The sequence below is a fragment of the Solea solea genome, chromosome 3 (assembly GCF_958295425.1).
Source record: "Solea solea chromosome 3, fSolSol10.1, whole genome shotgun sequence".
Classification (NCBI taxonomy): Eukaryota; Metazoa; Chordata; class Actinopteri; order Pleuronectiformes; family Soleidae; genus Solea; species Solea solea.
Window position 1 is genome coordinate 5,583,175 of NC_081136.1, and position 143,050 is coordinate 5,726,224.

The following is a 143,050-nucleotide window of genomic DNA, read 5'->3' on the forward strand; positions in this document are numbered from 1 at the left end:
AACCAGAAGAAAAGTACAAATGATTTAAGAGTCTATGGTGACATCTGTGTACCATGATGCAGTGGTACACTATGTGTAACACTATAGAGATATAAAAAAAATGTACTAGCTCTAGTGCCGTGGTTCTCCAACTGTGGTACATAAGCTTCCTCTGGTGGTACTTGAGGGAAATGCTTTTCTACCAGGAGATTCTCACTCCATCTTAATCTAATAATCTAGTATATGTGAGGAAGAGGAGGATGATGAGAGAGCAGATGATCTTATTGGGAATAAATCTGCCTCCTGTGAAAAGTCTGTAGCCAACTTTGCTCGGCCTTTTTACGCCACTGTGTTTTTAACGTTGATGATCATGGTGTTACTGAGAGAGCTCAGTGTTTTCTCAGGTGGTACTTGGGAGACTCTATATGTGCTTTTCTAAAAGTAAATGTTAACCTCCCTCTTGTTGTGGGAAAAGTTGGAGTCAGTCACAAGTTATACACATTTTGAAAAGATTTTAAGGTGAAGAAATAATGAAAAAATACAACAAAGGAAAAGGAAACTACCCCCAACTGGGTGAAGCAGCGGAAGGACATTTTTAGACTATGACTGCAGTTATGTCGGTGAAGGTTCTCAGTCATCCAGATCGTAATCTTCTTCAGTAGTGAGCTGTGGGCTACTGGACTCTTATCCAAGAGGCTTCTTTAGTTCTGACTAACTAGTGGGAAGAACCAGGTACTTAACCCTTGAGGCCGATACCGGTCTAGAGAGTCGTTCGGTTGAACAATTCAGATCGTTCACCAAGGAGCCATCGATGAGTCTGACTTTCACACACACACACACATAAACACACTGTATATAGTTACATTTAGTAGATATTGTTTCAATCTTTGATGCCTTTTTAATAATAATAATTGAAGTCCGTCAAGCAAACTGTTGTACTGTTATGCCATTAAAAGACAGACGGTTCCCTGCATTTATAGTTAATAAAGCCATAAAATCTAATAATGATTTTTCATTGCATTTTCATGCTTTGAGAATTATTTCAGTCATTTCCACTTGTGTGTGGCGCAAAACATGCCAACTGCGAGAAAGACTCTTGACAATAATGCACCCAAAAGTGTTTCCTTCTCCTTTTTTTTTTAAACAAAGATTTTTATTAAAAGAAAAAGATGAGATGATAATGAAATAATTAATCAACAAGCTTTGTACATCAGGAGCCTTGTTCCAGTGATGACCTACAGACCAACAGAGGGTCCACACGGTAGAGTAGGTCAAGAAGGTCGTAGGTTCGATTCCTGGTTCAACTGAGGGCCTTTGTCTGTGTGGACTTTGCATGTTCTCCCTGTGTGTGTTTGGGTTCTTTATGGGTTCTCCAGTTTCATCCCGCACTCCACAAACATGCAGTGGTTAATTTTACACTGAGTACCAAGCCAACCCCGGCTGACATTAAAAAAGAAAATTGTTCATGGAGGTCTTTTATGGTTAACTTTGAGCGTCATCTGGTCAATTTGGCTAATTGCTGATTTGCCTATCCATGCTAATATTTCTACATGCACCTGAATCTAGATTTTCATAGTTGCAGTCAAGCTCCTCCCCTTTATGATGTTGGCGTCCTGCGAGAAAAAAAGAAAATTTAAAATATATTTTCACATAAAACAAAATCTCAAATAACAATATTTAACAATCAGAAAATCCCTGTGTAAATTGTCCGTAACATTTATTGTCCCCTTAGATATAATAATCTTTCATCTTTTTCCCACAATAACCATTTCTTTACAATTATTTTAAACGTAATTACAGATAAAAAAAAAAGGGCCCACGTGCAGTACTGTAACAGCCCACTAGGGTGACTTCCCCAGCTGAACTGCCTCTACACTGCCCCTACTGGTCATGTTAGTATTGCATCTTTCAGGTCACTGAGCAAACGCTGTCGATTAGTGATAGCGTTCGTAACATTTAACAGGAATTTTGACTAAAATATGTCAGTGACAACGTTTCTTACTAAGAGAGCGCACGATAAAAGCTATTAGCGGCTTCATGCTTTCGTGGCTAAATAGAGTAAGAAACTTAAGTTTTAACTTTTTAAGGCAACTTTCGGGATCAAAACATCTGGTACTGATCTGAAACATTTGCATTGTCTTTTAGAACTTGTTTTAGTAGTTGGCCCTGAGGGAATTAACATGGCATAAGATGAAAAATGGGTAAAATTTCAGGCGACAGTCTACCGGAAATATCACAATGACAAGTCACAATCACATTAGTCTATGTGGGTGCCTAAATTGAAAATACCGTACCAGTCCCAGTGTTTCCAGAGCCTCCAACTGTTTCATAGATACAAACGTCACCTACAAATACAGCACAGGGTGTAAATGTTATTCTCACAAATGTAATAACCGGACAAAGAAAATGGGACTGTCCTCCAACGAAAGATAAGTATGTGTCGTATGCATGAATTACGACCCATAAATAACAGCAGGTACCTCGGATGTGTCGACGTCGAGTAGCTTCGTTGAGGTTTCCAATGGCAGTTCGCTTAGTGGTTAAAGCACTGTACTTTCATGTGATTGACACAGATTCAAATCCCGCATTAAGGCCCTGGTATATTGTGCAACCCAGATTATGGAACCGCGCGCAAGCAGCTCGTTTGGTGCAAGTGGACAGCAAATGCGCGAATGAATTTCGGAAAAATGTCGGTGCCAAAAAAAAACATAATTACGTTTCAGTTGGAGGACAGGTTGAAGAAAATGGCTGTGAAAACATTGGAAGCCTGACCGTGAAGAAGAGTCGAGTACACCTGCTGTTGATTTTCACCTTGATTGACAGTTTGGTCTGTGGCAAATGTCTGACTGTTGAAAATATGCATTCAAAAATAAGTATGTAATATAAAAATCTTATTACAGTATGTATATATCTATTAGTATTAGAAATTGCTGTGATGATGGAGACAAAACAATGGAGTGCCTTTACCAACCTGTTACCATTTGAGTCTGTGGGGAAAAATATACAGTAATTATTATATATTACATGGTTTTGTGTAAAGTTGAAGCACTGCTCCATGTTACTCATCTAAAAAATAATGCCCTGTATTACTTTAAAAAGAAAAACATCCCACCTTTAGACTTTCTGTAGCAAAAAAACAGCAGCAGAGGAATTATTACTAAAACTCCACAAACCAATCCACCAATCAGAGGCAAATGACCGCGAGAACTTTCTGGTTTGGACCATGCTGTAACAAAATAATCACTGTTATTTGTGTGATGATATTGTCACATAAAAAAAGCTTAAATCATACCCACATTTGACTGAAATCCAACTCTGTGGTGAAGTCAGGGTCTGCTGAGAATATTTTCCTTCACATCTGTAAAAGCCTTCATGTGACTCTGACACCGCAGGGATCGTCAGCTCCCATCTCGTGTCATTCTGGACGACTTTGTCGTTTTGATAGAAGACAACATTAGCAACAAAGTTCCCCATCTTCAGCTTGCAGCGAAGAGTAACAGCTGCTCCTTCAGCCACAGGATGTGCCGGACTCTCAAGTAGAATACCTTTGACTAAACAACCAAAAGGAAGAATGTGAAGTTTTATTTGCACCATTTTTAACAAACGTTCTTCAAGTTCAAGCCCAAGTCGAGTCACCAAAGGTCATCGAGGATGAGCTTAAATGATGTTGCAAGGTTTTAACCTTTGCTCATTGGTTTAATCTCAGTTTCTAAGAAAAAAGTCATAATTCTGACTTTAATCTCAAAATTCTGCGGAGAAAAAAAACAGAATTCTGAGAAAAAACTGTGTCCGTCTTCAGCGACTTATATTCAGAATATAAACAATACACAGAATTAATAAAGGGGAAACTTACGTGATGTACTGATGTTGACAGCGCTGCTGAATTGTCCTGACTTAGACTCGCACCAGTACACTGCATGTTGCTCATTTAACTTAGTGATGCATGTTGATCCATTCAGTGTCCCAAAGCTGGAGCATCGCTGACTCATAAAACCGTCTTTAAACTTCACCACTGTCCACTGTGTGGACGAGTTTCCCTCACAGGTCAGTGACACAGAGTCTGACTTGAAGTGTTGAACTTTGTCAGGACTCACTCTGAGAGACGGTGGTGACTGAAACTCTGAAAAACAAATATCATTTATAACATTTTCTCAATATTACAATCTGACTATTTTCAATTCTGACTTTTTCTATTCTGCTTTTTTTTCAGAATTCAGAATTGAAAAAAATCCAAATTCTGATTTTAATCTCAAAATTCTGTGAAAAAGTCAGAATTCTGATTTTTTTTTTCTGTTCTGACATTTTTTGTTTGTTTTTAAGTAAAGTCAGATGTGGCCCTACTATCCTCAACCACAACAGAAACATAAAAAAATGATTCTTTTTTTTTAAATGTAAATGATCATTGGAACAAGGAGAAGAGGGAAAGCAAATAAACAAGTACGCAAACTGACCTCTGGACCAGACAAATTTGGGATCACTGTAAAACGTGTAATGCACTGGGTCTCCTCTTCCTGCTCTGCATGCATACCCTGCTGTATTTGTGTGATTATAGACGACATAGGAATCCTGTGTGGTCCCGTTTGTGCTTCCAGGGAGCAGCTCATAGTCATAGAAGTCTGCTTTATCAGGAATAAGCTTGTACCAGTAGAACCTCCAGCCTGCAGATGGATGTTCAGCAGCACAGTTCAGATTAACTGACGCTCCGGGATTTGGCCACAATAATGACACAGAGAGTTTAGGTGAATCTGTTGGAAGATTAAAAAACTGATTTGAAGGTTTTTGTCTATCCATCTCCAAATATAAATCATATGATGCAAATATTATATATTTTAAGTGTGGTTATCAAAATGAACTTAAACCCCCAAACGATACGATACTTCATGGGAAAAGAATATTTGTTACACAGTTGAAAGGACTAAAATGACTGTATCCGACTGATATCGGTATTGGCAGGTACTTCAGTTTATATCGGTAATATATCTGCTCGCAGATTGATACCATTTATCACCAAAAATAATCTATCTCTATCTCTGTTTGCCCTTTAATCTCATTGTGTGACAGAAAATTAGCAATTTTATCTTGTGGGAATAAGAGATTTTAACAATTTAACAAAACAAGCACCAACCAAGACCTATGTTAGCTTAGGTCTACCTTGCCACTCTATCTCACAGTTTGACAGACTTGTCCAACAGAAAACTGAAGTTAAAAACCATTTACTCTCCCACACCAATGTCCATAGAGAAAATCAGCAATTTTAGCTGCTGCTCTACTTCTGCTTCAAGTGGTCAGTTTGTGTCAAACTGAGGTCAGTTTGTGTCACTGAGGTAAATCCAAACACAGGAGTTTAAACACAGAAGTCACAAAATAACACATTAGAACTTACTAATGGAGGCAGCAGTGGATCAGAAACTCCTGTGTGCTGTGATGTAAAATCACTGCTTTTCTCTATGGGCTTTGGTGTGGGAGAGGGAGATTCAGTCATCATCTACCGCTTTATCCTCAACCAGAGGGTCGCGGGGGGTGCTGTGCCAATCTCAGCTACATCGGGCGATAGGCGGGGTACACCCTGGACAGATCGCCAGTCCATCGCAGGGCCACACACAGATAGAGACAAACAACCATTCACTCTCACACTCACTCCTATGGTCAATTTGGAGTGTCCAATTTACCTATCCCCACATTGCATGTTTTTGGACTGTGGGAGGAAGCCGGAGTACCCGGAGAGAACCCACGCACACACGGGGAGAACATGCAAACTCCATGCAGAAAGGCCCTTGTTCCAACCGGGGCTCGAACCCGGGTCTTCTCGCTGCAAGGCGAGAGTGCTAACCACTACACCACCGTGTGGCCCGAGAGGGAGATTAAATGAATTTAATTTCCCAGCCTCTATCACAGTGAGACAACGTGGCAAACACATTCTTAAGCAGATGTAGATTTGATTCGTGAGACTTGTTCTTTTCTTTAATGATTTCATTTTCAGTGAGGGTGATTATCTCTGTCCCTCTCCCGAGAGATCCCTTATAAATGCATTATCTTACACTTAAATAAAAACAATTTTATATCCAGCAAAACAAAAACATACCAATTACTGTCAGTGTGAAAGCTTTACTCCACCATGTTTGGCCATATGTACTTCTGGCCCTACACATGTAGTCTGATGATGTTGTAGCATTGACAACTACATGTTCCTTTTTCTTTTCTGGAAGAACAACTTGCTGTTTCATCCACCCATACTCCCACATGATGTTTTCTCCACCCTTCTTGTTGTTTTTCCTCGTTTTAGTGCACATTACAGTCTGAAAGTTAACAAACTAGTTTTCAATATTCTAGCCAAGCAACATTTGCCAGATTAAAACAATAAAATTGAATGGAGCATTTGTCGTATTTTGTCTTAAACCAATTCTCTTCAAGAAGTTCAAAACTTAACATTTTGACATCAAATTTGAGTATGTAAAGGTTAAACCTCATCTGTGTCACAGAACTGCTCTTTGACTGAGATTACTAGATTACCATTGCTCATTATTCGCAGAATCAACTATTTTATGAATCCAAAATCAGCACTAATAAAAGAAAAGGTTGAGACTTACCTTTAGCTTTACAGAAAAATCCCAGCACGCAGAGCAAAGTCTGTTCCATCCTCACGTTCAAAAACCGACGCTCTGCTAATCTCCTTTTAGGAACAGAAGTGCAGTATCATTTCAACATCTACAGGCTGGACTTCTTCTTCTGACCTAATCTAATTTGGGCTGTGAGCGCTTCCTTCCCTTTTGCACAGAACTAACACGTCTTGAGCAGATTTGACCGCAGTAACGCACAGGCGTGTTCACGTCACCTTTACCACACAAGTTTCCAGTCCAGATGAGTCCGTTTGGATCACTCATGAACCTCTAATATTGTTTAATTTGGCTTGTTTTATTAGATTAGGTGGGTTTCATTTGGTTGTATGCATTAGTGTGGACTGTGGTGAAACCACATCTCTACATGGGGAGTAGACATCACACAAACAGGATGTCCGGGTTTAGGTGTGAAATTTCACCATTTAACACCTAAGCCTCAAGTGGCAGATTTCCACCTGCTCTACTCGCCTCGCCTGGTACCAGGTACTATTTTTAGTACCTGGTACCAGGCGAGGTTCCAAGCGTGCTCCCACACACAAATCAAGCCGAACAGCGCCGAACTGTAGATCACTTAAAACTACTTAACAATGCTAGCAACTTGGGTTAATCTCCAACAACTACCAGGGAAACCGCTATATTTAACAGTGATGACTCCACCCACGTCAAGTAGGTACTTTTTTGTAGTGGAGATGCAACCTAATCGTGCCGTGTCGTGCCGAGGCAAGGCGAGTAGAGCCGGTGGAAATGCGCCAGAAATGTCTGTCTTCATTCCATATATTCAAGGTTTCATTCAATATATTCAGAGTTTCATTCCATATATTCAAGGTTTCATTCAATATATTCAAAGTTTCATTCCATATATTCAAGGATTCATTCCATATATTCAAGGTTTCATTCAATATATTCAGAGTTTCATTCCATATATTCAAGGTTTCATTCAATATATTTAGAGTTTCATTCCATATATTCAAGGTTTCATTCCATATATTCAAAGTTTCATTCCATATATTCAAGGTTTCATTCCATATATTCAAGGTTTCATTCAATATATTCAAAGTTTCATTCCATATATTCAAGGTTTCATTCCATATATTCAAGGTTTCATTCAATATATTCAAAGTTTCATTCCATATATTCAAGGATTCATGCCATATATTCAAGGTGTCATTCCATATATTCGAGGTTTCATTCAATATATTCAAAGTTTCATTCCATATATTCAAGGATTCATTCCATATATTCAAGGATTCATTCCATATATTCAAAGGATTAATTTCCTGAATGGCATGCCATAATATATATACACATACATATATATATATATATATATATATATATATATATATATATACATACCTACATACACATCAATAATCAGCTTACCTGGTTCGGTTTATACTCTGTGCCTACTATTGATGTGGCGTTGTAATTTACCAATTAAGTTAATTATTAATCTTAACCCAAATTGGTATTCATCTTAAATTATGAGACTGTTTTTGGAGGTTATGAACTAATGGTTCATTCAGAACTGATTGTTCTCCTCTGAGAAGGAGAGGAGAGAAGTGGTGCCCCGATTGAAGTTTGACAAACAAAGTGTAATAAGAATGTATTATTCCATAATTAATTAAATGTTAATATTCAAAATTCATAACCAATCCCATATGATGTGATGATGAACTCAATCATCTCTGGTCTTAGAAATAAAGATCAAATTTGCTATTGCTCATTATACTAAGAGAATAATGAGCTCACATCCAAACGACATCAACGCCGGCACTGCACACACCGGTGCCTTTAGTAAGTCACCAGCCAAATTTGAAGCAAGCAAACCGTTGTACTGTTATGCCATTAATAGACAGATGGTTCCCTGCATTATAGTTAATAAAGCCATGAAATCTAATAATGGTTCCAAAGAACTCCCTTTTCATCTACATGTACGTAGAAATACATGGATTTTTCATTGCATTTTCATGCTTCGAGAATTATTTCAGTCATTTCCACTTCTTTAAATTGTGTGGCGCAATCTTTTTGCACTGTTTTGAACAAAACATGGCAACTGCGAGAAAGACTCTTGACAATAATGCACCAAAAGCGTTTCCTTCACCTTTTTCTTTTTTTTTTTAAAACAAAGATTTTTATTGAAAGAAAAAGAAGAGATGATAATTAAATAATTAATCAACAAGCTTTGTACATCATGAGCCTTGTCCAGTGATGACCTACAGACCAACAAAGGGTCCACACGGTAGAGTAGGTCAAGAAGGTCGTCGGTTTGAATCCTGGTTCGAGTGAGGGCCTTTGTCTGTGTGGACTTTGCATGTTCTCCCTGTGTGCGTTTGGGTTCTCTTTGGGTTCTCCGGTTTCCTCCCGCACTCCACAAACATGCAGTGGTTAATTTGACACTCTGAATGTGTGATGGACCCTGTGATGGACTGGCGACCTGTCCAGCGTGTACCAAGCCAATCCCAGCTGACATACATAAACGTTCATGGGGGTCTTTTATGGTCCAAGCAGCTTTTTATGAGCTGGACTTGTGGGTCACATTTTTAAATCAATCTGAGTTGCAGTGTTTCATTTTTAATCTTAAATTACAGCGCCACCATCTGGACAATTTTGCCTTATAGTGGGAAGCTAATGTACACATTTATACGGTTACTTAACCGAGCATAATATTTGCTAATTGCTAATTTGCCTATAACTGCGAATATTTGTACCTACACCTGAATTTAGATTTACATAGTTGCAGTCAAGCTCCTCCCCTCCATCATGTTGGCGTCCTGCGAGAAAAAAAGAACATTTTAAATTTCATTTCCCAAAAACCAAATCTCAAATAACAATATTAAACCAGCAGAAAATGTGAACATTTATCTGCATTTCCAGATTACAATATAAATCAATCATATCATTTATGAATCAAGTAGATACGGTCAAATAAAAAGACTCACTCTACCTCACTCTGTCACAATCACATTAGTCTATGTAGGAGCCTAAATTGAAAATATCGTACCAGTCCCAGTGTTTCGAGAGCCTCCAACTGTTTCATAGATACAAACGTCACCTACAAATACAGCACAGGGTGTAAATGTTATTCTCACAAATGTAATAACCGGACAAAGAAAAGGGGACTGTCCTCCAACGAAAGATGTGCATGTGTCGTATGCAGGAATTACGACCCATAAATAACAGCAGGTACCTTGGATGTGTTGACGTCGAGTAGCTTCGTTGAGGTTTCCAATGGCAGTTCGCTTAGTGGTTAAAGCATTGTACTTTCATGTGATTGACACAGATTCAAATCCCACATTAAGGCCCTGGTATATGCAACCCATATAATGGAACCGCGCGCAAGGAGCCCGTTTGGTGCGAGTGGACACCAAATGCGCAAATGAATTTCGGAAAAATGTCGGTGCGCTATGTGGCCAAAAAAAACCATAATTACGTTTCAGTTGGAGGACAGGTTGAAGAAAATGGCTGTGAAAACATTGGAAGCCTGACCGTGAAGAAGAGTCGAGTACACCTGCTGTTGATTTTCACCTTGATTGACAGTTTGGTCTGTGGCAAATGTCTGACTGTTGAAAATATGCATTCAAAAATAAGTATGTAATATAAAAATCTTATTACAGTATGTATATATCTGCCGCAGTATTAGAAATTGATGTGATGATGGAGACAAAACAATGGAGTGCCTTTACCAACCTGTTACCATATACAGTAATTATTATATATTACATGGTTTTGTGTAAAGTTGAAGCACTGCTCCATGTTACTCATCTAAAAAATAATGCCCTGTATTACTTTAAAAAGAAAAACATCCCACCTTTAGACTTTCTGTAGCAAAAAAACAGCAGCAGAGGAATTATTACTAAAACTCCACAAACCAATCCACCAATCAGAGGCAAATGACCTGGAGAGCTTTCTGGTTTGGACCATGCTGTAACAAAATAATCACTGTTATTTGTGTGATGATATAGTCACATAAAAAATGCTTAAATCATACCCACATTTGACTGAAATCCAACTCTGTAGTGAAGTCAGAGTAAAAGTCTGAGTCCACAGAAAATATGTTTCTTCACATCTGTAAAAGCCTTCATGTGACTTTGACACCGCAGGGATCGTCAGCTCCCATCTCGTGTCATTCTGGACGACTTTGTCGTTTTGATAGAAGACAACATTAGCAACAAAGTTCCCCGTCTTCATCTTGCAGCGAAGAGTAACAGCTGCTCCTTCAGCCACAGGACGTGCCGGACTCTCAAGTAGAATATCTTTGTCTACACAACCAAAAGAAACACAACAACACAAACAACACCATCTGTGTTTGCATTGATTTTCTGTAAGCCTTGCATTCACTATACTATTCTCTCGGCCACCGTGAAATTTTGCAGAAAACTGGGTTAAACTGTCGCCTGCGATTTATATTCAGAATATAAACTGGGCGTACACAGAATTTATAAAGGGGTTAACTCACCTGATACACTGATGTTGACAGCGCTGCTGAATTGTCCTGACTTAGACTCGCACCAGTACACTGCATCTTGGTGATTCAACTGAGTGATGCATGTTGATCCAGTCAATTCCCCAAAGCTGGAACATCGTAGACTGTTAAAACCGTCTTGACGAAACCTCACCACTGTCCACTGTGCAGAGTTTCCCTCACAGGTCAGTGATACAGAGTCTGACCTGAAGTGTTGAACTTTATCAGGACTCACTCTGAGAGACGGTGGTGACTGAAACTCTGAAAAACCAATATAACTTAGAACTTTTTTTCTAAGAAATTCTGAGATTAAAGCTTTTTTTTTTCTTTTTCTTTTTTAATCAGATGTGGCCCTACTGTCCTCTACCACACATATTAACCATAACAGAAACATACAAAATTATTTTGGTAATTATCCAATGCTGTGAAATGAAATCATTGATGCCTTAAAACATGTTGCCTATCCCAGCTTTAACTAATTGGTCCACTATCAACCAGACACAACACCATATTGTTGAGGTTGGAATGAAAGAAAAACAAAAACATGAATAACAAGGCAATCAGAGATGGCAGGCTTCAGCCCATTCACGCAACTCTGTCGGCCTCTGTTGGTCAAAATGGCAAGTGCAGAAACACAGACAGACACACAGACACACAGAGCCACTAAAAACAATACTTCACTCCCACTTTGTGAATGTAAATTGTGAAATCATTGCTTTTGAAGTCATGATCAATGGAACAAGGAGAAAAGGGAAAGCAAATAAACAAGTACACAAACTGACCTCTGGACCAGACAAACTTTCGAAAACTGTAAGACGTGTAATGCACTGGGTCTCCTCTTCCTGCTCTGCATGCATACCCTGCTGTGTTTGTGTGATTATAGACGACATAGGAATCCCATGTGGTCCCACCTGTGCTTCCAGGGAGCAGCTCATATCCGTAGAAGTGTGCTTCATCTATGTTAGGAATAAGCTTGTACCAGTAGAACCTCCAGTCTGCAGACAGATGTTCAGCAGCGCAGTGCAGAATAACTGATGCTCCGTGATTTGGCCACATGGACGACACAGAGAGTTTAGGTGAACCTGTTGGAAGATTAAAAAACTGATTTGAAGGTTTTTGTCTATCTCCAAATATAAATGACATAATGCAAATATTAACGGAATAGTTTGGGATTTTTGAGTCTGGTTGTGTACGATATCAAAATGAACTTAAACCCCCAAACAATACGATACTTTATGGGAGAAGAATATTTGTTACACAGTTGGAGAATTATGTCTTTCAAATAGTTTTAAAGGACTAAAATGTGATATTAGTATTGGCAGGTACTCTGGGTTTATATCCCTACTGAAAACATAGCAGATTGAAGCCATTTATCATCACCAAAAATCATTTTTGACAGCCTTTCCTAGATGGATGGACTTAATTTCGTAAACCATTCACTCTCCCACACCAAAGTCCACACAGACAATTAGCATTTTTTGTTGATTTTAATTAGATTTTAACAACTGAACTTTTGTTAGTTTAGGTGTACAACATTTTTCAAATTTATCAAGTGAATTAAATCTCATTTAAATAAATATTTCTTAGAGAATTTCTTTGATGGTGATACAACTTTGTTATATTTTAAACAGTTTTGCACAATTTCTTGTTCTGTTTTCAGTCTGAAAGTGGTGTCAGACTAACATACTAGTTTTGAATATTCTAGACAAGCAATATTTGCCAGATTAAATCAATAAAATTGAATGGAATATTATTTTGTCTTAAACCAATTCTTTTCAAGAAGTTCAAAAATGATGGCGTGTTTCCACCGGCTCCACTCGCCACGGCACGGTACAGTCAAGTTGCGTTTCCACTAGCATAGTACCTGGTACCAGGTACTTTCTTTAGTTCTTGCTCTGGAGAGGTTCCAAGTATTGGAAAATCAGTATTGGAGCCCATATTGATACAGATAGTGTATCAAAAGACCAATAAATCAGCACAAATAAAAGAAAAGGTTGAGACTTACCTTCAGCTTGTCCACAGTACAAGAGAAGATTCAGTGCTTTAAGTGAAAAATAAAAAGTCAGACATGATCAAACTGACAAAAAAACGATTAAAACTAAAGCATAAGTGGGCGACACGGAGAAAGGAAAGCGACTCACAGAATAATCCCAGCACGCAGAGCAAAGTCTGTTCCATCCTCACGTTCAAAAACCGACGCTCTGCTAATCTCCTTTGAGAAACAGAAGTGCAGTATCATTTCAACATCTACAGGCTGGACTTCTTCTTCTGACCTAATCTGGGCTGTGAGCACTTCCTTCCCTTTTGCACAGAACTAACACGTCTTGAGCAGATTTGACCGCAGTAACGCACAGGCATGTTCACGTCACTTTTACCACACAAGTTTTCCAGTCCAGATGAGTCCGTTTGGATCACTCATGAACCTCTAATATTGTTTAATTTGGCTTGTTGTATCAGATTAGGTGGGTTTTATTTGGTTGTATGCATTAGTGTGGACTGTGGTGAAACCACATCTTTAAATGGGGAGTAGGAGTCACACAAACAGGATGATCTAGTTTAGGTGTTAAATTTCACCATTTAACACCTAAGCCTCAAAATGTCTGTCTGGACTTTTTTGCTAATTTTAACCATAAAAAGGGAAGATGTTAAAGAAATTACTCACAGATGTCCTGTGAGTAAGTGCTTTAGCCCATTTTTACAGAATAACTGTCAATATCTGGCAGATATTTACAATTTACTGCAAGTTTTCAGAAAAACCAGTTGTAGTTGTACATGAACACCAGATTTTGAGTGTTAAATTCGAACTGTATAAGACGTTTGGTTGAGTGTTTGTCTCAATATCCAAAAACAAAGTTTTTCACATTTGATCTGGCATTATATAAGTATTATAAGTAAATACAGTCAAAACGTACGTCTTCAATTATATCGTGTCGGCCGCAAATCATAGTGTAACGGGTGATGCACGGACATGCATTAGCTAGAACCCTGAAAGACAATTAATTTGGTTTTGTCTTTGTTTATCTAAAGAAAGTTCTGGCACATCCACTCATTAATTTGTCACTATTAGCACTTGCATTCGGGCTATCATTTTCAGGTCACATGGTGCTGCAAATTTGCGCGTCGTCTGCATCGTTGAAAGCTCCTCCTATAATCCATTCATCTTCTACCACTTTTATCTGGAACATGTAGGTCACAGCTGGGGTCACGGTCAATTTAGAGTGTCCAATTTGCCTAATCCCCAAATCTGCATATTTTTGGACTGTGGGAGGAAACCAGAGAACCTGGAGAAAACCCACGTACACACGGGAAGAACATGAAAACTCACATGCAGAAAAGCCCTTGTGTCGACTGGGTCGCAAACTCGGGTCTGACCACAACACCAACCATGTGGCCCCTTCCCATACTTTTTATTTATATCGAGCTTTTTAAAGGGCACTCAAACAAAGGGTTTTGAAATGAAAGGTAGCCTAGTGCAACATTAATGATCTCCACACAATGGATTTGGTAAAACCGCATTGCCGTGCGTTACTGCAAGATCTTAGAAACATGTGGACTTCTGCCAGCCAATCCGCAGAGATCCACTTACATCACAGCAGTGGCGATTGCTCTAAGACAGCAAGGGACGCTCAGCTTCCTCGATACTAAACATGCACTAGAACGCATGGTTTTTGTATTTCCATAGCAGCCTCGGTGTTAAGAGCTTCAACTGTTGAAGCAACTGTCAAATGCGGCAAAAACATCACTTCCACGGAAGCTCAACTTCTCTGGGAGTCAGTGGAGCAATGGGCGGGCACAGAGTTTGCAAGGGTATTTTATTTGTACACATAAACTGTAAAATAAAATTAATTTAGCATTTCAGTTTTACATAATTATCGCCTTTCCTTGTTCTAGTTGTTCATATGCAGAATTTATTTGAAGAATTTATGTACAGTAACGGGACCTGAAATGAGCTTCCCCAGCAAACACTACTGCATCACAGCAAACATCGTGAAATTTTACCACTCAGCGGAGACCCCCGACGCTCGAATCCTCAGTGCAGTCCCAGAAGGCAAAAAGTATTAAAACAGCTTGTTCTCCTGCATCTACGGTAATATCTCAAAAACAAATGATGGCAAGCTGATGGCGTGTTATCCCAGAGGACCGGTTTTTTGAATAATTCTTCTCTTTTGTGTATTTGTGCTTTTCTAAAATGACAGAAAAATACAACAAAGAAAAAGTAAAGTACCCACAAATGGGTGAAGCAGTAGAAGGACCTTTTTAGACTATGACTGCAGTCATCCAAGAGGCTTCTTTAGTACTGACTAACTAGTGGGAAGAACCAGGTATTTAACCCCTGAAGCCGATACCGGTCTAGATACAGACAGAAGGTGTAAACGGGTTCTTAGGGTGTCACCTGAGAGGCAGAGTCTTGGATAAAAGAGGTGAAACATATTCAACTTAACTCAGGCAAGTCCAGTCGCCCACAGCTAACCACGAAAGATGGCTGCAGTTACTTGTTTCTTATGTTATACCTTTAAACCTTGAACGGGTTCTATAAACCTTTTTATGAAGCACCAGTCGTACACTAGAAACATACAGTCGATCCTGTGTTTATCTTTCAAGTTAAATTGACTTTCTATCAACATTTCACGTTTTTTGTTAACCGGGCGTCCCTCGTTGTCTGGTCTGGTCACCCGAGGTGCTACAAAATATGGTCCTTTTTTAAAACTGCAACAAAAACATGAACAAAATATTGGAAAATTACTATGTAATTTTTTCTTTTATTGAGAAATGTTAATGTTGTTGGCATAAGTGCATCTATAGTACTAAAAGAATGCAATGATACACATGGTGGCTTGTTTATATAAAAATGTTTGAGCGTTTGTAAGCGGTTATACGTATTTGTCTATAGCCCTATATCTACACCTCTGTCTCACAACATTAACATTTTATTTAATAAAGCAATCCTGAAAATGCATTCTAGACCAAAAACTAATCCTCATCGGGCTGCACCTCCAATCAGGGGTCTAGGCTAATCGGGAGCGGCCGGTGAAGTTGTATGGGAAAAAAAAAAGGTCCGAAAACAACAGTTTGATATTTATCTAGAATTTCTGTTGTTTAGAAAGAGCAAATATAAAATAATTAAAAAAAATATACATCTATATACATCTATATATATATATATGTACACACACACAATAAAGCAAACTGAAAACTAATATTCTATAAATGAAAAAACATCTCAAGCCAAAGCTCATTAATAATAATAATAATAATTACAACAAACAACAGCCACACTAGGGCTGATTGATTTACAATATCTGACTGAGACTATTTTGACTATATTGCTAAAAAAGCAATTCACAATATTATTGTATAGGGGAAGGTAATTGTTCTCTGGGGGGGGTTTGAAAAAAAAAAAAAACATTTAAAATGACTACTGTGTGTGCAAATCTGTGCCAAATAAAGTCTTCAGAATACGACGTGTAGGTCAGGACCATGTCATCTAAAAATGGCATTTCGATTTTGCTTTAATAAATATTGAAGATTGCAGCAAACCATGATTGAAATTTCCAATTCATTATTCAGCCCTAAGCCACCCTCTCAAATAGGGAGTAAAACCATCGGTCTCCGTTTGTCACTTCATCTAAAGGTGGTGCCAACACACACATACACTTGTTTTTATATCTTAGTAAGGACACATCCTTGACATAAGGCATTTATAGCCCCTTACCCCAATCATAACCTAATTCTAAATAACCCTAAAAGCAGGTCTTAAACATGAAAAAGCCCTTTTTAGTTACAAAATGTCCCCACAGGTGTGTACATTTTTTTGGTCCTCACAAAAATATAAATACAAACACACACATCAGCTCCTGACCTCAGTGCATGTGATTAATCCTCTGAAAGTCATCACAAATATCAGTTGAAGGCGTGTGTATGTATTAGATGCACAGTTTGTTGTAAGTGGTAGACTTCAGACTTCATTGCTGTGGCTTCAGATTACGGGGCTTTTGCAGTTCACTGTACACTGTGCAAATTTGCACAGGGGGCTGCTTTTCTTCCATGCCGACACACTGTGGCGCTGTTGCACCTCCAGTGCTTTTCACGTTTGTACCTTTATCATCGTCTCCTCCACGAGAAGCCGGCACATGAATTGGCTCCATGGAAAGGCAATAGACAGTATCCACTTTCTGACTCGGCCTGGACCTTGAATCTTGGATGGGGTTTATGTCATCGATGTTTTCATAAGCGGCGTCAGATGGACTGGATGAGGAGGTCGAGGTTCTGGGCTCATATTGTGGCTGTTCCTCAAGCTGAGTAGCAAAAACAAAGACAATGTTAACACCTTAAAAACACACATTTTATTGTAAAGACAGAAGAATACGACAGGATTCTAACAGGAAAAGTTCGGAAATTTCTGAAAACTATCAAGAATTGATTCTAAAAGACAATTATTGCAGGTTTACATGGAATACGGACCCTGCAGTCCAGTAGATGACATAATAATCATCAATCATAATTTAAGATATATAATTTCATCTGTATACACACACACATACATATATATATATATATATATATACATACATACATACATACATACACACACACACATATATATACATATATATATATACACACACACACATATATCTATACATACATACATACATACATATACATATATACACACATATACATACATACATAGATACATACACATTCAGCTTACCTGGTTCGGTTTAAACTTTGAGCAAAGCTTCTTAACTATATAAGAAACTATAAAAACCAGAAATATGAAGCAAGCACAAGCTCCAGAAATTAGGAGGAGCCCATTTGTGTGTACGACCACTATGTTATCCGGGCCATATGTTCTGAAGCCTGCAAAGACATTAAAAACACAACATTAGCTATAATTAAATGTGTCTTTTCTCATACATGTCAACGGAGGGGGAAAAAAAAAAATCACGTCAAACACAAATGTAACATTTGCTGTAAACAGTAGTAGAGTTTGGTTTGCTAGTTTTCTAAAATAAACCAAAACATTAAACACACACACACACACACTAACATGCTAACGACTGAAGCTACACACGAAGCACACACACTAACATGCCAACAATTGAAGCTACACACACTAACATGCTAACGACTGAAGCTACACACGAAACACACACACTAACATGCTAACAATTGAAGCTACATGTCAAACACACACACACTAACATGCCAACAACTGAAGCTACACACGAATCAAAGCCCAGAATCAAGTGTGTATTTCTTTTCTTTCTTTCTTTGATAGCTTGCTAATATTAGCAAGTATAGCCACTGATGTTCACTTCACACCTACGCTGTGGGAACACCACTTCAACTTGACGCTCGCAGAAGCTACACATCATAAGCTAGGGTTGCTAACCATCACATAAAATAAGGATTAATTCTGTATTTGAAAGATAATTCTGCTGGAAAACCCAGCGTAGAGCAACCAGTCCGCCAGCTAAACCAGCAAAATCCAGAACAGTCTATGCTGATTTATGCATTGCGGGGCTTCGCCACTGTTCAGTTATTAAGACATCCAGAAAATAAGTAGAACTCCACACGTCGATACTTACACATCGTCGCCGTGTTTTCAGAAACATGATTTGTGCTGACGTGGTTGTTGCCACTGCAGACAACGGCCCTGTTGCTCATGGAGACGGTGATGTTGACCTCACTGAACAGCTTCTGTGATGGGTGGCAGCCACCTTTGTCACACATGGACCACAGCCAGCGACCCCAGACGGAGCAGTTCACTGTAAAGTTGCAGAATCCTGCGGACAGGTTTGATCGCAGCACTGACATGGCGATGACGGGCCTCGGAACAGCGTCTGCAACAGATATTATTCATTGCGGTCATTTTTGAGAGGGTTATTGTGCATAACATTTTTCAAACTTTGCACAGAGGTCAGGTCTGGCCTTGGTGGGAACTTGTTATAGCCCAAGACGAACAAAAAAAGTATATTGGAACCACGTCCACAACAGCCTGGCACCTCCTCCTCATGCTGGTCACACACTACTGTGGGAAGGCATCCCATTCTTCAACCAGCATTTGTCATCAGTCAGCCAATGGGGTTGTGTTGTTCACTCTGGCACAAACAGCACATCCAAGCTGATCTCACAAGTGTTCAATTGATCAAGGTCAGATTTCATCTGCTCTCCTTCCAAATTCTGCAGGTAGTCTCTGATAAACTCCGCTCTGTGGGGGCGAGGAACATCTTGGAGGATGGAGTTCAGATTTGGGATTGCCTCCAATGATGACGACCCTTGTTTTTCCACTGAGGAGATGCTGCCGTGTATGGTTCTTCCACATGCTACTAAGGCCCGTGTTTGTTCAGTGAATAAACTGTTACATTGTTAAACTTCAATTATCTTATCCAATAAACGACACCTAACAAAAGTCATGAGTAGAATAATAAAAAATAATATTGTTTGGCATTGGCAGAGAAGTTTTTCATGGGCACAACCCTCATACTCAACTCTGCTGCTCACACAGAAATGCATTTTCCATACAAATGCGAAATAAACTGGCTTTCCAACAGTGTGAGATTTATTGCCAAGAAGTAGTGTTAAAACAAAGAAATAATCCACCAAACAAAAGTGTCCATCATTGATGTAAATGTAAGGAAATTTGGGCAGCACTCATTTAACACAAACACTGATAAAAATCAAGTATTAAAAGTGCAAATACAGCAGGCAAAAAACATGTGGTATCAGTCCACTATGCAATAACATTCAACAACTTCATTACGTCTCTGTTTCAAGCATCAGTAGCAACTGCCTTCACTGCAGAGTAATCTAAGAAAACAGGATCACGGTGAAACATGTTAGCGGAGCATTTCAAGATGCAAAAAAGAACTTACAAGGCTGGGAGTGAGATGAAGTGACACTGACAAGGGACTCAATCAGGAACAGGTGGGGGTAATCAGAGAACACAACAAGGGCAGGATGTAAGACAAGATACAAAGTAAAAGAGGAAGTAGGGGACTAATGAAACGTCAAAGTAAGACAAGCCAGGAAATATATACATCAAGACTAAATCGAAAGACAGAAAATGGAAATACTTGTTGCTACCCAAGTGCAGCCACTTCCTGCTGAAACAGTTTACAGTAGAATAATGTTATATTTATAGTGAAATTTTTCTTAGTGCCGGTCCAAAACCTGGAGAAATCAGGAACGTTGTGTCAGAAAGAGCATCAATATACTGTACACCATGGCCAAGAGGAAAGGAAGTAGGCTCGTAAGTGGAAGGTTGCTGGTTCAATCCAAGGAAGGGTTAAATGCTCTCCCACATTGCTCCCTGGGTGCAAAACTAACTTATTCAGGAATTGTCAAATCAAATATGCAAATGATCCACTTTGGCGACCCCTGAAAGTACTAGAGAAAGGTCTTAGCATTAAGACATGGAAGATTCAAACACAGTCTGAAGAGAAACCTACCTTGAACATTGACTCTGTGGTTCTCCTCTGTTTCTTTAAAAGTCTCGTCTTGGATTTTGATTGTATAGGTGCCGGTGTCTGCCTTTGTCAGCTTTTTTATGCACAGGGTCATGTTTTCACGATGGTAATCCACTTTTTCTTTAAAAAGAGGGTTGAAATTTAAAGGGGAGACGATAACGTAACTACCGAACTTCCACGTACTACTCATATGTGGTGGTGGTTTTGTAACGTGGAGACACAGTGAGCTGTTTGTGGCTTGGTAATATGTCCTTGCTGGGTCAACTGCCATGATTCCTGATTTGAAAAAAAAATAAAAAATCCCAATAAATATCGTAAAAGGCAACATTAAACATGACAAAAGATATTTGACATACACAAAGGTGAGATACTGCTTTGTAGTAGCATTGCTGTAGAGTATAAAGATATCAAAAAGCAAATAATATACATTTTATTCATCTTACCTGCAAGAATCCAACAGCTGAGAAGAAGAAACATTTTCACCTCTTTATGTGTATGCTGGCACTGGCAACCACAATTTCATAAAGCAGCAGGTGTCAAATGTGACGAACAGCAGGAAGTGGTAGAGCACAGCACAACTGAAAATAATGTGGATGGAAACAAGAAAATGGAGAACCAGCGAGACAAAAATAAGACATCATTTGTTTAAAATGTCTTCCCATACAGCTACTTTGAACCACATGGTAGAAAAGTACACGATAGCAAGCTTCATTGGAGACACAACTTGAAAAGTGTACAAGGATTAGATGATTGGCGTTGTGTATTTTGCATTACGTGGCGCCAACTGATGCATTTAAATACTTAATCAAGGCCGTACACAGATTCATATCACAACAGTGGTATACCCAGTGCAAACGGGCCAGGATTTCCATATAACCACTTGAAAATGTACTTTTGTTTTTGGTCATTTTCATCAGAAAAACAAAAAAATATAGGTTATAGGGCTGGCGGTCTGAAAACTAAAGCCGAGTAGTACTTAGAAAATAGGATAAACAGGCTCAATTTGTTAAAAAACATCACAGTGGACATGGTAGCGTTTCGTTGCTGCTTCCATCTATCATGAACTGAAGATTAACTCAGATTAAACGCCTTCAAACATAAATAACTAACCACAGAAGATGACTGAGAACCTGAGACCTCCATCCGTTTGTGTAGCGATATTTGCTTCTTGCACTAAGTCGATGAACTTATCTGATGAACCGAACTGTACCATGATGGAAACGCGCCATTCGTGAACTTTTCCACCTTTCGTAGGCATGTTTTCTTTAGTCTCACGCAAACACGGGCACATATTGTAAATGTATCAAATTTATTAAAGAAGGCACTTAAAGGTACATTAGCAGTCAGGAGAGTGAACTTACAGTATTCAGAGTGAGCCATATACAGTACACAGTGCAGGCAATGCAGTTTAAAAAAGAAAAAGTACAACCTCTCTGAAATATCTGAATCTGAAACAGTATCAGTTATTTTGAATATTGGATCACTGGGCTTCTATGAAGAGCAGAGGGTTTGAAGTGTGGCACTTTATTCATAATCAATTTCTTATAGCAATGAACGCAAATCCTCGATTCCCTCAAAAACTAAAACTTTGCTTCATGTCATTCAAACAAAAACACTCCAAAATAAGATCAATTAAGACGACGATTAAAGGCAAATTATACGACCTGCCTCAAAACGTGCCGCGATGTAATTTAAGTCATCATTTACGATGCATAATAAGAAGATCACTTTTTTTTTTTGTTAAAAAATTATGCCATTTTTAAAGTAGTCGATTAGCGAAATTCACTGGCACTTTTAGTATAAGTGGGAAAATGCAGAGTTGTCGGGACGTGAGAGCGACAATGATGTGGGAAATAAAATATCTTCACACGCTGTACGGAGGTACTTTAAACAGTTCATATGCACAATGTTGTCACACTCACAGAGTTCCTCATTTACAAGCATGAACAGACACTCGTGAAACCAAACATGACCACAAATACAATTATTTCATACAGTGCATTAAGATTCAAAGTTAGTTCAGTTACTCACGTAGTGTGAAATGCCACTTTTCTCTTAAGTTAAAGTGCTTTTAGTATTACTAAATATATACGTACCCAATAAGCAACAATGTTCATATCAAAGAATATTTTCACGTGGAACACATAATGTTGTTAGAATACTACAGTATGATAATATCCCTTTAAAATTAAAAATAATACAGTTTCCAGTATTTTCTTGAGAACTTTTGTAGGTATTTTATTAATAGTCTGTAATAAGTTCCCCTTCTATGTTTCCCCAAAAAAGTTCCCTTATATCATTTCTGTCATAATCAGGCCTGGTTCAGGGAATAAAGAAAAATAATTCAAGTCATAAAAAAAAGTTCTACACATGACAAAGGACCTGATATGGTTCTGTTTTTTTTTTTTTGTTTTTTTAACACAAAAAGTAAAAATAAACTTCTACATTGATGATGTTGTGCTGTACATTTGTCAATTTTGCTCCCTCTGATGTTCAGCTGCAGCCATTTTCAGTTTCTTCTCTTAGGGGTGTGTGTGTGTGTGTGTAGTGAAAAGTTGCCCAGATGCTTCATTTCCTGCCGAGTGTCCCACAATTTGAATGTGGGTGGGCAGCGTGTTGTGTTTGTGAGTGTGAGTGAGAATCAAACTCTTCTTCTCTTGAGAAGCTTGTGTTCTATCTCTTTATCTCAGTTTCATATCAACTTTCCGTGATCGCTTCCTGTCTCTCCTCCCTCAGACATTGCTAATACGCACACTCAGTGGGCTGCTATCTCTGATGCGTCCCCTCTCTCGTCCCCTCTCCTCTCCTCTGTAGCTCTCTTCCAGTCTCATCTTCTCCGCGTCCGTCCCGTCCTCCTTGCCGTTGGGGTAGCGCGGCGCCTGTGATGGCGGGCTCGGTGCCCGCTTGAACAGGGGTGGCGTTTTAGTTTTGGCCACTTTGTCAAAGAAGGCAAAGTTAGCCACGTATTTCCCTGCGGCGGACAGGGAGACAACGGGGGGGAACTCGTAGCCCCAGAGGATCTCGTCCGGAAGGTAAGATGTTCGAACCTGGCAGGTGGCTGAGGTCGGCTCGATTGTGGCACTCATGATCACCAGGAGCTCAAAGTCAGCCAGCTCTGGATCTGTCCAGCCACCACCTGAAGATTAAAGACACACTGAAGATTAAAGACACACTTATAACTTGATACAATTGTTATATATCTGCTCCCAGTCTCTTTCTCTTCAATCTTTACCTCAACTCCCTTTTATCCTTTCTCTTCCCCCGTTTCTCTCCCATACATCTCCCCTGTCCCCCATTTTCCTTTCACCCCAACCTGTCTAGGCAGATGCTGCACATCTTTAAGTCTGGTTCTGTCAGAGATTTCTTCCTGTTAAACGGGCGTTCTCTCCACTGATGCCTAGTGTTTGCTCATTGTCTGAATTGTTGGGTTTCTCTGCTCTCGATAATATTGTCCATGTACAGTGCCTTGAGATAATGTAGGTTGTGATTCCGCGCTATACAAAAAAAATTGAATTGAATTGAATTGAACAAAACATGTACAACATAAAAAAAAATACCATTTGCCAAAGCATAGAGGTGGTTTCATTTTATCCTGAAATGGTTTTACAACCAAGAGTAAAGAAACTAGATTAAGAAGCTGGAAAAACATTTTTACATTTTTGAAAAAAACCCTCAAACTGATTAATTAATCATCAAAATAGTTCACAATGAATTTAATTATTGATTAACTGAGTAACTGATTCAGCCCTAATTGGAATTGACTGGGAAAATATTTGGTCACCATTATATCATATTATATTATATTATATCATATTATATTATCCTGAAAAAAGGTAATGACACACAAACACCATCACACACATCCAAATAATGTCCAAAACATAAAAGTCCCTAAAACGTACACACACGCACACACACAAACTCTTATCACACACAGAGAGAGAGAGGGAGAGAGAGTAAACGCCACCGGTTGGAAACATTCCAGTCTCCTGCTCAACATGTTACAAACATGTAGAATTTATCTTTCACGTACGGACATGCGACACTGAACGCACACTAGCAGACATGTGCACTCACACAAGCACACACCTGCGTCAACAGGCCTCAGTCAGAAAGCTGCAGACTCACTCATCTGTCTAAACAGTCCTTACCCTAACCCAGACCCAGTCATGCTAACACCGGGGCAAAAACACCAGGTTTCGCAACCACTTGTGCTTGTATACAAGCGTGGTCGAGGGATTCTCTGTATTGAACCGTTGTGGGTGGTGCAAAGAAGCACCATCTGGAATTATGGAGGGATCTTACTAGCATGACTAGCAGCATCTGTTCAACTTGACCTTCTACTCACACTTACGCCATGCTGCTAAGTACCCTTTAACTTTGCCGTACATTGACCAATCTGCTCGAAACCTCATACGTGAGACAAGAAACCCACCCCGAACACGTTTACAGACATGGCCTCGACCCAACAGGAAGTCAGCATGGCTTAAGTGTCAATATTAGGTCAGGTTGAACAGATGTTTTGTTGGAAAATATGTTTATTAGACGGATTACCCAGAAGATCTGTCCGGAATATGTCAACATGGCCATGTTAGCATGCAGATGTTAGGGAATATAGCCTCTCTCAGAGTTGCTGCATTCGTTTCACAGGTTTTACATGCATTAGTATCTATCAGTATAAGCTAATAAATAGCCATGTTTCTGTCATGGTACAGTTTGGTTTGGTACAGTACGGTATGTTTTGGAATGGTAGGGCCTTCGGTCAGGCTTGTATTTTGACTTAGGCGGAGTTTGACTGGCTCCGTCAGCGAGATACGGAATGTGTGACATTGTACCGGTGCCAAAAACGAAAAAACAGCTCTTTTTCTCCAAATCTCTTTGGAGGGGTAGGGGCATAGGGGCTCACCTTGTTGAGGTACGTATGCATTCTCCAAACACTCCCATACTGTATTAAACTCCAGCTTTCCCTCTGTAGCCAATTCTCTCTCTGTTATCCTCCTCCTAATCACCCCATGCTCATGAGCTTCACAACAAACATGTTTGTTTCACACCGCTCTTGTTTGCAAGATCTGCCATTGTGACTTCCTGCCAATATACCTTTTATCTCGTCGACCGCGATTGCTTTTTCGACTTCCTGCGTCTGTTTGTGTGTGTAGTTCATATGAAGACATGATTAAGAGGAATGTGCTGATGCTCTTGCTCATTGGGTTTGTGCAGCCATGACATCTCTCCCCTAGACTGTCTCCACACTGTCCTGCCTTCCTGATCAAAGTCACACCATGCCAAGAACATTCACAGTATGTTGCACTGAAAGCCACTATTCATTGCTCCTATAGAACATTGTGCATGTCCTGAACATATACAAAAGTGAAAGTTTGCAGGAGGTTCAAATTAACTCCTGTCAAATGAACCCGGTTCGTGCAAAGTCACACTCCAATAGGAATGATCTCAGTTTGAACAGAATGTAGCGTGGTTTCGTTGTAACTTTTTATTGTAATTATTAATGTAAAACCATCATGCCTGGAGTTATTGTATACAATAATAAACATCAAGAAATTATTATTGAATTTTCTTGTTATTATGATTGGTAAACCACCCACATGATGGACGGAGAAATTAAGACTTAGCAACAAAAGCTGGCTATTGTCACCAGAGACAGCAACATACAAGACCACAATACTATAGCCAGTATAATGTGTACTACAAATAAGGATGATACAATTCTCAGTATCGTTATCGGTATCGATCCGATATTGGTCAGAATCCCTGGATTGGATATCGTAAAGAGAAAAATGTTAAATCCAATACCATCCAAACATTCTATACGCATTACTCTATATGAGTCATTTCGTGGGCTATTTATTTCTGCTTAATGGGAGAAGACTATTTGTGACAAAGCTAGAGAATTATATCTTGAAATTTCGTTGAAATAGCAACAGCACAAAATGTGTTGTTAACAGCTTCACAGTTTTAAAGGGCTTAAACGACTGCATCGGACTGATATCGGTATCGGTGGATACTTGAGGTTGTGTTATCGGTATCTTTTTCACGAAAAAGTGATATCTTGCCATCTGTAACTACAATAACATATCATCATTGAAGTAGGGATAGAGCAGAGAATGTTTAATAAACAGCATGTAAAGATCTACTTGTATGTATTCGAGAACAAATGGAACAGGTTCTTCCTTGAGTTATACCCCCACTCTCCCAACAAATTTCAGGAAACAAATTGGACAATGTGAAATGGTAAAATTGAAAGGGGAAGCAATGAAGGCTGAAGTAAATGAGTAGTAACATAAAGACATAAAGACGTATACTTCCACCAAAACCCCAGCAGCCCCTTTAAATTCAATAAAGTGAACTCCTTAGACACAGACATGGCTGAAAAAAAATTTCTAAAAGGTAAAAGTCTGCATGTCAAGTGATGCCACGAAGAATAACGAAAGAAGCCGGATACGACAAATGACTGGTGTGAAGGTTTAAATGAAAGCAGTGTTCAGAGTCCGTCAGCACCGATGCCACCGAAGCTTCCAGCGCTGAGAGTTCTGAGCCGCTGTAAGTGGATCTGTCCGGGCTTCGTGTCAGCACCCCAGACTGTACAGCATTGTGCTCTAATGAGGGGTGTCTCTCCAGTGAACTCTCTCTCACACACATTCCAGCCAGAGAGAAGCCCTCTCCTCCGGTGCCAAGCCAGCCCAACTCTGGACAGCTCAAGGCGGCCAAGCACGCAGCACATGATTGTAAATACCAACACACCTACATACACATACAGTGCATACTTATACATGCAGTTACTCGCATTTCCTGAGGCAACGGACACTGTGAGGATGTACGTGAAAAGGCTGGATGAGATAAACTGAGACATTCATTCAGATACTACACATCCATGAAGATGGCCCAGTTTGAGCCTGTGTGTAAATTAACTACAAATTCTCAATTCATGACTGCTGCCAGCCACACAGCATAAATTGAGACGTGAAGGCGGGTACATATGGGCAATTCGGTAATCAACACGACCAATTATATCATTCAGATTGCATGGAATGATTGGCTGGTGTACCTGTCCGTCCCTGACCACACTGACCATTTTCTCAAGGCATATGAGTACACCACTGAAGCAGAGACGATACCTAGAAGTTAGCGAGCAAGTCGCGATAACGGCTTCCAGAGTCTTGGGCAGTGAGCTTTCATGAGAGGGTGAACTGGAGGGGATGGGATGTATCGTTTGCGCTTTCTTTCAACGTGAAACCAGCAATTGTTATTACTTTTCCTGATGTTTAACCACACTACAACATGTTCTAGTCAAGACCAGACTGAGATAAGACTGAGACCATGGTAGGGCAGATGGATTCGTCTTGGTTTTTGACTTGGTGTTGGTCTTGACCACATGAACACATTTTCCTTTTCTGTTGTGGTGCTCAGTTCAACAAAGCTACAACACCTCCCGGTTTTTAGGACATCCACATGCAAAGACTGTATGTCAGGCGGTAGGTTTTTGTCTTATATATAGACCTACCTTTAGATGCCCAGGCTCGAAGAGGGCTGTTGTCGTCAATGATGTGGTAGAAGGTCAGGGGGATAATGAGGAAGGGGCTGTCACTGGACGTGTCCACCTGAAAAGGCACGTTGCGCTGATCAAGCCGCACCGTCTCACCCTCCTTTGTTAAAGACGTCTGGAGCAACTTCCCCGTCACCTGGGAGCCAAGATGGAGTCAGTAAATGTAGCCAAGAGGTGGCAGAAGGCATCCTGTAACCAAAAGCCCCCAGGTTTAATACCTGAACTGGCCAATATCCACATCAGTAGTGATGTTTTTGGGCCAATGCACTGACTGATATATTCAGTTTGTGTAGGAAATACTTAATGAGAACCAAGCATTTAAATGTTTTATTGGTAGGATGTGACTCAAGATGAATTCCAGGCCTACATAAGGAGTACATAAACATTACTAGGGACAAAATCTTCGCATATGAGCTCTGCAGGAAAATGTCTTACCTGACATCCTAACAAAAGGCTTTTACGCATGTTCGCTACTCGGATCATGAGGCAGGGACGACCTTCGTGGTTCGACACGACAGCGTGTTGACTAAACTTCACGGTCTCACCTCTCTTCTTGGGACGAGCAACCTGCAAGATGAAGAACACGCGGATAATCTGGTTATCTTTTTATAGATGTAATGCCCAGTAGGGGCTTGGTGATGTCAAATGGCTCAACAGTGGAGATAATTTGACAAAACACGTTTTCATCCAATTTTCCAGTTTTGGTTTTGTTCTGAACTATACTATACTACCTAAGTACCTTTGCAAGAAAAGTGCCGGTGATGAAGATCTCCATCACCATGGTGATGACAAGCTGCACAATGAGCAGGATAATGGCGACAGGACACTCCTCTGTGATACACCGGAAACCATAGCCAATCGTGGTCTGAGACTCCAGGGAGAAGAGGAAGGCCCCCGTCAGGGTCTTCACCTCCATTACACATGGCGTGTGGTTGGAGGGCGGGTCAAACTCTGGAGGAAATTTTGGGGTAAGCAAATTACAAAGGAACATTATTGTCCTTCTCTGAATGTCCTGCCAGGTCTTTCTCATGCTCAAGACAGTATTCCCATGTGTCCTTCAGTACTTATTCACAAAAAAACACTTGTCATGCATTTGGAAGACAGAATTTGTGTCAAATAGAGGACATCGTTGTTTGAGGGGAAATAAGAGGTGGGGGCAGGTCATACAGATGTTCTACTGACACCCAAAGAGAGGTTGTCTTTCTGTCTTTCCTGCCTTTTATTTACACACTCCTCCACCAATCCTTCCATCTTACCCAGTAGGTCTCCATGCACCATCGCTACCAGGTACCAGAGAATTCCGAACAGGAACCAGGTCCCGGCGAAGGTGGCAGAGAACAGGAAGAACTTGTAACGCCATTGCATGTCCAGGAACGTTGTCCATAGGTCGCGGAGGTACAGCGCCCCCCGCCCACTTATGTGCTCAATACGCACGTTGCTCCGCCCATCTTTGGAGAGGACACGTCGCCTTCTTCGCAGAGCACAGGGCCCGCCAGCCCCGGCTCCTCCTCCACCGGCACCCGCCCCTCCGGCCACACTTGCGGGGCCCAGTAGGGGCTTGGTGATGTCTGTCTGTGTCTGGGAGTGGCAAACTTTCTGTGGGGAGGAGCCTTCTGAGGAGGGAGGAGTGGCTGAGGTCATGGCTGGCACTGCATGGGGTTGGAGACAGAAAGAGAGGACAACAAGCGTTAACCAGAACATGACTTCAAATTAACAGCAGGTGTGCAAGAGGGGAAATAAACGAACACTTGATAATGAGAATGATGACAGTGCGGAACATTTGAGAGGAGAGGGAGATGGCGACGAGGAAGGGGATTAGAAGCACATTTTTCACCACACAGTGTTGTGGCTGTCCACAGTCGTCCATTAAAGCCCCTTTCTCCTTTCAATGGAGGCAGCTGGCCTTGTCAAAATAAAAGCCCCCCTTTCAGCATGAAGGCACAGCTGCTCTTTCACATTAAAAGCGTGATAGTGCCGGCCGGTCGGTCTCACAGGCCGACATGAGAGGACACTATTCACTGTTATTCCACACGAACAAAAAGAAGTCTTTAATTTTGTAACACATACACTACCAGTCAAAAGTTTGGACACACCTTTCCATTTACTTGAATGAGGTTGAAACCTCATATATTGGGGTCTTTTTCCGCAGGTTTTTACTTGAACACAAACCACAAATTTGGGGGTGGGGGGGGGGGGGGGGTGTAGGTACAGTACTAGTACTAGCTACTGCATTACATTTACTTTCTTTTATGAAGTTTTGTTTTTGCCACTTCTGGTGGCCTTGGTGGAGGTTTGGCAGAGGTTTGGTGGAGGTCTCCTCTTTTTTTTGTCTCCTAGTCTCACTCAGTGTTTGCTAAATGGCCCTTTTGTCTTAAACTGCCTCTGCTTAGGGTTAGGGTTAGCGTGACAACACCAACGCCTAATGTAATGGCACAAAAAACAAAACAGCAAAAAAAACAAAAAGCCAGAGAACCAAAGTGATGTGATACTCTCTGTCCGTTTTGACCCTTCTCTCTCCTCTCTCCACGCCACGGCTCACACTGAGTGAGTGAATGAATGAATAGAGAGCTGTGTTGATGCTCTGAATACTGACATGTGGGGGGGGGGGGAGCAGGGAGCAGAGGGAGGCGGGGTCAAGAGGAGGAGGAGGAGGAAGAGGAAGAGGGCCATGTGATTGGGCCTGTCCATCTCTGGCTCAACTCTGAACTCTGAGGAGCTCCTGCCCACACACACAACAAACACACACTCGTGTATGTTGTGTATGCAATTTACCGTCCAATAGAAAAGACGTAGGACATTTTATGAAGCGTCAGCCAATCATACATATATTGATATAGTGCCTGACCATAAATGTCAATAAACACAACGATAGGTACAAGTTTGCAGTTTTGTTCAAGGTTATGAATGAAGACAAGAATGTAACAGAGTAAACTGATCACCAATGTTGCATATATGTACAGTTCAAGTGCGCAGAGGTGCAGGGATTTGTATATGAACTGATGTAACACTGAGTCCAGATTCTATCAGTCTTGCCATCTTGATAGCGCCTTCTCACAGCTACTATGGACTAAATAAATGGACATAGCTTTATTTTTCCCTGGGACACAAAAATCAGATTTTAAAACACTTATGATCACGGACTTTGACCGAAAATAAGATTAAACATGCCTTGTTTTTTTACTCAGTTTTTACTGTGTATGTTCAAGGTTTCACCCTCTGGTCCAGGTTCCAGCAACGCGCTCAAACAAATAGATTTATGTAATCCCATTTATTAGCTTCATATCATGTTCTCTTGACGTCTTGTTCAAAGTCCAACCATTGTTTGGAAAACAGTTGAACCTCAACTGCTTGTCTGCATTAACTGAGCACAATAACGAGATTAGCATATATGTTTCCAGGTTCCAACCATCTTTGGCTTTTCAGACTTTGCTGTTTCAATCTTATACGGTGTCGTTCACAGGTGTAGTTTCATTTTTTAGACGTGTATAATGCCCAGTTAGTTAAGAATGTAAATATCAGTAGTTATTGGCCTGGAAATTAAATGTTATTTAGTCGCTAAATAAGAGATTATCATGGATTTGCAGTAGTGGAGGCTGTTAAACGAGATGGTGAAGCATAGTAAAAAAAAAAAAATACCATATGAAACCACTATTTATTCATTATTGTAGTACATTGGTATGGACCCCACGAGGAGTAGCTTTGATCTACATGTATAAGTGGCATTGGTGTTTATCTATAAATAACATCATCAGATATCAGAACAGTGTCAGGGTTACGCAACAAAGCTCACATTGTTCCCACTGAGGTCTCAATCTTGATATCAAACCGTAAAGAAAAGTCATTATCTTATCGGGCAAAGTCAAGTAAAGTTTATCTGCTGCTGTTATAGACGGCAAAAGAAAAACAACTCAAGCGTAATGGCTCCAAGTCCCGTGTCGTCACACGAGCAGAAAGAGTGACAGAAACTGAGCCATCGCAACTTTCCTCTGCAGTACATTGGTAAGTTCTGTGCTGTTTATGTGTCTTTTACTTCAGTATTATTGTCCAGACTTGGCAGAGAGAACACATTTTCAATATCGGATGATCGCATTTGTCTTGATTGTGATCAAATTGTGAAGTCCTGCTGAACTTCTCACTTTGGGTAACTCTTCTTGGATATCCAAACCAAACACTCACATACGGGAAAGGGCGTAGCTGAGTATGCATACACTTCTTGTGTTTGGGGATTGTTCGACAGCATTACTGACTACTGTCGTGAAAAGTAATGAAAGTCAGCCAACAGTGAAACTGAATCGTAAAATAAGTAGTTGGTAGTTGTTGTAGTTGGATGACGAAGATGAAGCTCACTCGTGCGGCAAAACTGGACATTTCCTTCTCAGAAAGTATTTAGGATTACGCCAGAAAGTCGCTAGCACTGTCACTAATCACTTTTTTGAAGAAAAAAAACTTGTGTTCATTTGATTAAGTTCATATTTCACCAAAGAATCAACACGTGTGAAGTGTGTCTCTCTCTCTCTCTGACAGTTTTACTGATTCACTTGGACGTTGACTTTTCCCCGCTCGCTGGACAGCCACACTCAAGGTTAGGATGTCTTCCTCTGTGTCCGTCTCTCTGTGTCCGTCTTTCCCCTCTTGTCCCGTGTGCACAAGAATCCATTGTTTACGAGAAGATGAAAGGGACAAAAGCCACCATTGAAAAATACGACCGGGTGAGCGAATGAGGGAAAGAGCGAGCAGGACCGAGTGTCAAAGTGTGTGGTGTGTGTGTGTGTGTGTGTCGTTTGTTGCGAGTGTGTTGTCCTTGACATGGTGAGGGGGCAGAGGGGAGAGAGAATAATTGGTTTTGGAGGGGGAGGATTGAGCGAGTTGAGCATCGGGTGACAAAAAGAGAGAAAGAGGGAAGGTTGAGAGGAAGAGGGGTTCGCGGAGTGAAGGTGGAGAAAACAGATGGGTGACAAAAGACAGTCATTAGTATTCCAGAGGAGCGAGTAATCCCTGCCACTTTGTCCGGCGTCCACATCCTGAAAAGCCTCCGTGCGACACAACGTGAAAGGCTGTGCGAGTTCTGTCCACAGCACAGCAGCCGGGACGCTGCGATTAAGAGACTGTGCAAACATCAACAGCGCAGGCCGTGCCAAGGCGGCATCTGCTCGGCCAACACGACGCGACTGAACCACAAACTTTTTATTGGAGTCAAACTGAGCACCGAGCACTGACTCAGCTCTGAGCCAGAGCCCGAGTGAATGAGTTGATAAGAGACATGTCACAGAATCAAGAAAGAAAGGTTTACCAAACCATTTTCCACAGAGATACGCTCCAGCATTCCAAGACATTTTAGACAATGCTTCCAACTTTGTGGCAACAGTTTGAGGAAGACCCTTCTCTATTCCAACATGACTGCGACCCAGTGCACAAAGCAAGGACGATAAATGCTATATCATCATAATACTTTGAGTTTGGTGTGGAAGAACTTGACTGACCCGCACCGAGTCCTGACCTCAACCCCCAACGAGCACCTTTGGGAGGAACTGGAACAGAGATCGCAAGCCAGGTCTTCTCGTCCAAAATCAGTGCGTGAAGGAGGTCATATTCCCATAAAACACTTCAAAAATCTTGGGGAAAGTCTTTCAAGAAGAGTGGAAGCTGTTCATTTCTCCACTCTTCAAAACACAATGACCATAACCTTTTGAAGACATCTATATATCTGTTCATCCAAAGGATGCTAAACACTGACTTTTCCAAAAATGAACTTTCTTCAACGGCTCGTTAATGCAAATATCCAGTCAGCCAATCACAGCGAAGCAACTTAATATATTTAGGCATGTAGACGTGGTCAAGACGAGCGGCTGAAGTTCAAACTGAGTGTCACGAACATCTCTAGAGTTGACGGACAATGGTCCCGAAAATAAACTGCAAAAACCGTCTCGTCAAGGTCAGAGAAGTCTAAGTTGTGACAGTGACAAAGAAGCAGATGAACCACAGCAGCAGAAGACCACAGCAGGTGCTACTTTATTTGGTGTCCTCTGGATTTAATGAATGTATTTTATGCAATCTAATCTACCTCTCATCCCATATAAGATCACTTAATCCTTCAAACCCTCCCCACACCAAAAAACAAACAAATCCTGCATGGACTTTTAATTGCGTTTCCTAATACTCCTGACCATTTTGACCATGTCTATGTCTTCCACCAAAAATACAGACCACAAAAAAGCAAATATAGCAAATGTTAAAGTACAAATGCACCAAGTGCAGACAAATCACATATTCCACTGTGGTTGTGCCTCTGCAGCGCCTCAGATTTTGCAGAATCCTACATGCAATTTCCTGAGAAGTCAAATAAATTCCCCGCCAAGTTTTGACAGATGCAAGGGTTTTTTTTCAGATAGTTGGTTTTAGAAAGTGCCAGAAATGTTGTTGGTGTCAGACGCGTGGGTTGAACTTTCAAGTGCATGCCTATCTCTGCCAATGTAAAGTGTTTTCATGTTGTTGTTGTTTTTGGCCTGATTCGGCATCATTAATCACTTTAAGGTGACCTTTATGTCAACGGCAGGAAGTAAAAGTGACCTGTAACCATGGCGATCGGGCAAGTGTCCGTGTCCAGCAGACCGTCCAGTAGCTCCATCTAAATCTAACACTTCCCCAAACCTCCAGCCTCCACTTCCTCGGCCCAGAGTAACTCACAGAAGAGTTACGACTAAATTAAACAACCGCAAGCAGCTGCTGGAAATTTAGCACCGACTTTTACCATCTTCATCCAAGTCGGTAGCAGCCAGTGATCTGTCTCCCTGCTGTAAATCGGACAGTTTTACTACCGTCATGGTGCTGATGAGGAATTCTCTGTGGGGGTCAAGGTCGAGGAACCAGGATATTTGTTCTTTCTTTCTTTAAACCTCTTTCGAAAACATCTTATAATATATCTGTGCTGTGGTTCTTCTCAGGTCACTGCAGGACATTATTTATTTGCAACAACATGCATCTAAATGTTCACACATATTTTTGCGAGAAACCTTTACGGAAGGTCAAAAGGTCAATCTGAGGCAACAAAATGCCGACTTTTCTTGGAATGAATATTGGAAGAATCTAAACCAGAGGTCTCAAAGTCGTGGCTCACGGGCCACATTAATATCAAATTGTAACAAGAACTGGCCCCCAAAAATATAATACTAAATAGGATTGTTAGCGATTTCCATAAACAGTGAGCAGTATTTTTATACTAATATTAATACCTACGGTTTTATGAATCACACTTTTAAGTATTTAGTATATATAAAAATATATATAGATATGAGCATATTTAATGTTTTTATTACAATTTTTGATTTTTGCATGATGAATATGTTTTTTATTGTGAACCGTGTATCGTTCCATATCATAACAAACACTTTTACTTTGAAATTCTGTAAATGTCATCATGAATATTGTTGGAATATTGTGAGATGATCTAAAGCTTTTAAGCTTTAAGCTCCAACATAGTTTAACTTTTTTTATGCACTAATATCTCTCTAGAAATGCAGTGCAAGAAACTGAATCAGGCACATGTGCAGTAAACACGACAAAACATTTCATTTCGAACAATAAAACTCCCAAGAATGAGACAAAGATGCAGACGCAGATGCGTCTGAAATTGAGTTGTTTGTGTGTCTTACCTTCCTGTCGACCGCAGCTTGGAAAACGTGAAGATCTAGTTAATTTCGTTGTTCAGCAAACATGTGGAGGGAAAAAAAAAATGTCTCTACGTCTGACTTGTTGGGAGAGTAATTTCAGGCTTTTTAAACGACACTTCTCTCACTCTCTCGCTCTCTCACTCTCTCCATTTGACATCACATTGTTTTCTTTTGCCGTGTGTCGTCCCCTGAGTTTGTTTGGAAAACCCTCAGAAGAAAAACATGGACCCCTGGACGAGCGGGCGGTCGGTCGGTCAGCGTCTCCCTCAGGACACTGGTACTGGTGGCACCGGTTCTGGCTCACTGTTACTGGGTCATTATGTAATCAGATGAGCACAGTTTGCACCTCTTCTTCTTCTTCTTGCATGTGGGACAGAGTGGGAGACGTTTAAGACGCTGATGCTGTCCACTCCTCCAGGACCCCCCACTACATGCCTCTCTGTATAAGTATTCAGTCAGCCGCTGTTTCACGACATTTTTAATTCATTAATTCAACTCTCCTCCCAGTTTCTCCTCCTACCCTCCCTCTCCGTGTCCCTCTCCCTGACTGTACCCGATAAATGGGCCTCTTTGTTGCGAGGCCTCCTCCGCTGTTTCAGCCTTTGTCAACTTTCTCATGTAAATGTTTGATGGTTATAAGATACAAGCCTGGAAGTTGCTCCATGAAACGGAGGCGTTTACAAATCAAAGACAGAGGGGGAAAAAAACAGAAAGAAAAAAAAAAAAAAAAACATAACAGGGCTCTTTTTTTCCAGTGCACATGGCTTCTTGTGCCGTGAATGGATAATGTCGGTGATTCTCTCTGAGGCTGTGCCACGTCCGCCGCCGGCGAGGAGGAGCTTTATACTACGCACAGTCCTGATGTGAATGGACGAATCAATTCAGAAAGTAACAAGCGTTGCACCGACAAACACTGCTGTTGTGGTGGAGTGTCTTGCAGTTGTCATGGACGAGTTAATCTTTTCTCCAGTGTTCCTTGAACCCCTCTTTATTTCAGTGTCTGGGGCCTAATGTGACCAGTGAATTTTAACCACTCTTATAGTGTATAGCCCCTGGTATACTTCCACACACTTGCCGCACACCAAAGACGATATGTAGCGTGTCACGTAACGCGAACCTTGGTATACTCACGCGTCAGGGTCCTGTAGTATCCCACATCACCATCGGGGGGCGGTATAAGTCTGGACCCAGGGAATAGGACGCATTCCTACCAAAGAAGAAGAGAACGATGCTACAGCTGCCTTGGACATATCTGGTTCGAGCGGCTCATCAGCTGAAAGGCCAGTCGGGCAGGGGAGTCAGGGTGAGGCTCAGACGACTATCCTTGGCGATTACATCTGTTGTCAAAATGTTTTTACTGCTTGGTGAGCAGGGCTTAATACTCCACCTATTGGTGGGGTGGAAGTTCAGTTCCCACATGCACAACGCGCTCTTTGCTCTTTATATTAAGTAATACATGGTAAAAGGTGAACAGGACCGACAGTGAAGAGGACTGACAATAGATCCCTGAGGAACTCCTGAGGTTACTTGTAACCTGGACTTTCAAAACGAAGTGAAACTTAAGCAAACAAATGTAAAAAAATGAGAAGGTTCCAAATTCTGGGCTGACCCTACTTGCTGACCCCTGACCTAAACAGTGTTATCCCTAACCTTAACCAATTAATACCTAACCCTAACCTTAACCTAACCACATGAAATTAGTCCTAATTTTAACCAGTTCCTAAGAAATTAGGTTAGATTTACAACTACTACTAAAACTAAGTCTTCCTCCACTGGTTATTACAGAATCACAGAAGAGATAGAAATTTTAACACCAGCACTGTTGTCAAATTATTTTGAAGGCTTGGAATATGTAAGTACAGATAAATGCAAAAATAGCAATATAAGAACAATATAAAAATAATCATTATCATCATTATGGTCACATTTATATTAAGATATCATGACCCTACAGGTAAAAAAAACCCACCATTCATAGGAATACTATGTGAATACACCGGTGGTGCAACAACAAACCTATATAACATCGTCTAACTCCCTATAGAGTTAATCCACTTCCCTAAAGGAGCAGTCTAACAGATTTATTATAAATCTTATAAAGGAAGTAAAGAGGGTAGTGTCGGCCAATCAAAGCCGGGCTTTTAAGTTTGTTTTGACAGTGCTTAAAATTTACCTTATGTGCTTATGAGAGCCATGAATCCACAGCAGAGGCTCACCGCACAATAAAGCAGGCTCATCGCGATATGTGGCCCTGCTGGTTTCACACGCACATCAATCTGTGGGGCCCCTCCAGCCTGCCAGTGGGTGTTGTTCCCCCACAATACCTTCTCTCGTCCGGTAGATTTCGGGGACTCCTCTTAAGCCAAATAAATGGGGCCCTGCATCCATAGGGGTCTGGTTCATATGCATCCTCAGCTTCCTGGGTCAATAACACTGTACGTGCAGAGAAACAACAAAGATTTAATTGTAGTGACAGTATTTCTTCATGTACTATGACATGAACAATGGGATTTTAGAAATACTGAAATAGAGATCCTGTATGAGCCTCTGTGTACAAGTGTTTGTTTTCCGCTGCTTGCTTAGCTGGTTCGTGGCTTGTTTTATTCCTCGGTCTCTTGCTTGTTTGGTTCCTTGGTTGGTCGGGTGTTTACTTAGTTGGTTGTTGTATTGTTGATTGGTTTATTGGATAGCTGTGTGGTTACTTGGCTGCATGTTTGCTTTCTTGTTACTTGGTTAGTTGTGTGGTCACTAAGTTGATTGGCTGCTTATGTGGTCACTTGTATGGTTTGGTAAAATGGTTGGTGGTTGGTTGTTGGTTGGTCAGACAGGTGCTTGCTTGTTTGGTTTGGTTGAATGGTTGTGTGGTTGTTTAGTTGGTGGTTCAGTTGGTTGGTTGGTCGGCAGGCTGGCTGGCTTATTGAATGGTTGGTTGGTTGCTTGGTCACTAGGTTGGTTGCTTGGTTGGTTTGGTTTGGTTGGTTAGTTGACTGGTTGGGGGGCTGGCTTGTTGATTGATTGGTTGGTTGGTTGGCTGGTTGGTTGGCTGGTTGGTTGGTTGGCTGGTTGATTGGTTGGCTGGTTGGTTGGCTGGTTGGTTGGTTGGTTTCTGGGATCCACAATTGTCAAAGACAACATCTTGAATCCAGGAGATCTTGAATCCAAATGAGTTTCAACTGTCGAATGGTTTCATCTAGAGTTTGGTACAAAAATTCATATTTTACTAAAGATGAACAGCAATGAGCCCTAAACATTTTACTTTTATGTGCAAAACAAATAACTTTCCTACAAGGAACAGTATCATTTAGGTTCCAGGTCACATGCTAATATGCTAAACATAACAAATATTACCTCACATCAGCAAATTAGAACAACCTCCAATGGATAACATGGAACGACACACTAAGCAGAAGACCCTACAGGCTCAATACTACACTGTACTGTATTTAACCCGCACTGTATCTATGAAAAGATGTGACCTTGCTTTGCTACAAGAAACCAAGACATTGCTTCTCTGTTGTCACATCGGCGAGAGTTTTAGGAAAATTATGTCACAGAGGTCAAAGAGAGAGAGAGAAAAGGGTGTTACAGAGGACGGAAGAGAACAAGCAGACAGAAAGAGCAGACGTTAGAGACCAGGCCACAGGAGAAAGGCGTTTGACGGCAGGATGAGTGACATTGAATGAGGAGGTCGGGAGGAAGGAGAGAAAGTTGTACACAATGAGGAGCAGACGGAAGGTTCCCTCCTTTTTTCACCTTCATCTTCCTTTTTTTCTACCTCTTTCTTTGTTGACCTGCCTCCATAGGTCAGGATGAGGTTTGGGTTTCCATCACATGTTATTGCCCAGCCCAAAAAGTTTGTCTTTTTGTTATTTGTCTATTAACGCCACCCTCACACACAGCTATTCTTCTTAGGCCACTGCACTGAATTCCATTCATTTAGACAGCCGCAACGGGGAGCAAAACCTGGCTAAAACTAAACTTAACCATAACCACAAATCAAATCTTAGCCTTAAACTTAACCAGTGCCTCAGAAATGAGTTTCTGCCACATTAGGACCAGGTTTTGGTCTCAATCAGGATGCCAGAGAAGGTCCCAAAGAGGTAACAAACACAAGAACATGCATATCTTGTAAAGTAAAATTACCAAAAAGGATTTTACCTATAAGAAACAGGTCTGGTGCCAACATTATGGCAAAATAGAGAGAAATTAATGAATATCTTATTTCGGATTTATTTATATAAAAAGTAAACATAAAGTGAAAAGAGAATAGGCGGAAGCATGTGACTTATTATTAAGGAAAAACCCAGAAAATAAGAACTTCTTGCATGTTTTTCCTACATGTCTTTTTTTTTATAAAATACAATTAATGATACATATGGGCCAAGCAAATACACAATAAAATGACTAATGAGTTGTCAAAGTTTACATTTCTGTATATTTTAACACTTTATTTCATGCATATGCCGCATGTAAACCTCAGCTTTATTTTACATTGAATATACAATATAGAATTTTTTTTTAAAAAATGATAATTTTCTTTCTTTAATATTTTTCTATTTTGCATATTCCCTAGATGTGTTTCATTTACTTTAATTATGTGTTATTTACTTTTATTTTGTTGTCTGTCTTTGTGTAATAAATGATCAATTACTCAAAATACAAAAAAGGCTGAACCTGGTGTTAGATGTAATCAGTAGTAGCGGCCTCTAGATGTCGCCACTGCTCTTTAACAATAAGCCAGGTCAGTGTCATTCTGAGGCAGTGATGTTATGTACATAACATTAATTTGTTTATTCATTTATGTTATTTTACAATTGTGACACTTCGAGTCCCACAAAGGAAGGTAAGACAGGAAGTCAGAAGCTGGTTATGATATTTATAGTATTTGAAATGCATTTCCATGGTTAAATTTAGGCCTAATATCAGTATTCTTTACATTTGAGGCTCTGTAGTCGATTTAATTGATGTTAATTATATATTTTTCTAATAAACAATTCAGTTGTATGGGACCATGACGTAGTCCTTACATTGTATGAGTAATACAGGGTTTCTGTTGCTGATGAAACTCCTTTTTTGAAGCATATTTACATGTGGAATATCTGAGAAATCATCCTCATCTTAATTTTGTAACTTGTTTGATTCTTGCAAGATTTACATCGGACTGACTTGCTTGTGACTTACTGAAGAGAGCGACAGGCAAATATGAACAAAACAGAACTAATTTGAATGACTTAAGACCAAGACCTCAAAAAAGAAGAACCCTTTAAGGAAAAAAGGAAACTATATTAAAAACTAGTTTTTACTCTCTCCTCTCTGGTGGACTTTATAAGACCATGAATATCAATAACTAAATGTATGACATTATAGGAACAAAAGAAAATGCAGATTAATCCCTTTTGCCGCGTGACTCTGAAACTCAATTTCCACTCATGTGACTCGTGTGCAGACAGATCATAAAATAAACATACGTGAACACACATCATGAGCACAAGGTCCTGGTTAGTACTGTCACACTGAGTTAAGAAAATGATGCAAGTCATGTTTTGTGTGACGTTCACAATCTAAATACCTCAATTAGCACACTCAAAACTATTATAAATCCTATTGAGGTTGTCCTCATCAGCCTTGACTGCATCCTATGTTCAGAGACACGTCACTGATAACAATGGTGTCGCAAATTCTGATCATGTGTTTGTTTGTAGCGCCACCTAGGTCAGAAAGATTCTGAATAAATACCTAATTGCAATTATTTTTGACTGAAATTGCAATTTTCTATGTAATTACTCAAATTTTCATTGAAAAATATATTTATTTATAGTATTTGAAATGCATTTCCATGGTTAAATTTAGGCCTAATATCAGTATTCTTTACATTTGAGGCTCTGTAGTTCATTTTATTGATGTTAATTATATATTTTTCTTATAAACAATCTTAATCTTAATTTTGCTGATATTATATGTTTTATGGTGTCAATATGGACTCTATCTATCTATGTATGTATCAATATCTATGTCTATCAAGTTATTTGTTTAATTAATAGAGTCATTTTTCACCATCAGTATGTTTATATTGTGAACTATTTGTCAGAATATCCAAAGTTTTCTGAAATAAATTGATTTATTATTCCCTTGACTGACCAACCTGGTGGCTTGTAGCCATGGGAGTTTGAGACCGACGATGTTATCTACTGACCACCACTTAAATAAAGACATTAAGGGACACGTGCAGTCACCAGTATCTCGCAGAGCTACCATGAAAAATGTGAAACCATGTGATAAGGACTAATTTCTCTTTAAGCTCATATTTGCAGCCCTATCAAAGAAATTCACAGTTGACCTTAATCCTTTACAAAGGTAAAAAAAAATGTAGTATTAAATTGCAATTTTTTCCTCGTAAAATTTGTGGTAAACTCACAAAGAAGCACAAAGAAACAACTCTTTAATCTCATAAACCAGTGTTGCTAAATGGCCTTCAGGAGAAAACACTTACCTCATTCACACACACAAATGTAAATTTGATTTCACCTTCACAGTTTTTGTTTAGTCTAACGTGCTGCAGCTTGGATTTCTGTAAATAGCTAATCTAATTTCTGCTTTTACAAGGTCAAGTCGAGTTCTCACTACGGCACATGATCTCCACAGACTCAACGATCCTCACAAAGTCAGTTTTTTAACTCTGATCATTCTTTGCCCAATTATCCAGAGCAGTGCATGTCACGTTAAGCAAAGCAAATTCTTTTAGTTTCTAATTATGCAAAAGATTATACTGACTCCATTAAATCAGCAGGAGAAGGTCGTTGAATGAATGCCCTCTCGCAAACTTGCTGCTTCCCTTATAAGAGTTGCTAAATTAAGTAAAAAACACACATTGTATTACAATGACTATCATTCAGAATCAGCTCTTTTCAAAACCTTCCAAAATAGTTGTTTGTTACATTTTTTTCCATTTGTTTGTTTATGTTTCACTTCATTTTGAAAGTACAGCTTACAAATAACCTCAGGAGTTCCTCAGGGATCTATTGTCGGTCCTCTTCTGTTCACCTTTTACATTGTATTACTTAATAAAAAGAGCGTGTTAAGTGCACATGGACAGCACATGTGCAAACTGAAGTTCCACCCCACCATTAGGTGGCGTATTAAGCCTCGCTCACCAAGCAGAAAAAAACATTTCCACAACAGAAGAAGTAGTCACCAAGGATAGGCATCCGAGCCCCAACCTGGCCCTCAAACCAGCGACACCCCGACTCGCCTACCCGACGGGCCTTTCAGCTTTGAACCAGATGTGTCCAAGAGAGCTGTAGCATCATTCTCTTCTTCTTTGGTAGAAATGCGTCCTATTCCCTGAGTCCAGACTTGTACAAGTCAGATACTTGACCCTGACGCGCGAGTATACCAGGAGGGTCTGTGTGACGCACAATGTGACTCGCTGCATGCGGAAGTATACCAGGGCCTTAAGTGGGAGTAAGGCATCTGATAAGGTGTTGAATTTAAGGGTATAAAGCGCTCCCTAAAGAAGTTTTATATAATTGTATCAACCGCAACATCTGCACTATATTACTGCCGAACAGAAGAGAGGAGACACATGACATAATCGGCTTTTATGGTGGATCATCCAACATTGTCTGCCACTCTCACCTACATATGTGACTGCTGATGAAATGATATTGGCCCAGACTTGGAAAGACAAACACAGCGATAAACTCTTATGTAACCATACAAATAAACCAAAAGTCTCTCTTTAAACCAACATTACGAGAGTGTTGCAAGACATTTTAACTGGTTTATCTAGTTTTATCCATTGAAAAGCCGCATTTAGAATATAGAATATTAGAATATTTGTGGACACGCCATGAATCACGAGTCACCTTTCACTTGCACTTTTGACACTTTTTAATGGGAACGCTGCCAAATCAATCTGCATCTTCACATGTTTTATTAACCCGATTTTTTTCAGTCTACAGGTTTACGCAGGAGGAACTAACATCCGTGCTACGTTCCGTTTATTGGACTGTAAATTCAGCCGCAGGAATTCATGTTCTAGACATAGTTTTCCCACCTTCACCGTGTGAATGAGGTCAGTTCGTGTTACGTCAGGCGTCCACATGATTCGGTTTTCACATGTAGTCACAATGTTCCACTGACACGAAGTTGTGCAGCTGCATGCGCGGTATGTGCACGTTAGCTATGTAATAATACTGTAAGTGCATCCTTACATAATTAAAAATATATAAATACTATAATGTTAGTGCCACATTCCGATGAACAGGTCTAGATAAACCATATGCAGGTTGTGTAAGGCATATTTTCCTTGTTTCTCGAAAAAAGCAATAAATAAACTCTTGTAGACGCTTGTCATATTTTTACATTAGCACAAATGTAGCATGTTTTAAACATTTTGTTTTCCATATATATAGTATATATATTCTAATTACACACTGTTTATATTGTGTATACTATCAAATTGATTATTTTCTGTATTGTATATTCCTAGATACTAAAGTGCTGATTGTTGATGAGTTATTACCTTAACTTTTGACCGTAATTGCTGCTGTTCATTTCACCGTCATGGAACTAATAAAAGTCTATCTTATCGCGTCCAGGTTACCAATAAATATTTATGATCTGAATAATAATTGGGATCTTTTTCAAATTTTATAAGGATATATTTTAATACATTTTTATATTTATTTTATTTGAAAGTATGAATGTTTTAAATAAATAATTTTGGTCGAATTTTTATATCCCTGTCTGAGGCCCACCTGCAATACCGCCGATGTCCACCAGTGGACTGCGCCCCACACTTTGGGAAACACTGCTTTATTGTATAGAAAGACAGGTCGTTTTTATGAGCATTTTTATCTGGCCGGAGCGACACTGATTTACACCTTTTACATACTCTATACAGTAGTCGTTTATGTAACAGTGGCAGCGTCAGTGGAATGTCTCCTACACCAGAAGTGTAACACACAGACAGTATTTGACACTCGCCCATAAATGTACACACACCAGTATTGACTTTAGTACTAATTCCCATCCAGTGCTCGTGCTTTATATAACTTGGATACCTAAAAATAAACTGTTCACAGTTGCTATTGTGATGCCGAGTCAAATAGTAACCGTCCAGGACAACAATATTCTGATATTAGTCCATTTAAGACAATAGTCGGACTAAGACACTGCCATGGTTACAGCAGAGTAAGCACAAGTGTTCGGCTGGAGGTACCATGTGATAAGTAAACACAGTAAAACTGGGACTTGTGGCCCTCTTAATCTTTTTATTACAGGACTGTGTTCGCTTGCCAAAAAGGTGTCAAACTTGTGGCCCACGGGCCACATGCGGCCCTACAGTTGACTTCATGTGGCCCAGGTGATAATGAGTTATTTCTCTATGGTGTTTTTTATTGAAAAGTTTCACTTTTATTTTGAATAAATAGATACAGTAAAATACTGTATACAAATATTGTTATTGTGATTTCATCATGGGGGTCAAAACATGAAAAGCCCTTCAAACAACGTTATCAGTGCAGTGCAGAAGAAAACACGCACCCTGTAAACATCTGCTTCATAGGCTGCTTTATTTTGTGCACAGCGAGAAAAATATTTATGCCACAAAAATGTGGCCTTGACTCTTTCCGATGCAGGTCCCCAAATGGCCTCTGTACACTCTGTCAAGTCACCTCAGTAAACCTTTATAACTTAAAGTAATTATTGATCTTGTGAGATTACATTTTTACCTCCTGTGACCAGGTTATATTTGATTGACAGACCGACAACAGACCTTAGAAGAAGAGTCTTGTGTTCAGACGGCGCAGAGATAAGACAGCTGAGGTCAAACAGTGTCACACAGCTGCAGTCACTTATTACAAACTGACACAACTGCATTCTCTAAAAAAAAACAAAACAAACAGAGTCGTCAATATTCTCATTCTGATGACTAGGCAGTGTGTAAACTGAGAACAAAAGTCAGAGTACAGTATTGATCCTTGAGGAACTCCACATGTGACTTCAAGAGAGTGTTTCAAAACAGCTCAAAGCTGAACAAAAGTGCATGCATGAGTATTTTTTGATAATCGGCAGATATTGGCTAGCAATAGGCTAAATAAGTGGCTTTGTCCTTGACTTCTATGCTGGCGCCCTCAACAATTGTTATTTTTTTATGTTTATTTATTTCACTCAATGAGGAAAATATATATCTATTACATCTGCGGCGAGTATAAAAAATGTGTTGATTTTACTACAGAAAAGTAAAAATAAACCTATATCAGATAGCAGCAAAAAGTCCAATATTGTGCATTCCTAACCAAGACATAGTTTTAATCAAAAGATTTGAAATACTTTAAGTAAAGCTTTAAGTAAATTGAGTATCGTTTCAGGATGACTGACCTGACGGGGCTTTAATTGCGTGCGTCATGCGCTAGTTCTGGCAGCGTTGCAAATGACATCAAACATGATGATTATGTGGGGAATGCATGCGCAACATCATAAATGTCTCCGCGGGGTCTGCTGACGTCGTGTCCTGTGAGAGACATGAAAAAGGCATGAAAAAGGACAGAAGGTACAATTAAGTAGAACAACAATCCAATATACATAGTTGCTTATTACGCACATAAATGTAACAGTCTAAGCGTGAATTTGCGTAGTACTGAAACTTGCGACAGTGTTAACCACAAACTGGTGAGCTGTAAGGATACAGTAACCAACTGACGATGTAGAACTGTTATTAACTTAAGATATTTCCTTAACTGGGCTTTTGAAAAAGCAGATCATTCACGTCCATCATATACTGTAGCTACCACTCAGATCATAGTTTGGTTAACTTACCCCTTGGCTGTTTTGTTTTTGTTTATTTCACTGGGCTTTTCATATTCAACTTCATGCTAGTTTACCACACAGGTAAACCAAGTTTGGCTAACTTTAGCTGTTATTCAGTTGTGTTTCATAAGCAAAGTTTGGCTAACCTAGCCCTTGGCTTAGTTTTGTTTTTTTGTTTTTTCAGCTTTTCATATTCATACTCATGCTAGTTTACTACACAGGTAAGCAAAGTTTGGCTAACTTTAGCTCTTATTTAGTTGTGTTTCATAAACACAGTTTAAATCTTAATGTGGCTCATTTCACATTCATTGTGATGCTAGCTTAGCTCCCAGGTGATAGTTTGGCTAACTTTAGCTCTTATTTAGTTGTGTTTCATAAACACAGTTTAAATCTTAATGTGGCTCATTTCACATTCATTGTGATGCTAGCTTAGCTCCCAGGTGATAGTTTGGCTAACTTTAGCGGTTGGCTGTTCTTTATCTTGCACTTTTGATAGAGCTAAACAAAGACAAAAGTTAAGCTCTTATTATAACTTAGGAGATCATAAATTGTAGTTGTTCTATTTTGTCAAGTCAATAGATTTTATGATGTTATGTTTGCTCCAAGGGTAGGACAGGAGAATGATGGTACATCACAGCAGAATGTACAGGTATTACTCCTTTCCTTGTGATATCAAGTATCAATAAAACCTTTATTTTTTTCTGAACTGGCCGTGAAGCAATAAACACAAGATAAACGTTTCACCATTGGCTGGGCTAAAGGCGTGATAGCTACAAGCGAGGGGAGGGGCAAAAGACACAGGTCAACAGGTCAATGACTACCGCCTGTGTTATCAGGAAGAAAAAGTGAACTCCCATGAAAAAGTCTAAACAGAGAGGTGGTTGACACAGACGGAAGTCATAATAACATGGCCAAGGTCATTCACTCAATGTCCAACATCATAGAGAGTTATGTTGTGGTGCCGGCACACCGTGTTTTGGCTGGTGTTTGACTTGTCTGGTCTTCGACCTACATTCTCCTGCGTAATCCAAAGTAAACCGAAGTCAAACAAAACAAAGGTTGGAACTGGAACTTCTGTAATGTTCTCAGGGTAAATTCCAGGAGATGTTTGTACTGTGTTTCATTGATCGATGTGTCATTTAAAACAAACATGATTAGTTGTGTTTGTTTTATTGTAATTAAATTATCAAAACGTGGGGGTTATATAATCTTCCTCAGTGACCAGAAACATTTGCAGAAACATCATTTTTAACCAGTTACTTCTTTTTAAAAACAAAAAAACTATCTTTTATTTCAGGAACTTTAAAAAATAAAAAATAAAAAGAAGACAGAATTATCATCAGCATGATTGGTGATAACATCGTGCTTCGAAATGAACGTTGTGAACCCCGCGAACACGACGTGTTTGGTGTTCAAATAGTAAAAGTGTGTGAACCCTGTGGCTGGGCAACAACACCACAAGCTTTCATGAAGACAAATCTGATCATTCCTCACCCTATGCGTCTGTGGAGGTCTTATCTGTAAACAGAAGAAACAATGTGTTGTGAAGTAACAATTGCGGCTGGAATGAACAGAACGTCATAAACAACATGGGGTTTATGACCATGATAAACTGTAAAGATAATGGGATTTATTTTTATTGAATTATGAATTGCTTCATGTCTGTGCTTATGTACCCTGCAAAATACTGTGTAAATCTCTACATTAAAGATGCTTCTCTATGTGGACGATGTGCTGATTTTTTTGCCAATTTTTCTATTATCATGCTCTATTAAAATACAGAGTTTTTTTTTTTTTTTTTTTTTTTTAATAAATGATGCTTGAAATCATCCGTTAGTCTTAGTAGTGGTAACAAGACCAGCTGATTATGCCAGTGAACCATATGAACTTATAGGAGCAGCACTAATACATGTTGAAGGTCAAAGTTTTTCTGGGTTGTGTGTTTCAAAACTTTAGCTAAACTTTAGCTAAACTTTCAAATGGCTGGTTAATCTATTCATAACAATACTAGGTGAAACAGCAAAGAAAAAATGTCAAATATTAAATGTGGGATATACTATTTTCACTCAGTACAAAATAGGGACAGACATGAGCGTTTTGCTATGAATGGTTGGTGTAAGTTAAGCAATTGTGCCAATAAAAAATAAATAAATAGGCATCATATATCTGCCATCTGAGTGCAGCTTATGGGGAAAAACACACATGAGTCAACCTAAATGTTTTTGCTCAATAGATCTTCTCGCTCTTCTGAGTTAATGATCAATACCTAACATGTATACTGTACATGGTGGCAAAAAAATAAAAGAAGAGGCGAGTTCAGAACAACGCAGAGTCACGGCCAGTGAGAACATCGCGCCTAACAAGTTTCCCGTCATCTCCCCCGTGAAAACGGAAGTTCACTGTTGTTGACAAACATGGAACCGATTGCTTAATGACGACGGCCTCAGCCGTTGACGGAGGTTTCCTGCAAACACTGAGACAATGATGCAAGTCCAGAAAGAGTGAACGGAACGGTCAGCTGCTGCTGCTCGGAGCATGAGAGGCGGGGGTCAACAAGCACAACATACCCATTTATCACTTCCTGTTCTTGGATCCATAGAAGTGTGAAGGTGTGTCCTTTCAGCCAATGAGGCTGCAGCATGTGTCTGCCTCACTCACAGGAGGAGGAGGGGGAGGAAGCGGGGGGGGGTGCCCTGTGTTCTTTATAAACCCAGGAGCAGCGCCCCTTCTTCAGACGCCACCAGAAACACTTTGACTGCAATAGAACCACAACGTTTTTTTAGACTCCTCATTTTAGACTGCTGGGTTTTCATTTATTTATTTTTTCTCCACTGCCTTGGATCTTAATTTTTTTTTTTTAGAGAATATATATCAAGTTGTATTTCTATAAGTTCCTATTTTCTTCTAAAGATTTCAACTCTTTGATTCAATCAGCTGCAATGTATCCCGAGGCAAACAAAGGGTGAGTGCCTTTTTGAACACATTGTACTTTTTGTGGGGTTATTTCCCTGAGCCGCTGCTCGGCACATGGAAACCTCCTGCGCATGTCAAAAAAAAAAAAAAAAGAAGAAAAGTACTGTTAATGTTGGGCAAGCAGCCAAAAAGGAAAGTGACCAAATGGAGACACATTCTTAGAGGCTGCAACGTGGATTTTAAAGGCTTGTTGTACTGCATGTGTCAGACTATAGAACTAGACCGATATTGTTCTTCTATGGCTGATAATGACGCCATTTTTTTTATAAAACAGTTGATACACACAGTTGGTCCGTTAAAAGGTCTTTTACAGGCTGCAATTATTCAATCCATTAAATAATAATGAACTAGTAAAAAAAAATGGACCAATTAGTTGAAAAGTGTGACTCTAAAGGAATGTGTATGCGTGTGTGTGTGTGTGTGTGTGGTATCACTTGTTAGATAAGGTCCTCAGCCTACAAAATCTGAAGTCCAATTACACAGAGCACATCACATGAGACGTCAGTGAATTAAGAGATAAAGGGAAGTAATTGGAGACTCTTCGTCAGCAGAAAACCCTTATCAGATTAATGATTAACACCCTAACCTTTGCTTTGATTCCTGCCTGTTTTTTTGATTCTCAAAAACCTTTTTCTTTGTTCCACGTCATGCAGCTACACTTATGAGGACTGCAAGACAACTGCTGATTGGCTGCAGGCCCAGACTTACATTCGACCCACGGTGGGCATCGTGTGCGGGTCAGGACTTGGAGGACTGGCCGACATGTTGAAGGACCAGGTGGCCTTCAACTACAAGGACATTCCTAACTTTCCACAGAGCACTGGTGAGTTAAACGACAACAGAACCTCTGGTCTGGTGACTGTTCATCGTGTACTGTTAATATTTACTGACAGGTTATGTCTTCTGTGTCTCTTCCCCCCCCCACAGTGCATGGACATGCAGGACGGCTAGTGTTCGGAACATTGAAGGGGAGGCCGTGTGTTTGCATGCAGGGACGCTTCCACTTGTACGAGGGCTACCCAATCCAGAAGGTGTGTGTGTGTTTCAGGCGACTTTTGATAGTCCAGTGTGTAAAATATAAGGGAATTTAAACAGTTAAAATGATGTGTTCATGAATTTATTATCACCTGAAAATTACCCTACAATGAGCCATTAAATTCAACCAATTTGGGTTGTTCATCCAATCCAGTGTTTCCCAAACTTTCAATACGAGGACCCACTTTTTAAAAATGGACAAACCACCATGACCAAAAAAATCACAAAGTCAACTTTGTTTGATGCATGATATTTAAAACATCTTAACTAAAAAGGTTGGGGGGGAGGAATTCTGCAAATTTGTTTCTGGCACCCAAAAAAGGTCTCCTTTGGGTCCTGAACCAGTGTCATTTGACTGCGGTTTGTCCACAGTACCACAACAGATAGGGGCCAAAAAGTCTTTGACAATCAAAACACAAATAATTACTTAGCGTACCAAACTGAACCAAGCTTCTGAAACAGAGCTTGTAAAAGGGATTCAGTTTAGCTTCAATATGCAACATCACCCCTAGATGCCACTAAATCCAACACACTGGACCTGAACGGACTCCCATTACGTGTGTTTTCCAGATCACGCTGCCCATGCGGATCTTCAAGCTGCTCGGCGTCGAAACCGTGATCCTGACCAACGCAGCCGGTGGCCTCAATCAGGACTTTAAAGTGGGCGACGTTATGATCATCAAAGACCACCTCAACATTCCCGGCTTCACTGGCAACAACCCGCTGACTGGACCAAACGACGACAGGTACGACTGTGTTTGAGTCCTTGAAAAAATAAGCGCTTCCTTCGCCAACCTCAGGCCTCATGTGAGTCCGAACGTTTGCCCTTATCTCGTAGGTTTGGCGTGCGTTTCCCTTGCATGTCTGACGCATATGACAGAGAGCTACAGCAGCTGGCCATGGACGTGGGACAGGAGCTCGGCTATGGAGACTTCCTGCGGGAGGGCGTCTACTGCGTACTGGGTGGACCTTCGTTTGAGACCATTGCCGAGTCCCGTATGCTGCACAAACTGGGCGCTGATGCTGTTGGTGAGAAGCAATAGATTGTTTTCTTAGTACACTAGAAAGCTGCTTTAAAGGTCCTGTGTGTAAGAACTGGGGACAGATAATGGTGAGATGGCAGATTGTAGTAAACGGAGAACGACAGTAGCCTTCACATACACGTCGCATACTTTTAACCTCAAAACTCACACTCTGGCTGGTTTGTCCATTCGGGTTGCTGTAGAAACATGGCAGCACAAGATGGCAGCCTTTGTAAAGCAAGACCCTTTGCATACAGAACACATAAAAGGCTTATTCTAATGCTAGGAACCCCAAACGTTTTAACTTATTATGATGTTTGCTTGTTTTCCTCACCAGGCATGAGCACAGGGCCCGAGGTGATTGTGGCGCGCCACTGCGGCATGCGCGTCTTCGCCCTGTCTTTGATCACCAACCAGGCGGTGATGGACTACGACAGCGAAGAGAAGGCCAACCATGAGGAGGTCCTTCAGACGGGGAAGGAGCGGGCGGCGCAGCTGGAGCGACTGGTCACCACCATGGTGACGAGGATGGAGCACAACAACAACTACGCCTAAGAGACGCCCGATGCTTCACTGGGGCACCTGCGTTTGTCAGCAGAAAGATTTAAAGTTGACTGAAAGAGACTTAAAACAGATTTAATGCTAAAAAAAAAAAAAAGGTGCAATTTGGACAGATTTTAGTGTCGGCTCAAAAGAAAAAAAATACATATAAAATGCACAAAACCTTATTGTTTCATGTCACGGTGCCTTATCTAATGTCTTGCATTCCTCTGCTGAGGCTGCAGGTGAATTTCTTTGTACAATTTTGAATTATTGTCATTCTAACTTAACATATGATCAGCTTGTGTAAAGGTCTACGATTTAACTCACTAACAATGAGTCTGCTGTAAAGGTTTTAATATTATGTTGTTGAAATGCGTACTTGTATTTGTGCCATTTTTTGCTGTGCTTGTATTTTTTGTTTTGATAAGAACCCTGTTACTAAATGTGTTATTTATTACTTTATCATGCGTCTGTGTTGTTCTTTAAGGTGTCAAATAAATGCGGCTTTGATTCGTAGATTAAATATGAATTCAAAATTCATTTAAAGACTTGTGAAAACCTTCCCCACTTTTATTTCCAATGTGCAGTACAGAGAAAAGCTACACGGTAAAACAAGAGTATCACCATTGTAAACATTAGGCAATGTTACATAAGCATTACACTGCAAAATCGGACAAGATTCTTTTATCAAACAAAATGTACTGGATTGTCAGTAACTTTTTGATTAAAAGAAAAATTCTTCAATTTAAAAGTTCCTATGATACAAATTGGTAAGAAATAATTGGCAGAACATTGACATTATCGCTCACGTTCAACATTTCAACATTTCCTTTTCTCTAAGTGATTTTTTTTTTTTAATAAAACAAGCTTCTTGATCCAAACAGAAATCAGGTACACAATTCACACTGCATGCATACAACAGATTCATCCAAGTTGCATCGTTGTTTGCCTTCAACTAAGGTACCGACGTGTTCTTGTTCCCCATGAAAGACGAGATTAAACCGACCTTACAAAAATCCCTTTTTAAAATCACTATGACATCAGTTACAGCCACAATATAAAAGTTTTTTTTTTTTCATTGTTTTGCAAAAAACAGTCAGTAAAAAGTGCCATGCATAATTATAAGCAAGATTATATAACAACACATTCTATATAAAACAGCAAACCACCATTGTCTCCGCGCTGCCAAAGCGTAGTGAAGCAAAATTTGGCACAAAAATGTAGACAGGAAGTGCCAGATACATGTATCACGCACATTCATTTGCGCTAAATACTGGATGTTAAGTCGAAAAGGAGCAAACTGGCACCATCTCCGCCATCGACCACACATGGTACTGATCTGAGTGATAACTGAATTGAAACATTTACCATTAAAAAGACAAGGAAGAGGGTTAATAGGAACTCTTTACGTTCAATAAAACATCTACCTCTGATCAGTCGATAGCCACAGAGAGACGTATCCTTCACAATCTGACATAAATCTACCATCTAGTTACTGACCAATCATTTCAGCTGACTCCCTAAAAAGGGCCAAACATTTGTATTTTAAGTGAGAGGCAAAGTAAATGTTTATGTTTGGGGATAATTCAATCACAGTCATCCTCAAGATTAGATTAGCTAGCGTGATTTAGCTTAGCTGTTTTGTCTTTGTTTGTAAAATATGTTGAATAGCTAATTAACCAGCTACAAAATGAATTTATTCATTGGGCATGTTTATCCTCTTAAACCAAGAGGATAAAAGCTAGTTAGCTAGCATTGCTTTAGACACAAGGACAGGTAGTAACTTTGGAACAAAAACATTATGATTAGCTTATTCACTTACTCTTTTTAGCCCCTTTTCCACCACAGGAACTTTTCCTGGGATTTTGAAAAACCTCGGCACGTGAATAAGTTCCCAGTAATGTTAGCGGAAAAGGGGTTTTTGACTCACTCTCTAGCGCAGCTAAAAATACACATTTGGCCGAAATTATAGCTCCATCTGGTGGCGAAACAAGTATATGACAACTGTAGGATTGGCACATGTTTCCATTACAGGCATGTAAATGGATTTACGGGTGAAAAGGACAAAGCAAAGGAGGGGAAAAAAAGGCACTTCTGAGACAAAAGATACGGGGGCCAGCAGCTGCAGCAGAGACAAAATGGAGTCCACTCGTCTCTAGGCAAACATGGTCAGGGAAATCCACTGTGGAAGAGACCAGAGAGAAGGGGAATCATAGTTATCCATTGCTATTTTTTATAAATTGTGTAGCTGTTTATGTATTATTTATGACTATACCTGGAAGAAGGTGAGACTTATTTCACCATCTGCATCTGTGTCCAAGGTCTTAAATGTTTCTGGAGACACAAAAAACATTGATTTAGCAGAGTACAATATATCTTTTATGTGTGGTTGTACCAAATTCCATAGAGAAAATCAACGTTTTTAGCTCAGGGGGACACAGGAGCTGCTGGGCTACTGCTGCCTCCTTTGGTAAGTTTGTCTCAATTTGGTAAACCCGAAGTAAAGATTCAACACTTACATAATAAAATGACACATTTGAAATTACTAATGGAGGCAGCAGTGGATCAGCTTCTCCTATTTTGCTTTGTTGTAAAAATCCCAGGTTTTCTGTATGGAGTTTGGTGTGGGAAAGTGCACTTTTCAAACTTTACATTCCAGACAGAAAAGGCTGCCCCTTGTGTCTGTAGAAATGGTATCGCGTCATTGGAGCACATGCACAAAATGGAGGAATGTGAACTGATCCCGTGGGACTCACTGAACATGGTCTCCAGTCTGACCAGACACGTGACGAAGTTGTCAAAGTCGACAGCCATGTCCTCCTCCGTGTAGCGCAGGATGATCAGCTGGAACAGGTGGTTGGTCAGCTTGAAGCCTAGAACAAGGACAAATGAGTCCACAAGACTCCAAATGCTTTTTTGTTGTTGTTGTTTTAAACTCAACAGCATGCAAAAGAAAGAGAAACCCTTGTTGAGTCTTTTTTTTGGTTTTTACCTGCAGACTCGAGCGCCATCCTCATCTCATAGGAGCTCATGGTACCGGATTTGTCCATGTCAAACTGCCTGAATATGGTCTGACATGACGACAGAAACAGATCGAGAAAGAAAGAAAAGAGAAGTTACAGAAGATCGGCGGCTTATGTGAGCATCACAGAGCGTGAGATTACCGTGTCATCTCACCAGGTATCGCTTGATTTTTTCCCAGAGAACATGGAATTCCGTCAGGCCTAGTTTCCCACTGCCATCCGTCTGAGTCGGCAAGTTAAAAACAAAATAGCAGCGGCTGTCTTGCACAGCGAGAGAATTAGTAACATTTTACATTTTACAGGTCATGTTTCCTGCATTTCCACAAAAAAAAAAGGATACGTCCATGAGGTTTATCATGCTGCGACAGGCTTCCTTAGTGAAGCCGTCCGTCTTCAGATCTTTATCTGCTCACATTGGGAAGTAAGATTAGGGAAACACAGGAGATTTAAAACTTTCTGTCCAGAGAAATTAGGTCTGCTCACGTTTGCTGATGATCCTGTTCAGAATGGTTTGCAGCTCTGTGATGCTGATCTCCATGTCCTGCCGGGAACAAGCGTCAAAAGAACGTGAATTAAGTTAATTAACTAACCACGTGAAGTATATACCACAAACCGCTTTTGCTCATGCTTACCGGCCCTGCCAGTTGCCTGAAGAGACTCTTGAAGGCTGCGTCGATCTGGCTCTCATCTACCTCCGTCTGAAAATACCAAAAAATACAGACAAACGTTGTCAGTATGCAGTCCGTGTTCTTTTCCACGCATCACTTTTGAGGGTTCATGCATCGTCTCACCTCTTTTGGAAGCTCCGCTTCAATTTTGTCATCAAGCTCCCTGAAGTGGAGAGAATAATAAAATTTCCAATTTCATAATTTTCTTCTCAGGATTTGTACCGAATCAAATTTACATTTCTGTTTTCCCCTAAAATATAAACAGTTGTTTTTTTTTTTTGAAGGGCAGGACATTTCTGACTAAAATGTATTTGAATATTCATTCATTGCAGATAAAGAAAATATTCTAAACTTCAGAGCGTGAGAGCGAGTGTAAGGATTACAGAGTGTTAATGGAAGCAGCTACAAGATGCATTCAAGAAACCTCTTGAATGTCACCTTGTGATAATAAACGCACCACAAATTCGGTCGTAATTGTGGTGGAAATACTTGTTTTTATAAGTGCAATCATTGATAAAACATTGGTTTTCGACCTTTTTCGAGAACATATCTCAGGGTCGGATAGCATCTTTTGGCTCACAGCTGTTCCCATGAGCCAACACTGCAAATTATACTCAAACCTTGCATGCCTTGTAAAGCACTCAAATGTGTCACTGCAATGTAAAATAATTTTTAACCAATTTCCTTCTGCCAAAAACTCGACCCCCCACTCACTCAGAATCCGCGGGCTTCTCGGAGAAAACCCTCAGCACAAAATCGGCCTCTTTGTTGGGCTCGAACGTGGACGGGACAATGATGTATTCGCCCGCCGGCAGACACAGCCGCGAGCTGACCTCCCTCAGGTTGATGAAGAGCTCGGAGCGAGCGCTGGAGGCGTGGGTGAGGAAGAAGTCTCGCTTCAGGTGGACTCCAGACCGGCCCTTAAACTGAGGAGGGAGTCCATGCAAGGTTACATGTTGCATGTGAAATAAAAATATGACATAACCCCACTAAACATTCAGTAGTTTAATGCGGGGAAAAAAGCTCATACCTCATTTGGAATCTGTCGAAAAAAAACAAAAGAGACAGAAATGAGAAACAGCAAATCAAACTATTATCTTTAATACTTGTAGTCTTGTGTAACGCCTTCTTCTGACCTCGTAGACAGCGAACCCGATGGTCTCCATGTCTTTGCCTTCCCGGCGCTTCTTCCTGCGGTCCTTTTGCATGAGGCCGACCAGGAAGCTGCATTCTGATTTGCCGGGGGAGTCTGGGTGATGCAGGGCGAGCTTGAACTGAGGGTTGAGCCAGAAGGTAGCTGGATACGGGATTTAAAAAAAAAATATATATATATACCAGAATGTTATTTTTACCCGTTACTCGTCCATCAGGATTTCTTCTAATAATGAAAAATGGGAAGGTCATCAGGTGGCAATGTAAAAAATAAGTCATTAACAACATCAGTAAACATAATTTTCCTGAGGTTTCGGGCACTAGTTCCTGGTCTGGTTCAGTATAGCATGGCGTCAATTTTGTAAATTATGGTCCCATTTGGAGTCAAATAGATGACTGACATTTTCAGAAAGATCCAAATATGGTCTCCTGTGGTTTTCTTCTCCACACGCTTGTTTTTTTTTAACAATTTAGAAGATATTCCGTGTTCTCTGGCGTAAAAAACTGATCCATCAACAGATGAATTACAGTGGGGAAAGATCTACTCAATCAACCGCTGAAATTTTTCAGATAACAAAAAAATTGCGCAATTTACGGTAATGAAAAGAGCGCTTGTCCAAACGCATCGCTGACGATACCCTTGGTGTTTAAGGACCCGTTTCCCACCTTTCCCACCAGCTCATACCTGGGAAGTTCCTGCAGCCGCCTGCAGTGCTCCCTCTCCTCCACTCTCCCTGGTAGAGCGAGGAGCTCCATTTCTTCAACTGGCTGTTCTGCAGTGCATCGGCCGTCAGGTTGCAGATCTCCAGGCGAGTGAACTCGCGCAGGAAGTCGCTGAATGACATCCTGAGAGACACGGGACACGGGTGCAAAGTTACAACGTTCGTACATTCTTTCCTAAAGTTGAAACTGAGCCTGAACTTTGTTTTAGGGTCACATGGGTAAATAAAAAAAAAAAGAATACAAGCTGTAAAAGAGTAGGTCTTTGTTTATAGAACAACATTTACGGCATTATTGCCTCATACACATAAAAAAACACAGTTTTCACAGTCATATGAAGATAAAAACATCTGTGACTTTGATAACACATTGACATGGCAAAAAAAAGTGTGTTTTGTAAGGTCACCTCTGACCTTTGAACACCAAAATCTACTCTGAGATACCAACGGAGCACCCACATCTAAAAAGTAGATCAATTTCAAATAGTTAGTTCAAATACGAATCTCTCAAGGCATTCTTAGAAGAAAACTGGCATTCCCAGTTTCAAACACATTTTGTAGGATCACAGGGACCTTGAACTCTTTCTTCAGTTCACGTGAAGTCAAGTAAACGGTTGTACCAAATTTGAGGGGATTCAAATTTGTGAATTTGTGCAAAATTTGAAGGGATGGAAGATGATCGATATCCTCAGAATGCCTCAAGTCCAACTGAATGTTTGTATCAATCTCTCAACGTGTTCCAGAAAAGTTGCGTTGATCATATCGAATATGTTTTGTAAGGTCACGGCAACCTTGATGTTAGACTTCAGTCCAAGAGAACATTTTGTGCCAATTTTGAAATGATTGCCTGGAGGTGTTCCTGAGATATAAAATTGTGATCTCCACGGCCACAGTTATCTTGACCTCCTAAATCAAAATGGTTGTCTTAGTGTCAAAATTGAAAGGATTCTTTGGCAGCATTCGTGGGGTAAAATAAATCTTTAAGTCCAACTTTCAGGGAAATTCAAATTCAAACTCAAAGTGGCGTTCTTCATTTCAAACATGTTTTGTGAGATCACAGGGACCTTGAACTCTGACATTTGACCACCAAAATGTATTCAGTTACTGTGAATTATTGTACCAAATTGGATGTGATTCTCTTAAGGCATTCTGAGGATAACACTCATGTTTGAGTCCAACTGAAAGTTTGTACAAAATCTGAAGAAACTTTCCAGGAAAAGTGATCATAGACTTCTATCCAAGTGAATGTTTGAAAGGATTGATTGAAAGAATTCCTGAAATATCACGCTAACAAGACCGAAAATTATTTATGAGGCCACAGTGACCTTAAGATTTGACTTCTGACCACCCAAATCTAAACTGTTGCTTCTAAAGACTAAGTCTTTTTGCCAAATTTGAAAAGATTTAACACTTTCACACGGCAAAAAGTCTAGTTAAAGGTTTGTACCAGATTTGGGATTCCTGAGATCTCCCCGTCACAAGGCAAAAGATGTGATTTCTGAGGCCACAGTGACCTTGAGCTTTAACCTCTGACTACCAAACTTTAACCACATCATCCAGGACTTTAAATTAATGGTTGCACCAAATTTGGACAAAGTCCCTCCAGATGTTCTTCAGATATTGTGTTCAAAATATGTGACGGAGAACATAAAGACATTATGCCTGTGGCCACTGGGTGTCGCCAGGTGTGGACAAGGTAAATATGAAACACAGACAGCAGAACACACCGTTAGATGACTCTTGTTGCACTTGAATTAATCATTAACGTCGCAGGAACTGAATTCATCTCGAAAACAAACTCACCAGAATTCACCGTCCTCGCTGCGGTTCTGCAGGCGGCCTCTGACGGAGCGGTCCACACTGTCCCACTCTCTGGAGCTGAAGATTTTAACAAAGAAGAGACAAATATAAAAAAAATAAGCAGGAGACAATGTGAGTGCTGGGGGTCACAGAGTCCAAACCTGCATGTATTTCATTTTCAATCCGTTTCCTTTAATCCAAAACTTGTTATGGTGCACGACACAGACATCCAGAAATCTCTGGAACAATCAAATTATGAGCGTGCAGACTCGCTGTGCGCTGTGAATACAATCCATCAGCATGGATTTACATTGAGCAGAAACTGTGACATAACACTGCCGGTGGGAAAAGGTCTTGGTATTTGTTGTTATGTAATGTTTAAGTAATATAAATAGATTTTTTGCTGTTTATTTGTAAAGCCATGGCCTAAAGGAGTACATTAAGTTACCCCCTGATTTACACATTATCTAAACCTAAAACTTGTTTATTAATAATGGCTTTTTTTTAACCTGGCAGTGCTTGGGCTTCCCTTCTGCTCTCAATGTATATTTTCTAATGTAACTGATTCACATTCTATTGCTTTGATTTTATACTTTACCCCTGCTATTTTGTTATTTTTTGATGTTACGTAAAGCACTTCGAGTACTTTGGATAAGAGTGCGCCCCAAACATCTACACAAGGAACCCACTTTTTGAAAGAGGCAAACTATCAAAAACTATTTTACCAGGCAAAATATAAAGAACAAATTTTCATTGGCAACGTTGGCCTGGCAACAATAGTGACAATAGTGACCCCAAAAAATTATCCCATGACCCATCTGTGGGTCCCAACCCAGCCTTTAGGAACCACTGTTGTAGAGGGCTATATAAGTCAACACCGACTGGTTTTGTTTGCTTTAGTATGAAGATTCCCTACAAAGTGAAAGTTATTATTTTAGGTTTACACTGGGTTCTAATGTTATGTTTGGTCTTACTTGTCGCTCCAGGCTCCGGTCCACTCCACTTCCCCCCAGGGATTCCTGATGCGGACCAGCTTGGTCATATTTCCTCTGTACACCACCTACAGCACGAGCCAAGGAACAGAGCGGGACACTGTTTATTGTCTCATGACATACAGAGGCCTGTAAGTTAGCCTGACATGAATTGTTACAGTATAATACGACATAATAAAGTGAGAAACCCAACCAGTTAAAAACATTACTGCTGCTGTATCATGGGAGAAATTCCCCCACACTGGGACTAAAACAGGATTGTCTTATCTAAACTCTTGGAACATTTTCTCCATATTATGTTACATTGGAGACAGAAAAATAATCTTAAGAGGAGCTAATGCTCATTAACAGCAGAACATTTCAATTTTGCCCACTTATCCAGTCACATTATGTAGCCAAAACCACAAACTCAGGCAGGGCTTGAGAGTTTGCCAGCAATTTTGTGTTTACTTTTTTTTTTTCATACACTGTGATGGCTTTTATCAAACAAAAGCGCTACTGTTTTATCTCGGGAGTCTGTGAAAATAGTTTTTAAGGCTCTGACGTTCACAAACAGACACATTTGAATGAATTACAATAAAACATTAAATCTGCAGAGTGTTGAGTCGCATCCTAGAGTCATTATGTAATCGTGGCTTTTTGTCCTGAGCCCTTGTCTCCATATGAACACGGACAGATCTGACACAACCTATCCATTTTTTTAAATGCTCCACCCATATTGTGATCCTGGAAGGTTTTTATAAAAAATATTGATCATTAATGCTAAATACATGTTGCATACTCCATATTTAATTCCTTGACTTAGTTAGTTTTACTTTAATTCGAAATGTATCTGACGTTTCACGCGGCATGCGCTGCTCCTCACCTCGTCCACAGCTGTCACGGAGTAGGCGTGTCCCTTCACCAGCTTCTTGAACGTGACGGCCTCCATGTCCCGTGAGCTGGTGATCTGAGGACGGGAGGAAGGAACACAAAAGACCAGAGGTCACAGAGGTCGAACAGTGTGATCCACAGAACTCATGTGACGCGCACAGACAGAAGGCCGTCACAATCAGCTTCACAGAGATAAAAAGCTTCACAGAGGAAGAAATCCATTAATAATTATCACTGAACAGTTGAAGCATACCATATATATACATACATACATATACATGTATAAATAAATACATACACACATACATACATACATATACATATATATATATATATATATATATACATACATAAGTACATATATACTCCCTTCTGAGAGCTGCTAAGAGCTATGTTATACATTAGCTAGCTTTAATTATCTAACTTTCAAGTATAAATGGTGTATTGTTATTTGTTTATTCATTTATTTACTTGTTTTTAACAATAGGGCAGAGTCAATTTGAGTACTCCCCCCGTTTCTACTCTTCGCGCTAAGCTACGCTAAACTGGTTGCTGCTACATTTGCCTACTCTTTAAGAGATAAAATAATATATTCACCCTGCAAAACAAATAGGCAATTACTTTTACTTATGAGGTACTTGTAGGGAGTTATTTTTTCACAATAAGAGTACTCCCCAAAGTTGCCATTCTTTGTGTTATTTGATGCTAATTAGCTGCTGTTTTTAGCTTCATACACATTTTCCCAAAAAAAAAGTTGTTGAGACAAAGAAATAACTTAACCATGCAAAACAAATTGGGGTCAGCAAAAGCAAATTGTGAAAGCAATATTGGGATTTTGTTGCTTCTTAAAGTTGCTGTCAGCTATGTTGTATTTTAGCTAGCATAGGGCAGTGCCAATTTGAGAATTATTTTCCCAATGTTTCCATTTTTGTGCTAAGCTATGCTGACTGGCTGCTGCTTTTAGCTCCATATACACACATTTTTTTTTAAGCTGGTCTAATCTTCAAAAGACTAAAATAATATTTTAACCACTTGGGGTCAGCAAAAACACTTTGTGAAAGCAACATTGAGATTTCATCGCTTTTTAAAATTACTGTCAGCTTTGTGATATTTTAGGCAGCTTTTATTCAATTTCCTACCAATTTCTGCTAACCTGGCTTCTAACATCACACGTTCACTGTTGTTTAGTGTCTTTTTTTTTTATTATTATTTTATGTAGCTTCATAAATGATCCCTTTAACACTGTCACAATTATTCAAATGCTGACTAAATCTGTAAAATTTCACATTTGTTTGGGTTAAACAACACATGCTAGTGACAGTACTGACGTCAATGGAGCAGCCCAGCAGTGACCCTCTTTCTACAGCCCTCTTAATGATGCCGTAGAGGTCAGAAGGTGCTTTCCCAAGCTCGTACATCTCCGTCACGCCGCCAGTGAAGTCCTCAAATCCCTCTGATGTGCTGCCGCCTGACAGAGCCTCATAACAGCCATTTAGTCTATGACAAATCAAAAGAAATTGGAGAATAATTAGCTTAATAGAGGAATAAATCTTTACAGTTTTTCTGTTTCACATCCAATTTTGTTTCATTATTTTTTAACTGAATCATATGCATAAAAACCCATACAAACTAAGTTATAGTCTGTTTTCCATGAAATGATTTAAAGATTTAAAACCAGGACTCGAGCTATTTTTACATCTTCTTGGTGGATTATGTACCGTATGAACAACTTAGAAATAAACATTAAGCCAAATGCAGATTCAACAAAGAGATTATCTCTGCTGATAGCAGAGTGATAAATAGAGTTGATTACAAAAGTTACAGGTGCTTAAACAGAGGTGATTAATATCTGGAATGTTGTGAATGTTTTTTGGGTCTTACTTGGCGTAGGCCTTTTCCAGCAATGCGCTCCAGAACTCGTTTCCCTCTGCCGAGTGGACAAACAGCAACTTCCCGTCCTTCACGGGCAGCCGGTCGTCAATCACCACCTCCACCCACTCGCCAAACTGCCAGAACTGAAAAAAACATTTACAACTTTTTTACACTATTATACATCACATTTGGGGTTTTCAGACAAAAAAAAAAAAACCTATTATCACCTATTATCACAGATAATAAATGCTCATATTTTGCTGTGTAAAATTAAAACATATAGAACAAATATGACTCAGTCCTTTTTGATCCTAAAAAAGTAAATTGTTGCTGCATTTTTTTGTGCATATTTACTGTGGATTATTTTGGAAAGTTGTATAGTAATTTTCATATACAGTATGTTGTGCGTATTTAAGGGACCTTATTAGAAAACAACAAAAAAACACATTCCATATTTGTCAGCCGTCCAATTCCCAGGATGCAACATCAAAAATATACAAAAGAAAAGTGTCAAACTGTTTTTTATCAGATTTGATAGTGAAATAAAGTTAGGTAACGTGGCAACAGTCGTAGGAAATACAGTAGTGAAACATTCCACACTAACCCCAACAGAGACAAACACATCATGCTCAGGAGGCATTTGAGAAATGTAGTTCCCAGCCTGCTTTTGTTTCCCAACCCTAAAATAAACACAGCAACCCGAGGTCTCTCTCTCTCTTTAAATAGGCACAAACCAGTCCTGCAAGTAAATAAACTGAAGTAGACGTCAAAGCTTTATTTCATCATCGGAAATCAGGAAATAAAATAAGATCTTTGCAGTGCAGCAGGTGCTACAGAGTGACTTTCCCTTACATGATTTCAAAGATTTAAAGATTAAAGAGACGTGAGATTTGTTGCTGCCACATATGCTGCTAGCCAGCAGAGGGCAGAATATATCAACATAGCATGAAACATGTGGGAAAAGGGGGGTGGGGGTGTGGACCACAACCCTATCTTCAAGCCCAAATCACTCAAAAAGGGGGTCAAACTTTTTGCTCCTCACTACTGTGGTGTTGAATCTTCAGCCAAAAAAAATGCTTCATGTTGAACAATCCTTCAACCTAGTTATGTTTAGGCTAATGCTGATTGTTGTGTGTTTGTGTGTGAGGTGACAGAAGGTCATCTGAGGCCAAAAAAACTGAATTGAAAAGCCAAAAATGAAGAATTTACCTCCAGCAGTTCCAAAAACAGGTAGGTAGGTAGGTAGGTACTGTATCTAGATAGGTATCAGGCAAACTCTGTAAAAATAAGTAATGCAGGGCCACAGCTGGAGGATGTAGCCTTCTGGTTGTATCTAAGAACAATTTAGGCTGTGTGTGTTTTTGTGTGTTGTGACAACATGTGCTCTTCTGTGTACAACAGTAGTATACATGAATGTCCGACAGGATGGACGGATAGATGGATGGAAGGGACACACCCAGCAGAAGTTGTGGGGCTGTGTAACACACACAAACACAAACAGATGCAGTCACTTGCCTGTGGCAAAATGCTTGTACACACATAACTTCATTTAAACCTTGTGTTGCAAGACTAACACTCAGCCCAACTGAGGGAAATGGAGTCTTGCCACACCTGTGTCATGACTTGCAGACTTGTTGACAGTTTCTCATTGTTATTCCAAACGCGTTAAAAGACTTCCAGTGTGAAATGTGAGCTATAATAAGAACAAAATAACTGCTCCAGTTAATATCATTTGTTTCTGCTGCCAGATATTGCCTTGTGTATAATTTATCCCACACCCCGCCGCTACCACTCATAATTATATTTTGAGATGACTCATCCAGGTCTGCGGAATTCATCCAGAGGCTTAGAGGATCCAAACCAATACAAAGGGGGAGATCCTGCAAGACGTGACGGTACACAAAAGTGAGGCATGCAGAAATATGCAACAGGAAAGAGGAGGAAAGGGGAACTGAGGCAGTTGTCAACATGGTGCCCGCGAGCTCATTAAACGTGTTTGCAGATGTAAATGTGGAGGTTTTTCAGCGCAAGGGCCGCTAACGGCGTGGATGTTTAGAGAATTTGAGGTGAAAGGGGGTGGAGCTAGACTCAAACCCGGAAATGATGATATTCTCGAATGTCTTGTTTTGTCCACAAACCAAAATTATTCAGTTTAAATGATTTCTTTGTTGTATGGATCAAAGAAACCAGAAAATAGTCCAATTTAAAAAGTCGAAAAATCAGGATCTATTAATTGACGATCAAAATAGTGGACATTTAATGTAATTCTTTAATAATCAATTAATCTAATAATCTTTTCAGCCCTAATGTATTTACAAGCTTTTTAGCTTATCCGCACAATCAATAAACACATTCATTCATTAACAAGCAAATTAAGTTATTTCCCCTCTTCGTAGCAAGAGTGCATGGATGTGAACACGTGCATATACACACACACACACACTAGCCGCTAACTGTTTGTTAGCACAAATATCTAATCAGCCAATCAATCAGGTACGTAGACCTGGTCAAAATGACCCGCTGAAGTTCAAACCAAGCTTCAGAATGAGGAAGAAAACTGATTTCAGTGACTTGGAACGGTCTGAGCTGGTCTGTGTTTTTTTCAGAAACTGCTCATATACCACGGTTTTCATGCAGTAAATAATCTCAAGAGTTTACACCGAGAACGGCCCAGAATAAGAGAGAATATCCAGACAGCAGCAGCAGTTCTTTGGGTAATAATACTTAAAGTTCATGCCAAAAAGGGTCCAATATTTTAAAAACAGCAACCCTAATGACCACTCTTTACAACCAAGGTATGCAGAAGACCGTCCTGAACCTCGGTGATAGTCTACAGTAGCAGAAGACCCCACTGCACACTTTATTAGGCGTCCTGTGTACCTAATAAAGTGGCCGGTGAGTGCATTTGTATGCACAGAGGATGGTCGCTTTTCACAATCCCAGTGTCTCTGGAACTAATCAGTGAAAAACAGGCCTTGGCTGACTTCACTCCAACTGAGTCACTGGCCCCAAGTGGGAATGGGAGCTGTGTGTGTGTGTGTACACTTTTTATTTCTAACCTCTTTAGGACACTTTCTTGCATTTCAGGAGTGGACCAGCAGGAGACCTGGTCCTAAAGAGGCATAACCTAATTTCTGAGGAACTGGTTAAGTTTAGGGCTAAGATTTGAATTGTGGTTATGGTTCAGGTTATGTAAGGTATTAACTGGTTATGGCAAAAAAAAGGCTTTGTTTCGTGAAAGGATGTCAATGCAGTGTCGCAAGAAGAACAGATGTGCAAACCTCTGTGTTTGCTAATGTTGGCAGCTGATTAGATCTGACACCATTTCTTTCCATGACTGAGCAATGAGGCTGCCAGACGTGAACTGGCATGATCACAATGGATGTGTTTGGGTTTGCTCTGCACTGGAAGCCGCTTCCTATGCACGTAACATGCAGCTCTGATGCTTCCGCACCGCTTCAAACGCGGCTCCTACTCTCAGTCTCTCTATCTCCCTCCCCTTTGTGAAGACTTGGCGCGCCGACAGTCTCTTTGGCAAAGCACTCGCCAAGTCAAACAGCACAGCTGACTCAGCTCAAAGTGTTCCATGATTAAGCAGGTCGGATGTAGTGGAATGTAAATAAAATCCACACTAATCTGCAGTCAGAGAGGAGGAAACAGTTTACATGCATCAGATGATAATGAAAGAAACAGGAGTTCACTACCCCCAAAAGTCTTGATTTTCAGATGAGGAAAAAATGAGTTTGAAATAGGTAGTTGTCAAGTTGTCAGGTAGGTAGAGTGGTTGGTAGGTAGGTAGGTAGGTAGGTAGGAAGGAAGTCAAGTTTCCAGGTAGGTAGGTTAATAGGGAGGTATGTAGGTAGGTAGGTAGGAAGGAAGTCAGGTAGGTAGGTAAATAAATAGCTGGTAGGTAAGTAGATAAATTGTAGGTGGTTGGGTGTTCAAGGTGCCAAGTAGGTCAGTAGGTAATAAGTCAATTTGACATAGTCTTCTGGGTTCCTCCAGGTTCCTCCTAACACCAACCAGGAAATAGGGACATATTGAATAACCACTAGGGGGACGACTTGACTGGTTGCGAAACCAGTTGGAAAAATTAGCTCAATTCCAGCGTGATATACAACCTCAGGGAACATTTTCTCAATATCTAGTTTGGGGTCTTGATGCAAACTTTGTTTGCTTGTAGCTGGTATTGTCCAATATATACAGACCTGGTGGTTCAAAACGGGAGTTTGGGTGCCTGTGAACCATATCAAATTTGCAATATCCGTCAAAAAGGTCGCGGTATGACGTATTTTGATCACATTATCATAACATCTGTTCTCTCTTCCACTCTTGCCATCTGTTCTGGCAGATTCCAGCTACAGTATAGGGTCATAAGGGGAGCTGGACTTAATTTCAGCTGACAAGGCGGGATACGCCCTGGACACGTGACTGGCCAATTACAGGTCTTACATACAGAGACAAACAACTATTCATGCTCATGTTTACACCTTCTGTCAGTTAATCTGACCTCAATCTGTATGCGTTTGGATTGTGTGAGGAACCTGGGGAAACACGAACCTTGCAAACATTATAAGAACATGCTAATTTCACACATACAGGCCTCTAACCTCTAAAACGAAGGTTCCTCACATTAGAAATCACTGGCGAAATACGAGAGTGGTGCAAATCGCAACAAATGTGCTCGTGTAGCACAGACACCGTAGATAGCTTTTTATCAGATCAGCTCTGTGTACACACACACACTCAGGTAAAGATAATGAGTCAGGTGACATCACAGGACAAACACACTCCTCCACAGCCATGATGACATCAACAAACGACAAAAGAACTCAGACTCTCAGTGGTTTAATGAGCTCTTCTCTGGAGTTTCATTTAAAAATGTCTTATTATCTTAAGCCTTCCATGCCGTTATCAGTGACACTCGGCTTTACGGCTCATAAAGTAGAATCAAAAGTCATTAAAGTTGCTTTAAGAAACTGCAACAACCTATTGGATTGCATCCTTGAACAGGAGGCTTGATACCTTTGCATTTATATTTATATTTTCTACCAACACTGATGAACAGCAACGTTTGTGGACTTTGGTCCCCACAAATTTGGTAAGGTGGTTCGTAGGTCAGGACTTTAGGTCCTCAGGGGGGCCAAACAGCGGCTTAGTGGATAGCACTGTTGCCTCACATCAAGAAGGCTGCCAGATTGAATCACAGTTCAACTGAGGTGCCTTTCTGAATGGATAGTTGTTCTTCTCTGTGTGTTGGCCCTGAGGATAAAGTGGTGGAGTGCAAAATTTCAACATTTCAACCCATTTCCTACATTTTGCTGTTAAAATGCACCATATTCAAACTGAATGTCCCATATTTACTCTGCTCGATAACTGCAGCATCAAGAGTTCTGTGGTGTTTCAAACAGCTGTGTCATTGCTCCAGTCTGAAGCAGCCACAACCTCAAATTTGGGAGTGGTTTCAACATGTGCGTTCTGTACGCAAAGCAAAGTTCAGCTGATAAGGCCCTGCAGCTCTGCCACAGGGCTCGCACCATAGAGACCACAGAGACGTACACAAGGGTGGTGCCACTGAGCTACCATGAAGATTTCAGATGGAGGTTCCGTGTCTGGGTGTTTCAAGTCCTGCTGATGCGACAGTGGCTTGTTCACGTTTGAAAGTTCTATGGCTGATAAATAAAAAAGGGCGTTTGTCACCCCAGTCCTCTCATGATATAGTTTATTGTCCGACTTAATGTCTGGGTGTGGATCTGCAAAAACCCTTATCTTGAATGACTCAATGGGGTTTGAGAAAAGAGCGGTTTACGACAGAAACAGTTTAAAGAAAGAATGATATCCGCTTTTTGCTGACTTAGGCCTAGGACTGACGAAATGTGTCCAGAAAATGTCCAAAAAGACTTTTGCTGACATGCACGTTCTTGCATCCAACTCTCTTTTAGGGAAAATGTCCAATCTTAAGTTCCAGAGAACTACATTGTTTATATTTTGTAGCAAAGAGACAACCAACCATGACAACCATGTTTTTGGGGTTTTCATGAGGAGTAGTTAAAAAATACCACCTACAGTAAAAGTACTGTACTCGGTGAAAACACGAGCCTGACCAAGGCTTTACCTTTCCTTAATGAGGCCTTATCCACACACAAACAGAACTTCCCCTCAATTATTTTCCTTTATTGTTCTGCAGAACGTTTTCGGCATCGTTTCAAGAAATGAGTTCAACACCTTCTTCCTTTCCTGATCACTGATAAAGAAACTTCACATTAGAGCAAGAAGTTCTGGTATTTCTCGTCACCATTTTTATAAACCTGCTTTTCAATTATAAAAGCACTGTAAACAATGTCCAAAATCCATGACAACCTCCAGAGGTACAATCGTAAAAATACTCAGATGTACCGTAAAACATGAAATATGTGCAGTAAACAGCCACACCCGGGACCTTTTGTGCATTTATAGTAAATAAATGTCAATTGCAGGCTGGTCAAAATGGCGTGGCGACTGTGTTTGATGTGGACAGGTGTGTAAGAACAGGAAATAGTCGCTGTAGTCACCTGGAAGTGGAAGATGCCTGCGTATCCCTGCCCGAAGCTCTGACCCTGAGGAACCACTCTGTGGAGGAGGGAGGTGTTTAAGGTCAGCGAGGCGATGGCTGCCAGAAGCCAGCAGTCCCCTGTGCACGCACACACACACACACACACACACACACACACACAGTTCTATTACCCCAGATCATCCCTGGATGTCACAAAATGTTTTCACTGGGTTTTATTTGAAACACAGTGTGTCTTAGAAGACTCCTCAGAATCTAAAGTCAAGCCACTTTCCCTTTATCTTGACAGGGAGCCGTGCACTCAACTCATTCATGCCACCCTGATAAAATGTGAACACACATGGAGACCAGTGGGAAGACAACTCATAAAAGTGGAATTCACCCTTTTACAGCTCAGTGAAGTCACTCGTCAGGAACTTTGTTTGAAAATGGGAGAGGCAGCGTCGTCACTGGACAAGGGAGGGAGGCTGAAACTGCCATAATAAAATTGCTTATCTATGCACCTGAATCACGCTGTATGCTCAAGTCACAACAATTGTGACATACCTTATTGCACAAAAACATTAGTGACTCCTTTTTGGTTGTCCGTCAACCATTTTCATTATCAATGAAATCGATTTGACCTTGTTTTTCCCAATAATGAAACAAGTTTTCTGATTGTTCAGCTCCTAAAAATTTGAATATTTTCTGGTTTCTTTGCGCCACATAACAAAAGGAGCCATTTAAGGTTAGGGTTTAAGAAAACGATTCATGGAGAAACCAATCATTAGTTAGTATAGCATATTATATATATATATATACTATATATATATATATATTATATATATATATAGTATATTAATTAGTATAGCCCTAAAACCTCTTCACAGTATTTGTATTTATTCACAACCACAACAAAACATCGAAAAACAAATAAATAAGGCTGCATCATATGACGTAAATGCATAGTTGAATGGCTACCTGTAATATTTCTGCTCTTCCTAACCCTCTTTCTTTGTTTCTGGAATAAGCTTCTCAATAAAAAACTTATTTGGGTGGAGAAGGGACAAACATGGCTCTTTTAATACTAAAGGTTGCAAATCCTGGTCTTAGGGCATTGGAAGTGATACTGCGTTCCAGTGCAACTCCAAAAAAAAGGGGGGACAACCAAGTGACGGATGTATGGCCACCGACCCTTGTTGCAGCTGGTAAATAAGCGCTTACCACAGATAAAGACCCATTTTTACTCATTTGTCTGTAAAACAAAGCGCTGCACGATGTTTTTTCCCCATTTCTACATTTTTGAGCACCGCCGCTCCCGAGGGAGAGTCAAAGAGCTGCGGAGCGAGGCCACTTCCTGTGCGTCTGCAGCTCCTCCGAGTGACGGGAGCGTGGCCTTGTTTACAGATGTGAGGCGGAGAAACAAAGCATGAATTATGCACGCAGGAAACATCCCGCGCAATAGAAACTGTTAACTGCTACGGCTGGACTGACTGTTATCTACCTCTGTGTTTCAAGATGTCTGCCTCTAACTTTGTCTTAATGAGATATTAGAGCATACTCTAAGCTTTAAGTAATAAGAGGTCTCTTACTTAATATCAAGTTATATGAGTTATTTTTGTATGGTTTTTTTACATTGTATGTTTATATGTATCGTTCCACATCAAAACAAACACTTTTTTTCCATATGACCAGCCCCCCACTGGCCGAACTAGACACTCAGTGGCCCCCAGGTCATTTGAGTTGGAGACCCCTGGGTTCATACAAGAACATTGTTGACCATGTTGCCCAGAGACCACATATAAATCTTTCCTCTTTCTGAGATTAATGCATTTTTGCACACCAAACTGTACAACTATGATTAGAGGATTTTAGCACTTTTCTGTATAATCTGGTTAATGGGAGGCATACGATTTAAAAGCTGCTTTAAAAGAATGAATATTTTAAGGATATTCCACCAGATGTATACAAATCTGTTGGAACAAGCTGAATAATAGAACCTATTTTATTGAAATATAGATCTATTGTTTTCTAGGGTGTTGTTGAAGGCACAGAAAATGACAGTAAATGTAAAAAAAGTGTGGTTGAGTCCTTACAGGGGATCCTTCGTCTACTCTCCGTCTAATCTGTCATATCTGAATCATGCTGTAGTAACAGAGGGAGGGACATCCCGGAGGGACTTACCCAGCGCTCCCTGACAGATGTCTGTGCGCGTCGCTCCATCCACGATGAACTCGGGCTGCCTGCAGACCTCCTGTCGAGTGCACACGCACAAACAAGCACAGAAGCATTAGGGCTAATCTGATACAAGCAAACATTTACGATTTACAGTATAAAAAAAGATACATATGCATATTGGATGCATATTTAACGAGAAAACTGACTGCGATAATTATAATATAAAAGGAACGATTTCAAAGAAATGACACCAAACAAGGCTAAAATAGGTTCAAAATGATCAGTAAAAGCACTCAGGAGAGGAGCGACTTCACTCATGAGCAACTCATTGCACAAAAGCCACTAAAAAATGTTGGGACTACGGAAATGCGAAAATTAGTATTGTGCTAAATCCGGCATATTTACCGCAATGTATTGTATGTTCATTAACATGCTCTGTCCCATCCAAATAAAGATGAATTAAATTTAATAAAAACAGCCATTCAAACTATATGAAGCTATAGTTCGGGACGAGCAGATTGGTGGGAATATACATACTTGCGATTTATCTGCAATTCATTATGTTCTGTGTAACGGATTTAAAAATCAGTGACGGCCAATTACCACTTAACGCGATTTTACTATGGCCAGATGGAATGTCCTTCTTTGTTTCCGTCGTAAACTACCTCTTCAAAAGCACATTCTTGGCTGGTTTGTCCCTTCAAGGCTGCTGTAGAATCATGGTGGCCTCCATAAAGCAAGGCCCTCGGCTAAAACACACTATTAAAGGCTCATTTTAAGGCTACAAAAACCAAATTATTTTTTATTTTGAAGCAATTATACACTTTATAAACCCTCCGAAGTCTTACACAGTGGCACTGTTTTAAGAAAACTGTCACTGCTGTGAACAATTGTACTTCAGAGCCATTTGGAGCAGTTATAGTAATAGTTATGGCTTTAAAGCTGCGAACTCCATAAAGACTTACATTTTCTTGTTCAGGGTCACGCTGAGCTCAGATTTTTCTCCCCCTCTCTCTTTCTGAACACCATGAACCCTCTTATGCAGCGTAAATATTACAGATCCTGTGGTGCAGGCGAGGCACATGCATTATGGATCATCAGACTTTTCGAAGAACCATTAGAGCCCCCCCCACACACACACACACACACACACACACACACACAAATAGAACACAGACATGTTCACACTTAGGGGTCTACACGCTCAGATGGAAGCTGCGAGAGGGGCTAAGAGGCTGCAGTCACGTAGATGATCACGACCTCCCTTTTACAATCACGCTTCGTCTCGCTACCCTTCCACAGCGGCGACCTGTCACGGTATGCGCTAAATCAAACAGTGATGGGTGTGTGTGCCGTCTCCAGAGCTGCCGTGATAACACCTAATGAAGGCTGTCCCACTCTGTTCCCCTCTGGTGTCACGCTCGGCTACAAGGAGCAGCCGCGGGCATTTATAATGCAGCGAGAGTCTGAGAGAGGCAGCAGAAAATCTGAGAGGTGAAGATGATGAGAAAATCTGTGATACATTCACTGTCTCACTGCTTAAACTGAAGGGAATACCTCTCCTGACAGGTATTAAAAATCACAACGACCAATCATTCCTGACAGGGAGTTTAGTTGCCAAGCAACAGAGAAAGAAATTAAACTCTCTGCAGAAGGATTGCTTTCCGGGGTGTAAAGGATTGGCTCATCACAAACTGGTCTGAGGAGTTTCATCTGGTCATAAATCAAAGTTTGTTTCTTTCAAACTTTTAACACTAAAAAGATCATGTTTGCCTTCCTGTCCAAAAATAAGTAGAATTTCCTAAAGCAGCACTAGAAAGGATGCTAGAAAAACTGGATTGCCGAGTTCCATTTTTCTCTTTTTAGATAGCAGCTCTCTGTCCTTGGCTCCTCCCACCACATGAGTATGGATTCATGCACGTGTTCCGATATAAATCTCAAAAGCTTTCCCTGGCACCGTGCCGATGAAACTAACTGCGGAAAGGTCTCCCTAGAGCTCTGGACGTCAGGTGACTCAGATGGGACATGTGTGTGCAGCTGCCTTGTAGAGCAGCCAACGGGAGAACCCTCTCTCTGTCACTGGACTTCCCCACGAATCGTAAAACTTTCCAATCCCAAGGCCCAGAAACTACCAGAACTGGAAAACTGGAGAACTTAAAGCTGTTTTTGGACATGAACTCTAGAAAAGTTCCAGAAAATTTGGTGCATTCTCTGGACTTTGATTTTCTCATATTATATTATATTATATTATATATATATATATATATATATATAAAAACACAGTGGGACAAGAGCACAAAAGCATTTGCACACTTGTTTTCTGTTCTTGTTGAAAGGTTTTCCTTCTGTTCTTTTTTTCTTTCACATGTACTCACACAGACATTGTCTGGAATTTCGACCAGGAAGATGGCTTCTTGACATTTTCCATAACTCCTCCTGCCAAAGAGTCCTTTCGGACAATTTCAGGAACATGTACGTCAATGAATTCACTGATGTGATAATTATTTAAGGGGCCAGTGTGTAACATTTAGGAGGGTTTATTGGCAGAAGTGGAATTTTAAGTTTAAAATAAATTGTAGTTTGGTTATTGTTACCAAAAACAAAAAACCTTGTATATATGCTTTAGGCAAAGGCCTTGTTTTATAGAGGCGGTCACCTTGCACTGTGATGTTTCTACAACAACCCAAATGAATGTGAGCTTTGAAGTAGAAGCTTACTAAGGGTTTTGGAAAGGGAAGGTTAAGTGTAATTGTCACTGATTCTTAAACACTGGACCTTTCACTACACCAAAGAACAATTCACAGAGGGGAATTTCTCACCGTGGGCCTCAACCAGCGGACTCCTTGGGTCTTGGAGGATCTCGGTCCAAGCTCATTGAATCCCAAGGACGACGAGGAACACGGGAACAGGCTGTCCTCAAACAGCTTCCCGCTCCGCTGGCACTGGGATATCAGAGACTGGTAATCCTGACCCAGAAGCTTCACCGCGTTGTTGTTCTGTCCCAGACCTTCGTCGCGATCCCACTGGCTCCGCAGCCTGTAGGCCATGCCCGTGGCGTAAATGGGTCGCTCTACCATCGTGAACTTGAACTCGGAGCAGCAGTGTGGGAGTCGGCTGTCGCTGTCTGCAGTGCTTGTGTATGTGTGGGACAATACGATGTTAGAATGCGTCAATAATGAATGAGCCAACTGTGACCTATTGCATCGACAGCTTTTTTTATGAAGCACTGCAGCAGGCACTGATGTAAATCTGATCTAAGGTGGTTGGGGCTTCAAGGCTCAATCGGGAGTCAGTATTTAACATTAGTGGCCATTAAGAGGATTAAATATCGACGGGAATGAGCCGCTGATGCTCGTGCCTGTGCTTCAGCTGGAGATGAAAGCTCTGGATGCAATAAAAAAAAGAAAAGAAAAGTGTAGGCCGTCACTGTTTGTTATTTTATGAATGTCCAGATGTGTGACGGCCAACAGGAAAGCAGTGCGTCAGTGTTAGTCTGTCCTTTTCACCCCCGAGCCAATGAAACCTAAAAGAAAGAAACAGAAGATGAGAGACTACACAGAAGCCAGGTTTCCATGAACATGTTTTCAGATTCGGTAAATGAAAATGCATTTATTTGTGTTTCCATCAACAGCTGGAAAGGGAATATTATGAGTCAGTTCACCAAGATAAGTAGGTGTTCTTGCACCAAGTCGAAGAAGGTTGAGTTTTAATTATTAGTCCACAAATCCTCCTCTTGTCCACTGTATCTGCCAATTCAGGTGTTTTCCCTGTAGAGCCAAGCTTTTTATTCGCTGTAACTGTGATGCAACTTTTTTGGAATGTTCCGTGTTTCTATTCAGGGGGTTTTATGTGTAAACTGAAAGTTTGCATTTAAACTGGCACCTAGAGAAAGCATAAGGCTAGTCCACACAGTCTTTGTACCTACACATAATCTCTACACCATTCTACAGTGAAGAAAAGCAGCAGCAGCAGCAGCAGTGTCCACCCTCTGTACACACATGCAGGGATTACAGAGACAAATAGAACCTCCTGTCAATCATATATTCATAAAAAAAACAAAACAACTTGAGCTGGAGACAGGTGAAGGACCATTTCATCTCTTTCTACCATCAGCTAACATCAAAATATTTACTTATTTAACCTGACCTTTAACCTGGTTCACTGTAAACTCAATTAAGAACAATGTGGTTTAAAAGTCCAGTTTTAGTCGACACAATTTAGTCTGGTTTTTTTCTAACAACACGTAAACGTACTACATCTAATGTAAGTTTGCAATAGAGTTCATCTATTATATTATCCCGCTTGTCAAAATGTAGTATTCATGATTTATATTTGTGGTAAAATTTGACTCAAGGGTGCCATCTCCCACATGTGACTTTACCAGAGAGATGTGAGGTTAGTAGCAAAGCTACAGCAATGTTTACAAATAATTCATTAATGTAACTACATTAGCATACATGTGCTCAGTAAGTCAAAGAACTGTTAAGCACAGGTGTTTTACGAGTGAGTTTCCGTATGCGTAAGTGCTATAACTGTCATAATACCGGCAAATATTTGGTAGGCCAGCTAGCTATCTAGCCCTTGTGCTAATACCTTGCTGTTGTCGTAGCTGTGTGTGAAGTGCCCTGTGTGAGCCATATGTGACTGACAGGTATATTCTGTCCCTGTCCCTGTTATTCTGTCCCTTTTTTCAACAAAAGTGGTGTTGAAATGTTTGAACCAGCCAGCTATAAGCTAAGTGTAGCCGTGCACACGTAGCTGACTGTGTACACAGAGTCTGGAATGCATTTAACTCAATGTTTACTCAGACAGGTCAGCAGTGGATGGTATGTGTATGTGTGTGTGTGTGTACTGAGCGGACGGGAGGGTGTGTTTATGTGTGAATCTTGACGAACAAATAGAAAACACCACGCCCAGAACAAGCAAAAGCTCTTTCTTTCGTTCTTTACCAGACTCTGTGGTCAAACAAAGCCAGCGAGGAGCAGGAGGAAACTGTCGTTACTGCTACTGACGCTACTGACGCTACTGACAGAACTGTAGTATCAAAGAGTTTGTCTCAGTCAAGTATTTTCATGCAAATTAAAGTCAAGCTACAACGACCCCATTCATGTCGTTGTCCCTGTAAACAAGCACAAGTGGGAAATTGAGTTATTGAATGAAGTGAATTAGCTTCTGCTATGCTAGGTGGAGATACACCCCTTTTCAGCTTGTTAGCAATAAGTGGTTTAGCACCTGGCTACTTGTTAGCATGTCAAGTTCCATTCAGAGTATTATCAATTAACTTAAAAATGTTCAACAAGCTGAGCACACAAGTGGTCTCCTCATCAGTACAAAAAAAATGCACCAGCCTGAATTTGGACATGTTTTTGTGTAATTCTTAATTTTCTGGGTATTAGCCTGAATCCGACTCTGGTCCGACGGAACAGTCTACATAAAATATTAGCTCGATCACATTATCTGGGTATGTTTGTCTACTATTTTCATGACGATTAATTAATTTTAATGTTTTTTTTATTAGTTAAAACAACCTTATTTTTTATCATCAAATGTGAGTATTTTCTGGTTTCGTTGCTCATATGACAAGTGACTCAATTTGGTTTGTGGACAAAACAAGACACTTGTTTATTTTAAGCTAAGACAACAATAATTGACAGATTAATTGATTATGAAAAGAGTTGTTAGTTGCAGCCCTGGTACTGAGAGCCTCTGTTTTTGTTTATCTCCGTCCCTCAGACACAAAACATGAGGATTGTTTTTAACATCTGTCTTTTTCTTTTTTTTTTTTATTGAAAAATAATCAGCTCTGTGTGGTTTGTCACGACATCATCTCCTCGGCTATCTGAACTGAGCTCTCTTCCCGTTTCGACAGCGGACTGTCAGTCACATCAGAGAGGCCGGACAGTCTGTGTGTCGTTGGCACAGGCGGAAGAGCAGAGGAGATGTTACAGTTTCCTCCACTCTCTGCAAACCACACCCATTAACAGTGGCTGAGTTCAATCAATGAGTCACAACACGCAACATGTAGCTACAACAACAGCAGCAGCAGCTCCTCACATCCTGCTGTTTTACAGCGTGTGAATTATGAGAAAAGTGCTTACTACTAAATTGGAGCACTTGCTTTAGAATCAAGCCGAACCCTGCCGAACACATGCGTTAATCTCCAACATTTACCAAAGGAAATATCTAAAATATCAATATTTAACGTATTTAGCGACAGCAACTTAGACTGACACGCTGCATTACACCACATAGCGTTTCTTTATTTTTAAAGCTACAAAAGATAGACATTATTACAGACGAACCACGGCCAAAGTAGATGAGTTACCGTGACTATATCCAAACCATTTGCTGGTGGTTATGTCTGCTGTGTGTACTCGGGTCTCACTCAAACTCCAAAGCGGGTTTAATGTGCTTGAAATGAATATTTTATTTCCCCCTCACGTGTGAAAATACACTCGGATACTCTCGCAGATAATCCTCCACGCCCACTTCTGGTCGTGACATGTATGAGAAATGACAAGCATGTCCGGGCAAATACTTTTCAGACTACTACAGAATAACTAACAGCAGAGGGCTATAGCTTGATTTCTTTTGTCTTTCAGTTGTCAGCAATCAAATCAAAAACACGCATCATGACGCACAAAATTACGCTTTCCTCTTTTGCTTAAAATAGGTCCACACGGCTGACATGATCACTGCAGCGTGGCACTCCCGTTCTGGTCACATGACGCTGCCGGCGGTGCATGTTATGTGAAGCATGAACATGATATTTAAAGTTAACCCTTCTGTTACCATCCTTTCATTCGTCACATCTCATTAACATAACTTCGAGACTGTTTGCGATATCTAGAAAAAACAACAACTATGGACCGGTGATCTGTCCAGGGTGTGACCCCGCCTTTCGCCCTATGTCAGCTGAGGTTGGCACAGCACCCCCTGCGACCCTCATATGGACGATAAAGCGGTAGGTGATGGATGGATACCTGGAAAGCAGAGAAATAGAGCTTGCGCCCATATACTTGTCATTACGGTAGCCCTCTGGACTTCCATGGAACGGCTGTCCAATCACAGACAAGATTCACCAGTGTCACGCGATACCAATATTGATGTGCCTTATCCCTAATTTAAAGCTGCAGGATGTGGGTTTTGTTAATTGTATTACATTTAAATTAAGGTAAAAGAAGTTGCCTTCTTTTAACATGCTTAGATTTGTTTGAATTCATGGGATTAATGTTTTTTTTATTATAAAATTTGATTGCGCAGCCTTCGCATCAGCATGCTATTCCGTGATAATCTGCAGCCATAAACCTGGATTACAGTCACGTGTATCTGCCTTCACTGAGAAGGAAATCAAGCTGCAATAATATATTATTATTAGCTATTATTATGCAATATGAATGAAGAAATGGGTCATGCTGCAGCGAGAAGCAACATGTACAGTACAGTAGAGTACAGTACAGGAGGCTGCTGTCAGAGAAAAAAGGGACTGCTCAGGGTCATGTGACTTTACAAGCCAGTGGATTTGTGCTGATGTGCGTCTGAGCGGTTCCCTCCTCACAACACAGCAAAAAGCCGATTGTTCTCCAGCGTTAGGGTCGTGAAGAGTAAGCATGCCGGCGTTATTTCTGCATGCGGCGGGTTCACATTCCAAACAGGGTGAAATCAAATATCCAAAGTGTCTTTGAAGAGAAGCACGTGGAGAAAAATAGACCGGCGAGGTAACGAGACACGCACAGTCCCGACAGAAGAGAATGCTGACTGTATTCAAACAATATTTAGTGCACGGCCTAAAGCAGGGGTTCCCAAAGACTGGGTCGAGACACACAGATGGGTCATGGGGGATTTTTCTTTTGGTCCGCAAACAGACGACAACGAACGACCACAACAAACAACGACATCAAACGCAACACGACAGACAATCACACGATGGAGGACTTCCAAAAGCTCTTATTTCCGGCTCGGTTTGTGGCTGTTTGTCTTAACAAACACCGGCTCGGTGGTAGGAATGAGGCTGGACCCTCTGGTGACAGTGGCAGAGAGAAAAACTGTGGACAAACTGCTGAGCATCCTGGACAATGCCAGCCACCCTCTGCACACTGTCATCAGCAGCCAGAGGAGCCACAGAGGCCTCAGCAACAGGCTGCTCCTCCCAAAATACAGGACCAACAGGCTGGGGGACTCGTTTGTCCCCCGGGCCATCAAACTGTACAACTCCTCACTGGGGGGGAGGAGGGCAAACAAAAAATAAAAAACCGGTACGAACTAAACAAACAACAACCACAACAATAACATAATGTGCAATAAAACCATAGACATGTGCAATAAAACCCTGGGCATTACGGGGTAACTCTAGGTGTGTGTGTACCTATGTGTGTGTATATATATATATATATATATATATATATATATATATATATATATATATATATATATATGTATATATGTGTGTATATGTATGTATGTATGTGTATATATGTATGTGTATGTATGCATATATATGTATATGTGTATGTATATCTATGTATGTGTGCATATGTATGCATGTATCTGTGTATGTATGTATGTATATATATATACACATGTGTTGTGTGTATGTAGGTATACATTCATATATATAGCATGGGTCACTTTCATTGTTATTTTTATATTTTTATTTTTATTCTTATCTTATTTTATTCTATTCTCTATTTTTAACAGTGCTGTGTATGGATGCTGGAGCTGTTAATTTCCACGAGGGAACCTCCCAAGGGGATTAATAAAGTCGTCTGTCTGTCTGTGTCTGTCTGTCTGTCTAACAAGATTGTCAAGCTTTTTAGAGTGCAGGCATTTGCCTCGACTTCCAGGCATCCCAGGTCTGTTGGGCAGGTGGTTGTAACCTTTATTTATGGCGACGGGAAAGCAAGAAGAGGAAGACAACGTTGTTTCTGTTGGCTGTATTTCTAAATATGACTTGCACAGCTCCTTTTTACCCCACATTAAATCATCATAATGTGAAAATATACAACACATCATGTCTTTGGTTGGTATGTCTGATATCCCTCCTTTTTTTATGCATTTGCTTGGAAACCACTGTGATTAAAATGATTTACAGGTGTTTTTAAAGAAAGAAACAATGGGTTTTGGACAGTAACATGTAGTATTCAAGCTGCCAAAAAGTCATTTGCGGGTCCTATGTTGTGGCTGATGGGTTCATTTTTGGCTTCGTTTTTTAGTTTATAAGTACTTCAACGAGCCTCACTGATTAATCAAAACTAATCAATTTGTTATTTGCTCTATAAAGAGGTGACAATGCCAATAAACCTCAATTGTTTATCAATATTCAGTTTTAACCAGGAAATGAAGACTATTGAATCACTAAAATCAGAGGTAAAAACAGTCATACATTTAGCAGGTGATTATTAATGATTTAACTCTTGCAGCTACGACAGTGAACTGAATATCTGTGAATTGTGGGCAAAAAAAGACATTTGAGGACACTCTGGGGGTTCTGAGTACCATCCTTTTTGTTGTGACCCATCGGTTAATCAAAAAAATAATCGATCATGTAAAACAGCATGTACAGCTGCAGCATGTATACTGGACATATGGTCGCCACAGATAAAGCAGCCAGTCGTGGTGATAGGTGTGGCTCGTGACCTCAGAGGAGACAAAATATCCAGCTGTCAAACATCAACTTTGTCACGTTGACCAACGCAAACAGCTGGACGATACTTTTCCCTTTTTGTACACACCTCACTCATTATGTCCGGGTTTTTTTTCTTCAAGATACTCAAAGTGGAAATCACGCGGAAGAGCTCACGCGCTACACTGACACATTCCACTATGTTGTTTTTTTGTTGTTTCTTCTACTTCTTCTATGGCTATGGCGAAGAGTTTACGTCACAACACTGGTTACAATTTCCATAAAACTTCAAGTTCTTCTCGTTAAACTTCACGCGGACGTGTCGTTGGCAGATTTTTCTTGCAGCAGGACTTGTTTGCCAGTTTGTGGCAAAGTGAAAACTGTGTCGATGAAATAAAGTCATATTTACCTGGAAGGCTGGGTGTTTCCTTCAAAACAGGCAGTTATGTGAAGATTTGACACGGTGTTCGTTTCGTTCTCTCCCCTTCCATGTTCAGTGAAGGTCCGTCCACTCCCTCTCACTTTCCCTCCCCCTTCTCTCTCTGCCAGCCTTTATTAGAGACACCCTGCTGCTTCTGCACTCACATTATTGAGTCAACGCTGCTCCTGCACAGTGCGCATGCGCAGAGCCACCAGCATACCATAACCTTCTATTGCAACTGCAGTCACCGACTGTACACATTTTCTTTTTCACTCGTGGAAGTAAACAAACAGGCAACCAAAGTGCAGTGAGGCCTTGTTATTGAAACCAGGTGAATTTTAACGATACAAGTTACAAGTTAAATTGTTCAATTTAACTGGTAAATCAACACGGACACAAAAGTCACTACATGACCACAAAAGTCACTACACAAACACAAAAGACACGACATACACACACACAGAATAATAATAATGTGGTAGAATGTATGTAAGAAGTTATTGGTGTGTGTTCTAAGTGTAGTAATCAAGTACAATCAAATCAAAGTTACACAAAACCTTAAAAAATCTAAAAGGTTTAACACCGCCATCTTGAGGTTTAATTTAGCAACTGCGTGACTTCAGTCCCTTGTCCCTGTTTGACTTCACGTCCCAGCGTGCAGTGCGGCTTTACCCGTCATGCCTCTCGTTCTCACTCTCGTCTCGCGTGTCATCGGCCTTCCGCTGCCGCCGTTTGTTTCATTCACAGAATTGCAACATGGCCTCCGATGGACCACCGGGAACCGAGTCTCTCCCGTCCGATTTAGGGAAGGCTATCGCGTCCCTGAACGCATGGAGCAACCCGGAGCTCCAGGCTAAGCTGGCGGAGATGGGGGCGCCCACAATGGGTCAGTCAAAGTCGAGGAAATACGCAGAGTAGTGGAGTAAAGTGATGTGTTTAGCGAACAGTAGCTAGCCAGATGCTAGCGAGCACTTCGTTATACTTGCGTTGCACTGAGCTAAAGCTAAATCTCTGTATACTCTTCCATGTACACGCACATACATGTTCATGTTATGCAGATTATTATATTATATTTAAATACATTATATTTAAACATTGTGATTTGTTTAAAGCAACACTATGTTTTTAAGTGTATAGTTGGCACTTTGGTGGGTTCTGCTAGCCCAAAACTATCTTTTGGCTTAGTTTAATACTCTTCTAGAATCTTTTATTTGTCAATTTTTCTGTCATTTTGCTTCATGAGAAGACAGCTATTGTGTTATTGTGTGTTTTAGTAATCTTAAAAGTTGTTTGTATGTTCTTTTATTTAGGTCCCAGAGAGGAGCTCATTGACAGACTGAAAGGTTACATGATGCAGGTAAATATGTCCTCCATGCTTATAGTTTTGTCTATGAAATCTTGGTTTCTAAGCAATTATGTCGTGTTAGGATGCCAGAGCGGAACATAAAAATGGCCAGAGAGTGACAATTATGTTAAAGTAGTGAACAATTTATTACACTTTACAGTGTAAAGTGACCATGCTTGTGAGAATATATGCACAAAAGAATTCAGGGTGAACCCCGGCTAAAATAACAAATGTAAATGTAGCCTATCAAACGCACACTAATCCTGACCTCCATAGCCAGGTAAACAGGAGAAAAGTGGAGTTCCAAACAAAAATGGCAATTCACCCCTACTGCGCCGTGACTCGACACACAAATGTAATTTACAATAATATTTACAGTTAGCACACAGATCTCTGTCGGATTAAACTATGCCACAATTTCATCCCTCGACTCTACTTCTGGGAGAGCGCCTTTATGCCTCCAGGCACAAGCCAATCCCCGGTCTTCTCCTGTCACCAAATCTGGATAAAGAACACACCGGCGCGGTCCCGTTATTCCTGTGAATGTTCTTCTGCCGTTTTTGATCAAATGAAACCTTTAAAAACTAGAGAAAAGCACTATTACAAGAGCTAATCACTTCAATTTCTTCAGTTGTTTTGAAAAATGTTAATAATGTTCCAATAGTGTAAGAGTGCTTTTGATCATTCATCTCCATCAATCAATCAAATGATTAATTTATATTGTGCTTTTAATGCAAAGTTCTGCAACTCACGAGTCCCTCACAGGACAAAACAAAGAACCCACCCTCCTATTGCCCCTCCTTATTCACACGTATTCAACAATTATAGCAGAAATGAGCAAATAAAAATTAAACATCTCAACAACCACTTGATGAAGAAAGACCAGAGACTGAAAATACCTAAGAATGAACAAGAAACATCAGGATAAAAATAAGTAATTCAGCTAATAACATGATATACTGGTGAAGTGCAATGGACTAAATAATATAAATAAACAGTTTGTTATGAATGTTTGTTTCTCTCTCTCTCCAGACTGGGATCCCCCTCAGCAAACACAGTGACGACAAGCCAGTGGGTTTGCAGGTAAAACCTCGTATTACATCACTGTAATCTTAACAATAATACGTAATATTCATAAACTGATTCATCAAAATAGTCGACAAATAGTTGTTTCAGCCCTAATTAAAACTGACCCAATTTAGTTTGTGGACAAACCAAGAAACAACACATTTATTTGAACATTTTATGGACTGGATTAATTGAAGAAACTAAATTGACAGATTAATCGATTATGATTATAATCAGCATTTGCAGCCCTAAAATCTTTTATTAAATCCCCTCCTCACAGAGACAGACACGCGTCCTCATGCCTGTTATTTTTCCCCCTCAGATGACCGGTATGCCTCCTATGCCCCCGATGCCCATGCCGCCCATGCCTCCCGGTATGGGCATGCTCCAGGCTATGAGCATGATGCCGGGCGGGCCGCCTCCCCCTGGCATCCACATGGGCATGGAGCCGCCCGGTATGCCCCCACCCAACATGTCCCAGGATGACGAGCTGAAGATGGCTCAGCAGAGAGCAGCCATGGTGCTGCAGCAGGAGGAGCGGGCCAAGCAGCATGTCAGTTCACTCACTGTGTTTACTGATTCTATGTCTTCGTTGGGGAGTGTAGTTTCAGTCTAAATGGCATTTTTAAAGGTTAATCAGTGACAGACTTGTAGAGTGAATGTGCAAAATACCAAGATGACACAAAATGCCGTTTAAATAATGAGTAAAGTAAACCAACAAAAACAAACTAAATATATAGAATAGTTCACAACAAAAATTTACCTTTTCCAAACTATTCCCGTTAAATTTTTGCTCATTTTTATTTTACACTTAAACACGTTTAGTTACGGAGCAAGAATTATTGTGTTGGCTTTTTGAGTCTACTGTACATACAATGCACTATAAAAATACTGACATGAGCTATAAATATAATAAAATACACTTGCAGGGGCTGCAGTATTGTTATCGGAGATTTTTCAGTTTCATAAATTAAGTGGAGGGAGCTGCACTTGCAGTGTTTTGGGCGACAGACGTTACAGACTGGGGCTTTTCGTACCAAAATAACAGGCCCCAACTGTTCCATTTTTCAGTACCCTTCCCTTGGGGTACCACAGTAATGGTGCGCTACGTTGTTTAATGGCGTCATTTGTTTTTGGCGCACGGGTACGATGTCACACTACCTATCTCGTGGTCATTGGACACAACGTTCACTCTGCCCACTGAGTTAAGGTACTCTTCTCAGTCGAAACGCGAGCCTGACAGAGGGACATGATCTTCTGGAGCAGAAGTTCATGGGATAAAATAGTCAACCTTTTTTGATCAGCACGTGTAGTTATCTGGTTGAAACAACTTTAAAAACAAATGGATAGGGGTTGGCATATTTCTTTCTTCTCTAATAATGTAGAGCAATATACTCTTCAGACCAGTTGAGGCAGCCTTGTTTCTTTTTCTTGAATCTCACTTGTCGTGTTATCAGGCTGCCGCGATGATGGAACATGAGCGTCAGCAGGAGATGGCTAAGATGCAGGGTGTGGGGCCCGGGACCATGCCTCCTGTCAACATGGTCAGAGGTACGTTAATGACGTAGAAATTCAATGTAAATGTCACATTTTTTATAATTTCCCCCGCATATTAATTAACCACACCTGTCCTGTACTATCTCTGATGTCTTTTAGCATCTTAAAAGGGTATATTTTCTGCTTTCTTTACTCTAAATAGCAAAGATATCCTTTTAACTGAACATTTTTTATTTATTCTGACATTTAGGGGAACTACAACTAATCCATTGTGGAAATAAATGTCAGTGACAGCCCTAAAATACGTCTATAAATTGAACCTGCAAATTAAATAACTTATATTTATGATAAAGTAGAGTAAAGAAGTGGTATAAGCTTCATGTTTCATGTTTTTTCAGTAAAAATAGGGTTGTTCTTTTCTCTGTTTAAGACACAGTTTTGGAAATGAAAAAAAATACAAACTTTATCACTACATAGGTTTAGATCCTCGTGGGCCGCTGCCCCCTGGTGTGAGTATGCTGCCACTGCAGAAGCAGAGAGTGCCACCTCCTCCAGGAGAAGACAACAGAGAGGTGACCATTCCATTTTTCTTTATATTTATTATTAGCTTCAAAAAAGGATTTTCTTTATTTTGCTGTAATTGTTCCATTGTAAAAACATTAAGAATGCAGAATAGTCACCCCTTTTTTTTTGCTTGTATTCCAGATGTGGCAGAATGACGAGGTGAGCCTCAGTGGCCCGAAGATCCCTCAGGCTTTGGAGAAAATCCTCCAGCTGAAGGAGATCAGGCAGGAGCAGCTCACAGACCCCACGGGTCAGTAATGTCAGACTCTTCCTGGATCTATTGTTTGTTTTGTTTTACTTTTCTGATTAATATGTCATTTTATTTTGTCCTCTTTCAAAAAGGGGTTGAAGATGATGACGAGGGAGGAGACATGGACGCCATCAACTCCTCTGGTCCAGTCATGTCTGAGACGGAAGACGACGACAGTCAGATGTCCAAAAAAGACGTAAGTGTTTCTCTTAAAGTAACTCGTCAGGAACGTCAGTTGATTTTTGGGGCCCAAATGAGCATTTGAGAAATCTTGGATACTTGATGTATATTTAATTGCTATCGCAAATATCTCTGCTATATCAAATCAGTTTGATTCAGATTCACACGGTCCTGATTTAATTTAATATCTATTCAGTTCCTCTGAACTTTGCTGAGAGATTTCAGACGCCCAACGTTTTTAATTCAACTATAAATGCAAGGAACACCTGTCCGTCTGTTTATCACATAACTGCGCAACAGTTCACTTGACAGGCTTCAAACTTGGCACTTGAGGCCACCGGTGTGTACATTGCCGACTTTGCCGCCGTTTGGATGAGAATCACAAGAGATAGCGGTAGAAATTTGGCAGGTATTATCGCTTAAAGAGCCTCTGCCACACGCTCTTGCACAGCACGTTTATATAAAATCTTTATTTGTATAAATGCAATTTTATTTCATATGACCACACATAGTTGTAGTTATAGCTAAAAATCCTAACCCGAACCTTAAATTTTAGAATAAACAGCCTACAAAGGCCATCAGAAATTTAAATGTAATTCACAAGGTGTCCAGCAGAGGGTGCTGCGAGCACAGCTTGGCCTACATCCGTGCTCTCTTTGCTCAACAGTGATGGTGTGTTTTTTCACGGTGAAAATGGTGGACACTAAGAGACATAGCTGTCTTCTTGAGCGGACAATAGCAACGCTAAAACATGTGGAAACATCAGGAGATAAGAGAATGAGGTCAAGTCTCGTGTGATTGTGACAGTCTCGCGGGATTTGAGAAGACGACACAGGGACATCCGTCATTTTATGAATCCGTATTGGATCTCCGAAACAAAAATGTACATAATCAGAAGATTAGCAGGTGCGCGTTGTGTTATTGGAAGTCCAGTTTGTTAACTAAACTGTATAAAATTGGTCGTACTCAGAAAAACCGCAGACGCAGGAACCGTAAGAAGAAGAGCAAGAAGAAGCGGGCTCAGGAGAAGAAGGAACAGGTGGAGCAGGAACAGCAGAAGGAGAAGGAGAACGGTGAGAAAGAGAAGGAGAAAGACAAAGACAAGGAGAAGGAGAAGGAGAAGAAGGAGCCAGAGGTGGAGATTGAGTATGTGACAGACGAGCCAGAGATCTACGACCCCAACTACATCTTCTTCAAGAGGATCTTTGAGGCTTTCAAGGTAAGAGACGTGTTTTTGCAGAAGAGGAAGGAATGTTTTCATTGATGGTCCATTTTTTTTAAGACACTTGTTTTTCCTCTCTCTTTGTTTCCAGCTGACGGATGATGTTAAGAAAGAGAAGGAGAAGGAGCCGGAGAAGGCGGAAAAGCAGGAGACACTGGTGTTCAGGAAGAAGGGATTTGAGGAGGAGAGGAAAGACAGCGACGACAGTGACGAGGTTCGACGCCTTCCAGGGAGAGCACAAATAAAAGCATTTTTAAAAGATGTTAAATTTAATTTTTACATATTTTTCGCGAACAGGAAATCAGACCAGATGTACCGAAACTGTCCAAGAAGAAGCTGAGGAGGATGAACAGACTGACTGTGGCCGAACTCAAGCAGGTAAATCCAGGGTGCGAAGGCACGAGACAAAATTCTGGAGAGTCTGCAAACATGTTGTATCTTATCTAAAACGTAACATTTAAAAAGTGTTTTTATATGTCAATAAACAGACCCTTAGGCATTATGGCAAGAGATTAAGATGAAAATAGTCAAAATCCAAAGTCAGTGACTCTTATTTTGAAAGCCAGGTGGTAGGGAAACTACTGAAACCAAAGATGAATATGTATTTTAAAATTACAAATGTGTATTTTATGAAGTATAACTTGTGTAACTAACAAAATGTGTATATTTTACAAAAACAACAGTTATCGAAATTTGTGTGGAGAAGATCTTCACTTGACACATCAGGGGGCATTTCACAACATTAAAAGCTCAATCTAAGAGCGTGTGTTTATATAAATGTTGTTTTTACATCTCTATTCTTATATATTCCTGCTCTTTTGCACGCGACAGCCACGAAATGTCAGGTTAGTCTTTCTACAGTGTCTAAATCAGATGTCCATTATCATTTCTGGTCCCACCAGCTTGTGGCCCGTCCAGATGTCGTGGAGATGCACGACGTCACCGCCCAGGAGCCCAAACTTCTCGTCCACCTCAAGGCCACCAGGAACACGGTGCCAGTGCCTCGACATTGGTGCTTCAAGAGGAAGTATCTGCAGGGCAAGAGGGGTATCGAGAAGCCTCCATTTGAGCTGCCAGAGTTCATCAAGAGGACGGGAATCCAGGAGATGAGGGAGGCTCTGCAGGAGAAGGTGGGTTTCAGAAATTCTCATCAGCCGTCCTGTCTTCTGTAGGGTCAGTAAAATACCAACATGTAACTGCTTGTTCTTCTTTCTGTGTACAGGAGGACGCCAAAACCATGAAGACCAAAATGAGAGAGAAGGTTCGTCCCAAGATGGGGAAGATCGATATCGACTACCAGAAGCTCCATGACGCTTTCTTCAAATGGCAAATCAAACCCAAACTCACCATCCACGGAGACCTCTACTACGAGGTACCATGTTCTTGAAGTGTTTAATCCAGGGGTCTCAAACTCAGATTAGCTGAGCTTTAGTCTGGTCAGGAGGGGGAAAATGTCCCAACTATTTGGGGAGAACAACTGTTGAGTAGTGTTTGTGAGATTAAGTTTAACATTATATCATGATAATCTGTCATGACATCGCAATAACAATATTTATGAAAAAAACTTTAAATGATTGAAACGATGATTATTAATCAAAGCAGCTAATGTAAATGCTTTTTTGAATTTCTTCTACATTCAAGTTTTTGTTTTTTAATGTAGTGTAATAGGATACACTCAAAAAACTGAGAACTGAAACCATCAAGTCCTTCTGCAAAAAATAAATAAAAAAAATCCTCTAACAAACCTTCTGTGTGTGTCTGTGTGTCCACAGGGTAAAGAGTTTGAGACTCGTCTGAAAGAGAAGAAGCCCGGTGATCTGTCTGACGAGCTGCGTATCGCTCTGGGAATGCCAGTCGGACCTGTGAGTTCCACATCAACACATTATTAATATTATTGCTGTTGTCATAATTCCCTCTGAAGTGACTGAGCTAAAAAAAAAAAAAATCTTTGAATTTTAATGCAGTTTTTCTACAAAAACACCAAAAATATGACTTTTTTCAGTTTATCTTGACGAGTACAGGCTCCAGTGCTTTGAGCTGTCACTTGTCTTATTGCTGTCCTCTTGTTTTGCCTGCTGAAATTCATCTCCTCCCATAAATACATGAACACACTAACAAGAGGATGAACACGGCTGCTGTTATCATGACATGGCACTTAAAAAAAACAACTAAATATCTTTTGTTTTGTTTTTTTGGAGGGGCGGAAAAAAGCTCCTGTAGCAGCTGAAGAAAGCCAAAAAAACGTGGGATTATTGAAATGATGTTGTCTATTCTTTTCCCCAGAATGCTCACAAGGTTCCTCCTCCCTGGCTGATCGCCATGCAGCGGTACGGGCCTCCTCCTTCCTACCCCAACCTCAAGATCCCTGGACTCAACTCCCCAATTCCAGACGTAATAACACAGATAACATAGTCTCCTTTTTTTGGTCGGAATTAAATTTAAAAAGCTGTTCTCATTCTCACCTTCATGCTCCTCTTCCTCTCTGCGCATCAGAACTGTACATTCGGCTACCACGCTGGAGGCTGGGGGAAACCGCCCGTAGACGAAATGGGCAAACCGCTTTACGGTGACGTGTTTGGTACCAACGCCTCAGACTTCCAGGTAACGAAACACTTTGAGTTTCAACTCTCTTAACTCATTAAACAGCTTCCTATTACCGTATAAGTAATAGTAGTATATAGTAGTATAAGTGAATAAATCACATAAATAACAGTTGAAAGGTACCCAAAGCACAGTGAAAAGTTTATGATTGTAATTTAAGATGTGAGAAATTTTATTATAAACTGTTAAAACAGTTTGATCCATAAATATGAGAGTCTTGTTTTGTCCATAAACCATAAATATTCAGTTTTAATGACTCCTTTTGTTGTAGAGGGCAAAGAAACGACAGGTTTTGCACCCAGTTTCAAATGTTTTGACTATGTTTTATGGTTTAGCTGACAAATATGTATGTGTGTGTGTGTTCAGGCCAAAGCAGAGGAGGAGGAGGTGGACCACTCTACGTGGGGAGAGCTGGAGCCTTCGGACGAGGAGTCGTCGGAGGAAGAGGAGGAGGAGGAGAGCGATGAGGAGAAACCCGACGAAACCGGTTTCTTCACGCCAGCAGACAGGTACTTGAAATGCAAATTAAAACCTTTTTTTTTTTTTTGTTACAATCTCATCAATGCAGAAACTCACAGTAATGAAGTTATGAGCATATTGTACCGTATCATCTCGGGATCAAATGAAGATGTGAATTTGTGTGTTTAACCTCTACGAGTGATTATCCAGAGGTTTTGAGTCAAACGTAACATGTCCATAATGTAACAGCAATCTCATAACATGTCTGTAATGTTGCATGTGACGGGTTCGTGGTGTGACATTACATGTCCATAACATTACGTAGAATGACAATGTCCATTACGTAACCTAGCATAACATGTCCATAACATAATGTAACATGTCCAGAACTTAACGTAACATGTCCGTAACTTAGCGTAACATGTCTGTACAAAAGATGCATAGCGGTGTAACACGTACGTAATTTAACACATAATTTAACATAACACGTATACATGTCCAAAACCTAACGTGATTTCCTGTCCTTCAGTGGACTCATCACTCCTGGAGGTTTCTCGTCAGTTCCCGCCGGCATGGAGACTCCGGAGCTGATCGAGCTGAGGAAGAAGAAGATCGAGGAAGCCATGGACGGGTGAGTGTCCCTCTCTGCACCGACACAGCTGGGATTCTGGTTTAATAAATGTTTGATTTCTACACCTTTGTCTCAACAAACATGTTAATATATTAACATTTTTGAAATATTTTGAGAAATGAATTAAACATAATGATAAAATCAGTTATTGAAGTGACGCTTTTGAAAACATCCGGATTTCCTCCTAAAACATGTCGAAATGGTTGCCGTGCAAAAGGATCCATTATAGATATTTTATAGGGTGAAGTATTAAAGATTTTCTCTTGTCGCTACAGAAATGAGACGCCACAGCTGTACACGGTTCTTCCTGAGAGAAGAACTGGCCCCGTAGGAGCAGCGATGATGGCCTCGACACACATCTACGAAATGTCCGCGGTAAGACGACTCATCACAAGCTCGATGCATGAAATTTGATTTTCTCAACAGAAGAGAAAAATCATGAATGTTTGTAACGATCCTTTCTCCCCCCCCACCATTTCGCTTTCATTAGTCTATGGCGGCTCGTAAAGCTGGCGGAGGGCAGGAGTCGCAGGGCGTGGAGGTGGCGCTGGCGCCCGAGGAGCTGGAGCTGGACCCGATGGCCATGACCCAGAAGTACGAGGAGCACGTGAGGGAACAGCAGGCGCAGGTGGAGAAGGAGGACTTCAGTGACATGGTGGCCGAGCACGCTGCCAAACAGAAGGTACAGCGATGTTTGTTGTGTGTTGTGTTCAGTGTCATTGTCGCAAATTGTAAACCCCGGTACTTAACAGAAATACTAGATCAACTCCCTTAAATCAGTTATTTGTACATGTTTACACATCCATCTTTCAGTCACATTTGTACCCCTTATTATTTAAAAAAAGCTATTTTAATATATAAAACTTGTTTTTTTTTGTTTTCTAATGTTTAATATTGAGAATATATATTATTTGTGTTGTAAAAGTATTTTATTTTCAATATTTTGTGTTATTTGTTGTCAATCAATAGTTGTAAACGGGCCAAAAGAACTCTTCGTCAATTATCGGCCGTATAAAAAAAAGTGTTATCGGTCGAACTCTCTTCCCTTTAAGAGACCAATACCTGACTAATGCCATGTCCAGATGGACGTAAACACGGCATCATTTCAGGAAATATCCCCGTCCACACGGAACTCCCTGAAACAACTCAAAACGACTGCAGTACATATGCCGCTACACCAAAAAACTTTTTTCACCCCCGTGTGTGAGATCTCTTAAGACAGGACGTCTTCTAGTCATATCTAGCGTCTTTTCAGACTGACTTTAGTTACTTTTCATTGGCAGTAGTTGGTAAAAACCTGTCAAAACAATCTCCAAACACAAGACAACGAATGACAGTGCAAGAGCGAGGTGGGAATATGATGTCATTATTTCCTAAAGTAGTGTATTCTTTGAGGCTGACACAAACCAGCTGGTCATGTGATTAACAGACAATGTTGTGTGTAGGAAACAAAGGAAAGTGTTTGAACAGTGTGGTCTTTTTTTTTTTCTTTTGTCTTGTGGTGATATTTGAATATTAATCGTCCGTCCTTTCTCTCCCCCACACACACACCTCGTCTCCGTGCAGCAAAAGAAGAGGAAGGCGCAGCCACAGGACACGCGAAGCGGCGCCAAGAAATACAAGGAGTTCAAGTTCTAGAGCAGAAACAGCCGAGACAGCGCACGCGCTGCGAGAGAATGAACCCCGGCAGGAAGTGAAAGAGGAAGTCCCCACACTCGGATTTTAACTTCAGAGGATGCAGACTGCAACACCGGTCAACCCAGACCAGTAAATACATGTTTTGTTCCTTTTTTTAAAAACAGCCATAATGATGCGTGACACATTTTCATCTGTTGTGGTTATAGTTTCACTGTTTTTTTTTCCTGTTTTTGTAAATAAATGAAGTGATGACAAGAATTTTAAAGTCCTAGTTTTATTTATTTTATATTCCAGTTCATAAGTTCACAAGTAGTGTCGATAAACATTAACTTAAATGAGAATATCGTGCGCCAGAGTGTTTGCCAAGTCTAAGTTGACTAATCCTGTCACAAGTTGAAGAACTGTGCTGAGAGAAAAAAAGGAAAAGAGAAACTTTCACTTCACACTTGATTTACCGGTACTTCAAATATAGGTCTCTTTAACACCTAAGCCTCAAAATGTCTGTCTGGCCTTTTATTTTGCTTATTGTTCCCATAAAAAGGACCAGAAAATGTCCTGTGTGTAAGTGCTTTTGCCCAGAATAACTGTCATTATCTGGCAGTTATTTACAATTTACTGCATGTTAAAATAGTGTATCAACTATTCAAAACACTGCAGTTGAACACAACAGATTTTGTGTGTTAAATTTGGCCAAAAAATTTAAACTATGTACAGGCATTTGTCCAAAGATGCGGATTCGCCAGCTTCCTGAAAGCGTGCAAGTGAAATTACTGCAATAACTACACGCCGCCTTTGACGTGCAACTTTCCGATAGTAATTGCGGTAATGCAAAGTGCGCTCGGTGTCACAGGGTTATTAATGTTCTTTTACCATGAAAATGAGTTCACACTATAGAATTACTGTCGCACAGTTGTTGGGTCAGATTTCAGTCAAGAGTGTAAACAAAAATGAGACAAAAAAGAGCCTTTGTCTTTTTTATTAATCTGAAAAATGTAAAGAATTTGCAGAGTTGTTGGATTTATTTTCTGACATTATCGTAAATTGGCTTTTGCTGCATTGTTGCCAAACACCTTGACTCTTGTATTTTTTTTAAAAAATTTTGTTCAACTCCTATTCATCGTTTCTCTGGGGTTTTAAGTTGCTGCACTAATTTTCTACAATCTCTGCTGGTTGCCTGGCAACTACTCAGCCATAAGAAATAGTCTCAGATTAAGAAGACGCTACGTAATCCCTGGATTGTGTTAAACGACAGATTTATTTGTAAAACGCTGCTCACAGGCCATGTCAGGTCTTCATCCAAATGGGTTGCTGTGGCAACGCTGATGTCATCCCCCCCTCACACACAACGACCATGCCTCAGACTCCCAGTAAATCAATAATAATGATGACTCGTTAATTCTTGGAAATGAGCAAACGACTTTGCTGTTAACTGTTGCCTTTTTTATTCCCCTGCTTCGGGGAAGTGCAGGTGACGTCTCTGCAGTGAGGGGGCAGCAGAGGACGTGCCAGTCACCTGAGTGTGGGAGGCACAGTGACCTAAATAGCTGTAGCTGCCGCTTGTTGACTCAGTCAGGAGTGCACACACACATGCTCACATTCACATAAAAAGGCCTCTAATACTCTTAAGTGCAGCGAGGGGTTTTGTGTCACATGATGAAGATGACATCATCTTGTGTCATAGACCTAGTCACCTCGAGGCCAATCCAATTTATCAAATCAAATTTTAAGTCTTGATGTATGTAGATTAGCAGGGCCGGGAATCGAACCAATAGCTTGGAAGTTGATCAACTCTACGGCTAAATTAAGATTAATATATTCATTATATTAAATAAAATAGGGCTGGAATCACAATCGAGTACTTGTTCGGTCCAGAAAATGTCAATCAGTGTTTCCCAAATCTCAAAATGACCATGTTCTAATTTTTCCACAAACAAAATAATAAGTAAAAAAAAAATCTGTTTTCATGATTCCTTTGTTATGTGGAGCAAAGAAACCAGAAATTCACAACTAAAAAAGACTCAAACCAATCCAATCACCCATCAAAATAGTTGACAATTAATTGAGTAATTGATTATTAATCAATTAATCACTGCAATAAAATAACAAATAGTTGCAGTAATCCTGGAATTTTCAAAATATTGCAAACATAGAACACGTAATCGTCAGCATATCAGTTTACTTCCACTACAATGAGGCAAAACCTCGGCAAAATCGTGAAGAATCTTCTATTTTAATGCAAAAACAAAATTGTGAATAGATGTAATTTTTTATTTCAGTCACAATATTACCCTCACCTCAAACTGGCTACAGTAGCTGCTAATGTCTAAGCTGGCTACAGTAGTTGCTGATGTCTAAACAGTAGTTGCTAATGTCAAACTGGCTACAGTAGCTGCTAGTGTCACAATAGTAGCTACTGTAGCCAATTTAGACATTAGCAGCTACTGTAGCCAGTTTAGACATTAGCAACTACTGTAGCCAGTTTAGACATTAGCAACTACTGTAGCCAGTTTAGACATTAGCAGCTACTGAAGCCAGTTTAGACATTAGCAACTACTGTAGCCAGTTTATACATTAGCAACTACTGTAGCCAGTTTAGACATTAGCAACTACTGTAGCAAGTTTAGACATTAGCAACTACTGTATTCAGTTTAGACATTAGCAGCTACTGAAGCCAGTTTAGACATTAGCAACTACTGTAGCCAGTTTATACATTAGCAACTACTGTAGCCAGTTTAGACATTAGCAACTACTGTAGCCAGTTTATACATTAGCAACTACTGTAGCCAGTTTAGACATTAGCAACTACTGTAGCCAGTTTATACATTAGCAGCAACTGTCAGACTGGCTACAGTAGTTGTTGTATGATGTATAGTTACATCTGCAACATGTGTTGCAGAAGGGACAGTGTGCACTTAATTGAGTTTGACATTTGGGATTTGAGGCCCATCCAGTGTCCGTGTTGATGACCTGGCAGATTGTGTCACGCCGTGTTAGAAGCAACCCGGGATTATCCCATGACCGTGTTTAAATCTGCTTGTTTCTAATCTCTTTATGGATGTCAGGAGCGTGTTAAAAAGAGCAGGGTTGGGTGGGGGGGGGGTCATCCAGCTGATTATCCGTCCACAGCAAGGGATGTCGGATCCACCAGCTGCACAACAGGGGGAAAAAACACTACACTCTGCTGCAAAGCAAACGCAGCGCGCTTCAGCTCGACTGTGATTAAATTGACTTATTTAAAGAGGCGGTAGCCGACAAACCAGTTTTCTGATTTGACCTGAGATTACAGCCTCTCATACTTTATGTATGTGAACGGGTAATTATAGCCATTCCACTTCCTCTGGAGCTCCTCTACAAAGAAACCTCGAAGTGGAAATGTTTCTTTACATGAGGCGAGTAGCACCGTATGTAATTAAGACACACTAATAACAATGTAAAGCGTCCCCATCCTCTTGGCTGTATTTGTCAACACTACAAAGTCATTTTTGTAGGAAATTGTCATTTTCATTTACTAGTTGTGTGTCCAACAACCTGTGGACACTTAAAGCGCCAGGTGTTTTTGTGACGTTGGCGGCATGATAAGGCTGCCGTCTGATTCATATTCACAAATTGGAATCGCCAGCCCGTCTTTGTTAACCTGAGGGTGCACTGACGCGAGCACCTGCTCCACAAAGACACAACCTCCTGTGAGACCTGCACCATGGTGAGGACGAGGACGAGGACGAGGAGGAGGAGGAGGAGAAAAGAGAGAGTTCACAGGTGGAAACAAAACAAAAACAAACCTATATGCACTTGTGTTTTCTCTCCTCTCCGTTGACATTTCAGCTGAATTAAAAAGACACAAACCAGTTTTACACCTTTGTTCTGTATATTTGCCAGAGCACACCGCTAACAAAGGGTGTGTGTGACTAATGGGAAGTCATTTTCAGACCCTCAGTAAAACCGAGTAGACCGATTAATCGGCCGCTTTTTAATAATCCACATTGGCCAATCGTGATGCTGGGTTACATTTGTAGTCGGAACTCTGAATTTGCGAGGTCATGAATCTGGATTTCCAACTCGGAATCAAGGGAACAACCTCCCGTACCCTGGGTTAGGATGCCGAGATGGCTGCCTCTCGACAAATACGACTACTTTTACCGTAAATGGCACCATTATCTTAGTTTTGCCATTCATCTTCTACCGCTTTATCCCTGGACAGATCGCCAGTCCAACACGGGGACCCATGGAGACACCTACAGACAATTTAGAGTGTCCAATTTGCCTAATCCCCAAATCTGTACGTGTTTGGATTGTGGGAGGAAACCGGAGAAAGAACCCAGGGAGAACATGTAAACTCCATGAAGAAAGACCCTTGTTCCGACCGGGTAGCAAACCCGGGTCTTCTTGCTGCAGTCGTACACATAGTCCTGTTTCACGTGGAACGGTTCAGTTCCGTGCGGTACGTATTTTTTTTGCGGTTCCATTAGAAAACTGTACCAAAATAACTGCCCCCAACTGTTTTTGGCACCCTTCCCTTGAGGTACCAGGGTACAATTTACGGTAGGGTTATGGTTGGAATTAGAGCGGCCAGTTTGAGTACACAATATAGACGGGATGGTATGAATTTAACTGAGTTTGACATCGGATTTGAGGCCAATCCAGTGTCGGTGTCAATGTAACCCCGGGATTATCCTGTGACCATGTTTACATTTAATCTGCTTGATTCTAATCTCTTTATCAGTGGCAGGAGCAGACGTGTGTTCATTTAGAGAACTCTTATTTGTTCAAATCAATTAAATCATTAAATATAAATGTAAATAAAAAACAATCTGTGTGTGTGTGTAGGTGTCTCTCTTACTCACTCTCCTCCCTCTCTCTCTCTCTCTCTCTCTCTCGCTCGCGCAGCTCATTATCGTCGTCTCTCATATTTCCGCTTCCTGTCTCGGGTGAAAACACTCTCCGCAGACACGGACACAGCTGAACATACGGAGCCCAGACTCGGGCTCCTCTCTGCCGCCCGTCCCCGGCTACGAACCCCGCCTGACTCCCCGCTGCCATGTTCTCACTCTCGGCCGGTGATTAGCAACTTTCGCTCCGCAGCGACTGCAGCGCTAACGCGGGAGCGTTGCGGTTCACGCGTTCACACCGCAAAAACAACAACATAAAAAAAAGGCAGAAGGAAGAAGAAGAAGAAGAATAAAAGGAGGAACCAGACACGCACGGAGAAGAAGCAGCCAGGCTACCACGGCTCTGTCTCGCATTAGCTCCGTGTGAACGGCCAGGATGTCGGAGCGCGGAGGGCTCCCGCGGACTGGGGGCGTCCCTTCTCCGCACATGCAGCCCTCCAAGCCGGTCAGCATCACCTCTAACCGGCCGGTCCACATGAACCTGTACGCCACCTGGGAGGTGGACCGCTCTTCGCCCAGCTGTGTGCCCAGGTATGTGGAGCCATGACGGCTGCTTTTGTTTTGTTTACATTTAGTTATTGTACATAAACGTACGGCTATGGGTGCCCAAGTGGGACACATTACTAATGTTCTCGACAGTATTTTTGTGTTGCTTTGAAGCCTCTGACCACTAGTTGGCAGCAGTTAACTCTTACGAGATAAAGAAAACTATTTATTGTTGATATACCGAATATCACCTTGCTTATCACAAATTGTATTGTGTTGTATTGTTATCCCTGTATTGGAATATTTTCCTATTGCCACATTTTTGCTGATACACAGCCCTAATTGAGAAAAATAAAAAAATTAAAGGTGATTATCAAAACTTTAGCGACGACCATTTACTATTTCCTCCTCCGTGGTGTACGAATTACTGACATCTAATGGTGAGACCATTGTACGATGTCGATTAAACGTAGCATTTCAGGTTTGAATAGAGAAGAATAGCGAGTGGTAGCAGTAAGCCACTAGGGGGCGACTTTACCAGTTGCAAATTGAAGTATCTCACTTTATAACGTCAGCAAACATTTTCCCGATGAGTTAATAGTCTCAGTTGCTATTTCAAGTCTTCTTCAAGAGAACATGATGTCAATTTTGTAAATTATGATCAAATTTAGGGAAAAAATAGATGCTAAAATGAGGGGACACCAGTGTGATTGACAGCTTAAAATGTCTAATAAAGTCGTTGCACGTAAAGTCCGTTAACGTCTGGATTTCAGAAAGGACGTAGTGTCAGACAAATCCCAAATCTGGAATATTCCATCCATTTTTGATGTGTGATCTAAACATGATAACGTAGATTATAACATATGGTGGATTCCTCCTCTCACCACAACCTTTTCCCAAGTGCATCAGGGAACTCCAGTGGCCTTAACAGTCATAGTCCAAGAGTATGGAAGTCACATTTAATTGATTTTAAAGCCAACATCTTGAAGAAATGTTGATCAGTGTTTGCCAAACCTGGAAATGATGATGTTCTCAAATGTCTTGTTTTGTCCACAAACCAAAAATAGTCCAGTTTTAACGATTTATTTTCAAAGAAACCAGAAAATTCTGTTTCATTTTTGGAAGAAAAAAATAACCAGTCAAACCGATGAATCAATAATCATATAGTTAATAGTCGATTAATTTAGTAATTGTTTCATAATCGAATAATCATTGCAGCCGTAATCCTTTGACCACCACCATGTGACAGAAACAACCTTTACCCAGCAGCTTTTTACAACCTTAATGTTGCAGATGCAGTAGCAGTCGCTCACACACACACACACAGATGAGATATTTTCCCCAGGTTGTCTTTAATGCTAATAAGACAGTGAGTGTTGGTGCAGCCGCAGCGTTTCTCCAGCGCGTCTGCACCTGAGCACTTGCTGCAGACACAAAGACAGATGGAGTGTTGGGTTTCAGACTGTCACTGCAACTCAGATGCATCTCCAAATCAGCGTCTGTGTGTGTGTGTGATGTATTGGTGTAGAGGAGGAGGAGGAGGAGGAGGAATGAGTGCACGGATGATACGCTGTTGCACGTTTTCCTTGACATGCAGGCGGTGATGCAAAAAGACGTGGATGTGGGCAGTGCAGTGCAGCGCAGCGCAGCGCAGCAAGGTCATAGTAGGCGACTTGTCTCATCGTAAGCTGCAGTCTCAGACAAAGACGTCCACTCCCCTGTCAGACGATCGTCATGTACATGTAGGTCAAGCCGGTGCTCTGTCCTGTTTTGCCCGCTCACAAAGTCCATAAATTCAGAAATATAACTGAACAGTATAGCTGCAACATAATGGATTCATCTGTCCTTTATTTTCTCGATGAATCAAGTACTTGATGTTCATCTGTGTGGAACTGATGGAAATGGTGATGTTCTCAAATGTCTTTTTCTTGTCCACAAACCAAAATGACTCAGTTTTAATGATTTCTTTGTTATGTGGAGCAAATAAACCAGAACATATTCACATTTAAGAGGCTGAAAATCAGAGAACATTTTGTTTAAATATTGAAAAAAAACCAAAAAACACTCAAATCGATTAGTTCACGGTTCATTTAGTAAGTGACTAATCGTTGCAGCCCTACTGATTGTATGACTAAAGCAGAGGTCTCAAACATGTGGGTAGCGGGCTACATGTGGCCCTCCAATAGATTTCATGCGGTTCGCCGCTTAATATCAAGTTAGAGTGATTTCTATGCTTTTTAAAAATATTTTTGTTAAATTAATACTTTCATTTGAATCATAGATATTTTGTATTGGGTTTAAGTAATTATTTTCAAAATCCATTAATCAGTTGATTATTTTCTCGATGAATGGAGTTTCAAGGATTTCTTTGTTAATACGGAGCAAAGAAACCAGAAAATATTCACATTTAAGCAGCGGGAAAAATCTGAAAACTTGTCTCCATAATTTAAAAACATTCAAACCAATGAGTCGATTATAAAATTATTTTAATACTGAGTATTTCCAAAAATCATATATTGCGATATACTCGCACAACAGTTTTTTTTTCTTCATGCTAGTCCACAAAAAGTTAAATGTTTATTCGTAACCTCAGTTAAAAAAAAAATTATACGTTAAATTAAATTCGATACTTGGTGTCTCAAAAACGAAAATGCAAAACATCGCAATATTTCACTGTATCATTTCTTTTGTCCATTAGTTGGCTGAAAGGACGTCACGTACAATAATTGCAGTCATGAGTTAGATTTAAAGTCAAAGGGCAAGCACGGTGACTGAGGGGCCGCTCATGTGACTCACATTCCTCTGCTCAAGCTCCCAGTGCGAGAGCTGATGGTGGTTTTTCTTATTTTATAGCAAAAAAATTTGATATTATTTGTTGATAAGAGTTATTTTTTTCATATTTTTTTAAGCTGACTAGCACAGCTAGGCATTTAATGGCAGTAGTTAAATGCGAAGCGTAAAGTTTGCCCTTAAAATGTTTTTAATTTCCTTGTCAGCTGAGCTGAACTGATCTACACCCTCCTGATATGAGCTCAGGTGTTTAGGGAATAAAGCTGGTAAAAGCATCGCACGACAGCAAAGACTCCAGGAGGTATTTGTGCTCTTCTGTGTATTTTGGAGCAGTTTCCTTAGCCCATATTTTAAATATCTCTTCTCCTTTGGCCCTTTTCCATACATACAGTTCTAGCATGACTCGGCTTGGCTTTACTAATGTGGTTTCAGTCACGTCGCTTTCCGTTACTTTATAGTACCTCCTCAACGTGGGCGGGGTCATCCTTGCATGGCTGCACGAAACACACAAACTAGTGGCGGTCAAAGCGGTTGTTTTCTGTGTAACTGAATCATTAGAATCAGTTCATGACCGTAGCACAGACTCCGTCTGACACAGTCACTGAACTGAAATACAACTGAACGGGTTGTGATTCGGCTCATGGTCGCTGGTTATCTCGAAATACACCAGACTCCTTTTGTTAAATGTTGAGATTTTGGACATTTCCGTGTTATATGTTGGAGATTAATGCACTTTTTCAGGATTTTTAAGTCTTTTTTAACTGATCTAAAATAGTTTGGAACCTCATCAGAGCAGATTAGAAAAAAAGCACCAGTTACCAGGTACTATAACTAATGGAAAAGAAAAAAAAAAAAAAATATCCAGTAGAACTGTGCTAGAACTGTATAATGGAAAAGCGCCATTTGATTTCACTGCAGTTGCAGCAGAGAGAGTGAGATTAACAGAGCCAGTTTACAGAGAGAGCAGTGGTCAGGTGGTGCAGCAGGAGAGAAAACCAGAGGATGAGACATAAAGAGGGAATTGGAAGCGGTTACTCTGTCATCTACATTCAAATAGGATTTATCACAGACTCAAGAAAATTGACCTCACTTCGGTCCTGATGATGTTTCGCACTCGGCCGAGTTGACCCATTTGCTTCATGAAGCATCGAGTCTTTGTTGCTGCCACAAGAAACTCCCCCACCTTCTCTCTTTTTCTCCAACTGAGGTGTTATTACTGTAACCTCTTTCTGTCTACCCACAATGCCCTTTGGTATTTTGTTTACTCACTGCTGCGGCTTTCCCCAGCGACCACTAAATACTTGCTTAGGAGGATGATGAGAGAGCAAATTATGGGATTGATAAATACCAAAATGGAATATGGACATTTAACTATTTAAATACTATTCACATTAATACCTCTTTTTTATAACAATGATATAAATATCAACATCAATATATTGCTTCATCTCATGAAAACTGACAAAATGGATCAAGTACAGAGCCTTGTGGGACACCATTCATACTGTACAGGGTTTAGACCCATTCAAAACTATGAGCGCTACCAAAGAGCGAGAGATTCGTGAAGCGATTAAATGAACTCTTCATCTAGTCCCATGGTTCTCAAACTGTGGTACGTGTACCACCAGTGGTACGCGAGCTTCCTGTGGTGGTACTCAGATGTCAACTGAGATTGGCACAGCCAATTGTTATTCGTCCCTTGAACATATTGCTGTTTGTTGACTTAAAAGATGGGTCCAGTTAGAAGAGGTTAGAAAACAGCGCAATACGTCATAGTTCTGCAACGATCAAGCCATTACTAAATGATTAGTCAACTATTCTGATGATCGGTTTGAGGTTTTATTTATAATAAAATCATATTTTCAGCTTCTTAAATGTGAATATTTATTGGTTTCTCTGCGCATGACAAAGAAATCATTAGACTTGATTCATGTTGGTTTGTGGACAAAACAAGACTCTTAAAAACATCATTTTGAGGTCTGTGAAACACCAATAAGCATTTTCTGACATTTGCTGGACGCGACTAATTGAGCAAATAATCAACGGATTAATTGATTATGAAAATATCTGTTGGTTGTAGTTGAGGTCGTCCCAGTTCTCGTGCTTCTTGATGGTCTTTTCTCGTCTTTACTGGAGAGGAATGAATCGTTTCACTGTGCTCTTTCAGTGCGGCGCAGAGGGTGATTCCTCTCCTCACTGTCTCCTCGGGGTTCTGCAGTGTCATCAACACACACACACACACACACTCGTACAAACATTCACGGGTGCTGCCCCCCCCTACTTTCTTTGCTTCTTCTGCAGCACCTCGGGGAAGGAAATGTTCATTTGTGCAGCCATATAATCCCACTGTTGTCTACAGGAGCCTCATCTCATGCATTTGTACCGTTGAGCGGCTTCGGTGTAATAACGATTATCAGACCTTGCGTGTATCTGTGTCGCAGGTTCGCCGTCTTCCAGTATTTGTACCACAAGCGGTTTGTTTTTCAGCAGCAGTGTTATAATTGAGGCCTCCTCGCGTAGCTACTCTGTGTCAGGTATTTCAGGAATGGGCCCAGTGGCAGAGTTCCACCTCTTGCATTATTAAAGAAGGCCTCCTCACAGAGCACGGGGGGGGGGGGAGTCCCGTGACTCTTATGTTCATGGATGGATGTTAAGGATTTAGCCCCGTGCTTAACCTCCTGCAGCTTCTATGGAGACTCTTTTTTTCCAGAGCAGCCACTGATCAAATCGAGAGGTCGACTTTCAGGCAGGGGTGTCGAACTCAAATGACTGCTCAACGGGCACCTATGAATGTTTAGTTACCCACAGAATTAGTAGTAGTTGTAGTTATAACATTATTATTAACAGAATTAGTGGCCGTAGTAAGTATTAAATGTAGTAGCATTAGTAGGAGCATTAGTATTAGTCATAGTTGAAGTACCAACAGAATCAGTAGTAGTAGTAGCAGTAGTAGTAGTAATTCAACTTTATTTATAAAGCACTTTAAACAAATAAAATACCAGATTTTTACTTTTGCTGTTTAGAAATCAGCCTGTTACTTCCTAAAACCATACATTTCTGTATCCAATGTTGATTATGTAAGAAAAAAAGGTACAACCTGTCAGATAAGGTGTCCTGTTAATGACAGTGTTAAAACCATTTGAATTTGTAAATGAAAAGTTTGTTAACACTTATGAGTTCATAATATTTAGTTTGCACTGCCTTTTTAAAAACAAAAAACCAAATAGTTGAGTTGAAATGTTCCCGTCTTTATGCCTTGCGCTACGCCAACGTTACCTTGCGATAGCCATCTCTGCTTACGAATGGTTTTGTCTCGAATTTGCTATTTGAACGAAAAGCATGTGTTCAAAACTTCTTTATGTTAAAGCACCATTATTTATATTTTGTGGTTTTGGCAGGTGGATATTTAAATGTTCACAGAGCTAGCTTATTCTGGCCGGGAAGCTAAGCTAATTTCTTTCTCTCTTTAGTAAACAGACAAACACTTAGAATCTATTTTTATCACTTCTAAAATGCCAACAACAAGAAAACGTTCAAAATGTTCTCGAGGACTTGCTAAAACGTTTGTGGCTGTCGCCACAGTTTAAGCTAATTAGCCTGCTCCTCAGCTAAATGCCTTAAAATTGTAGACCTAACAGCAGGGTCCTTTCATTAAAAATAGATGCTTATCTACTGCCTGGTAACGCACACTGCTGGCTAGGAGACGTGCGGCGCAGAAATGCAGGATGTTCTGAATTATACATCGTGCATTTGTCCGACTCGGTTGCCGTAATTGCTCGGCAACACAATAGTGGGCCGGTCTGCGAGTGTCAGCGTTACGTTACCAGCGCCGGCCCACTGAATGCAAATGGAAAGAAATGGAGAGATTGCTGAAAAGGCTGTTTGCATACATACATACATGCATGCACAGGCACGCGTGTAGTGTTGATTAAGATGCTTCCGCTTTGCCGCTTTGCCCCGGGCATTGCTCTGCCCGTTCTTCCGCACAGCTGAGCGGCTGAGACGTCTGGAGTTTCCGTCCGTGGCTTGGCTTTCCTTTTGGAGATAGAGTTTACAGCACAAAGCTCCTTTTTCTTTTCCCCACTGTGACTTTTTATGGTTATTTACCATTTTTTCATTCTAGCCTTCCAAAATCAAGTGAGAGAGATTAGAGATAATGATATTGTCATTATTGCATTATTTTGGTTAATTTTTTTGTTCATGTAGTAGCTATGAAAGACTTGAGAATTTGTTTTGTCCTTGTAATTGATGTGGTAATAATTGAGGTTTATAATGGCGGTTCTCAAAGCCTGGGTCAGGACCCACAGATGGGTCGTGGGTACATTTTTTTTGGGTCCCCAAGCAAATGAGCAAAATTTGACCAACATTTTCAGTTCAGATTTAGGTGTATTGGTTTTAAATAACATGCATAAAATGTGATAGAAACTGTTTTAAATGTTAAAGATAAGCCTTTAAATTAGTCGCTACATTATGCACAAACTTGCTCTATATAGAAAGTTTGCGAAACACTGGCTTAAAAGGTAAAAAAGTAAAATTGCAGTGATATGAGTTTTGAAGGCACACAGGTTGTAATAAACCTCACAATTTGACACTTTTTTCGATAAATATGACCTGGATTAATGAGAATGGGTGTTAAAAATAACAGTTGTTTCGGATTTTTCGCAACATGATGCAAACACCGGCAATTCTTTACTGATGCAGTGATGGCACGTAGTTGTAATATTAAACTTAGTAGTACAAATTTTTTGTAATTGATTTTCTGTAAAAACACATACGACTACTGCTACTCATAATCATCTGCGTGTTGATTTTATAGTTACTTGAAGCAGCATTCGTTTGGTTATTATGGATGTAACAAACAAAAAACAAATCATATTTAAGTTAAAATGTATCAAATTGCTTGTATTTATTTGATGAAAACAAATACAGGAGGCACAGCATCATGATATTTAGTCAAATTGTTGTTGAAAACACATTATGTTGATTTTGGAGTGGGTATTTGACCAAAAAAAGAGATTTTCTTCTCATACACATGGTTTGGGGGCAGAAACGGCAGAGGGAAATGATGCCGGTTGTGCAGCTGCAGTGTTCTTTTGTTTCTGCTGCTGCTGCTGCTGCTGTTGCTGCAGAAGTGTAAAGGTTGTGGTCACTCAGGCTACAACAATGCTGGGGTCTTAAAAGAGAAGCCCTTTGTTGTGGTGTTTTTATGTTTACATGGGTTTGTCAAAGCCATACGCTGTGCAATCATAGACTTCCATCTGCCTGCTGTAGTGCACACACACACACACGTACACACACACTCCTTTTCTAAGGTGCAGTGACATCTATTCACGGACAGCATCACTGACATATGCTTTCACTTTCATCTAACGCGCTATAAACCAGAACACAGTGGCGTCCAGTTACAGAGAAGGACACACTCGGTTGGGGAAACACAAATCAGGTACATGATCACACACAATAACACACACACACACACACTCATGCTGGATCATGTCATGACAAAGCGTTTTCTGTCTAATCACATTTTCAGCCCCGTCGAAACAGGAGTCGGAAGCTGAGATGGAGACATGATATAAAAAAAAAAAAAAGAATAAAATAGCACAATTCAGATTTATGTTTCTCTGGAACATATCTCTCGCCAGAAATACACGCACACACATTCTGAGGCTGGGCAAGATATCTATCAGTGTTTCCCAAATTTTCTACAGGGAGACCCACTTTTGAAGTCACTTGTGACCCAAATCACGACATAAATCGTGACGAGCAGAACACATTTTTTGCATGATGTCGTTTCTGGAACGCCTGATTAAGTCACAATTTCCAAAAGAGGTTTTGTAAATGAGCTCGAGCTGCAACTAACGATTATTTTCATAATCGATTAATCGAGTCATCGTTTGGTCCAGAACATGTCAAAAAATTATCTTCCTTATTATTTTGTTCATATAGTAGCTTTGGAAAGACTTGAGAATGTGTTTGTCCTGGTAATTAAATTATTGATTGAAGTTTTATGAAATTAAATTTAAGTTAAAAATTAAAAAAAAAAGAAAGAAAAAAGTAGATTTAGGTAGTATATTACAGTATTTTAAACCTATTACCACTGTCCTGTAAGTCCCATCAATCACACTTATGCACATTCAGAGGACGTGATCGACTCACTGCTACACTTTTGCTCCCGTGCTGCCACTGTGTCGTTTCAGTATATGTTCACGCGTCCATGCAAATACTGCAATAATCCTCTGCAGCTCAGTTTACACTCTGTGATAACACCGGGCTCGTAATGCACTTAACACAGATTGACCTTGACACGGCGCCCGACTGTGTTTAAGGATAATACTGATAACAGTTTATTGACGTTACTTGGACTCCGTTGTAGCTGAGGGTTTGTTTTTTTGCCGAAACAGCTTTTGTGTCTCCAGAGAGACAGAACATGAGCAGAGATGCTTCCCCTTGATATTTGATATTTGAGACGTGTTACACAATAATGTGTTATGTATATTAAATGTGAAACATGACATGAAACATCCCCTTTCTGCATGTGTCAGTGAATCACAACAAATGTAACCTTTGTTTGGTCTTGAGCTGTAAATCTTAGATGTATATATTCAGACATGTAAATGTGTGGTAGTATTATAGCAGCATTGCTGCCTGTGTACGTGTGCTGGAGTGTCTATCGTTGGGTCATATTTCCTCACCTTGCTCCTGCGGTAAATAGAAAACGTGCTTAACATAGTCATCGGCTGCTTTCGAATGTTGATTGCTGCGTTTAAGTGTCACCCTCTCTCCATTCTTTGTCGCACTTGAATGCAGCTCGACTAACCTGCACATTATGTTGTGAAATGGTGGTGTTAGATTTGTGTGCACTCCCAGTTGTTTATTTGTTGTGTGTTCACTTTAAATCCTGCCTGTTGCAGTGTCATTTTCATTATAGTGTACGTGTGGCGGCACTCAAATCAGTGTCCTGGCTGACCTTTGGATGTAAATGGTGTTTTTACTTGTTTTTGTTGCCACTTTAAGACCTTTTTCTGACATAAATACCAACCTTGTCAGGACCAGTAGTCCTAATGAAGACCAAAACCTTGGTTCTAATCAGGCAGAAGATTTTGAGATGTGTTTAGGTTAAGATTAGCGATATGGTCTTGCATAGTCTGTCTGTCCAAATGAATGGACGCTAATGCTAAACGTCTTAAAATGGATGGAAATATGAGACTGTGTGTGTATTTGCTAGGACCTCTTCTGGCAGAAACATTGACCTTGTCAGGACCAGTTGTCCTCACTAGCCGTGTTTCCATCATGGTACAGTACGGTATGGTTTAGAATGGTAAAGCCCTCGGTCAGGCTTGCGTTTCGACTGAAAACAGTACCTTTACTTGGTAGGCAGGGTGAGCCCAAAGGCCATGTCAGCGAGATGCCGGTGGCACGACATCGAACGCAACACTACAGAAAAACAACCCAACGCACAATAACGAACACAGTTTTTTCCTGCTTGATTTGTGGCTGTTTGTCTCAACAAGACGTCAAGCTTTGTACGATAATAGACTGCGGGCGTTGAAGAAACACCGGTCGCAAGGGAGTTACGTTTTTCATATGTTGTATAAATTGTACATGTATACCAGCTGATATTTCTGTATTGCCATTTTTTTGTGATTGTTGTAGATTCAAATTGTTTTTCTTGCAATTGTCCATAAAGAATTTAGTTACCCTCAAAGTAAAATCAAATCAACGGCTAAAACTTTAAAATAAGGGCAGATTAGTTTGCTCTTGATCGATTCATAACCTTTAATTCTTTCAGGCTTTAGTCATATTAATATTTATGACATTTTGAACTGTACGTAAACAGAATAAGTGCAGTATAAAATGTTTAATTAGATCCATTACGCGGTATAAACGGATTTTTGGAGACGTGAGCTGAAAACGTCACATCGTCTGCATACGTACGAGTCGGCGGACCGTGAAGAGTTCATGTGGTACTGAAAAGAAACGCGGTGTGATTGGCGGGCCAATAAATCTGTGTGTGTGTGTGTGTGTCATGCATGAATCGTGAAGCCAGACGGGAGGAGGGTGACTAGAAGAGGTTGATAAGAGCGATGAGAGGAGGGCTTTTGTTGAAAGGCGAACCTGAAGTCTGAAGTCGAAGGTGAGATGGGGAGAAGAAAAAAGAGGCACAAAAAGAGCTTGATTGGATGGAAGTAATAAGAAGAGGTATTTTTTCCCCCTGAGAAAGAGCAACATCAAAGCATTTGGTGAAAGAGAAGGAGCAGCTGGGGCTCAGGAAGGAGATATGGCGGAGAGCCGAAAGAAGGAGTAAGCTCCACCACATGTCGTTTTCCTTCTCACCTTCGCTTTATTATCTCCTCCTCTTCGCCTCCCTGGTTTTCATCCTTTCCATCTGTCTCTCCTTTACCCCCCCTCCACCCCCTCCCTCTCTCCCTCAGGAGACCCGCTTCACTGTTGCAGCCAAATCAAACCTCTGTTTTCTCCGCAGTCATGTCTGTCTCTCTCTCTGCCCTCCGGATAAACCCCCTCCCTGCTTTGCCTGGATGCCGTCTCTCCACCACAGCTGTTACACCTATGATGGATCTAGCAGCAGGTGCAGTTTCACCTTTGCTGCCATCGTTTCTGGAGCGTCCAACACCTTAGGTGCCATGATGGCTCTGTGAGCCGCCGTCAAGTCGACACGGTCATCGGTGCCATTATTTCCTGCTCAATTACGTTGCAGCACTGTCACGTTTTTAGCAATTATAAATGTAAATGTGAATTTGTTTTAAAGATCCGGTGTAAAACATGTAGGTAGGGGTTAGGGACGGGACGATACCATTTTTGTGATATCTGTATCCAATACCGATATCACAATATCATAAACACGAGTATCTTGCGATACCGATATCAGTCCGATACAGTCATTTTAGACCATTTATGAACGTATGAAGCTATGAAACAACACATTTGTGCCGAGTCATTTCAAAGACATAATTCTCCAACTGTGTCCCAAATATTGTTCTCCCAAAAAAGCAGAAATAAACAGATCAAACATGACTCAGCTAAAATGCTTTTGCCTATTTGAAGCGTACAATATACAGTATTTTTGGATTGTATTGGATTTCACATTTTTATTGGCCTGTGTCGAACCGATTCTGATTCCCAACCCTGGTAGGGGTAGAGGTTTGGCTGGGAATCGCTTCAGATTTCTTGAATCTAGTCAATCTCCAGATCTAAAAGTTTGTCTTGGGATGAACGTGTTAATCTGCGTTTCCATTGAGTGGAACGGTTTCCAGAAGGAATTGTTGCGTTGGGAGAAGGAAACAGAATGTTTGGCATTATCACTCTCTGCAGCCTTCCGTTAGAAATAAGTGGCTTTCATTGAAGTTAAAGAGAACGGATTAGGTTGCCCTAACTAGACTAAGATTAGGACAACAGGGATTAGCCAGAAATCTAGAAATGATGGAGAAACACCCAGGTGGTCTGTGCCTGTGTGGAAGTATTGTCACCTTGGCATCAAGGCAATTTTGGCATTTCCTCATGCAGTTGGTCTGTATGTAAGAATATGAAGCGACAGAAACATTTTTCGATGAAGAAGAAAAGAAGAGGGACTTTGATCTGTTATGGGAAGCTTTGATCCGCCAAGAGGGAACTGTGGATTAGAATCCACAGAGATTAAGGGAATGGGAAGAGAGAGTGGGGAAGATAATGTGGCGGCAACTTTGATGTGCGCGGACGAATTTTGAGCCGGGGTTATCGGACTTTCAGTTTCCATACCAATTTTTAATTGGTCATGAAAGCTTCAAACGGAACCTTCAATTATACAGCCAAGAAGTGCATCATACAGTTTTAAGTAATTACCAGAGTTGGTAAGAGTGAAATCACTTCAAAATAAATAGTTTTTTTGCATTTGTAGCATTGGAATATGCACTGCTACAGCAGCCAGAATGGACAAACCAGCCGTAGATGCTTATTTATTGCAATTTCTTTATTTTCCAGAGACGGCCAGGATTATGTCATGCTCTGTATTAAAACAGATGTTGGCCGTTTACAAATCGTTGAACCTTTTTCTGTCCATAAGATAGATAGATATTTAATAAATATATAAAGCAGAGTAAAAGGTTTAAATAAATTGACAAGGCAAAGTAAGATTAAAAGATTAGTTCAGGTCAGACAGAGAAGGTCATGCGTTGTCTGTTTTTGTTTTTTCGTCCCTGAAAATCGCCTTGAAAGTGGTGGAAAATGAGTTTTAAAATAGAAATGAATTTGACTGCAAGTACAGCAACAGTAGACGTCGCAGGGGAGTTCCACCTTTCAGTGAGACTTGATCATCGTTCTCAGTTTTTGATCTTTTTCCTTGTTCTTGCTTCAACAAAACAACAGAGTTGTTGGTGTTGAGAGACTGGAGCCGCTGACTTGTTTACTCTGTTGCTTTTTCTAGCTGCCGGTTCCTGTGGTTTTGTGGTTGTGACACCTTTCGCCCGTGTCAATCCATGTTAGGTGAAAAGTACAAACACGCATGTTTTTTTATTACACAAGTAAAGCTCTCTTGTTTTGTTGTTGTTGTGTGTGTCACAAACACAAAAAAAGGCCCCACGCCTCTTGTAGGCACCATAAGGTACAGTAGGTGTCTCATCTCTGGCTTTTAATACTTTGCTTGTTTCACAGATTAAATTCAGGCCAAAGGCGAGAAAAGAAGAAAAAAACACTTTGCGCTTCTGTATTTCTGTGAGCCAGGTTACATAACATTATATTACTCTGTTTGTAGCAGAGATTGTATGAGATTTTAGATTTGAGACAGGCACTTGTGTCAGAACGTAGTGTGCTCTGCGGAAAGAAACATACACATGCATGTACATTATATATATGTTAATGCTGTCAAACGTTTAAAAACGTTAATCTGATTAATCATGGGATAGCTGTGGATTAATTGCGATAGAAAAAAATAATTCATGTTGTAACAGGAAGGTAAATGACGGAAGGCAGATATGTACGCTCAACCATTTTTTTTTTTTATTTTTGACAAATTTATGGTATTATTAATCTATAAAATTAACTTATACCCACTTAATCATACCACACTTAAACTCAATTTGGCTTTCTCGTTTGCCTCTTAGCAAATATAGGATGCGTTATTCAGAATCAGTCTAAAAGAAAAATCTGTTAAGATAACCTTGACTCTAATTATTACAAGTTATTGATTTCAGTAGCAAATGTCGGATGGATGGATGAAACTTTTTTCTTTCTTTCGATTTGAACAAACATCTGCACTTGCACACACTTAAATGTGGCCCTCTTACCTATTCATCTTTTAGCCAGTTGCTGAGTATCGGGTGTTTGCTGTCTCCAGTGTCTCCACACTACCCCCTACTGCCCCCCTACTGCCTACTTTTATGTTATTTTAGATGTTCATCATGGCAGATTCGGCAAAAAAGTAAGCCAGGAAGAGCAAGTGACCGAGCGAGGGGCCTCGAATTGCGAGAAGCATGCGAAAGGGATGCAGACCGGCATGGACATGGTTCCACGGCTTGTGTTCGCCGGCTCCGTTGAAAACAAATGTAGGGGAAGGGAACAGGGCAGCGTCAGCTTTTACGACAGTCGGGATCAAGCGGTCGTCGGTGGATGGATGGATGTTTACCGTGGTGTCGCAAAAATATCCACTCCGAAACTGTAGGGGGAGCTCCTTAGAGAAAGAAGCGCGAACAAGTGACCAGACTTGCAAGTTTCCTCTGTAACAGCAAAACAAAGGAAGATTCTGACTAAAATAAGAATCTTTTTTTCTATATTTCAACACAATCCCAACCCATATCAATACTAACACAATTAATATTCATTACACAGACACACACTTGATAAGCTAAGTATAACAACATGAAAATAAGTTTCCAGCCTCCTACGCTCAATCACAAGTACAAAAAACTCAAAAGAGTCATGCCAGGATTCAGTCTTTTTTTAAACACTGTGGTTATGAGCAATAGGTTTATACACACACACACACACACACACACACACAGACACAAACACACAGACACACAGACACACACTTCTGTCGTATTACCTGTAACCTACTTAGGCCCATGTACACTCACCCACTCTGGTTCTTTGACTTTTTCTCCCACACACACACTCATCCTGACACTTGGCACACACAAACACTCATATCATACGCACATACGTGTGTTGACTCATCAATGTGAATCACTTGCAGCATCACACGGTGTCATGCTGAATGTATGATGCTGATATCGGCAGAGCTTGGTGGCAGAATAGGAGTTCTCGCATCGACACGCAAGGCTGTTTCTCTTTCAAAATAAAGGTCAAAAGAAAGTGAACCTCAGTTTGTTTTATTGTTTATAATCTAAATTTTTTCTTTATAAACTGGTTTTTACTCCTCACCTAATGAAGGCTTTTCCTCAGCTATTAGGAGATGGCACAGTCCGGTTTGTCATTTCCTGACATGTATCAGATTGTGACACATCTTGTCTCATGATTGAATTGTGTCGTTAAGAGTTGTGAAATGCTTGTAATTCATGGTGAAATTCACAACATCTGCACCTTTTCAGTGTTTAATTCCATAAAATACATGATTCCTGAGATGATCTGATAACATAATATCAGCTTTCGGTTTAGTGAAAACCCTTAGCACAAACCCTTTCAAAAAATGTTCATTATTGGTCCTAATTTTTGAATATTTTCTTGATAAAGTTTGATCATCCTTTTTCCTTAAGGTTTTGTTTTTATTTCATATAATTTATGACTGTAGTCGTAAATGAAACTACTTTTTTTTTCCTCTGTTGGGGTGCAGTTGCATCAATGTTGTCTTACGAGCACGATGTTGGCGCTGTGATCCTTTGACGCGTAATTTATGTCTTTGCATTGACTTTGTATTTAATCTCATTGCATGAAAAACATACTTGGCATTTTGTCTTTAACTCACTTTTATGTTGTTGTTCCTGTTTGTGGTTTGGAGGACGTTATTTTTGTTTAAGTAGGTTAAAACTGATCTTTTCGTAAACCATTGCTTTATTATAGTACATGATAGATTAATATTGCCTTTATGTGTCATATGTTAAAAAAAGGTAATTAAAAAAGCCTGTTGGTAGAAGGACCAGACGATCATAAACTTGTTAAAGACCGAGACAGAAACCATAGTGGCCAGACGAGACTGGAATTAATACGAAATCAATCCAAATCCTATTTTGGAGAATGATGCAAGAGCCATGCAGGGATAAAGATTACGCTGGCTAAAAAAAACAACAACTCTAGATTTTTGAAGAGAGTAAGGAGCAGCATGTTATTTACAAACATATTTTGCTTTTGCAGGAAGGTTTGTGTAAAAAATAAGGGAATTTCTTTTGGAAAAGCCTTGAATGGCGGGAAGGGAGTGGGCAGGAGTCGAGAGATAGTCCTGCTTTTGTTGGCGGGCAGCGATGGACAGCTTGTGTTACTGGTACTGAGATAAGAAATGGGGGAAATGAGCTTGCACACACACACACAGAGACGCATTTATAGAGGTCCCCTAATGCAGTGTGTTCCTGTGACCGTGACCCTCTTGTAAGAGCCTGCCATCCCATAATGCAAGTGACACACCTTTGAAAGTTGATAGTGGATCCATTTGGACGTTTACCCAAAAAAACACCCACATTGTTCAGGGAGCAGCGGAATGATTAATAGATTCAGTTTTTTTCAGTTGCAGTTTGTCTGTCAGTTGAGGAACAGAGAATGTTTTTTTTTATCCTGTGCAGAGTGAGACTCTCCGTGTTCCATATCCACATCATGTTTCATCTTGCACGTACATGGTCACACAAACCATTCTCATGTAACCCTTCTATACAGTTGTTGTCCTGGTTCTGTTTCTACTCAGAGAAGTGAAAAACCTGAGTCAAGTTCCCTGTACATGCCCTCATTCTTGGCCACCTGATTCTAAATGAGGTTCACCCCCATTTTATGTCCTTGTATTTTTTTTTGTGGGTATCAGTGGACGTTCTCGCAAAAACCTCAAGCAAGTGTCCATGGTTGCCCTCTTCTGAGGAGTTTGTCACCATCTGGACTGTAAAGTGTTATATAATGCGTATAGTTCGCATTGTCACAAAATGTTGAGTTCCTCATGTCCGTCCACAAAATGGGCCGCGGACGTGGATGGTCGGCGCTATTCAAACCTGTGAGCGAAAGTTCAAATTCCAACCCTAAGATCCCATTTGAGTTCAAAATGTACTGCCTAGAAGGACACCAGACTGTCTGAAGTGGTCTTAGATCCATTCTTTTGAATGCACCCGTGGCTCATCAGAGAGATAAAATGGATAACACACGGTAAACCAACACCAAAACATCTAAAAAGCATTTCGTAGTCAAAGTTTTTCCGATTTTACCCAAATCTGATGACTCACCTGTTAGCTAGTGATGCAGCAAAGGAGGCATCGCAAACAGGCAGCACTACTACTGAAGTGTCTTCAACCTCATGTGACTAATAGTAAGAGTAATAATAAATACTGTCAAATAGTGTGTAATGTAAAAGAAGTTCTGACTTTATTGTACTAACAACATTTATGTCATCCTGACCATAGGGGACTTCTACAAATGCAGTATTTCCCACATCTCTGATACTACTGCACTAAAGTCTCACAAATTTACACTTCATTTTAGTCGACAACTTGCAAGCATGTTCACCCAGATAAACCCATTAAAATCTCCTGCGTACGAAAAACCAACACAAAAGCAGCAGACGTGGAAGGAAAGGTTAGAACAACAAGAAGCTGACGCCTCTCAAAGCCATTAGCTGATGAAAGGCTGTGTTAATGTCACGTCCTTGTTATGGATTTATTAAAATTCACCTTGAACGTCAAGGTGAGTTTTGGAATCTAGTGTTTCTGCAGGTCCCGAATAGGACGAGCGATGACAGGAGCTGAAAGCCAAAAGCCCATTTACACTTACATGTTTTATGCAGGAGACAGGAGATTTTGGAGCATTTGCTCAATTCCCTCCAAAGGCCTTTAAAAGACCCTTGATTGCATCTTTACGACTCCGCCACAACACTTTACACCCTGGAATTTCAAAAACCCAAAAATAATGAGGCTAGTGGCTCCTCAAGGCAGGATGCACTAGTGGCCCCATTAAGAAGTAATAGAAGTCTAGGGCACATTAATGCCTGTAAACAAATAGTTAATCCTAATTAATCCCATTTAACCCCATTAAACGTCCAAATGCTATGGCTGGGTTAAGAAAACGTCAACGCCACATTCTCCACACAATTATCTTGCCTTTGCTGGATGTTTTATTGTTTAAGGTGACGAGAAACTGAAATAAGGATCTTACTCAAGCATAGGAGCTAAGTGCTTTAACAATTATGAGAAAAACTTAAGAACTGTTCAGAATCAAGTAGCAACAGTCTCCTAGTGTGCGTCTGCTTTGCTTGTAGGGAAACTTGGCAGATGCTATGAAGGTTAAAAATAAAAACGTGATCAAAAATCTGATCTGCAGAACATGCAGAATACCTGTTGCGAATTAAAAGTCTGCCCTTGTAAAGCAAGGCCCTTGTCTAAAGTAGCCCTTGTCTGTTAGCTCTGCTAACAGTGGCTAGCCCGAGATTCAATGCTCCTTGACCTCGTAACTGGAGCGCGTTCAACTCGAAGGTGATGCCACTCCTAGTTCTGACCCCAGACCTCCAGTCCAGTCAGTCGCATGTCTACAGAATCCGTGAATCATTCGTTTCCAAAATAAAACCAGAAATGAAAAAGCGACTTGTTACAAAATCAAAATGAAAAAACGGATAACGGCTCGTTTTTCCAATTTCCGGTTTTGTGCTGAAATGAAAAATGGAAAAATCGGATAACAAGCGTTATCCGATTTTGATAAATGCAAGTTACGTGACCCGGAAGTGACCTGTGACCGGACAAGAAAAGAAGAAGAAGAAGAAGAAGACTACCTGCGATCAGGAAGGGAAGCATATGCTAGTGTTGGGACAACGAAAAAAACGTAAAAAAAAATGGACATTTATGATTCTACAGATATCTCTTCTACGCATTTCTCGTCCAAACACCAGCAAAGTTGCCACTGCACACACTTGTGCACTTAGTAAGGCCACTGCCAAGTATGCAGGCCGTCAAGCGAACTGTTGGACAGTGATGTGATTAAGAGACAAACACTGTCTTTCTTATTAAACTGGTTGCAGGGCGGCAGCATCGATCGATACACACTATATTAAAAACGACCTCTGTCTCCTGCTGCCACTTTCGCCCCATTTTCTTATATTCTCCCTCTTATCTTCTCCTTCCTTTTGTCTCTAATTGATAATAAAGCATTCATGCATATTGATTAACCAAAGAACAGTTATCCTCCCCCGTGTGTTTGCGTTCGTTTGCTTCAGTCACGAGCCGGTCGCACTCGCTTGCTAATTTGTGTCAGCGGCATCGGATTCTCGGCTCCACGAGGACAAATATTGATTAAGATGCGGATCAGGACGTGTCTGCAGTGACTGTTACTGGGGAGAGATTAAAAACCTTCAGGCTGCTTCTGTCACTGCTGCTGTGTGTACGTGTGGACTCGCAGCTCATCATCAGGACTGTGGTTAGAAACTGTTTCGACAGAGCAGCGCCGCATCTGAATACTAATGGTGAGGCTTTTCGGTATTTTTAGAAGCTGCAGCCGTGCACAGGCAAATTTAAAATTAAGGTACTCATTAAACGGTACCACGGGACTTCCGTTTAGTAACATTAACACTCAAACTTTATTTCTTAACTTTATACAGCATAGTTTGCCCAACAAAAACATTATTTGGCTTCTATTTTCGACAATCTATTGGACTAAATAACATTTTAAGTCATGGCCCTTTTGAAATATTCTTACATTTTATAGATGAAACCACCTGTTGTCAATTATATAGCCATATTTTCATGTAACAGGTTTCAAGGTTTTCCCAAGGTGATGTTTAGGCACTGCGACAAAGCAGTAATTGAAAAATATAAACTGACAAATCATCTTAATAAAGGTTTTCCTACCAGTTTCAGCAAACTGCTAATTAAAACCATACAATTTGTGGTTAAATAACCCCCCCTACCCCTCCAAACATAGGTATATGAAGTTTGTTGAAGTTAAAAAGTTGTCTGATATTCAAACCACTGCCACAGAGTTGCAGCCATGTTTTTAAAACAAAATGATGAATCAAAAACCCACATCATCATCTCCTGCTCCGTGAGTCAGATGATGTTTAATTAGGATTCCTCCTACATTCAGGCTGCTGTTGATTTTCTCACAATCTCCCCGAGTAATTTAAACTCTCTTTGTGAAAAAATTAAACACTCGTCTGTAGGTGTGAAAGAGATGTTGCGACAGTGCGTTGTCTGTGTGCGCGAAATACCGCGTATATCTTTGTTATTCACAACAACAATGGCTAACGAGGAGATAAGCGACTCCAACCTGAAGGCAGTCAACACGGAGGTGATGTCACTCCCTTTTCCCCAACTTCAAACTTCCGATGTAAATGTGACGCCCCATAATCCTTGACTCAGAATTCCGGAGTTTGTTTTGAATCAATCAATCCCAACCCAGCTGGAGTTAAACATTCAGAACGTTTACATGCACAGTTTAGTCGAGCTAAGGGCATAGTCCGACTAAGACAGGCCGAGTATGCATGCCGACAACTGTAGGTGGCGCTCTATCTCTCAGTAAGCTAGTGCGTATTGAGTCAGTTTCCTGTTGACCTTTATGTCACAGAAAAACAAACGGGGAGATGGACACTGCTGTGGTCTTGTATGCGTCGTACCTGCTGTACATAATAATAATTCAGGTATGTTAGTCCGACTAAGACGAGGATATTTTGTCGGACTAATGTGTTTACATGACATTAAGAAAACCGAGTTGTTGTCTTAAGTCTGGCTAAAATCAGACGTTTAACAGGCTTGAGTGGCCTCGGTGAGTCAGCTGATGAGAAGTCTTCATGTCAGTGTCTAAATCGATCACCGTTTAGAGATGATAAAGACTCCTGGGTTTTTATTACAGGCTGCTGCTATTGACGTTAAGCATATGTTGTACATTTATGTTTATGTATTTTGTTATGGTGTTCACGTCTGTTAATTCCATGCACACAGCATCAGTGATGGCGTTTGTCAGCCTCTCCTTCCTTTTCATTTTATGAGACTGGAGGGTTTGTCTGATGCACCACTGTGTGTGTGTGTGTGTGTGTGTGTGTGTGTGTGTGTGTGTGTGGAAAAAGGAGGAAGCCTCAGCCTCACTGGAACCTCACTGCTGATGTGACCAGAATGCCAATTATCTATTAAACCAGGACAGAGGCGTTTACCCTATACACACACATATATATGTATACAGTACATTCACCTATACAAACACAAGGGTCTGTCTCTCTGTATCTGCCTCCCCTAACCCTATCTCGTAAGACTTAACTCAATTCTCTCTCATCTAAATGATTGATGTCTCTGGCATTGAACGCCACACCTAATTCCACAGCTCTCTCCTGTGCGGGCTCCGCCTCCTCCTGCGTCTCCTTGGCCTTTGCAGAGCTGTCAAAAGGGTCATGCATGAGAAGCAGAGCAGCCTGCGGAGCGTTGTGACTCATTCCGCTCTGCAGGCAGGTCGTTCTCCTGTAGAGAATACGGAGCAGAAAGGGTTAAGCCTTAACCCTGACCCTGGTGCTATTTCTTAATCTCGGTTTAAATTTAGGCTCAGGATGGGATTAATAAAAAAAAAAAAAAAAAAAAAAAAAAAAAATCAGAGACTGTATGACCTTGAAAATTGAGGGTCTGTCAATAAATTACACCAAGGGTGTCGTTGTCTGTAAAAATGTATCTTCCCCGTGTCCTTCTAGCCTCCTCGGTGTAATGCTAATGTGCTTTTATTTTGGCAGAATAAGAAGAAAGAAAGTGTCCCCATGTTTTGAGTTAGCCGTCCTGCTTTACTCAAGACAAAGACGATACTTGTCCTTCAGAGACACCTAATAAATAAAAATGTAGCTCAAAAAATATACTTTTACCTTTTTATCATTTACATTTGTGTCCGATACTATACCGATATCATGACCACAGAATCACATCAGATACCAATATTATTTTAATTCAGTCTTAACTTAAATAAGTTAAAAGAGATAAAACATGGGTGAAAGTATCAGCCATACAATAATAGAATAAATTAAAACAAAAATAAAATAACATACTCATCCCTACCAGCATCCATTTTGTTACCTATTGCTAATGTTACCAATGAACCTTGGTAGCAACCAAGATAGCTTAAACGGACAGTCTTACAGGTTTTTCCTGAAGCCAAATAGGAAGTGAAGATATTGAATAGCCACCAGGGGGCGTACTCCATTTGAATGCAAGTCTATGGAAAAAAAATAGCTCTGAATTTACACTTGATTTATAATGCGAGGAAACATTTAACTGAGCAGTTAATGATCCTGTTAGGAAAACATACGATAAAATACCGCACATATGAACGTGATTTAAAAACGTAATGTTTTTAATTTTAAACCCTTTCTTTTTTTTAAAAAATCATTCATATTTGGCATGGTGGTGACTTACACGTTTACCTGAGAGATTTTTTTATTTTACTTAATTTACTACCCTCTCAAGTCATTGAGGACAAAAATGTCCACTTCCAAAAAAATGCTCTTTTTTTATTATTATTGCAGCAGTCGAGGAACATTAGCAGTGTAACACTTTGGAGCGGTTTTCCTGCTCACGCTGTGCCGCCTGTCACTCATCGTCTGTTGTAATAATGTCCGTCGAGTGTCTGGAATCTCGTTTCAGTGGAGTCATGCTGTTTGCATCGTCACATATGAAGCAGAGGAAGAGGAGGAAATGAAAAAAAATGATTTGGTGGTGATGCTACTGCGAGGGCTGCTGCTGCTCCGGCAAACTGTTGACATCTTCACAGGCTGTCTCCACTCAGCCGACAGCTATTTTAAGCGCGTTGTTAGTGAGGAACCGAGTGCTTGTTATTTTTGCCGCCTGCCAGAGTCCACACTACGAGATATTGTTGACTCTCTCTCTCTCTCTCTCTGTACCTTTCTTCCATTCTTCCTCTGTCTCGTTCTGCCTTTTGTTGTGTTGTCACTGTGTGTGGATGCTTTTCACTTCATGCACATGTTAATTGGTATAAACACATTTACTCTGAGTGTGTGTGTGTGTGTGTGTGTGTGTGTGTGTGTGTGTGTGTGTGTGTGCGCGCTTGTATTTGTCATCTATTCAGATTTAAAGTGTGGGGTGGTTAAGATTAGGGTTAGGTATTAAGTGGTTAAGGTTAGGGTAAGGGGCTAGGGAATGAATTATGCCTATGATGTGTCCTCACTATGAATGAAGCGCAAACGTGTGTGGGTGTGTGTGTGTGTCTGCAGACAATCGATAAGCTTATTGAAGTCCTCTGGATCAAAAAAAATGTGAGTTTTTTTAAGCCACATCCATTCCCACCCCCCACTTCAAAGTACACACACACACAAAGTAGTTTTTATATCTTAGCGAGGACACATCATAGACATAACGCATTCCCTAGCCCTTTATCCTTACCTTAACTATCACAACTAAGTGCCTAACCTTAACCCTAACCCTAAAACTGGGTCTTTAACCGGACAAAGCCCTTTAAAGTTGCGAGGACCAGGCAAAATGTCCCCGCGAAGATAGGCTTTTAAGTGTCTTTGGACCTCACAAAGATAGAAATACAAGTACACGCACACACAGTCCATAATTTTTGGATCACCTCCAGTTTTTTTATGAATGTTTGAAAAACTTCCACTGTCCCTTTTCCTCCCATATTGTGTGTTTTTGTGCATGGGCGTACATGTGTATGTGTGTGCATGTGTGTGTGCGTGCGTGAGTGTCTAAAGGCCACTAAGCTCTGCTATAAATCCACCAGGATACAAGTGACTGGAAAGGTTGCAAATAAATGGATGAAGGGGAAATGGGACTTGGCCGACTTTACTTCTAGGGCTTACGCTGAAACACTGTGTGTGTGTGTGTGTGTGTAGCCTTGTCATTAACTGTAGGGCAAGTGATGCTTTATTCTGTGTCCATATAACTCTTTATGCCTGCAGCCATTTTGCTAAAAAGAAAACACGGTAGTTGTTAATGTATGTAAATTGGTAATGGAAATTATAATAATTTGTATTTATATATGGCCTCTAAAGGGACTCACAGGACCGACAGGAAATTAAAAGAGAATGCGTTCATGCACAAAATATGTCTTCTGGGACACAATACAGTATAGTTTTTGATCTTAAAGGTTTATGAATTATTCAGACTCTATTGACTTTTTCAAATGTGATCCGACAAATATGTATTAAAGATAAATGTGTCGAGAGGTCAAAGATGTAGAAATAAGTGGTATTAATAATGAAGGTGATGATAAATGACAGAAAGGAAAAGGCAACCCTTAAACAACAAGAAAATAACAGATCTAAACTAAAGTGTATGAAAGGAGTAGGAAAGAAGTGTGAACCCGTTTTTACCCTTGTGTTTTTAAACTTGAATGTTTTCAATAAAAGAACTTTCTAAAGTAGAGAGTTGGAAACGGAGTCTTGTTTAACAGGTGCAGTCTTTTTTTAGCCTTGCATTATTGTGATTAGTCCATCGCACAAAAGGAAAAAGAACGCCGTCCCTTTGTCTCTTATTTGTCATCGTGTAATTACTTCATGGTAAAAACAGTTTTAAAAGCGATGGGTCGGCACTCCTCGTCTGCTGTGGTGCGTTCAGGTGTTTACGTGGGAAGCGTTCGCTGTCACTGACTCACCGTGAACTCAACTGGTTTAATTGTTTTAATCGCTCCGGCTTCAGCTTAATTTACTACCCTCTCATGTCATTGAGGACAAAAATGTCCACTTCCGAAAAACTGCTCTAAAAGATTTATATTTTTGGTTCTCAAACTGTGGCATATGTGTGCCACGAGTGGTACGCAAGCTTCGACTGGTGATACTTGGAGGAAAATCCGAAATAATGTTCTACTGTATATACCAGAGTAATAAATTAACTAATAATAATTAGAGTAACCTTAGCTCTTACTCCATCTTAATCTAATTCCACTATACCAGTGTCTGAAGTACTGTACATGTGAGGAAGAGGAGGATGATGAGAGAGCAAATGATCTCATTGGGAATAAATCTGCCTCCTGTGAAAAGACCGTAGCTGACTTTGCTCGGCCTATATATGCCACTGTATTTTAACGTTGGTGATAATGGTGTGACTTCGAGAGCTCAATATTTTCTCAGGTGGTTCTTGGGATAAAACATTTGTCGACCACAGCTGTGCGGGATATCGAAAAAGATATAAATACGATCCAAAAATCCTATATTTCTGCCTGCACATGCTGTAAAAATAACAATAACAAATAAATAAAAAATCACCAGCAGGATTTTTTTTTGTTAGCTTAGTCATGTTGTGGCCTGGTTATTTTTTCTTTATGGCAGAAGAAACCAAAACAGGAGTACCGATTCACTTGACTCAAAGCTGGAATTCCCATTTTTGCATTTTGAGGAAATCTCTCTTCAATTCACTCTGGTTTGTATCGTGTGTATGAGGTATTGGATATCACTCCGTGTGTGTGTGTGTGTGTGTGCGCGTGTGCGCGTGTGTGTGTGTGTGTGTGTGTGTGTGTGTGTGTGTGTGTGTGTGTTTGTGTGTGTGTGTCGGGGACAGACTAATCCATGTAATGGAATGATAATGAGAAAAGGAGCAGGGGAGGTGAACAAAGGGAGGAAGATCCGACACCCGTTCTCAACAGTAGATCCTTTGATGTGAGGAGGAGGACGTGGGGGAGATTAAAAAAAAAAAGAGAAAAAAAAGGGAGATGCAGGTGAAGTAGAAGAGGAGATGAAGCAAAGGACAGGTGTTGTGTGGCAGGGAAAATAGGACATTAAATAAATGTAAGGACATGGTGCGAAGGTCAGTGTGTTTGCACAAATGACACGTCAAGGTCGCACCTCCCGTGATGGGGTGGTTGTCAAAGGAGACGGCGGCGGCACCTTCCTCCTAAACCCCACGCACTTTGATGTACATTTAGACACATTTATTTTTATTAACATCTTCTTTTTATTCCTTGTCGTCATTAAACTTAACGAAATTGAGGACTTCCTGTTGAGTTTTTCACATTCTGTCATCTTTCTACTGCAATTCTACTTTATTATTCTTATTCTATGTTAAGTTGTCCGCTTGAGTTATTAAAAAACACCTGCGTTTATGGCGGCCCAATTAATCGCAAAATAATGGAAATCGTAAAAAAAGAAACACTTTTAACACAAAAATAGCAAAACCATTTTCAGCCAGAGTGAGACATTTGTTAGCAGCTTGTCATTTCGTGAAAAACCACAAAGCTGCACAAAACGCCGCCCCCTGTGTCACTTTTCATTCTGCGAACGAGGAAGAAGAAGTGATGAAGCGGGAGAAAGAGGACAGATTATCAGGGTCACAGGCTGGTTTTTTCCCCCAGCACAGATTTATTTAACCTCCGTGTTATTGCGTGTTTGTCTCTGCAGACTCTTCAATCTGACCCTGAAGAAGCTGATTATGCTGAAGGAGCTGGATAAAGACCTCACGTCTGTGGTGATCGCCGTCAAACTGCAGGTAAGAGACCCGACATGGGCCGTAATAAACCGTTCAAGCTGTGACCGTTCACTCTTAAAAATCCCTGCGATTAAATTTCCCATACATTTTTATCTGTCCATTGACATTACATCATAAAATCCCTATAAAGAGAGTTTTACTACAAGCTAAACAACCATAAAACCTGGAAATTAGAGCAAAAAATGAATTGGAATACATCAAAACTTCCAGCTCCTCCAGGGTTATAGCCAGGATTTTATTCTCCAAACTTACACTTTAATAAAATATCAAAACTTGAGTGATATAATTGAATTATCTGACCATGCTCTTTCACTTGAAACCTGTGCGCACATTCGCAGCATTCATACGCGTTCCTGCGCCTTCGTGGAACGAGTACTTGCAGCAGAAACCTATTTTCAGACTTTCCCCAGCAACAAGAAATGCTATTTTCTGATTGGCTAATAGGTAATAGCTAATTCAAGACAGCTGTATGAATGAACGACTGCGTCATCGATTCATAGATTACTAATTTATGTGCGGTAAGTTTTTAGAAATGTCATATGTGGCGTGAAATACGACGCAATACCACGTTTATTGTTATTTCCACGCTTCAATGCTAGCATGATTAGATCACTGTAGCCACGAACACGGCATGTTACAGCAAGGAAATCGGCACGGTATTGACACTGATGTGCAAAACGGAGGACCGCTATGCAAATTTTTTTAGCGTAACGGCTGTAAATTATAGCGTCATAGACACAACACACACACGACATAAATCACACATGAAAAGCATTTTGAAGGTTGATTGTTTTTGTAGTTTCTTCGATTCTTCTTCCATGCTGCCACAGGAGCTTGACAGACACTCACCCTCCTGTCAGTCACTTCATCGTGTTTTCCAGCCTCCGCTGTTCCCCCTCACTCCTCTCACTGTGTGTGGTTGATGACAGTTCATTGTTTTGACTCTGCTGGAGTTCATCAAGGCCCGCTAATAGAAGTCTCTCCCCTCCCTTTCTCCCTTTGTCGCCTCCTCAGGGCTCCAAGCGGATCCTGCGCTCCAACGAGATCCTGCTGTCGTCGGCGGGGCTGACGGAGACCGACCTGCAGCTCACCTTCTCTCTGCAGGTAAACACACACACACACACGCACACTCAGAGGTCACAGAGGTCAGCTGCCTGACACTGAAAAGCAAACTTTGATCTCGTGTTTTCAAACGGCTGACGCACTGCCGAGAGGAAACCAGTTCAAACTAAGTCGTCTTTTTAATGATGTTACAGGAGTTTTGAGTTGTTAAATCATTTTTATTTGGCACAAATTAAAGCTTAACCCTCTTATGACCATCATGATAATCTTTATAATAATATTTTGATTTTATGGCGGTAGACTTGTCAGTAAAATGTTCAATGAGTGAGTGCTTCTGCCCCTTTTTTCCAAGATAACTTTCACTTTCGATATCTGGCAGTTATTCAACTGTTTAGCAATTACGGTACTGAGAAGCTGAGAACCTAGTTTTTGAATTTTCTAGATATCGCAAACTGTCTAGGAGTTACGGTAATGAGAATTGCACATGCCAAAAATGGTAACAGAAGGGTTAAACAGTGACAATTTTGTCACTGTACCTTCAATGAGTTCCATTTGTAGTCGGAACTCGCAATTTTCCGAGGTCTCGTGTTTTGGCACAAATGGATGTGAAACTTTAGATGCCAGAGTCGGATCAGCAGGCGTCAGTGCAGCTCTGATTATGACGATTTAACTAGGGATGGGAATCGGTATCGGTCCGATACTGGTCAAAATCACTGAATGTTGTGTATCATCACAAACTCGAGTATCTACCGATACTGAACGGTATTGGACCCAAAAAAAGTGGTATCGTCCCATCCCTAGATTGAACAAACAAATGTGTTTTATCAGTCTGATCCAATCCAGATTATCAGTCCCACACACACAGCTGTTGGTCAACTGTGCGTATTTTGTGTGTTTGTCCACTGCAGTATCCGCACTTCCTGAAAAGGGACGCCAACAAGCTTCAGATCATGCTGCAGCGGCGGAAGCGATACAAGAACCGCACCATCCTGGGCTACAAGACGCTGGCGCTGGGACTCATCAACATGGCTGAGGTACGGAGCGGTTTTAAAGGATGGTCGTATATTTGATCATCGCTATAGTACTGATGTTTTTTCTTTTACTTTGAGTTTCTAATTGACCTTTTTTCATCTGAAGAAGTTTACAGTCATAAATCAAATCCAAAAGTCAATAAATCCAACTGAGAAACTGAAAATGAGCCATAAATTAGGGCTTAGTTTGACATAAGGAATTATGTCAGAATAATTTTTGCGCGGGCAGAATTTATTTAATATTTAATATGTATATATTTAATTTATACATTTTCCCGGCTCTAACCACTGCTCTGGAGGTTTCGTTGTGTTTCCCAGCGGCGAGCACCTCCGCAGCAGCAGCAGATGGAGGTTAAGCCACGTGTCTGAGGCCACATCGCCTGCGAGTTGTCGTGTCAGCAGAGTCTGTGAGCAAAAACGTCCCAGATGATCCGAGCCGTTAACCCGACTATCTACCGGTCACGGGCTCATTTCCCTAAACGTGCGGCCTCTGCCTCCCGCTTCATCCGATCCCCGGCGTTACTCGATTTCACTCGAGTGCCGTCTCTGAAGTGCCAATGTCTCTTGTCTCTCGTCCTTCAACAATCATCCTCTCTCATTCACCACGGCACGCTTGGAAGCATATTTATCCCCGACCTTCATTCGACCTTCGTCTAGACTCGTATTAAGTGAGTGCTCTTTGAAAACAAACTTGTATTTTTGAACTTTTGGCTCGGCACTCTCGTCGCCGCCACTCTAAATGTCGCAGTAAATCAAAAACCCCGTCCTTTTTTTACTAAAAGCTCTTTCCCTGTCTGCTTAAATGTGAAGACATTATGAAAGATGAATTATGGTGAATCACTGAGATACAGTACATTGAAGTCTTAAAGAAAAATACACAAGTCTCTCTGCTTTACACATTCAGCTGTTTGGTGAAAAGACTCAAACTGAATCAGAGTGATTAGCTTATGCTACACTCACGCCAAGCCGCGAGATCACTGTAGTGCACTGGATTCTGGAAGTGGCCGTAGGAGAAGACAGAAGTAACGGGCATTTCTTTTCACCATCAACCATGTCTAATATCTATATAACACATTGTTGCCCTCTATTTCAGAAGAAACCGCTTCCAGCGATACTTTCGCGCGCTGACTAGCTAATTTGACGACTAGCTACTAGCTTGTATCAACGCCAGGCCAGCTTCGTCCTAGCTGCGACGCCGTCTGCTCCAAGGTTATCGTAGTTAATGAAAACTAAGGATATAATGGAAAATAAAATTGAAAAAACTTAACTTGTCGTTAACGGAAATAAAAATAAAACGATGAGACTCACTGAAACTGAATTGTGTGTTTACAAAACTAGCTAAAACTAATTAAAATTGTAGAGAAAATCTTTGTAAATTGTTTTTTGGGTTCATATGAAGTGTATTTATTTTTTTATAATATAATGAGTTGTGTATTATTACCGTGGGCAATTTACCAAGGATGCACCTGCAGCACGGATCTGTGCCATGTGAGCACTAAGGGTTAAAAATAGCATCTTTTATTGTTTTTTTTGACACAGTACTTATTTTGACCTGTATGGAGGATGATTAAATTGCAAAATATTTTTTTTTTGTTTAATCTGAATGGGTTTAATTCGTGGTAAAAAAAAATAAATTAAGAAATAAAGCTAAAAGAAACTTTGACTAGGTCCTTGCACTTCCGTGTCTGCACACTGAATGTGACATATGAATTTCTTCCCTTTTCACAAGTTTTCAAGGCAGCCAATTTTGTGGGGGGAAAAATAAGTCTCTCTGGCCCTAAAAAAAAAAAAAAAAATAAAAAAAAGAAGCTTGTAAAGTACAACCCAGTGCCAAACTGCTCGTCCTGAAGAAAAGGCCTCAGTGATGTGATGTGATGTGACTGTCGCAGTGCATGTGAAATGAAGTCAAATTTTATTTATGAGGCTGCTTTAATAGTCCGGTTGATCTCTATAGAGCTTCACAGAGGGCAGAGTTCACAGACGCAGACTCGCAGACGCAGACCAAAAGGGTCAAACTCATTTCCATCGCGGCCACAACAGTAAAGTTGACCCCGCATGAACTCCGTTGGCTGATTCTGTCTAAATGATTTAAGTGCCACACTCTCTGGATCATCAGTTCACTTTATTCTTGTGGGAAAATCGCACTGAAATGTATTTTTCAAGACCTTGTGCTTCTTTAATATGACAGGTAGTTTTTTTCTTTTTATATTGAGCCAGCAGAGATTATGAAAATGAAGCGTTGGATATATTGCTATTATACATGTTTACCCATGACAAACTTACCTATACGTAAATGAAAACACGATACGTCGTGAAATATTGCGATATTTTGCGATATTTTATAATATGAAGCTCTTGAGGCACCAAGTATCGATTTCTTTTAGCATATAAACATCAACTTCTTTGTGGATTAGTGCCACTCTCACTCGAGCTGATGTGTGAGTATATCGCAATATATGATTTCGCAAATATCGTGATAATGTCGTGATAATATCGTATCATATCGCCAGCCCCATGATCCAAAAATGCTGATTTTTAGAAATCAGGGCAGCAGACGGCTTGTAAATAATGATTATGCCAATTTATATTCATATATTTAGCCGGTTTTCCTTTTTTCCTTCCATCAGATAACAAATAATACAAAATAAATTAGTAACTTCCGTAACCAGTTAGGAAACAATGCTAATGTTCTCTCTTTCTGATGTGTATTTAAAGTCTGCACTGCAGTTAAATACAGTATTTTCAATAACAATAATGCGTAAAAGTTATTAAATACATGAAACGGGTAAAAAAACAAACAAGTGAGAACAAAAATGACCTTTAATAAATAAATAAATTAGTCGTCATCTATTTTTGACAATCAATTTTTCTGGCTTCTTTGCTCCATATTGCATAGATTTTCAGGTTTTAAATCAACATTTTTATGACATTTTACTCGATTAATGGATGATGATGAAAATAACCGTTAGTTGCAGCCCTGGTTGATTATTAATTATGGCAGTCAATTGGTCTTCCTCTGCTGAATTCACACAGTCAGGATTTAATCCAGGAATTGTTATTTATTAATCTACCAAAAAACATGAGAAAAAAAAACCCCATTATATTTGACATTTACACAAGGCAGGATGACAATTCCACATTTTTTGTGATTTTTTTTTTTGCTCCCACCGACTGGAAGAAAAAAAGTTGTGTGAAGCAGATCTGCTGAACCTCATCCCAGCGAGTGAGCGAGTAACGTCTGCCTTTAATGTACGGCCGCGGCCGAGGCTGTCTCTGTAATAACCTGCCCAGACTCCATTACCTCTGTGAGTGTGACCAGACTGCTGACAAAGGGCTGCACCTCACTCACACAGACACGGAGCAAGAAAAAAAAAAATTCTCGTTCACGTTTCATCTGCCGTTCGCCTTTTCACGGCATGAATCCCCTCACTGCTGTTTTTATTTATCGTCGTCTGCCTCCTACATTGTTCACCTACATTGTCTGTCCTCATTTCGTCTCTCTCTGCAGAGGCTTCAGTCCGTCTCTCTCGGCTCTGTCCCTGCTGTTTGTTTTAGAAAAGCCACACTTAAAATAAGCTTATTTTCATCCAATACCCTCCAGGTTTCCTCTGGCGGGGTTCTTCTGACTTGAGTTAAGGCCCTTTTTCTTTTTTCTTATACGTTACTAATCCCTTAGGGAAATTCTGTCTCTGAATTTAACCTGTCCTCTACTAGGAACCTTCCTAGAATTGAGAGCAGTGATTAGCCACTGGGCAATGGGGGTTGGGTACCTCACTCAGATGTACTCCAGCCCTTTGACCTGGGTGGGGACTCAAACCGGCAACCCTCCGGTTACAAGTCAAGTTCCCTTTCCACTTGGCCATGGCTGCCCCAACTTTCCAAGGTGGACGCAGTGGAAAAAAAAACCCAAAATAGGAAAAAATACTCACAAATGTATCTATATACAAGCAGGTATGACATGATTAGATGACCTGGAGGTCAAAGTTCAAGGTCAAGGCCTCAATATTATTGTTTTACTCTGGTCAGTGGGTATTCTGGTTTATAAATTGAAAAATTCATGTGGAACTTTCAACAGGTTCTAGGTTCTCTGGGCAGATGTGTCCTCACACTTGAATGTCCTCTCTCCTGTTGTCGTCTCCTTCCTCCAGGTGATGCAGCATCCCAGTGAAGGCGCTCAGGTCCTGGGGCTCCACAGTCAGCTGAAGGACGCTTCGGTGCCTGTCGCCGAGGTCCGCGTCTACTCCCTGTCCAGCCAGCCCATCGACCACGAGGGACCCAAAGCCAAAATGTCTGGTAAGCAGCACATCGGCTCGCCGCGTCTGTCCTCGTCTCCGTCAAACTGTCCCCCCGTTGCATGATGCGTCATCTGTTTCTGTCCCTTCAGATCGCTCTCCCGACATCGACAACTACTCCGAGGAAGAGGAGGAGAGCTACTCGTCAGAGCAGGAGGGCAGCGATGATCCCATTCATGGCCAGGTTTGTTTTAAAGATTTTCTCAACGTTGTCAAATCTGGGCAAAGTAAAAAAAAACAAAAAACGCCTGAATGTTCCCTGAATATGGCCCATTCGGTAAAGTTAATACGATTATGGCAGCTGAAAAGAGTCCTGAGCAATGTCAGTAAATTAGAGCCGTTTTGAATCATTTAAAACATCCTGTTTCCGAGCCAATTTGAAGACAAACATCTCAGACTGCTTAGAGAAGTCAGAGTATATATAGAAGTTATATAATCTGTTCATTAGATTAGAGGAAAATAAAATATTACACTTAAAAATTCATTATTTCTTTATAACAATAGGGTTGTCATGCTAGAATTTCAATTCCTGTAGGGTCTCAGAGACTTTACCAGTCCTCAGCAACTAGGACTGGTGGAACTTTCAACCAGTCCTAGGATATTGGAGTAAAACCTCGGGATTCGACATGGCCAAAAATTTAACTTCCCCTCTGACTTCACTCACACAAGTTATAACTTGTTAATGTGATGTTTTCTTTTTCTTTCAGTATCTCTTTGATGAAGAGGACGAGGTGAGGAAGAAGAAGCCGAGGCGTAAGCTCACCTCCAACGCTGCCATCACCAGGGTGAGAACAAAAACACGCCTCTGTCTGTCTGTGTGTCTTGTCTGTCGTCTCACTCATCCACCCTCTCACCCTCTCACCCCGTGAAGCAGCTTGTTTTGTCTGGACCGTGCTCTCCATCCCGCCCCCTCGTCTCTCCGCTCCTTATCTCTCCGTCTCTGCCTCTTTGTGTTCCTGTTTTCTATAAATTCATTTGTCCTCTTCATATTTTTCCCTCTGTGTGTGTGTGTGTGTGTGTGTGTGTGTGTGGAGCTGAGTCACTGCAGGAAGCCTCTGTGACGTTCACCACTTTGTGAGACACGCACGTTCACTAACATTGTGACACACACACACGTTCACTGACGTTCTGACACACACACGTTCACTGACGTTCTGACATACACACGTTCATTAACGTTCTGACAGACACACACGTTCACTGATGTTCTGACATACACACGTTCATTAACGTTCTGACACACACACACGTTCATTAACGTTCTGACACACACACGTTCATTAACGTTCTGACACACACACATTCACTCACGTTCTGACACACACACACACGTTCACTAATGTTCTGACACAAACACGTTCACTAACGTTCTGACACACACACGCTCACTAACGTTCTGACACACACACACATTCACTAACGTTCTGACACACACACATTCACTAACGTTCTGACACACACACACATTCACTAACGTTCTGACACACACTCAATAACGTTCTGACACACACACGTTCACTGACGTTCTGACACACACACGTTCACTGACGTTCAGACACACACACGTTCACTAACGTTCTGACACACACACGTTCACTAACGTTCAGACACACACGTTCACTGACGTTCTGACACACATGTTCACTAACGTTCTGACACACACACAATCACTGACGTTCTGACACACACACACACATTCACTAATGTTCTGACATACACACACGTTCACTAACGTTCTGACACACACACACACATTCACTAATGTTCTGACATACACACACGTTCACTAACGTTCTGACACACACACACATGCGCGTTATCTAACGTTCTGACACATACACATGCGCGTTCACTAACGTTCTGACACATACACATGCGCGTTCACTAACGTTCTGACACACACACACGTTCACTGACGTTCTGACACACACAGACGTTCACTAACGTTCTGACACACACACACGTTCACTGACGTTCTGACACACACAGACGTTCACTAACGTTCTGACACACACACGTTCACTGACGTTCTGACACACACAGACGTTCACTAACGTTCTGACACACACACACACCCACACGCACGTTCACTAATGCTAAGTGTGTTATCTTGTTTTCATTGGTTCTTTTTTAAACATGGCCAGGGATGCTGTTAATCTCAGTGAAACACTGACTCGTAACGGAGATTAACACGAGAGGAATTAGCTCTTAATTACACCAGATACACTTTAAAGGGATATTTCAGGATTTCTACGTGGGGCTTGAATGAGGCACGTTCAGATTATTGTGTTAGTTGGAGCAAAATGGGTGTGAACATGTTAATCCAAGTCTATAACTCTGGATTATATTCTAGTGGGACTTTTTCCATACTTTTGCTTTTCTTCTTCTAATGGAACTTTTCCATATTCTTAATTCTTATGTTCTAGTAGATCTTTTCTATACTCTTACTTCTGATTAAATTCTGATAAAGCTTTACTCATTATATTGAAAAATAACTTTCCATTAGTCTCATTCTATACTCACAGAACTCTGCGATACTTATCCTACTTATCATATCCTCATATTATTTTTATGTAATCGTTCTTATTACCTTCTAATAGAACTTAACTGATCAATACAAACAAACTTAAACTATAGTTTGTGCTTGTTTTGGCATCTGCTGCAGGAGGTGTTTGTTAATATCACACGTGTGTGTGCGTGCGCTGCCTCACACAGGAACATGAACCCCTCGCCTCTTTTCTGTCTCCTGTACGCAGCAACCGAACATCAAGCAGAAGTTTGTCGCCTTGCTGAAGAGGTTCAAAGTCACAGACGAGGTAGGCGTCGCATCTTTTTTTCTTCCTGCTGCCGTTTTCTCACTTTGTTTGTCTTCGTGCGTTTTCTCCCTTTCCCTCGTGGTCTTCCCCCTCCTGACACGCTCCCTCTGCTTCATACGTGAGCTTCAGAGAGTGTGTGTTTGCGTCATGAGAAGTCAAAGTGTATGTCAAAGTTTGGCTTTGAAGACTCACTCGCGGCGTGGTGTGTGGGAGAGACGGAGAAAAACACTATTGATTAAAATAGAACACTTGTGTGTGTGTGTAACTAATGATCTACTGCTGAAAATCAGTGTGTGTGTTTATGTTTGTGTGCATAAATCTGTTACTGGTTGTGTTTTGGGTGTCTTTCACATTCTGTGTTTAAAGCTTTGACCCACATTTGTTACCGGGCAGAAATTGGCAATTATGTCTGTTTTATGATGTGAAATAAAAGGAATTGAAGCCTGAAATTGTACAAACATTGTCATAAATAACTAGAAATTGAAAGAAAACACAATAGACGGCACACTACGGTTGAAATGTAAACATAAATGTTCTCACACAGACGTATGAACTTGTGTGTTTATAATTAGATTTCTCTGTAACATGACTTCCTGTCGTATTGCGACATTAAACAGGTTTCCCTGGTATGTAAACATCTCACTTCTTTCACTTTCGTTACATAAATACACGCAAAAAGTGGCAGCGTCAGCGCTGCTTTACCACAACTGTGGGGACCGACTTTTCTCTGCACGCGCTGAACCGGTCTGACGTATAACCTGTTGCTTGTGTCTGGTCCAGGTCGGGTTCGGCCTGGAACACGTGTCCAGGGAGCAGATCCAGGAGGTGGAGGAGGACCTGGACGAGCTCTACGACAGCCTGGAGATGTACAACCCCAGCGACAGCGGGCCGGAGATGGAGGAGACGGACAGCATCCTCAGCACACCCAAACCCAAACTGAGGTAAACACACCATTTACCATCACATCAGAAAACAGACGAGTCACAGCCCCATCTGCTGGTGGAACCTGCTCATTACAGCGAGACGTTTTAAATCAGCCAGAAGTGGGTCGGATAACTTTTTTAATTTATGAATTAGATGAATAAATATTATTCCCAGAGCGTAATTTATTCAGTTTTCTAAAGTGAAATTTTGTCCTAATTCCATAGCAAGGAGTCTCTGTGATGCTATTTATTTGTATTTTTCTGAAAAATAAGTCACAGAGCAGCTGGAGGAACCAGAAAAGTATAAATGTCTCATGTTTGCGACCCAGAAAGGCTCATTCCCAGGAGGTCAATAACTTATCACAAACACGCAAACCACTTTGAAATCGTCCTTAAAAGCTTATTTATAGGGATTTTTGCCAGTCTGTGTTATTTATTTTTGCTCTGCCTTTATTTATGATTCTGTTTTTTGGCTTCAAGCTCTGTTTAAAGATTTAAAGCGATGTTTACGAGCGCCTCAGCTTGATGAATGTGAGGTTTTAAACCACTTTTAACAGATAAACTCACTTCTGGTGGATGTATATTATGTATATTATGTTTAAAGTAACTTTTTTTGTTCCAGAAGTCACAGACTAAATGGAAAAAAAAATTGCGTTTTCTAATATTCAGGCCCTTTTTCGAGGGGATGTCTCAGTCCAGCTCGCAGACAGAGATCGGCAGCCTGAACAGTAAAGGCAGTTTGGGCCGAGACACTTTCAGTCCGGTAAGTAAATGAGATTTACGAGGAAGCATTGGAATTGTATAGGAATTTAACTTGGTTTGGCTTGTGCAGCTCAGGAAAACCTTAGTGGTTAGAGGGGATTTGAGTTTGAAAGGTCTGGTGTAAACTCTACAGATGATTTAAGTGTTTAGGGGGTTGGTTTTATGAAGTACTCTCAGTAAAAGTTACATTTTAAAAATTAAATCTTGGGCTATAAAAGCCAAGAAAACACAGATTTGTTTGTGATGTTCTTTAAAACCGAGCAACTTAACGACTTCTGTTCATTTATTATTTTATTTACTGTACGTGACGTCTTGTCAGCCAAGTGGACTGAGTGCATCTCCCTTAACTCTCCAGCAGGGGGAGCAGCCTCCTATAGAGAGGATAAAACCGTCACGCAGCCGCAACCTGGAGGAGGCGCTGTCCGAGACGGACACACTGGTACGATTCTTATCGTTGCTTGATATGTGTGTGTTTTTATGTAAGTAAACGAGCAACTAGGTAAAAAGTTATTCAGTTAGAAAGTTAATACCAATAGTACTTATAGTAATAAGTAAATAAGTAAGTAAAAGTAAAAAGGACGTTAGTAAGTAAGTAGTACGTCATTTGTTAAGTAAAGGAAGGTGGTATTAAGTAAGTATTTAATAAGGAAGAAAGGGAGGAATTATTAAGTAAGCTACTAAGTAATTAAGGAAGTAAGGAGGTAATAAAGAAGGAAGGGAGGAAGTAATAAGTAAGTTACCAGGTAAATCAGTGAGTAATAGTTAATAGTATTAACTCAATAAACAAGTTATGAATTACGTATGTGATAAATAAGTTAATGAGGAAGTATTAACTCAATAAATAAGTTACCAAGTAAGTAAGTAATAAATAAGTTAATAAGGAAGAATCTCAGTCATTTATAAGGAAATTGCCACCAGATAGCTATAGGCTAAACTGATATTTCTTCGCGTGTGTGTGTGTGTGTGTGTGTGTGTGTGTGTGTGTGTGTGTGTGTAGGAGCTAACGGATCAGGAGCTCTTTGCCGAGGTCGGCCCCTGCATCACAGTGTCAGTGGCAGAGAAACCCCGTACGCCCATGAAGAGCAGCAAGAGTGAAACGCAGCCCATGCCATCGCCAAGGTAACAAACAAGTACACAAACACATCCATACGTGATCTAAATATAAACACTATGTGTCTGTACAAAATAACCCCCAAATCCACGTCTGTCCATGTCTCTTTTTCTTTTTTTTTTCTTCTCTTCCAGGTTGGACGGCGCCCACACGCCGCGGCAGAAGCGCAGCAGCAGCACGCCCATGAAGGAGCGGCAGCTCTCCAAACCTCTGAGCGAGCGGACCAACAGCTCCGACTCGGAGAGATCCCCGGAGCTGGGACACAGCACGCCGGTGCGGCGCTGAAACACACAGCATGAGCTGCTTTGAAACTTAAATCCGCATGTTGAGAGATTTACACTTACTGTATCCGTAAAGTTGAATAATGCATGTGCCGATGAGTCATCTGAAGAGTAAATGGCAGGTTTACGAGCTCTGTGTGTGTGTGTGTGTAGGTCTTAAGGAAGGCGGTGTACGATCAGCTCAACCAGATCTTGTTGTCGGACTCTGCGCTTCCGGAAAGCCTCATCCTCGTCAACGGAACAGACTGGCAGGGGCAGGTACGTATCTGTAGCCAAACGACACTGTTTTTTTTGGTTTGTTTTTTTCCTGATTTTTACGTATTAGTTTTTTTTTGTGTGTGTGTGTCTTGCAGTATGTTGCCGAGCAGCTGCAGGTACAACGACACCCGGTGGTGTGCACGTGCTCGGCGGCTGAAATCCAGGCGGTTCTGTCGGCCGTGCTCACGCGCATCCAGAAGTTGTACGTGTTCCATACACACAAAGAAAAACTCACAAAATCCACACCTATTATGTTTATTGCTTTATCTTGCCTTTAAAACAGCCTTTTCCAGTGGTGGAAGGGAAGTTGACGGTGCTTTGTAAAGCATTTACTCCCCACACCAAAGTCCATTGAGAAAATCAGCGTTTTTTACCTCATGGCATGCACAAAGTTGTTGAGCCACGTCTTCCTCCGTCAGTAAGTTGAAACGTGTTATCCTGTGACTTTCGGAGTTAAAAGTCCCTTGTTTGGATTTACCCAAGTGACAATAACATGACAAACGATGCAGCAGGAGAACAGCCGCTCCTGTGTCACTGTGAGCTTAAATTGCTGATTTTCTTAATGGAATTTGGCGTAGGAGAGTGAGTGCTGCGTAATTTCTGTCCATGTACGTGAAAGCCTCCCTCTCTCTCTCTCTCTCTCCCCCCCCCCCGTGTCACCGCAGCTGTAACTGTAACTCGTCCATGCCCAGAGCGGTGAAGGTGGCGGCGGTGGGCGGTCAGAGTTACCTCGGCGCCATCCTGCAGTTCTTTGTCACTCAGCTCGCCAATAAAACGTCAGACTGGCTCAGCCACATGCGCTTCCTGGTGGTGCCTCTGGGTAAGAGTCGCCGAAGCGCCTTCTTCAGTTATTCACTCGAGGCTCGTTCTTGACCTTTCGCCCCTCCCCCTCCCCCCTCCGCAGGCTCTCATCCGGTTGCCAAACACCTCGGTGTGCTCGACAACCGGTACAGCTCCTCTTTCATGGACGGGCCATGGCGGGACACGTTCAGCCGCTCCGAGCCGCCGCAGACAGGTACCAGCCTGCCGTCTGAAAATAAACCCGTCGCCCTAATAAAGACGCAGGGAATTCTTCGGGGGTTTATTAATTTTTTCCTCTCCCTCTGTGTCTCCAGATCAGTTGGATGTCGCGGGGAGAATCGCTCAGTACATCAGCGGCGCGACCGTCACTCATCAGCTGCCCATCGCCGAGGCCATGCTCACCTGCAAACACAGGACGTGAGTGGAGATCGTGACGTCAGTGACATTAGATCAATGGCGCTTTTTCCCACGACTTGTTTTTTGTGTGACACTTTACATGCACTTTAAAAAGTCTTATTTTAGTAGACAATCATTTGGTTTTCTTCCTGTCATGTAAACACGTTAGTCCGACTAAAATCAAGCGAGTCTTAGTCGGACTAATGGTGCTTTTCCACTGGTTGTGATGCTGTCGCTAAATACACCAGAATCCTCTGTTAAATATTGAGATTTTGCAAATTTCCTTGCTAAATGTTGCAGATTAACATGTTTTCAGGATTTTTTAACCGATCTACAGTTGGGCATTGTTCAGTTTTATTCCTGTGTAGGATGTCGTCAGAGCAGGTACAAAAAAAAAGTACCAGGTAGTGTCACTAATGGAAAAGCAAGAAAACAAAGCCGAGCTGAGCCAGCTTGAGAACCATGTAACAAGCCATTATTTTCTGTTTTCTTCTTCCAGGCGAGACGAGGACTCATACCAGAAATTCATTCCTTTTATCGGGGTAAGATTTTACCTTCAGGTTTCAGGAGTCGCTGTGGGTTCATGTTGCCAGGTGACAGCTGCTGATTTTCTATGAATTCAAGTTAAAAAATATATATATATATTTGTGGGTTCTCCAGGTTGTGAAGGTCGGCCTCATCGAGTCCAGTTCTTCTCCCACAGGTAAGTGAGAGTGTATAGCGTTTAAACATCCACCAGTGACAGGAAAGCAGAGATTAAATTTCTTGGATTAACGCTATTCGTGAACGTTTGGTTAGGAGACACGGAAGAGGGCGTGGCCGTGAGCTTGGCCGTCCCCTCCACGTCTCCCCCCTCCCATGGCCACGGCTCCCCCACCGGCATGATCAAAGAGGCAGCGACTCCCCCTTCCTCCCCCTCCATGGGCAGTGTCCTCACAGTACAGGGGTAAGAATGACCTCACCTTCTTTGTTTCTCTTTGTTCACCCATTCATGTTTTGTTTTTTGTTTTTTTTTTGCCGAGTCATGGAAAATCCAAGATTTTATCCTGGAAATGTGGGCTGCAACTAGCGATTCTTTTCATAATTGATTAATCAAGTAATCGTTTGGTCTATAAAATGTCATTTTTGTCCACAAACCAAACATTATTCATTTTTAATGATTTCTTTGTGACTTGGAGCAAAGAATCCACAAAATATTCACATTTAAGACACGAAAAAATCTGAAAACTGATTCATCTATTATCAGAATAGTTGATCGATTAATGATTGATTCATTGAGTAATTGTTTCCATCCCTGCTAAATATAGTCTGTTAATAATCCATCATTTAGTCTCAGGGAGAAGAAAAGAAAACCTTTTATTTGACTTTAAAAAATTGTATTTATCACTTTACTAGTTATGTTTATTAGTTGGGAATGCCTCGTCAGCGATTCCTAACAATAGCTCTCCTATTTCCCTCTGTACCATTTTTTTTTTTTGATCGATATTTCCTACAGAAGTAGAAAAATATCTCTATTTATTGCTTTTCTTGCAAGTTATTCATCCATTTATTTATTTATATTTGGGGAAAATATATTGTTTGGGCTCCACGGCATCTCTGTTTTTATGAGTCAATAAAGCACTTTGGTGTCTGCGCTGACTGCAGGAAAGGAATTTGCTACCTCTGATTTATTTTTGGAGTGCTCGCTAAAAATGTCCCCTCTCTCTGTCTCTCTCTGTCCTCAGGAGTCCCAGCATGTCTCACGGCGTGGACGCCATCGGCCTGCAGGTGGACTACTGGCTGGCCTCGCTCGCCGAGAAGCGGCGGGAGGGCGAGCGGCGGGACACGGGCTGCAAGAACACGCTGAAGAGCGCCTTCCGCTCGCTGCAGGTCAGCAGGCTACCAGGCGGGGGCAGCAGTGATCCCCAGGCCCAGGTCAGCACCATGGCCATGACCGTGGTCACCAAGGAGAAGAACAAGAAGGGTGAGCTTTTACAGTTTGTTACATTTACTGCTTTAATAATCCCATTAACATGTGAATTAAACATTATATTAAACTTTATACTTCTATTTTAATATCTATATCCCCTACAGTTCCCACCATCTTCTTGGGAAAGAAGCCCAAGGAGAAGGACGTGGACTCAAAGAGCCAGATCATTGAAGGCATCAGCCGACTCATCTGCTCTGCCAAGCAGCAGCAGACTTTCCTGAAAGGTAATCACTCCGTCTTTGTTTCAGTCATTAAAACAAGTTTTAACAGGTTTTTTTCCCCCTGCATTTTAAAGGTGAATATTTGCTCCATATAACCAACAAATCATTACAACAGAATCATTTTGGATTGTGGACAAAACATGTCATCAACATTGTCATTTCCAGGTTTCATCAACATTTTATGACATTTATTTTTACCAACCAAGTGCAGTTGGGAGGAAGTTCAATCTCAAAATTTAAAATCCAAGTTGAAATTCATAATGGCCGACTACCTGTTGAGCTGAGGTCATTGTCTTGATTGACTTTTTTTGTTCGTCTTGGGGTATTAGAGCCACATTTAAAACAAAAACAGCAGGTATTCTCAGATTAATGTCAAAATTCTGAGATTAAAGTCAGAATTCTGAAATTAAAAATCAGAGATTAAAGTCAGAATTCTGAGGAAAAATGTCCGAATTCTGAGATTGAAATTAGAGATTAAAGTCCGAATTCTGAGATTAAGTCAGAATTCTGAAATTCAGTCAAAATTCTAAGAATAAATCTGACAATTTTTCACTGAATTCTGATTTACTCTCGATTTTCTAAATTCATGGTGTTTAATAATTTTTTTTTCTTTCTTACAAATTGTTTTTTGCATGTGACCCTAATGCTCTTCCGTTTATCACATGTCCCAGTCAAGTTTCAAAAAATTAAGTGCAACTTAAATTTGGCTCACTTTTCACCTCAGGTCATCGCATGTCACATGAGCTCATTGTGTTCTTGTTGTGTTTCTTTTTTTTTTAAAATCTTTAAATCTGTTGTTCCTCCAGTGTCCATAGATGGCGTAGAGTGGAACGACGTTAAGTTCTTCCAGCTGGCCGCTCAGTGGCCGACTCACGTCAAATACTTTCCCGTCGGACTTTTCGGCTACAGCAAGCCGCCATCTTAGGGGTGAGCGCCTCCCCCCCTCCACCACCACCACCATCACCCCGGCCCCACTTTCAACTCCTATGACTCTCCTCGTTCATGCACACACGCAGACTCCGCCTCTCAAGAAGACGCCGAGTGGCTGGGCACTTTTTCTTTTCTTTTTTTTCCTCCTCCTTCTTCTTCTTCTTCTTCTGTAAATTCATGTTTCACTATCATTATTTCTTTTTTGGAGCGAAGTTACTGGTCACTTTAACGCCTCTTTCAGTGAGTGTGTGCGCACATGTGAATGTACAGTGTGTGTGTGTGTGTGTTTACAAGGGACTTACAGCACAAGTATGAGCGAACTGCCATCCCCCCCCATGGAATGCAACAGCATGCAACAATTTTCAAAACCCTTCAAATCGACCCTTGATCTTTTTGACGGCGGCACTTAAATCCACGCGTGCATGCGCTGAATGAACTCAGACACCGATCGAGTGCCGCAAAGAACCGTAAAGCGGCGGCGCCTCCGTGTTTGCATGAGCCGACGAAAACGGCAAAGAAAAATCATAAACACACGCCCTTTAAAAACAGGCCTAGTCATGTTTTTTTTTTTAAGTTAAGGGCTTCCACGCACTCGTCTTAAAAATACGCCGCGTTTCCACCAACTGGAGCGTTTCGGTTTTGGTTCGGCACGGTGCGTTTATTCCATTAGGAATACTGTAGTAACCAAAATAATCAGCCTCAGTTCCATTTTCATCACCCTTCCCTTGGGGTACCGGATTAAATTAAAATGGTACGGTCCAAATGGAGCTAGCTCGAGCAACGCAAGCCTGACGCAGGGCTTAACTGTTCCAGACTGTACCGTGCCACCATGGAAACACTCACATGGCAAAAATCCTTTGGAGGTTTTTGCTGGAAAAAAAAAAAGAGACAAAAAGGAAAATATTAAACAAGGGGGAAGTGTCTGTTTTTGTGGGAAAATAGTGTAAATTTCCCTTTAATGCTGTTGTGCGATGTATAATGTACTTTTTTGTTTTTTTTGCGAGTCCCAGGATTTCACTGTAAAGTGCAGTTTCCTTTTATCTTCTT

At 40.7% G+C, this 143,050-nt stretch overlaps 8 protein-coding genes across 11 annotated transcripts; 3 read left to right on the top strand and 5 right to left on the bottom strand.

Moving 5' to 3' along the window:
• Positions 1-1,122: 1,122 nt before the first annotated feature.
• LOC131456851 (low affinity immunoglobulin gamma Fc region receptor II-like) lies at positions 1,123-6,629 on the bottom strand. Its single transcript, XM_058625511.1, has 9 exons — positions 6,567-6,629; positions 4,431-4,724; positions 3,833-4,099; positions 3,276-3,530; positions 3,092-3,205; positions 2,951-2,966; positions 2,752-2,825; positions 2,274-2,324; positions 1,123-1,592 (listed from the first exon to the last, which is right to left on the bottom strand). The coding sequence occupies exons 1-9, from the start codon at positions 6,613-6,615 to the stop codon at positions 1,492-1,494; spliced, it is 1,221 nt and encodes a 406-aa protein (XP_058481494.1). The 5' UTR covers positions 6,616-6,629; the 3' UTR covers positions 1,123-1,491.
• Positions 6,630-8,774: 2,145 nt separating this feature from the next.
• Positions 8,775-13,261, bottom strand: LOC131456909 (low affinity immunoglobulin gamma Fc region receptor II-like). 2 transcript variants are annotated; one of them, XM_058625594.1, is made up of 9 exons: positions 13,203-13,261; positions 13,067-13,102; positions 11,973-12,143; positions 11,056-11,322; positions 10,592-10,858; positions 10,408-10,521; positions 10,086-10,159; positions 9,601-9,651; positions 8,775-9,370 (listed from the first exon to the last, which is right to left on the bottom strand). In XM_058625594.1, the coding sequence occupies exons 1-9, from the start codon at positions 13,237-13,239 to the stop codon at positions 9,326-9,328; spliced, it is 1,062 nt and encodes a 353-aa protein (XP_058481577.1). In that variant the 5' UTR covers positions 13,240-13,261; the 3' UTR covers positions 8,775-9,325. The 2 variants fall into 2 exon arrangements, with proteins under 2 accessions (XP_058481577.1, XP_058481576.1); XM_058625593.1 differs by having other exon boundaries at positions 11,844-12,143.
• Positions 13,262-15,152: 1,891 nt separating this feature from the next.
• LOC131456980 (uncharacterized) lies at positions 15,153-21,053 on the bottom strand. Its single transcript, XM_058625707.1, has 5 exons — positions 20,981-21,053; positions 20,520-20,813; positions 18,657-18,911; positions 17,777-17,925; positions 15,153-17,357 (listed from the first exon to the last, which is right to left on the bottom strand). Exons 1-5 carry the CDS (start codon positions 21,012-21,014, stop codon positions 17,025-17,027), a joined length of 1,065 nt encoding a protein of 354 aa, XP_058481690.1. The 5' UTR covers positions 21,015-21,053; the 3' UTR covers positions 15,153-17,024.
• A 776-nt stretch (positions 21,054-21,829) lies between these two features.
• On the bottom strand, positions 21,830-36,393 carry kcnj10a (potassium inwardly rectifying channel subfamily J member 10a). Of its 2 annotated transcripts, none has more exons than XM_058625795.1 (6): positions 35,745-36,393; positions 29,352-29,744; positions 28,835-29,046; positions 28,531-28,662; positions 28,054-28,231; positions 21,830-23,673 (listed from the first exon to the last, which is right to left on the bottom strand). In XM_058625795.1, exons 2-6 carry the CDS (start codon positions 29,734-29,736, stop codon positions 23,270-23,272), a joined length of 1,311 nt encoding a protein of 436 aa, XP_058481778.1. In that variant the 5' UTR covers positions 29,737-29,744; positions 35,745-36,393; the 3' UTR covers positions 21,830-23,269. The 2 variants fall into 2 exon arrangements, with proteins under 2 accessions (XP_058481778.1, XP_058481777.1); XM_058625794.1 differs by lacking the exon at positions 35,745-36,393 and adding an exon at positions 30,189-30,262.
• Positions 32,656-52,609, top strand: pnp5a (purine nucleoside phosphorylase 5a). Of its 2 annotated transcripts, none has more exons than XM_058625797.1 (6): positions 32,656-32,677; positions 50,201-50,370; positions 50,475-50,578; positions 51,153-51,328; positions 51,421-51,611; positions 51,942-52,609. In XM_058625797.1, exons 2-6 carry the CDS (start codon positions 50,310-50,312, stop codon positions 52,157-52,159), a joined length of 750 nt encoding a protein of 249 aa, XP_058481780.1. In that variant the 5' UTR covers positions 32,656-32,677; positions 50,201-50,309; the 3' UTR covers positions 52,160-52,609. The 2 variants fall into 2 exon arrangements, with proteins under 2 accessions (XP_058481780.1, XP_058481779.1); XM_058625796.1 differs by lacking the exon at positions 32,656-32,677 and adding an exon at positions 49,331-49,536.
• An 87-nt stretch (positions 52,610-52,696) lies between these two features.
• On the bottom strand, positions 52,697-82,143 carry capn1 (calpain 1). Its single transcript, XM_058625798.1, has 22 exons — positions 81,985-82,143; positions 74,773-75,476; positions 71,960-72,029; positions 69,798-69,916; positions 63,256-63,389; positions 62,703-62,871; positions 61,367-61,450; positions 60,484-60,569; positions 59,513-59,587; positions 57,676-57,836; positions 56,975-57,135; positions 56,869-56,880; positions 56,553-56,764; positions 55,962-56,001; positions 55,803-55,868; positions 55,654-55,711; positions 55,511-55,575; positions 55,325-55,393; positions 55,140-55,218; positions 54,904-55,020; positions 54,423-54,481; positions 52,697-54,329 (listed from the first exon to the last, which is right to left on the bottom strand). The coding sequence occupies exons 2-22, from the start codon at positions 75,028-75,030 to the stop codon at positions 54,303-54,305; spliced, it is 2,121 nt and encodes a 706-aa protein (XP_058481781.1). The 5' UTR covers positions 75,031-75,476; positions 81,985-82,143; the 3' UTR covers positions 52,697-54,302.
• A 570-nt stretch (positions 82,144-82,713) lies between these two features.
• On the top strand, positions 82,714-93,709 carry sf3b2 (splicing factor 3b, subunit 2). The gene is made up of 21 exons (XM_058626103.1): positions 82,714-82,882; positions 83,307-83,353; positions 84,374-84,424; positions 84,732-84,962; positions 85,867-85,960; positions 86,384-86,478; positions 86,612-86,720; positions 86,813-86,916; positions 87,871-88,119; positions 88,214-88,336; positions 88,420-88,500; positions 89,025-89,252; positions 89,345-89,494; positions 89,895-89,984; positions 90,406-90,513; positions 90,616-90,723; positions 91,090-91,232; positions 91,712-91,813; positions 92,089-92,188; positions 92,304-92,495; positions 93,380-93,709. The coding sequence occupies exons 1-21, from the start codon at positions 82,753-82,755 to the stop codon at positions 93,449-93,451; spliced, it is 2,607 nt and encodes an 868-aa protein (XP_058482086.1). The 5' UTR covers positions 82,714-82,752; the 3' UTR covers positions 93,452-93,709.
• Positions 93,710-98,357: 4,648 nt separating this feature from the next.
• LOC131456532 (phosphofurin acidic cluster sorting protein 1-like) lies at positions 98,358-142,543 on the top strand. Its single transcript, XM_058624940.1, has 24 exons — positions 98,358-98,868; positions 125,063-125,150; positions 126,165-126,254; positions 127,121-127,246; positions 131,392-131,536; positions 131,628-131,719; positions 132,243-132,320; positions 134,292-134,351; positions 135,132-135,292; positions 135,944-136,037; positions 136,392-136,475; positions 137,034-137,155; positions 137,282-137,420; positions 137,582-137,686; positions 137,782-137,888; positions 138,352-138,506; positions 138,591-138,701; positions 138,802-138,904; positions 139,383-139,425; positions 139,544-139,586; positions 139,682-139,829; positions 140,608-140,846; positions 140,957-141,076; positions 141,880-142,543. Exons 1-24 carry the CDS (start codon positions 98,714-98,716, stop codon positions 141,996-141,998), a joined length of 2,727 nt encoding a protein of 908 aa, XP_058480923.1. The 5' UTR covers positions 98,358-98,713; the 3' UTR covers positions 141,999-142,543.
• Positions 142,544-143,050: the final 507 nt, after the last annotated feature.

What these genes read in the sequence shown, in the direction of transcription:
- sf3b2 (XM_058626103.1), top strand. Translation starts at nt 82,753, where the DNA reads ATGGCCTCCGATGGACCACCGGGAACCGAGTCTCTCCCGTCCGATTTA. An exon ending in GGGAGGCTCTGCAGGAGAAG is followed by an intron (nt 89,253 to 89,344) that starts GTGGGTTTCAGA and finishes TTCTGTGTACAG; the next exon opens with GAGGACGCCAAAACCATGAA. An exon ending in TTCTTCACGCCAGCAGACAG is followed by an intron (nt 91,233 to 91,711) that starts GTACTTGAAATG and finishes CCTGTCCTTCAG; the next exon opens with TGGACTCATCACTCCTGGAG.
- LOC131456532 (XM_058624940.1), top strand. Translation starts at nt 98,714, where the DNA reads ATGTCGGAGCGCGGAGGGCTCCCGCGGACTGGGGGCGTCCCTTCTCCG. An exon ending in TGATCGCCGTCAAACTGCAG is followed by an intron (nt 125,151 to 126,164) that starts GTAAGAGACCCG and finishes TCGCCTCCTCAG; the next exon opens with GGCTCCAAGCGGATCCTGCG. An exon ending in CCAACGCTGCCATCACCAGG is followed by an intron (nt 132,321 to 134,291) that starts GTGAGAACAAAA and finishes TCCTGTACGCAG; the next exon opens with CAACCGAACATCAAGCAGAA.
- LOC131456851 (XM_058625511.1), bottom strand. Translation starts at nt 6,615, where the DNA reads ATGGAACAGACTTTGCTCTGCGTGCTGGGATTTTTCTGTAAAGCTAAA. An exon ending in CAAATTTGTCTGGTCCAGAG is followed by an intron (nt 4,100 to 4,430) that starts GTCAGTTTGCGT and finishes TTTGTTTTTCAG; the next exon opens with AGTTTCAGTCACCACCGTCT. An exon ending in CTCTGGAAACACTGGGACTG is followed by an intron (nt 1,593 to 2,273) that starts GTACGGTATTTT and finishes TTTTTCTCGCAG; the next exon opens with GACGCCAACATCATAAAGGG.
- LOC131456909 (XM_058625593.1), bottom strand. Translation starts at nt 13,239, where the DNA reads ATGGAACAGACTTTGCTCTGCGTGCTGGGATTATTCT. An exon ending in TGTCAACATCAGTGTATCAG is followed by an intron (nt 10,859 to 11,055) that starts GTGAGTTAACCC and finishes TTGGTTGTGTAG; the next exon opens with ACAAAGATATTCTACTTGAG. An exon ending in CTCTCGAAACACTGGGACTG is followed by an intron (nt 9,371 to 9,600) that starts GTACGATATTTT and finishes TTTTTCTCGCAG; the next exon opens with GACGCCAACATGATGGAGGG.
- pnp5a (XM_058625796.1), top strand. Translation starts at nt 49,514, where the DNA reads ATGTATCCCGAGGCAAACAAAGG. An exon ending in TATCCCGAGGCAAACAAAGG is followed by an intron (nt 49,537 to 50,200) that starts GTGAGTGCCTTT and finishes CACGTCATGCAG; the next exon opens with CTACACTTATGAGGACTGCA. An exon ending in ACTGGGCGCTGATGCTGTTG is followed by an intron (nt 51,612 to 51,941) that starts GTGAGAAGCAAT and finishes TTTCCTCACCAG; the next exon opens with GCATGAGCACAGGGCCCGAG.
- LOC131456980 (XM_058625707.1), bottom strand. Translation starts at nt 21,014, where the DNA reads ATGTTTCTTCTTCTCAGCTGTTGGATTCTTGCAG. An exon ending in CAGCTGTTGGATTCTTGCAG is followed by an intron (nt 20,814 to 20,980) that starts GTAAGATGAATA and finishes TTTTCAAATCAG; the next exon opens with GAATCATGGCAGTTGACCCA. An exon ending in TGAAAACACGGCGACGATGT is followed by an intron (nt 17,926 to 18,656) that starts GTAAGTATCGAC and finishes ATGTCTTTGCAG; the next exon opens with GCTTCAGAACATATGGCCCG.
- kcnj10a (XM_058625794.1), bottom strand. Translation starts at nt 30,222, where the DNA reads ATGAGGTTTCAACCTCATTCAAGTAAATGGAAAG. An exon ending in TCATTCAAGTAAATGGAAAG is followed by an intron (nt 29,745 to 30,188) that starts GTGTGTCCAAAC and finishes AACCCCATGCAG; the next exon opens with TGCCAGCCATGACCTCAGCC. An exon ending in TCGAGCCTGGGCATCTAAAG is followed by an intron (nt 23,674 to 28,053) that starts GTAGGTCTATAT and finishes TTTAATCTTCAG; the next exon opens with GTGGTGGCTGGACAGATCCA.
- capn1 (XM_058625798.1), bottom strand. Translation starts at nt 75,030, where the DNA reads ATGGTAGAGCGACCCATTTACGCCACGGGCATGGCCTACAGGCTGCGG. An exon ending in AAGCGGAGCTTCCAAAAGAG is followed by an intron (nt 55,869 to 55,961) that starts GTGAGACGATGC and finishes TGGTATTTTCAG; the next exon opens with ACGGAGGTAGATGAGAGCCA. An exon ending in CAGACTGGAGACCATGTTCA is followed by an intron (nt 54,482 to 54,903) that starts GTGAGTCCCACG and finishes TTGTGTCTCCAG; the next exon opens with AAACATTTAAGACCTTGGAC.